The 137,720-nt window shown below is 49.9% G+C and overlaps 6 protein-coding genes, 2 non-coding genes and 1 pseudogene across 16 annotated transcripts; 5 read left to right on the top strand and 4 right to left on the bottom strand.

Annotated features, from left to right (window-relative positions):
- Positions 1–12,315: 12,315 nt before the first annotated feature.
- Positions 12,316–13,662, bottom strand: LOC105729325 (uncharacterized). Its single transcript, XR_010337395.1, has 2 exons — positions 13,480–13,662; positions 12,316–12,541 (listed from the first exon to the last, which is right to left on the bottom strand). It is a non-coding gene; the product is annotated as an uncharacterized LOC105729325 (transcript).
- On the top strand, positions 12,792–55,636 carry SRCAP (Snf2 related CREBBP activator protein). 3 transcript variants are annotated; one of them, XM_012470009.3, is made up of 34 exons: positions 12,792–13,067; positions 14,579–14,652; positions 15,260–15,522; positions 18,197–18,448; positions 21,776–21,961; positions 22,183–22,323; positions 25,066–25,288; positions 25,404–25,681; positions 26,323–26,416; positions 26,560–26,649; positions 27,149–27,322; positions 27,413–27,738; positions 27,842–28,019; positions 28,237–28,373; positions 28,745–28,914; positions 29,054–29,246; positions 31,739–31,875; positions 31,966–32,152; positions 35,746–35,915; positions 36,272–36,537; positions 36,748–37,035; positions 37,637–37,801; positions 38,076–38,261; positions 38,480–38,746; positions 39,101–40,581; positions 44,852–45,117; positions 45,254–45,456; positions 48,782–48,951; positions 49,104–49,300; positions 49,396–49,510; positions 49,998–50,117; positions 51,693–51,887; positions 52,053–52,136; positions 52,559–55,636. In XM_012470009.3, the coding sequence occupies exons 3-34, from the start codon at positions 15,469–15,471 to the stop codon at positions 55,241–55,243; spliced, it is 9,678 nt and encodes a 3,225-aa protein (XP_012325432.2). In that variant the 5' UTR covers positions 12,792–13,067; positions 14,579–14,652; positions 15,260–15,468; the 3' UTR covers positions 55,244–55,636. The 3 variants fall into 3 exon arrangements, with proteins under 3 accessions (XP_012325432.2, XP_012325429.2, XP_012325430.2); XM_012470006.3 differs by lacking the exon at positions 12,792–13,067 and having other exon boundaries at positions 14,394–14,652; XM_012470007.3 differs by lacking the exons at positions 12,792–13,067; positions 38,076–38,261 and having other exon boundaries at positions 14,395–14,652.
- LOC135269149 (small nucleolar RNA SNORA30/SNORA37 family) lies at positions 26,106–26,234 on the top strand. The gene has a single exon (XR_010337454.1). It is a non-coding gene; the product is annotated as a small nucleolar RNA SNORA30/SNORA37 family (small nucleolar RNA).
- Positions 55,637–56,122: 486 nt separating the features above from the next.
- On the top strand, positions 56,123–60,318 carry TMEM265 (transmembrane protein 265). 2 transcript variants are annotated; one of them, XM_012470012.2, is made up of 3 exons: positions 56,123–56,210; positions 57,220–57,390; positions 58,961–60,318. In XM_012470012.2, exons 2-3 carry the CDS (start codon positions 57,223–57,225, stop codon positions 59,120–59,122), a joined length of 330 nt encoding a protein of 109 aa, XP_012325435.1. In that variant the 5' UTR covers positions 56,123–56,210; positions 57,220–57,222; the 3' UTR covers positions 59,123–60,318. The 2 variants fall into 2 exon arrangements, with proteins under 2 accessions (XP_012325435.1, XP_012325434.1); XM_012470011.2 differs by lacking the exon at positions 56,123–56,210 and having other exon boundaries at positions 56,992–57,390.
- Positions 60,319–66,045: 5,727 nt separating this feature from the next.
- On the top strand, positions 66,046–77,439 carry PHKG2 (phosphorylase kinase catalytic subunit gamma 2). Of its 3 annotated transcripts, none has more exons than XM_012470002.3 (10): positions 66,046–67,123; positions 67,522–67,634; positions 69,562–69,737; positions 70,018–70,072; positions 72,777–72,842; positions 72,937–73,100; positions 76,270–76,360; positions 76,455–76,608; positions 76,677–76,802; positions 76,889–77,439. In XM_012470002.3, the coding sequence occupies exons 2-10, from the start codon at positions 67,540–67,542 to the stop codon at positions 77,180–77,182; spliced, it is 1,221 nt and encodes a 406-aa protein (XP_012325425.1). In that variant the 5' UTR covers positions 66,046–67,123; positions 67,522–67,539; the 3' UTR covers positions 77,183–77,439. The 3 variants fall into 3 exon arrangements, with proteins under 3 accessions (XP_012325425.1, XP_012325424.1, XP_012325426.1); XM_012470001.2 differs by having other exon boundaries at positions 67,108–67,194; XM_012470003.2 differs by lacking the exon at positions 66,046–67,123 and adding an exon at positions 67,150–67,194 and having other exon boundaries at positions 67,539–67,634.
- A 69-nt stretch (positions 77,440–77,508) lies between these two features.
- Positions 77,509–81,549, bottom strand: CFAP119 (cilia and flagella associated protein 119). Of its 2 annotated transcripts, XM_064362674.1 has the most exons (9): positions 81,250–81,549; positions 80,896–80,927; positions 80,294–80,359; positions 79,972–80,141; positions 79,328–79,398; positions 79,014–79,130; positions 78,849–78,918; positions 78,670–78,762; positions 77,509–77,734 (listed from the first exon to the last, which is right to left on the bottom strand). In XM_064362674.1, exons 1-9 carry the CDS (start codon positions 81,460–81,462, stop codon positions 77,556–77,558), a joined length of 1,011 nt encoding a protein of 336 aa, XP_064218744.1. In that variant the 5' UTR covers positions 81,463–81,549; the 3' UTR covers positions 77,509–77,555. The 2 variants fall into 2 exon arrangements, with proteins under 2 accessions (XP_064218744.1, XP_012325427.1); XM_012470004.3 differs by lacking the exon at positions 80,896–80,927 and having other exon boundaries at positions 81,365–81,549.
- A 452-nt stretch (positions 81,550–82,001) lies between these two features.
- Positions 82,002–94,689, top strand: RNF40 (ring finger protein 40). Of its 3 annotated transcripts, none has more exons than XM_012469999.3 (20): positions 82,002–82,052; positions 82,167–82,368; positions 82,799–82,966; positions 83,099–83,240; positions 83,947–84,153; positions 84,690–84,811; positions 84,933–85,079; positions 85,177–85,251; positions 85,903–86,022; positions 86,117–86,296; positions 86,480–86,615; positions 87,622–87,743; positions 87,830–88,257; positions 88,346–88,463; positions 88,566–88,715; positions 88,912–89,124; positions 89,201–89,326; positions 90,989–91,129; positions 91,245–91,346; positions 93,420–94,689. In XM_012469999.3, exons 2-20 carry the CDS (start codon positions 82,237–82,239, stop codon positions 93,594–93,596), a joined length of 3,006 nt encoding a protein of 1,001 aa, XP_012325422.1. In that variant the 5' UTR covers positions 82,002–82,052; positions 82,167–82,236; the 3' UTR covers positions 93,597–94,689. The 3 variants fall into 3 exon arrangements, with proteins under 3 accessions (XP_012325422.1, XP_012325423.1, XP_064218742.1); XM_012470000.3 differs by lacking the exon at positions 93,420–94,689 and adding an exon at positions 93,297–93,412; XM_064362672.1 differs by lacking the exon at positions 93,420–94,689 and adding an exon at positions 91,985–93,288.
- A 3,279-nt stretch (positions 94,690–97,968) lies between these two features.
- ZNF629 (zinc finger protein 629) lies at positions 97,969–106,668 on the bottom strand. Its single transcript, XM_012469997.2, has 3 exons — positions 106,498–106,668; positions 103,910–104,015; positions 97,969–103,754 (listed from the first exon to the last, which is right to left on the bottom strand). The coding sequence occupies exons 2-3, from the start codon at positions 103,980–103,982 to the stop codon at positions 101,215–101,217; spliced, it is 2,613 nt and encodes an 870-aa protein (XP_012325420.1). The 5' UTR covers positions 103,983–104,015; positions 106,498–106,668; the 3' UTR covers positions 97,969–101,214.
- Positions 106,669–136,429: 29,761 nt separating this feature from the next.
- Positions 136,430–137,108, bottom strand: LOC105729297 (adipose-secreted signaling protein-like; annotated as a pseudogene).
- Positions 137,109–137,720: the final 612 nt, after the last annotated feature.

Below are 137,720 nucleotides of genomic sequence, written 5' to 3' on the forward strand. Positions count from 1 at the left end.
TGAAATTAAATCAGTGACCCACACTATATACAAAAGTCATCTCCAGATATAGGGACTTAATTATTAAAAGCAAAAGTAGGCTCCGGGTGAGGTGGCTCATGCCTGTAATCCCAACGCTTTCGGAATCCGAGGAGGGCAGATCACAAGGTCAGGAGTTGGGGACCAGCCTGGCCAGCATGGTGAAACCCTGTCTCTATCAAAAATACGAAAATTATCTGGGCATGGTGGCATGTGCCTGTAATCCCAGCTACTTGGGAGGCTGAAGTAGGAGAATCGCTTGAATTCGGGAGGCGGAGGTTGCAGTGAGCTGAGATTGTGCCACTGCACTCCAGCCCAAGTGACAGAACAAGACTCCATCTCAAAAAAAAAAAAAAAAAAAGCAAAACTAAAACTTTTAGGAGAAAAATAAGGGAATTTCTTTCTGAACTTTGGAGTAATGAAAACTCAAATCAAAAAAGGCTAACTACAAAAGAAAATAGTAGTGAATGAAACTATACTAAAATGAAAGAATGAAATAAGCTATAAACTCGAAGAAGATATGTGTAAACATATCTACCCATTCAAAAAGATATACTGAGATAATCTAAAGGCCTTGTAAAAATCAGTAAAGCTGGCCGGGTGTGGTGGCTCATGCCTGTAATCCAAACACTTTGGGGGCCAAGACGGGCGGATTACCTGAGGTTAGGAGTTCAAGACCAGCCTGACCAACATGGTGAAACTCTTTTTTTTTTTTTTTTTTTTTTGAGTCGGAATTTCGCTTTTGTTACCCAGGCTGGAGTGCAATGGCGCGATCTTAGCTCACAGCAACCTCCACCTCCTGGGTTCAAGCAATTCTCCTGCCTCAGCCTCCCGAGTAGCTGGGACTACAGGTGCACGCCACCATGCCCAGCTAATTTTTTTTGTATTTTTAGTAGAGACGGGGTTTCACCATGTTTACCAGGATGGTCTCGATCTCTTGACCTCGTGATCCACCCGCCTTGGCCTCCCAAAGTGCTGAGATTATAGGCATGAGCCACCGTGCCCGGCCTACCCTGTCTTTAAAAAAAAAAAAAAGTTAAAAAAAAAAATCAGTAAAGCCAACCTGGGTAACATAGTAATACTCTGTCTCTACGGGAAAAAAAAAATTAGTCAGTGCACACCTGTAGTCTCAGCTACTCAGAAGACTGAGGAGGGAGGATTTCTTTAGCCCAGGAGTTAGTGCTGCAGTGAACTATGATCATGCCACTGTACTTTATTAGCCTGGGTGACAGAGCAAGATCCTGTCTCAAAAATAATAAATAAATGACAGCCGGGTGCGGTGACTCACGCCTCTACCTAGCACTTTGGGAGGCCAAGGTGGGTGGATCACCTGAGGTCAGGAGTTTCAAGACCAGCCTGGCCATCACAGTGAAACCCCATCTTTGAAAGTAAAAAAAAAAAAGTAGGCCAGGCGCGGTGGCTCACGCCTATAATCCCAGCACTTTGGGAGGCCGAGGCGGGTGCATCACAAGGTCAAGAGATCAAGACCATCCTGGTCAACATGGTGAAACCCCGTCTCTACTAAAAATACAAAAATTAGCTGGGCATGGTGGCGCGCGCCTGTAGTCTCAGCTACTCGGGAGGCTGAGGCAGGAGAATTGCTTGAACCCAGGAGGCGGAGGTTGCAGTGAGCCAAGATCGCGCCATTGCATTCCAGGCTGGGTAACAAGAGCAAAACTCCATCTCAAAAAAAAAAAAAGGAAAAAATAAATAAATACAAATAAATAAATAAATGACAATAAGCTAGTAGAAAAATGGACAAAAGACTTGAACATGCATTTCGACAAGGAAGAAACACGGCTAAAAAGCTTATGAAGAGATGCTCAATATCATTAGTGATCACGGAAATATAGATTGAGATCATAATGAGGTACCATTTTATACTCAGCGTATGGCAAAAATTAAGAAGTCAGATAACACCAAGTATGATCAACAGATCTTCTATACCTTGTTGGGGGAATATGTATCCGTACCATCATTTAGAAGATTATCTCCTTTTTTTTTTTTTTTTGAGACAGAGTCTTCTTTGTCGCCCAAGCTAGAGTACAATGGCGTGATTTCGGCTCACTGCAACCTATGCCTGAGCCTCCTGAGTAGTTGGGGACTACAGGCACTCGCCACCACACCCGGCTAACTTTTGTATTTTTCACCATGTCGCCCAGGCTGGTCTCGACCTCTTGGCCTCAACTGATCCACCCACACCTCTGCCTCCCAAATGCTGGGATTACAGGCCTGAGCCACCGCACCCAGCCAAAAATTATCATTCTCTTGTCAAATTGAACATTTACATACCTTAAATCCCAGCAGCTCCACTTTTCAGCAAATATCCAGGAGCAAGTCTTACTCAAGTGTTCCAGGAGACGTGTACATGAATATTCATAACTGCAGTGAACATATGGCAGAAACATTCAGAAAGAAACCAAAATGCCCTTCAACAGGAGAATGGATAAATACATTGAGGTACCTTGACAAAATAAAATATTACCAAAGAGTGAAATTTCAATGAACCACAGCCACACATAAAAGTTTGAATGACTTTTGTCAATACAATATTGAGTGTAAAAAAGAAACAGCTAGAAGATGACTTTTTTTTTTTTTTGAGACAGAGTCTTACTGTATAACCCAGGCTGGAGTGCAGTGTCGTGATCTCTGCTTACTGCAACCTCTGCCTCCCAGGTTCAAGAGATTCTCCCACCTCAGCCCTTGGAGTAGCTGGGACTACAGGCGCACACCACCACATCTTGCTAATTTTTGGTATTTTTAGTACAGACGGGGTTTTACCATGTTGGCCAGGCTGGTCTCAAATTCCTAACCTCAGGTGCTGCCCACTTCAGCCTCCCAAAGTGCTAAGATTACAGGCATGAGCCACCGCCCCCAGCCATAATACTGTTTTTATAAAATTGAGAAACAGGCCAGGCACAGTGGCTCATGCCTGTAATCCCAGCACTTTAAGAGGCTGAAGCAGGCAGATCACCTCAGGTTAGGAGTTCAAGACCAGCCTGGCCAACATGGTGAAACCCCATCTCTATTAAAAATACAAAAATTAGCCGGGCATGGTGGCGGGCACCTGTAATCCCAGCTACTTAGGAGACTGAGGCAGGAGAATCGCTTGAACCAGGGAGGCAGAGATTGCAGTGAGCTGAGATCATGCCACTGCACTCCAGCCTGGGCAACAAGAGCAACACTCCATCTCAAAAAAAAAAAAAAAATTGAGGGCCAGGTGTGGTGGCTTACACCTCTAATCCCAGTACTTTGGGAGGCCTAGGCAGGCAGATCATGAGGTCAGGAGTTCAAGACCAGACCAGCGAAACCCTGTCTCTACTAAAAAATACAAAAATTAGCTGGGCATGGTGGCTTGTACCTGTAATCCCAGCTACTTGGGAGGCTGAGGTAGGAGAGTTGCTCGAACTGGGACCTGGGAGGCAGAGGTTGCAGTGAGCTGAGATCGCGCCACTGCACTCCAGCCTGGGCTACAGAGCGAGACTCCATCTAAAAAAAAAATTTAAAAATTGAGAAACACTAAAACTAAAGAAAATAGCTTTTTTTTTTGAGACAGAGTTTCACTCTTGTTACCCAGACTGGAGTGCAGTGGCGCGATCTCGCTCACCAAAACCTCCGCCTCCTGGGTTCAAGCAATTCTCCTGCCTCAGTCTCCCAAGTAGCTGGGACTACAGGCGCGCGCCACCATGCCCAGCTAATTTGTGTATTTTTAGTAGAGATGGGGTTTCACCATGTTGACCAGGATGGTGTCGATCTCTTGACCTTGTGATACACCCGCCTAATACTGTTTAATCCTCATATAGAGAACAAAACTAAAGGCAAGGAAATAATAAACACAAAGTTCAAGATAGTGGTTTCCTGGCTGGGATGGGAGGAAGCAGCTTGAATGAGAAAGAGATAGAGCCCATCAGAAAATGGAATTATTGGCCGGGTGTCATGGCTCATGCCTGTAATCCCAGCACTTTGGGAGGCCGAGGCAGGCGGATCATGAGGTCAAGAGATCAAGACCATTCTGGCCAACATGGTGAAACCCCGTCTCTACTAAAAATACAAAAATTAGTCAGGTGTGGTGGGGTGCACGTTTAGTCTCAGCTACTCGGGAAGCTGAGGTGGGAAAATTGCTTGAACCAGGGAGTCGAAGGTTGCAGTGAGCTGAGATCGCGCCACTGCACTCCAGCCTAGTGACAGAGAGAGACTCTGTCTCAAAAAAAAAAAAAAAAAAAATGTGTTGGGTTCAACCCATGAAGGCTCTGTGCTTGGCTGTGTTCTGAGAAGTTTGCAGTCCTTGAGGAGAGGTATTCTAGCATCTCCCTACCCTCTCCTAGACTGCTAAGACCTCAGCCGCCCACGGCTGCCTTCTGGAGTTCCTTGCCAAAGGTTCCCCAGAACAGTTATTTGCTAACTCTGACAACCCTACCACCACATTCCGTTTCTACTTAAAGATTTTTTTTTTCTTTTTTTTTTTGAGACAGAGTTTCGCTCTTGTTACCCAGGCTGGAGTGCAATGGCGCGATCTTGGCTCACCGCAACCTCCGCCTCCTGGGTTCAGGCAATTCTTCTGCCTCAGCCTCCTGAGTAGCTGGGACTACAGGCGCACGCCACCATGCCCAGCTAATTTTTTTTGTATTTTTAGTAGAGGCGGGGTTTCACCATTTGACCAGGATGGTCTCGATCTCTTGACCTTGTGATCCACCCGCCTCGGCCTCCCAAAGTGCTGGGATTACAGGCGTGAGCCACCGCACCCGGCTCTACTTAAAGATTTTAATCTCCGTCTAGCAACAGAGTTTTGCTCTTGTTGCCCAGGGTAGAGTACAATGGCACGATCTTGGTTCACTGCAACCTCTTCCTCCTGGGTTCAAGCGATTCACCTGCCTCAGTTTCTTGTGTAGCTGGGATTACATGTGCTCACCACCACGCCCAGCAAAATTTTTGTATTTTTAGTAGAGATGGGCTTTTACCACGTTGGCCAGGCTGGTCTCGAACTCCTGACTTGAGGTGATCCACCTGCTTCAGCCTCCCAAAGTGCTGGGATTACAGGAGTGAGCCACCACACGTGGCCCCTTTATACTTATTTACGTCTACTTAGGATGCTCTTCCCCCAAAGCAACTCTGTTCAAATGTCACCACACTAGAGAGGCCCTCCCAGACAACCTTGTCTAAAATAGCAACTCTTCTGCCCCTCACCCCATCTCATCTACCCCACCTTATTTTTTCATAGTACATATCGGCCATCTTTATTTTATTTAATTTTATTTTTGAGATGGAATCTCACTCTGTCACACAGGCTGGAGTGCAGTGGTGCAATCTGGGCTCACTACAACCTCTACCCCCCGAGTTCAAGCAATTCTCCTGCCTCAGCCTCCCGAGTAGCTGGGACTACAGGCAGGGGTCACCATGCCCAGTGAATTTTGGTATTTTTGGTAGAGATGGTTTTTCGCCATGTTGGCCAGGTTGGTCTCAAACTCCTGGCCTCGAGGGATCTGCCTGCTTCAGCCTCCTAAAGTCCTGGGATTACAGGTATGAGCCACCAGTCCCGGACAGCCATCATTATTTTATATTCATATATATTTATATGTTTGTTTTTTGTCTTCTTCCGCCAGGAATGTAAGCTTGATAAACCAAAACCTTGAGTTTTTTACTTGTTTTTCCAACATTATCTCCCTAGTGCCTAGGATAATGCCTGGCACGTGGTAAATGGACTCAGATGATAGACCTGGGTTTGACAAGCTGTACTGCATAGTAATTAAGAGCACAAATGTAGGCCGGACACAGTGGCTCACGCCTGTAATCCCAGCACTTTGGGAGGCCGAGGTGGGCGGATCACAAGGTCAAGAGATCGAGACCGTCCTGGCCAACATGGTGAAACCCCATCTCTACTAAAATACAAAAATTAGCTGGGTGTGGTGGTGTGCACCTGTAGTCCCAGCTACTTCCGGAGGCTGAGGCAGGAGAATTGCTTGAACCCAGGAGGCGGAGGTTGCAGTGAGCCAAGATTGCACCACTGCACTCCAGCCTGGCTCCTGGTGACAGAGAGAGACTCTGTCTCAAAAAAAAAAAAAAAAAAAAGCACAAATGTGGTTGGGCACAGTGGCTCATGCCTGTAATCCCAGTAGTTTGAGAGGCCAAGGCAGGAGGACTGCTTGAGGCCAGGAGTTCAAGGCCAGCCTGGGGAACATAGGAAGATCTCATATCTTTTTCTTTTCTTTTGAGGTGGAGTTTTGTTCCTGTTGCCCAGGCTGGAGTGCAATGGGGCGATCTTGGCTCACTGCAACCTCTGCCTCCCAGGTTCAAGCTATTCTTCTGCCTCAGCCTCCCAAGTAGCTGAGATTATAGGCACGCACCACCATGCCGGCTAACTTTTTGTATTTTTAGTAGAGATGGGGTTTCACCATGTTGTCCAGGCTGGTGGTTTCCAACTCCTGACCTTAGATGATTCACCTGCCTCAACCTCCCAAAATGCTGGGATTATAGGCATGAGCCACTATGCATGGCAAGACTTCATTTTTTTTTTTTCTGAGACGGAGTCTTGCTCTTTTTGCTAAAGCTGGAGTGCAGTGGCACGATCTCTGCTCACTGCAACCTCCGCCTCCTGGATTCAAGCAATTCTCCTGCCTCAGCCTCCAAAGTAGCTGGAATTACATGCATGTGCCACCACGCTCAGCTAATTTTTTGTATTTTTAGTAGAGACAGGGTTTCTCCATGTTGGTCAAGCCAGTCTCGAACTCCTGACCTCAGATGATCCACCTGCCTCGGCCTCCCAAAGTGCCGAGATTACAGGTGTGAGTCACCACGCCCAGCCTCATTTTTTTTTTTTTTTTGAGACAGAGTTTTGCTCTAGTTGCCCAGGCTGAAGTGCAATGGCGTGATCTCGGCTCATATCAACCTCTGCCTCTTGGGTTCAAGGGAATTCTCCTGCCTCAGCCTCCTGAGTAGCTGGGATTACAGGCATGCGCCACCACACCTGGCTAATTTTGTGTTTTTAGTAGAGACAGGGTTTCTCCATGTTGGTGAGGCTGGTCTCAAACTCCTGATCTCAGATGATCCACCCACCTTAACCTTCTAAAGTGCTGGGATTACAGGCGTGAGCCACAACACCTGGCCAAGACCTTGTCTCTTAAGGAAAAAAAAGTTAGCCAGCCATGGTGGCTGTCACCTATGGTCTCAGCTACTCAGGAGGCTGAGGCAGGAGGATTGTTTGAGCCCATGAATTTGAGGCTGAAGTAAGCAATGATGCCCACCACTGCCCTCCAGCTCCAGCCTGGGCAAAGAGTGGGAGACCATTTTTCGGGGGAAAAAAAAAAAAGCACAAATGTGAGTCACGTCCCTCTGGGTTGACAGCAGTCCTTGTGCTGCTCTTTTTCAGCTCTGTAATTTGTGACAAGTTACTTAACTGTCCTTTTTACCATCTATAAAAGGAGGATAATAATCTATTTAATAAGGTAATTGTGAGAATTAAGTGAGTTCATTAACGTAAATACACATGTTGGTTCTTAGTGCTTGTCATTATTATACTTCTTGAGTGATTTTAACACGCAGTAGTCGGGTGCAGTGGGTCACGCCTGTAATCCCAGCACTTTGGGAGGCTGAGGCGGGTGGATCACCTGAGATCAAGAGTTCGAGACCAGCCTGACCAACATGGTGAAACCCTGTCTCTACTAAAAATACAAACAAACAAACAAACAAAATGTAGCCTGGTATGGTGGTGCATGCCTGTAATCCCAGCTACTCTGGAGGCTGAGGCAGGAGAATTGCTTAAACCCAGGAGGTGGAGGTTGTAGGGAGCCGAGATTACACCACTGCACTCCAGTCTGGGTGATAGAGCAAGACTCCGTCTCAGAAAAAAAAAAAGAAAAAAAATAGCATACATGAGTTATTGCTGTCATGCAATATGCAGGCATCAACCAAGCCCAAAGTGTTGATATTTATGATGTGCATGGCACTCCCCCAGACAACAGATAACAGACAGCAGGCACCGAAGTGAACAAGACAGAGGTGAACCCAAGGCATTATTCCTAGACTGTGGAGAAGACGAAGAAAAAGCACAGACTGTTACAGGAGACACAGTATAGTTTGAGGGCAGGGAAGGCTTCTGGAGGTCATGACATCGTCCTAGGACTAAGGATGTGTAGGTTGTAACTGAGTGAAAGGAAAAAGAGAAGCCAGTGTGAGAAAGCTCAGAACAGAGAAAAGAACCTGTAGAGAGACAGCAGTGGCTGGAGTGCAGGGCGCTGGGAGAGATGAGGCTGGAGAATCTGCCAAGGGCTTGTCATGCAGGGGGGCCTCAGAAAGGGGTTTCATGGGAGCCCACGAAAGGACCTGAAGGAGGAGAGTGACTCTGTCCAATCTGCAGAGACAAGTTTCCTCTGGCTGGTGTGTGGAGAAGTCTTCTTCAGGTTTCTATCCAACTGCCACCTCACCAGAGAACCCCTGGTCTAAAAGGGCCCCTCCCCTGCCCCTCTCTACCTGCTTTATTATGTAATTGCCCTCGCCAGTTCCTAACATTAGGCCACACTCTCAAATGCTTGTTCCGATTCCCCCACTGCAATGGATACCACATGGGAACTGGTTTTTGGTGGGGCAGGAGAGACTGGACACAGAAATCAATAAGGAGGCTGGTGCAGACTGCTTTGGATCCAGAATTTTGGCTTGTCCGGGGGGATAGGAGCAGCTGTAGGGATGGAAAAGAGCAGAGGCTGGAGGACTCAGTTCATCTGGAAGCCTCATTTGTATATCACTTTACATGAGACTGAGAAACCTCAACTGTCCCTATCAAAGAATGGGGTGGGGAAGCTATTGGAGACTATGGTGGTGGCGCTAAGGTTTCAAACCAGTCAGTTCTTGCGAACTGTGAGCCACTGTGCCCGGCTGTGAGTTCACTTTTGGATGGAGGAGTCCAAGGTTCCCAGCGGGCCTCCTGCAGGAGGATTGCAGGAGTTAGGGGGTTCTGAGCTGGGGCAGACATTGGCTTAAGAGATGGTAATTAGAATAAATGTGGAAATCATGAGTAATTACTGGAGCCTTAGAGATTAAGACCCTTTTTCCCCTCTGAGATCTCTTTAGGCAAATCACCAGAAATGCTTATATGTGAGTTGTTTTCTGGTTACAACCTAGCTTCTCTACCTCACCTAGACGGTTCTGTAACCCCTAGCCACTAATACCAATGGAAAGTCCATTAAAGGGAGGAGTCCTGGAAGCTGAAGCTGTATTAGTTTTACAATATCTGCCCTGGCCCTTGAGAACTTGGATGAGAGAAGGCAGTTGAGGGAAGAATCCTTAGTAGCCCCACCAATTAATGGAGGGGTCCAGAAGTGTCCTCTAAGGGAGAGGGAGAGGGAGTGGACAGGGAGGTAGGAAGAGCCTGGGAAAGACTAGAATCACAGAAGGAATGCTGTTTAGAGGATCATCATCACTAGCAATAAACGGCCAAGTTCTGCTAATTTTTCCTTCTCAGTGTCTCCCCCCATCTCCACTGCCACCTCCTGGCCAACAGCTCCCATTACATCCAGGTGACTACTGGTATCCTGTCTCCAGCCCTACAAACATCCCACGCATCTTGTTACATCGCCTTTTGTAAAGTGGAGCATGGGCCATGCCAATCCCTTGCTCAACAACTTCCAATAGCTCCCTGTCACTTCCAAACAAATGTCCCATAACTAGCCTGGCATGCTGGGCCTTTAGTCACTTGGATCCAGTGTCTCAACCTGCTCCCTCATAAAGAAGACCAGCTGGGGCCAGGTGTGGTGGTTCATGCCCGTAGTCCCAACACTTTGGGAGGCTGAGACAGGAGGGTTGTTTGAGGCCAAGAGTTCAAGACCAACCTGGGCAACATAGCAAGACCTCCTACTTTCTCTACAAAAAAATAAAAAACACCCAGGTCGGGTGGTGTGCACCTGTAGTCTCAGCTACTTGGAAGGCTGAGGTGGGAGAATCACCTGAGTCCAGGAGGTTGAGGCTGCAGTGAGCTATGATCAAACCACTATATGCCAGCCTGGGCCACAAGCTGATTCACTGTCTCCCCCAACCTGAGCCATCAACCTTGTGGAGGTTTCTCATTTTCCTGGAGTGCCTGTCTTCATGCCTAAATTTTCAAAGTCAAGTTCAAATGATAATTCTCTAGGAAGCCTTCCCTGATACCTCCCTGGGTATCCAACCTGACCCTTGGAGAGTTACTTGACCATCCTTCCCTTGAGACACCACAACACTGCCAGGACTTTTACCAAGCTCACAGCTCATCTTGCAATGAGACTAAGTTCTTGAGAGTGGGGACTGTGACATCTTCCCTCCTGTGTCTCCCACTGCACCCAACACAGGGCCAGATAGGAAATGGGCAGACAAAATGCTGGTTAGGAGAACACAATCGCTGACATGCTTATGTATGAAGAAGAGGTCACAAGTTTAACTACCTTTAGGTGTCAGATATGACAAATGTTTAGTTGTTAAGTTGCCCAGTGCGAGATAATTGGGAACGGCACATTGGAGATGTCATTCTCTTGCCTGAAGTATTTTTTCTTTCTCTTTTTTTTTTGAGACAAGAGTTTCAGTCTTGTTGTCCAGACTGGAGTGCAATGGCATGATCTCGGCTCACCGCAACCTCCACCTCCCGGGTTCAAGTAGCTGGAATTACAGGCGTGCACCACCATGCCCAGCTAATTTTGCATTTTTAGTAGAGCTCGGTTTCTCCATCTTGGTCAGGCTGGTCTCGAACTCTCAATCTCAGGTGATCTGCCCGTCTCGGCCTCCCAAAGTGGTGGGATTACAGGCATGAGCTGCTTGAAGTATTAATAATATCCAGAATATTAAAACACTATGTAAAGTGGCTGGGGGTGGTGGTTCACACCTGTAGTCCCAGCACTTTGGGAGGCTGAGGCAGGCAGATCACCTGAGGTCAGGAGTTTGAGTGTGGTAGTGCAATCTGTAATCCCAGCTACTTGGGAGGCTGAGCCATGAGAATTGCTTGATCCCAGGAGGCAGAGGCTGCAGGGAGCCAAGATTGTGCCATTGCACTGTGGCCTGGGTGACAGAGTGAGATTCCATCTCAATAAATTAATACATAAGTAAACAAACACTATGCAAAGCACATCAGAAGGCTAAACTTGACCTTAAGATCATATAAGTATGAGACACTGAACTATATAGTTCAGTGAACTATAGTGAAATACACTCTGCATTTAGGTGGTTCTTTAGAGCTTTCTCTTTTTTTTTTTTTCATAATTTTTAATTTACTGCAGAGAGGAGGTCTCACTATGTTGCCCAGACTGGTCTGGAGCTCCTGGTCTCAACTGATCCTCCTACTGCCTTAGCCTCCTAAAGTGCTGGAATTACAGGTGTGAGCCACTACACCTGGCCCTTTAGCTCTTTCAGTGTAATTTCACATCAGCAATTCTATCCTCAGTTTACAGAGGAAACTGAAGGTCAGAAAGGTGAAGTTAATTGCTCAAGGTCACACAGCAAGGAATTAATGGCACAAGGCAAGGTCCAACCCATTCAGACTCTGGCCTGGGCTCCTCTCTTCTGGGGGTGATGGGAGAAGGGTCTAGAAAAGATGGATATCATCCACTTTTTTTCAACCCAAACTTCACCTTAAAATTGGACCAACAATTCTTTCTTCACAGGAAAGGGCTAAATTGAGTGGAGGAAGGGGAGCTTCATCAGAGCTTCCTAACCTGGCCTCTTAGGGTGGGCTTCTTTTTTTTTTTTTTTTTTTTGAGACGGAGTCTCGCTCTTGTTACCCAGGCTGGAGTGCAATGGCGCGATCTCGGCTCACCGCAACCTCCGCCTCCTGGGTTCAGGCAATTCTCCTGCCTCAGCCTCCTGAGTAGCTGAGATTACAGGCACGCGCCACCGTGCCCAGCTAATTTTTTTGTATTAGTAGAGACGGGGTTTCACAATGTTGACCAGGATGGTCTCGATCTCTTGACCTCGTGATCCACCCGCCTCGGCCTCCCAAAGTGCTGGGATTACAGGCTTGAGCCACCGAGCCCGGCCAGGGTGGGCTTCTTGTGGCAAAATTCTTGTGCATTCTTGTGGCTTAGACTGCTTGGTTAGGAATCTTGACTTCAGGATCTGTCACTGTGTTTAACGCCTGAGCCTCAATTCGTTTGTAAAATGGAGCATTGTTAGGATTTTTTTTTTTTTTAAAGACGGGGTTTCACCATGTTGGTCAGGCTGGTCTTGAACTCCTGACCTCAGGTGATCCGCCTGCCTTGGCCTCCAAAGTGCTTGGATTATTATAAGCGTGAGCCACTACGCCCGACGCATTGTTAGGATTAAAAGAGATAATCAATGCACAATGTAGCATCAGTAGAAGGTAGCTGCTATTTATTGTTCTATTCTGGGGTAAAGGTATCAGATTCTCAAAAGGGGGGTTCTTAACCTAGAAAGTTTGCGAACAGATGGCAAATGTGTTTGAAAGCTATCAGGAAACCATCCTGGTGTAAAACGAAACAGCGCTACAGAAGTGGGCTACCATGGGAATCTGGAGGCCCAGGTTCCACTGCTAACTTGCTTCATTTCACTGGGTGATCTGTAAATAAAACACGAGGTGGCGGTGGTCCGAGCCGGGAGCCGCAATGCAGCCCCAGGTAGCTCTAGGGAGAGACGGTAAGGAAGCGCCGAAGAGGGGCGCGCGCGCAGCCTCCGGGAGACTACACGTCCCAGCCTGCCTTGCGCGCCGGGCGGCGCCCTACGCAGCACGCGAACCTCCCCGCCTCCACCCCTCCAGTTACTGTCTCTCGCGAGAGGACGGGCCGCGCCGGCGGTAGCGATAGCGAGCTGTGGTGGTTGTGGTGGTGGTGGCGGCCGAGACGGCGGCGGCCATTTTGGTGAGGCCTCGGGAGCGGCGGCGGCGGTTCGCTGGCAGTAGCGTGTCTCCCCTTTTTCCCACCCACCGTCCGCATCTGTGTGCTGCGAGAAGAAGCAGTGGAGGCAAGGCGGTGGCAGTAGCCGCAGTCCTCACGGGAGTTTAAAGGCCTCGAAGGCGGTGGCCAAGAGGGGGCCCTCCCCCCTCCTCGACGGGAGGGGGGGTGGTGCGCACGCCCCCGAGGACGCAGGTAAGGAGAGGGAGACAAGATGGCGGACGCTCTCCAGTTCCCCCTCCCCTGACGGCTGACTGCGCGCGCACCTTTCCGCCACCGCCTCCCCTCCCACCTTCCCGGGGTGCTGCGCGCGCACCCTCAGCCGGGGCCCCGGGGCCGGTGCGCGAGGCTGTCGGCGCGCGCCCATAGAGACAGACTGAGGGGGTCAGGCCAGCCGGCGTTGGGCCCCGGCGCGTCTCCTCGTCCCTTCCGCTCTTCTGCGCACGCGTGCCTCAGCGAGCGAGCGAGCCCAGAGAGGACGGACCCAGGTGCGCTCCTGCCCGCCCACCAACCCAGTCACCCCTCAGGGGCGCGCGGGAAGAGGAAGGGGGGCGTGGGACGGGTAGTCGGGGCGCGCGCCCACCACCTCCAGCTGAGGGACCGGGACCTGGCTGCACGAACCCTCCCTTCTCTCAGCCTTTCTCGGTCTGGTGACGGGGGGCGCGCTCCCTGACGGGCTCAGATGAGGTGCTTCCCAGCCCCGCGCCCCTTGTGTGCGTGGGCTCGGGTTCTGGCGGGAGCCCCCGGGCCGTGCGCGTAGCCGGCTCACTCCGCCTCCAGCCGCGCACGCGCGGGCCCCTCCCCCGCCCGGCGCGCACGTTGGGTGGGGTGGGAGTCGAGGGGGCGGGGCTATCAGGGCTAGTGGCAACTTGGGCAGAGGTCAGGGGTCACGCGGGGTCAGTCCTCTGAGAGGGCAGGGGAGATGGTCACGAAGCCTGAAGTCAAGAGTTCCGGCTTGTTGGCTTTTGGTGAGCTCGAGTCTTGGGAAGATGTGGCGGAGGAGATAGTGAATCAAAGGCGGCCCCGTAGTTTAGGGATTTCCTTAAACACTGGGGAAGCACTTCCGGGCCTTGTGCAGGTTCACCCTGCCTGTTTTTCCGGTGCGTGGTTCTTGGCAGTGCGGCCTCCCTCACTTTTGACTGCTCCTGAGGCTCTCTTTGCTGTGGTTCTTGTGTTTGGGGAAGTGTCTGATGGCGCAGGTATGGGATTTACAGCGCCCTGCCCTGAATCCTGGGCGGATTTTCCTGTGACCAGCATGTTTGTTGACTCTTCTCGGGAGGTCCAGTCTCATTTCTGCGTTCAGCCCTCATTGGAAAGGCACACAGGCAGGTAGCACATTTCTGAGGTTGTGGATGTGACAGCTTTTTTTTTTTTTTGCTGTATTTTTTGTTGTTGTTGTTCTCCATTGGTTGGAGTCTTTACACTTAAGATTTTTGAACTTTCTTGTTTCACTTCTTTCCTGCTCCTCCCCATGGGAAGGATTTTATGTCCATACGGAATTCACAAAACGTGATTTGTCTTCATGAAACATGATTTGCATTTCTCTGAAATGTGAGCTTTTCCTACTACTGTACATTTTCTCTTTCAAGTCTTTGAACTGATTGGGGTATATGTAAACGACTCAAAAAAACTGGAGTAAATAATACACTTTGATGGATGTTGGCAAACGTGGAAGAGTTTCTCACTGTTCTCTCCTTCTGTTTCAGGCGTGATTCCTTTCAGTACGGCAGCACCGTGGAAGTGCAGACTTTCACAGGGGGTGTGGTCTCAGCTCACACAGGTGAGGGATCTGCTACCATTTTGTGTGCTGATGCTAATGGGAGAAGTGTTTGAGTTAATGAGAACAATCATAGTGGATTTTCACTCTAGAGAACCATGAGAATGTTTGCATATGGTTTTTCTGTGGAGGGTTTTATTGTAGTAGTGAACAACAAATGTAAGACTGTGGGTTGAGGAAAACGTGGTCACCCTGGCTCTACCAGGAAGAGTAGCAGGTTTTCCATGGTTTTGGCATCATACTGTCTGAACTGAAGTCCTCCTCCCACTTTCTTACTCTGTGACCTTCTGCAAATCGTAAGGTCTTCTTAACTTATGAAACAGATTGTATTAGAATGTAAGCTCCATTTAGGTCGGGGATCTTTCCTGCACGGCTCTATCCTTCGTGTGTAGAAGGAAGTTAATATTTGTTATGGTGTGAAAAGCACCTGGTTTTTAAGGTAGATGTGAGGATTATAGAACACATCAAGAAAGTAAAATATCTCATACATAGTAAATGCTAAAGAATGTAACCTGTAATTACTGTGTTTCTCTTTATTCAGTGCTATTTCTGTTTTTTAAAAATAATTTTTTATCTTTAACCACATTTCTATCTTTTTTACCCACTTTAGGTGCTCCAGAGGCTGGTGGACCTGAGCGGAGGCTGGGACGCCCTGGTGGGCCCCGGGCCCTGGAAGGCGGGTCCCGGTGGCCGGTGGCCCAGAATGAGGCCAGCTCCCAGCATGCCCTGCAGCCGGACGCCAGCCCCTCGGCCAGCAGTAGTGGTGATAACTACCCAGTCATTCTTCAGGCATCCAAGGAGGAGCCTGGGAGTGGGACCATGCAGAGCAGCCCCTCCCCTGCTCACCCTCAGCTCCCAGTCCTACAGACACAGGTTTGAAAATGGAGAGGGTTCCTTTTCTGCTTCTGCTTTGTGGATTGTTGGGTCTGAGGCAGAAGAAATGTGACAAGGGAATATTTGTGGAGATTTTTGGAGAATCTTTGGTGCTCAGATGGGCTAGGCTGTAGTATGTCAGGTCTGTTGGATACTCACATTCTATTTAACATTAGTGTAATGTTATCTCCAAGAGTGCAAAAGCTCCTCATTACCTGAAAAAGGTTGAATTAGGCTAGGTTGGAAATGGAGGTTGGGGCAACATGCTTCTAAGACTGTACACTTTGAGAATAGTTTAACTTCTATCAGAACTGAAACCAAGATAAAGCTATGGATGGTGTGTAGTGTTTATTCCTTTCTCATACCAAGGAACTGTGTGGGGTAGGAAAAAAAGCATGGCTTTGAAACTGCACACATCTAGATTTGTGTACAGTTAGCTTTCTTTTTTTTATTTTAGTTTTTTAACTTTTTTATAAAAAAGATTTCTTTATTATGTCAACCTCACATGGGGGCCATGCTAATCTCTGTACTCTCCCAGGTTTAGTATATGTGTTGCCGAAGTGAGCAGTATAGTAAGCTTTTGATGTTTATAAATTTGGTGTTTATTTATTTTTTTGCTCACCTTCAACTGTCTTGATTGGGTTAATTTGATATTTATAATTTTCCTGAGAAATGGGAAATTTGGGATATACAGCCTTCCGTCATTTAGCTGAGGTAGGAGTTTGAGTGGCACAGTGTAAGGCTTATGTCCTGGAGTGAATTTGTGAATTCCCTGAGGATCCACATTTCAGTAGGACTTTGTTTTCCTTTTCTTTTCTTTTGAGATGGAGTCTAGCACTATTGCCCAGGCTATAGTGCAGTGGTGCGATCTTGGCTCACTGCAATCTCTGCTTCCTGGGTTCAGGCAGTTCTGCCTCAGCCTCCTGAGTAGCTGGGACTACAGGCGTGCACCACCATGCCCAGCTGATTTTTTTGTATTTTTAGTAGAGACGGGGTTTCACCATGTTGGCCAGGATGATCTTGATCTCCTGACCTTGGGATCCGTCTGCCTAGGCCTCCCAAAGTGCTGGGATTACAGGCATGAGCCACCATACCCGGTCTTTTCTTTTCTTAACTTTTTTTTTCTTTTTTTTTTTAAGATGAGGTTTCACCATGATGGCGAGGCTGGTCTTGAACTCCTGACCTCAGGTGATCCACCCACCTCGGCCTCCCAAAGTGCTAGGATTACAGGTGTGAGCCACCGCGCCTGGCCAACTTTTTACTTCTTTTTATTGAGACGGAGTCTCTTTCTGTTGCCCAGTCTGGAGTGCAATGGCGTGATCTCAGCTCACTGCAACCTCCGCCTCCCGGTTCAAGCAATTCTCCTGTCTCGGCTTCCTGAGTAGCTGGGATTACAGGCATCCCCCACCATGCCCAGCTAATTTTTTGAATTTTTAGTAGAGATGGGGTTTCACCATGTAGGCCACGCTGGTCTTGAACTCCTGACCTCATGATCCACCTGCCTCAGCCTCCTAAAGTGCTCGTATTATAAGTGTGATCCACTGCACCCAGCCCTGTTTTCCATTTCTTAATGCTTTTGCAGTACGTTGTAAAGTGACGTGTTGGGTGTTTGAGAACAGTAGCCATCCCCCCAGCCCCCTGTCCAATGAAGAGGTTAAGGTGACTTGGGATTTATTGGTGTCTTTTGAATTTAATGGTAGCACATTTATTACGTAGGTGAATTTGCTATACTTGCTGTGAAATGGGAAAATAGGGACTAGTTTATGTGAATGAAATCACTGAGGCTCTGAAACGATCAGAATTTGAAATCATATGCTATAGATAGATAGGTTTGTGTTTTGTTTTGTTTGAGATGGAGTTTCGCTCTTGTCACCCAGGCTGGAGTGCAATGGCATGATCTCAGCTCACTGCAACCTCCGCTTCCTGGGTTCAAGTGATTGTCTTGCCTCAGCCTCCTGAGGAGCTGGGATTATAGGCGCCCACCACCATGCCTGGCCAATTTTTTTTTGTTTTTTTAGTAGAGACAGTGTTTCACCATGTTGGCCAGGCTGGTCTCGAACTCTTGATGTCAGGTGATCCACCCACCTCAGCCTCCCAAAGTGCTGGGATTATAGGCGTGAGCCACTGTGCTCAGCCCCTCCTCCCCACCACGGAGTCTCACTCTGTCATCCAAGCTGGAGTGCAGTGGCACAATCTTGGTGCACTGCAACCTCCACCTTCCAGGTTCAAGCAATTCTTATGACTTAGCCTCTTGAGTAGCTGGGATTACAGGAACCCACCACCATGCCCGGCTAATTTTTGTATTTTTACTAGCATGGGGTTTCACCATATTGGCCAGGCTGGTCTTGAAAGCAGGTGATACACCTACGTCGGCCTCCCAAAGTGCTGGGATCATAGGCGTGAGCCACTGCGCCTGGTCTGTTTGTCTGTTTGTCTGTCTATATGTGTTCTTAAGTTTGGAAACTGTGTAAATGTCAGAACATAATTTTTGCATGTCAAACTTGTATAAATTTGGCTCTGGGAATCCCTTATTAAAACTTTATCCCAAACGTTTGTGTTTATGAAACTAAGATATACACCTTACTCTCCAGAAATTTTTCTTATGAAGATAGACTAAAATAATGTACCAAAAATATTTAGCACAGTGCTAAGTATTCATTTTCCTCTTTTCTAGATGGTGTCGGACGGCATGACAGGCAGCAATCCTGTGTCCCCTGCCTCATCCAGTTCCCCAGCCTCTAGTGGGGCAGGCGGCATCTCCCCTCAGCACATAGCTCAAGATTCTTCTCTGGATGGACCTCCAGGCCCCCCAGATGGTGCAACAGTGCCCCTGGAGGGGTTCAGCTTACCCCAGGCTGCTGACCTGGCTAACAAGGGCCCAAAGTGGGAGAAAAGCCATGCTGAAATCGCAGAACAGGCCAAGCATGTATGTATTAGAAAGGCTCATGAGGATTCTTGGGCATCATCTTGCTTAAACTCTCACGTCCTCTGGGTATTTTATGTTTCTTTTCTTTTTTGTCTGGATTTAGGGTATAGGTTCTACCTTAACCTGTATGATCTTGAACAAACTGCTTGTATATTGAGCCTTTTTTTTTTTTTGCTGTAAATAAGACAGGAATGATATAATAGTTTATAGGCTATTATGAGGTTTAAATTGTAGGAGCAGGGCTGGGTGTGGTGGCTCGCCTCTGTAATCCCAGCACTTTGGGAGGCTGAGACAGGCAGATCTCTTGAGCCTGGGGGGGTTCAAGACCAGCCTGGGCAACATAGTGAAACCCCATCTCAGTAAAAAGTACAAAAAATTAGCAGGGCATAGTGGTACATGCCTGTAGTAGTCCCAGCCACCCAGGAGGCTGAGTTGGGAGGATCACCTAAGCCCATGAGGTCATGGCTGCAGTGAGCCATGATTATTATGCCACTGCACTCCAGCCTGGGCAAAAGAGTGAGATCCTGTCTCCGAAAGAAAAAAATAAGAAAAGAGACACGAAAGCACTTTGTAAACTGTGATGTTCTTAAGATTTACTGGTTTCTACTGCTTTTTTTTTCTTTGAGACGGAGTCTCACACTGCTGCCTGGACTGGAGTGCAATGGTGCGATCAGCTCACTGCAACCTCCGCCTCCGGGTTCAAGCGATTCTCCTGCCTCAGCCTCCTGAGTAGCTGGGATTACAGGCACCTACTACCACGCCTGGCTAATTTTTTGTGTTTTTAGTAGAGATGCGGTTTCACTATGTTGGCCAGGCTGGTGTCAAACTCCTTACCTCGTGATCCGCCCACCTCAGCCTCCCAAAGTTCTGGGATTATAGGCATGAACCACAGTGCCCAGCGGTTTTCTACTTATTTCTATCCTGCAGTCTGTGTTACGTTTATCCAGTGGTAAGTGTGGTCTCTGGGCCAGCAGCATCAGCATCACCTGGGAACTTGTTAGAAATGTAAATTCTCTGCCAGGCTGGTGGCTCATGCCTCTAATCCCAGCACTTTGGGAGGCCGAGAAGTGTGGATCACCTGCGATCAGGAGTTCTTAGGTCTGGCCAATATGGCAAAACGCTGTCTCTACTAAAAATACAAAAAGTAGCGGGCGTGGTGGCACACGCCTGTATTCCTAGCTACTCAGGCGTCTGAGGCAGGAGAATTGCTTGAACCTGGGAGGTGGAGGTTATAGTGAGCTGAGATCATGCCACTGCACTCCAGCCTGGGTGACAGAGTGAGACTCTGTCTCAACAAAAACCAAAGAAATGCAAATTCTTGGTACTCCTCACCTACCCATTTGAAACTATGGGGGTAGAGCCCAGCAATCTGGTTTTTTGTTTGTTTGTATGTTTGTTTTTTGAGATGGAGTTTTGCTCTTGTTGCCCAGGCTGGAGTGCAATGGCGTGATCTCCGCTCACCGCAACCTCTGCCTCCCAGGTTCAAGTGATTATCCTGCCTCAGCCTCCTGAGTAGCTGGGATTACAGGCGTATGTCACCACGCCCGGCTAAGTTTTGTATTTTTAATAGAGACAGGGTTATTCTGGGTTGGTCAGGCTGGTCTCGAGCTCCCAACCTCAGGTGATCTGCCTATCTCAGCCTCCCAAAGTACTGAGATTACAGGTGTGAGCCGCTGCCACCTGGCCAGCGATCTGCTTTTTTTTTTTTTTTTTTTTTTAAAGAGACAGGGTTTCATCATGTTGGCCAGGATGGTCTTGATCTCTTGACCTTGTGATCCACCTGCCTCGGCCTCCCAAAGTGCTGGGATTACAGGCGTGAGCCACCGTGCCTGGCCGCGATCTGTTTTTAAAAGCCTTTCAGATGATTGTGGTGCCTACTCAAGTTTGAGGGCAGCTAGTCTAATATCTATGTCTTTCTTGATGTTTCCTTCACAATCAAGCCATTTAGTTCTCTCTCATCTATCTGGTTGTCATTTTCCTCTGATGTAATTTTTATCAGGAGAGGAAAGAAATAACAAAGACAGAGGCCGGGTGCAGTGGTTTATGCTTATAATCTTAGCATTTTGGGAATCCCAGGCAAGTGGATTCCTTGAGCCCCAGGAGTTACAGACCAGCCTGGACATGGTGAAACCCTGTCCCTACAAAAAAAAAAAAAAAAAAAAACTTAGCTGGGCGTGGTTGCATGTGCTTATAGTTTCAGCTACTTGGGAGGCTGAGTTGGGAAGATAACCTGACCTAAAGATGTTGAGGCTGCACTGAGCTGTGATTGTGCTGTACTCCAGCCTGGACAACAGAATGAGACCTAGAAAAATCTCACTTAGATTTCTGAGTGAGATTCAGAAAAAAGAAATAGCAAAGGCAGTTGTCCTGAATTTTTTGAGTCATCTGTCAAAAAAATTTAAATGCTTTTTTTTTTTTTTTAATGAAAGATAATCAGGCCAGGCGTGGTAGTGCCTCACTTTGGGAGGCGGATGTGGGCAGATGACAAGGTCGAGTTTGAGACCAGCCTGGCCTGTATTACTAAAAATACAAATATTAGCTGGGCGTGGTGGCCGGCACCTGTAGTACCAGCTACTCGGGAGGTTGAGGCAGGAGAATCGCTTGAACCTGAGAGGCAAAGGCTGCAGTGAGCCGAGATGGCACCACTGTGCTCCAGCCCCAGGGGATAGAGTGAGACAGTGTCTCAAAACAAACAAAAAAAGACCATCAGTGTAGAAACTTTAGTAAAGATGACCACTCTTTTTTACATGTAACTAGTGTGAAACATTTTAATGTGTTACTTTTCAGTATTTTTTGCATAAATACATACATTTTTACAAAAGCAGTATGTTTAAAAACAACATTGTGTAAATTAGGCATCATAGCATATTTCTAACCTTAATGCATCATGAACGTACTCTGAGTATGTAGAATTCTACAGTGATGATGACGCCTTATTTCTGTAGTCAAGGAGGAAGTATGTATTACCTACTCCTCTGGGAAGCTTCCCTTGGCATATGTTTTCCCAAGTCTCTCCTATGTCCATGGGGTGTGGAGATTGTGTTAAATAATGGAAAGAGCATAAAATTTGGTGTCTGGAGTTCTTAGACCTATTTTTGATTCCCATCTTCTACTACTTCCTAACGGTGTGATCTTGGGCAAATCACTTAATCTTCCTGATCTTTTTTCCCTCCTCTGAAGAGAGTATGATACCTGCCTGTAGGTTTGGTATGTGGACTAAACATAAGTGTAACACACTCAGCCCAGTATAGTCTTCAGGAATTCAGCCGTAGCAGTGAGTGGAGTGTGCATTTAGAACTGTTGATTGACCTGGCTCTCCCTCATTAGGAGGCCGAGATCGAGACTCGGATTGCTGAGCTGCGGAAGGAGGGTTTCTGGTCACTGAAGAGGCTGCCTAAGGTGCCAGAGCCCCCTCGCCCCAAAGGTCACTGGGACTATCTGTGTGAGGAGATGCAGTGGCTCTCTGCTGACTTTGCTCAGGAGCGCCGTTGGAAACGGGGTGTGGCACGTAAGGTAGGTCTTCCACTGGGACTACCTTCCTTTTTCTTTTCAGGTCTGTGCTTTCTCTTGAAGGGTGCATTAGTTGGAAGGGGGGACCAAACAGAATGGTGTAGGCGTTAAGAGGCAAACTCTTCACTTTCCAAATTTCTTGGCCGTGATTATTTTCTTTGCCTTTGGGTTGGTGGGGAAATTTGGCTTTTGAGTGTTTTCACCCTGGGTCTTCATTCCCACAGGTGGTACGCATGGTGATCCGGCACCACGAAGAGCAGCGGCAAAAAGAGGAACGGGCCCGGAGGGAGGAGCAGGCCAAGCTACGTCGAATTGCTTCCACCATGGCCAAGGATGTCAGGCAGTTCTGGAGCAATGTGGAGAAGGTAGACACTAGGGGTCAGGAAAGGGAAAAAGCCATGGATTAGATTGGTAGATGGCATGGTAGTAGGAATGATCAAAACTTCTCCTTGAGAGAGTAAATGTAATTTCAGGCAACTATAATGACATTTATGTTGTGTGGATAAAGTATAGTGGCAAAATATGAGTCCTGACTTTGGGGATTAATAGTTCTCCTTGACACCTCTAGGCCATCTGTCCCTTGCAGGGCATGTAGCATGTGTTTGCCTCCTGCCATGTCCTTTTCTTCTCCCTTCCATTCCACACCCACCTTTCTTTTGTATATCTTTGGCCATTTACACATGGACTTTATGCTGCAGCTGGGAATGGCTTTCTCATGTGCCCTTAGGGAACGGTTACTTGTTTTTTAGTTGTCTTGGACAGAGTCTTGCTGTGTTGCGTAGGCTGGAATGGAGTGCAGTGGTATGATCATGGCTCACTGCAGCCTGAACCTCCTGGGCCCTCACGATCTTCCTGCCTCAGCCTCCCAAGTATCTGGGACTACAGGCGCGTGCTACCACGTCTTGCTAATTAAAAAATTTTTTTTTTTTTTTTTTTTTGTGAGACGGAGTTTCGCTCTTGTTGCCCAGGCTGGAGTGCAATGGCGCGATCTCGGCTCATCGCAACCTCCGCCTCCTGGGTTCAGGCAATTCTCCTGCCTCAGCCTCCTGAGTAGCTGGGATTACAGGCACGCGCCACCATGCCCAGCTAATTTTTTGTATTTTTAGTAGAGATGGGGTTTCACCATGTTGACCAGGATGGTCTCGATCTCTTGACCTCGTGATCCACCCGCCTCGGCCTCCCTAAGTGCTGGGATTACAGGCTTGAAAAAAAAATTTTTTTTTTAAGATGGGTTTTCATCATTTTGGTTAAGCTGGTCTTTGAGCTCCTGACCTCAGGTGATCCACCCACCTTGGCCTCCCAAAGTGCTGGGATTACAGGTGTGAGCCACCGCGCCTAGCCAAAAAGTTTTTTTTTTTTTTTTTTTTTTTTGAGTTGATGTTTCACTCTTGTTGCCCAGTCTGGAGTGCAATGGTGTGATCTTGACTTACTGCAACCTCCGCCTTTGGGATTCAAGTGATTCCCCTGCCTCAGCCTCCCCAGTAGCTGGAATTACAGGCATGGGCCAACATCCCTAGCTAACTTTGTATTTTTAGTAGACACAGGGTTTCTGCATGTTGGTCAGGCTGGTCTCCAACTCCCAACCTCCATGTTGGTCAGGCTGATCTGCCCTCCTTGGCCTCTCAAAGTGCTGGGATGACAGGCATGAGCCATGGTGCCTGGCCAAAACAATTTTTTTTTAATTTCTTTTTTTTTTTTTTTCCACTTTTTTTTTGAGACAGAGTCTTACTCCCTCACCCAGGCTGGAGGGCAATGGTGCAGTCTTGGCTCACTGCAACCCTGCCTCCTGGGTTCAAGTGATTCCCCTACCTCAGGCTCTGGAGTAGCTGGGATTACAGGCATGTGCCACCACGTCTAGCTAATTTTTGTATTTTTAGTAGAGACAGGGATTTGCCATGTTGGCCTAGCTGGTCTCGAACTCCTGACCTCAGATTGTCCCCCGGCCCTGGCCTCCCAGTGTTGGGATTACAGGCATGAGCCACTGTGCCTGCCTTAAAAATATTTCTTGTGGAGATAAGGTCTTGCAGTTACCCAAGCTGATCTTGAATTCCTAGGCTCAAGTGGTTCTTTCACTTTGGCCTCCCAAAGTGCTAGGATTATAGATCTGAGCCCCATGCCTGGCTTCATCTATCTGTTTTATTTATTTATTTTTTTTTTTGGTGGCGTCTTGCTTTGTCCCCCAGGCTGGAGTACAGTGGTGCAATCTGGGCTCACTGCAACCTCTGCCTCCTGGGTTCAAGCCGTTCTCCTGCCTCAGCCTCCCCAGTAGCTGGGATTAAAGGCACCTGCCACCACGCCTGGCTAATTTTTGTACTTTTTGTAAAGACTGAGTTTCGCCATGTTGATCAGTCTGGTCTCAAATTTCTGACCTCAGGTGATCCTCCTGCCTTGGCCTTCCAGAGTGCTTAGAATACAGGCATGAGCCACTGTGCCAGGCCGATCTACCAATTTTTTAGATCCAACTCCAGCCAGGTGTGGTTGTACATGCCTGTAGTTCCAGCTACTTGGGAGGCTAAGGCAGGAGGTCATTTGAGCCCAGGAGTTTGACGCCAGCCTGGCCAACATAGTGAGACCTCATCTCTTACAAAAAAAAAAAAAAAAGCCAGGCATGATGGCTCACGCCTGTAATCCCAGCACTTTGAGAGGCTGAGGCGGGTGGATAACCTGAGGTTTGGAGTTCAAGACCAGCCTGACCAAAATGGAGAAACCCTGTCTCTACTAAAAGTACAAAAAATTAGCTGGGCATGGTGGCGCATGCCTGTAATCCCAGCTACTCCAGAGGCTGAGGCAGGAGAATCACTTGAACCCAGGAGGTGGAGGTTGCGGTCAGCCAAGATCACGCCATTGCACTCCAGTCTGGGCAACAGGAGCGAAACTCTGCTAAAAAAAAAAATTAATTAAAGGAAAAATGGCAGATTGCAAACCTTTTCTCCACCTGAAGCTAAACTGGCTCTTCTTCCTGCATAAGCCCCTTAAGGTTATTTAGCTTTACTCTCCTGAGAGGCCAGCCCAGGATCTAGGATAAAGAAGGCTTCCCTAAACGTTGGGTAGGAGTACATAAATAAATGGTTATCTTGTGAGCATGATCCCTTTCACTGCTGTGGCAGGTGGTGCAATTCAAACAACAGTCCCGGCTTGAGGAAAAGCGCAAAAAAGCCCTGGACCTGCATTTGGACTTCATTGTGGGGCAAACTGAAAAGTACTCGGACCTTCTGTCTCAGAGCCTCAACCAGCCATTATCCTCCAGCAAAGCAGGCTCTTCCCCTTGCCTTGGCTCTTCCTCAGCTGCCTCCAGTCCTCCACCTGCTGCTTCCCGCCTGGATGATGAAGGTGTGTGTTCTCTTTGGCCCTGTTACTCTTCCCCATATACCCTTTCCAGAGCTGAAAAACCCACCCTGTGGCTTACAGGGCCCGTGGACTTTGTGACCTTGTTCTCCTGCTATAGATGGGGACTTTCAACCCCAAGAGGAGGAGGAAGAGGATGATGAGGAAACGATTGAGGTTGAAGAACAACAAGAAGGCAATGATGCAGAGGCCCAGAGGCGTGAGATTGAGCTGCTTCGCCGTGAGGGAGAACTGCCACTGGAAGAGCTGCTCCGTTCCCTTCCCCCTCAGCTGCTGGGAGGGCCTTCCAGCCCCTCTCGAACCCCCTCATCTCATGATAGTGACACCCAGGATGGGCCTGAAGAAGGTGCTGAAGAAGAGCCCTCTCAGGTGTTGGAGGTATAGGCAGAAGGGACGGAGGGAGGGTTCAGAGGGGGAGCAGTTCTGAGTTCTGGGCTATGAGATTGGTTGCAGGTTTTGGGAGTTCTGCCTAGTTACAGACATTTGAGCTCTTTGGAGATGGCTGTGGAAGAATCTATTTGGGGCAAGTTGTGTTTTGTGATTGGCAGTTTTTGGTGCTATAGTAGAAGAGCATATTGCACTTTACTCTTTAAATTGCTTTGTGGTCTTGAAAAAGACCACACTTTACTCTTAAATTGTTTTGTGGTCGTGTTCTGACCCTCAGTTTGCCACTTCTCTGAACGTTCCCTAATATTCCCTTACTGGCGTATAGGTTGGAAGCTGGCATGGTACCCTTAAGTCTTTTCTGTTTCTCCATATGTCTTGCATGCATGGGGATGTGTTGGGTGCCTTTATTTCTTACCTGGCACTTTCACAGGTCCTTCCCCAGGCAGTGGGGCCAGGATTTGGTAGCTGGTGCTGAGAGAAAACCCTTGATTGTATCCTTGCCCTGGGATCGTACCAGTGGCAGCTGTCACTCAATGGGACAGAGATCCTCCTGTGACATCTTTTTCAAGTTTGTGCCGTTCTTCTGCTACTCTAAGCTTAGGCCCTTCCCTTTTTTATCTTTTGCCATACAGGTAAAGCCTCCACCCTCTGCTGTCACACAGTGCAACAAACGGCCTTGGCATCCAGATGAAGATGATGAAGAGTTTACTGCCAATGAGGATGAAGGTCAGGCCTTTTCTCTATCCTGTTGCCCCTTACCCCTTGAATGAATTGTCTGGACCTAACCTTTCAGGCTTTCTCATCTCTTTCATTTGGACTATGTCCTGTGCCTCTATCCCTGTTGATCCTGCCTCTGTGTCTTTTTCTAGCGGAGGATGAAGAGGACACAATAGCAGCTGAGGAACAGTTGGAAGGGGAAGTGGATCATGCCATGGAACTGAGCGAATTGGCTCGAGAAGGTGACATTCAGCAGACGTTTTACTAAGCATCCACTTGGTGTCTTCCCTGTGCAGTACCAAGGATAAAGAGATGAATAAGGCACTTTTTATCCACTGTGGAGGAATTCCCTGTCTAGCGACAAAGACAGGCTTGTAAACGAGTAATGATAAGTAGAAAGTGATGAGTGCTTATTATAGAAGTTTAAATGGTGATGTGGGAGTGAGGTGGAAGGAAGAGCTAATGTAAGAAGATATGGACAATATTTGACTTGAAGTTTGAGAGGTTCACCAGGTCAATAATGCCATTCCTAGCAGGTGTCCTTCCCTCCCTTCATGGTACTTGCCCAGATTGTGGGGCTTGGCATTGCTAGTTAATACTGAAAGTAAGCTCTTGTCTCCCCTCAGACCTGGGTCTAGCAGTATCTACAAAGACATAGGTAAAATGAACTGGTACCACTCAGACCTCCCCATCTCCCTCCCCTCAGAGCAACCAAAAGCTTCTCTTTTCCTTTTCTTCCAGGTGAGCTTTCCATGGAGGAACTATTACAGCAGTATGCAGGAGCCTATGCCCCAGGCTCTGGGAGCAGTGATGATGAGGATGAAGATGAAGTTGATGCTAATAGCTCTGACTGTGAACCAGAGGGGGCCATGGAAGCAGAAGAGGCTCCTCAAGAGGATAGTAGCAGTCAGTCAGGTGAATATGTGATCATGAAGCAGGAGCTGGGTAGGGTAGCCATTGGAGGAGCAAGTATGGTGAGCAGTAAGCCTTGGTCTTGTGCTTTAGACTCCGCAGAGGACCAGAGTGAGGATGAGGAAGATGAGCATTCAGAGGAGGAAGAAGAAAGTGGAAGTTCAGCATCAGAGGAATCTGAATCTGAAGAGTCTGAGGATGCCCAGTCACAGAGCCAAGCAGATGAAGAGGAGGAAGATGATGATTTTGGGGTAGAGTACTTGCTTGCCAGGGATGAAGAGCGGAGTGAGGCAGATGCAGGCAGTGGGCCTCCCACTCCAGGGCCCACCACAACTCTAGGTCCAAAGAAAGAAATTACTGACATTGCTGCAGCAGCGGAAAGTCTCCAGCCCAAGGGTTACACCCTGGCCACTACCCAGGTATCCCCAGGTTCTGGCCTCTGCTTTCTCATGTCTTGACTTTTTGTGTCCCCATGACAAATGCCTCATTTCTATTGTGTTGCTTCTTTTTCCTCTCTGCCAGGTAAAGACGCCCATCCCCCTGCTTTTGCGGGGCCAACTCCGGGAGTACCAGCACATTGGGCTAGACTGGCTGGTTACCATGTATGAGAAGAAGCTTAATGGCATTCTTGCTGATGAGATGGGGCTTGGGAAAACCATCCAGACTATCTCCCTGCTTGCCCACTTGGCTTGTGAGAAAGGTAAGTAGGCAAGGCCCCTTCTTTTGTGCCCCCTAGTCTAGCTCCTTGGGGAGCTTGTTCAGTGGTGACTTCAGTTTCATTGACTCTGATCATTAACTGTATAGAGAGGACAGTGTAGGTGCTAGGATTCCTAGGAAGGACCAAAGGGTGGTCAGGGTTATAACTGTGGAATCGGAACCACATTTCCTTACCATCTCTCATTTTTTTTGCCAAACAGGTAACTGGGGTCCCCATTTAATCATTGTTCCCACCAGCGTGATGTTGAACTGGGAGATGGAGTTGAAACGTTGGTGCCCCAGCTTTAAAATCCTCACTTACTATGGAGCCCAGAAAGAGAGGAAGCTCAAGCGGCAGGTTCGATCTTTTGTGTGGTCACTTTCCCCCATTGATGCCTCCTTAATTTTTAAGCCCTTTTCTCAGATGAGTTCCTTTCCCTCCTCTTTTTAAAAAAAATTAAATTTTTGTAAAAATAGAGATGGGGTCTCACTACGTTACGTAAGTTGACCTTGAACACCTGGGCTCAAGAGATCTCCCGCCTCAGCCTCCAGTACTGAGATTACAGGCGTAAGCCACAGTGCCCAGGCCCCTCCTCTTTCTGTCGCTCCATTCTTTGCTGGGATTGTCTCTTCTAACCTCATTTCTGTCCTTTGAGGAGCTTAGCATATCTTCCTTTTGTTCTCTTTTCTTCTCATCCCACTATCTGCTGTCTGTCTTTGATTCCTTAGGGCTGGACCAAGCCCAATGCCTTCCATGTGTGTATCACGTCTTACAAGCTGGTGCTGCAGGACCACCAGGCCTTCCGCCGTAAGAACTGGCGCTATCTTATTCTGGATGAGGCTCAGAACATCAAGAACTTCAAGTCACAGCGCTGGCAGTCACTCCTCAACTTCAACAGGTGGAGATGGAGATGGGGATTCATGGAAGGGTTGACTTGACTTGAAGGGTGGGCTGCCTGGGTTGAGGAATGTATCCGAATGCCCAGAAGGTTGGGAGCTTGCTGACCATCCTCCGTCTGATTCTCTGTCTCTTTGCAGCCAGAGGCGCCTGCTCCTGACGGGAACTCCCTTACAGAACAGCCTTATGGAGCTGTGGTCCTTGATGCACTTTTTGATGCCCCATGTCTTCCAGTCTCATCGAGAGTTCAAGGAGTGGTTCTCTAATCCCCTAACTGGCATGATTGAGGGCAGCCAAGAATATAATGAAGGTCTAGTCAAGCGCCTCCACAAGGTAGGGCCTGCAGTAGTTTGTCAGGATATCCAGAATGATGAGGAACTCTAAGGGCAGTGCCCAGGAAACCCTTGGGGAGGGGAAAGTCTGTGCCAGGCTGAACTCACTCAGTTGTCAAGCTGCAGTGTTCTAGTGACTAACCCATTACCAGATTGAGTTGACCTTATCTTAGTCATAAATTCTGTTATTTATTTTTATTTTTATTTTTTTTGAGACAGAATGTCACTGTGTCGCCCAGGCTGGAGTGCAGTGGCGTGATCTGGCTCACTGCAACTTCCGCTTCCTGGGTTCAAGCAATTCTCCTGCCTCAGCCTCCCGAGTAGATGGGGTTACAGGTCTGCGCCACCATGCTTAGCTAATGTTTGTTATTTTTAGTAGAGACAGGTTTCGCCATGTTGGCCAGACTGGTTTCAGACTCCTGACCTCAAGTAATCCACCCCACCCACCTTGGCTTCACAAAGTGTTGGGATTATAGACATGAGCCACCGAACCCAGTCTGTTTGTTTTTGTTGTTGTTGTTTGTTTTTTCTTGTTTTGAGATGGAGTCTTGCTCTGTTTCTCAGGCTTGAGTGCAATGGTGCGATCTCAGCTCACTGCAACCTCTGCCTGCTGGGTTCAAGCAATTCTGCCTCAGCCTCCCAAGTAGCTGGAACTACAGGTGCACGCCACCATGCCAGGCTAATTTTTTGTATTTTTAGTAGAGACGAAGTTTCACCATGCTGGTCAGGCTGGTCTCAAGCTCTTGAACTCATGATCTGCCTGCCTCGATCTCCCAAAGTGTTGGAATTATAGGTGTGAGCCCCTGTGCCTTGCCTGTCTTCACCCAACCCCCAGCGGAGTCTTGCTCTGTCACCAGGCTATAGTGCAATAGCGATCTTGGCTCACTGCAGCCTCTGCCTCCCAGGTTCAAGTGATTGTCCTGCCTCAGCCTCCCGAGTATCTGGGATTACAGGCATGCACCACCACGCCCAGCTAATTTTTGTACTTTTAGTAGAGATGGGGTTTCACCATACTGGCTAAGATGGTCTCGATCTTCTGACTTTGCGATCTGCCTGCCTCGACCTCCCAAAGTGCTGGGATTACAGGAGTGAGCCACTGTACCTGGCCCACCTGTTTTTTTTCTTCGTTTGTTTGTTTAATGGTGATATTTTTGTCTTTTTTTTTTTTTTTTTTTTGAGTAGATTGATACTGCTGATTGGTTTCTGCTTGGATTTCTCTTTATCTGGATTTTTTCAATTTATATTTTCAGTGTTTCTCTCTCTCTGATCTTTGGCTCCCTTCTCTTTTGCCCAGCTTTTGAATAACATCTTTCAGCATTCTGCTCTTCACTTTTTTGTGTTCTCAGTCTATGTATCTCACAGGTCTACTCATTCCTAAGGCTTTGACTGTTTCTTTTTTTGAGATGGAGTCTTACTTTGTCTCCCAGGCTGGAGTGTAAGCAGCGCAGATCTTGGCTCACTGCAACCTCCGCCTCCCAGATTCAAGCGATTATTCTGTCTCAGCCTCTTGAGTAGCTGGGACTACAGGTACATGCCACCACACTCGGCTAATTTTTGTATTTTTACCAGAGGTAGGGTTTTTCACCATATTGGCCGGGCTGTTCTTAAACTCCTGACCTCGTGGTCTGCCTGCCTTGGCCTCCCAAAGTACTGGGATTACAGGTGTGAGCCACCGTGCCCAGTGGCTTTGACTATTTCTTATGTGATAAAGACTCCAATGTCTACTAAAATCCCTTGACTTTCTAGGTCACTCGACTCATATTTAAATTTCTGATTTGATATCTTTAATTGAAAGCTCCTCTTGAACTCACACTTTTTTTTTTTTTTTTTTTTTTTTAAATAGAGAAAGGGTTTTTCCATGTTGGTTAGGCTGGTCTCAAACTCCCTAAGTGCTGGGATTACAGGCATGAGCCACTGTGCCTGCCCCAAATTCACACTGTTCTAAGCCAGACATCTCTAGCCTATAGCCTATTATTTCTACTTCATCTTGGTCAATCACTATCATTTGTAAACTAAGCTAGAAAACAGGAAGTCTTCCGTAACTATTACTTTTCCTTCATTTACCTCCCTTCCTTCACTTTTTCCATGTCACTGTAGACATTGGTGACTGTGTCCTATCAGATTTAATCTTCTGAGATTACAGATTTGCCTTTTATCTCCTGTCAAGGCCACAATTTTTATTCTTCTAGATTTATTTTGATCATCTTGTAAACTTAAAATCACTCTTCAAAATGTAGTTTGAGTCCTCTCTCCTGTGTAGTTGGTCTGCCCACAGTGCTTCCTTACATCACTTCCTGTGTCATGGTGTCATTTGCTTTGTGTCTGTCTCCTTCAGCAGACAGTAAATCTCTTGAAGGCTTGCAGTTGACTCATCTTTGTGTTGTTGGTGTCTGACATAGTGTGCTGTATGGCTCCATTAGTGTTTGCTGAGGGGCTTAGGCTGGGGCTCACTGCCTGAGTTCTCCTGTTAGCCTCCCACTTATTTGCTTTTAGGTTTTGAGGCCTTTTTTACTGCGCCGAGTTAAGGTGGATGTTGAGAAGCAGATGCCCAAAAAGTATGAGCATGTTATCCGCTGCCGGCTCTCCAAGCGTCAACGCTGTCTCTATGATGACTTCATGGCACAGACCACGTAAGGGAGGAAGGAGGGTGGGTCCTGGGACTTGAGCTTGGAGTGTAAGTGGCTGTTAGGACGTCCTATTTATTTTTCCTCTTTCCCCAGAACTAAGGAGACACTAGCCACAGGCCATTTCATGAGTGTCATCAACATTTTGATGCAGCTGAGAAAAGTTTGCAATCATCCAAATCTGTTCGACCCTCGACCTGTTACCTCCCCTTTCATCACCCCAGGCATCTGCTTCAGCACCGCCTCTCTGGTGCTAAGGGCCACTGATGTCCATCCCCTCCAGGTAAGTATGACTCTATTAATGTAAAATGTAAAGGTTATTGGAATTATCCCAACCATGTACCTCTTTTCTTTAGACTAGGGCCTGACTTTTTGCATCCTTATTACTCGTCTAAGTATCATTCCCTTATTTTTATTTGTACTTTAGGCATGTGACTTAACAATGGTTTAACTTAATATTTTTTGACTTTACTATGAATTAATCAGGACATATCCCATCGTAAATTGAGGAGCATCCGGACTTAATGGTTCAACTTAAAATTTTTTACTTTTTGATGGGCTTATCGAGGGTATTAAAGGGTATTACATTCTCAACTTGCTGAGGGTTTATTGGGATGTAACCTCATTGTAAGTCCAGGAGCATCTGCACCACATTTTGTTTATCTGTTCATCTGTCAGTGGGCACTTGGATTGTTTTGACCTTTTGACTATTGTGAATAAGGCAATGAACATGGGTATACAAATATTTCTGCTTTCTTTTTTGGGTATTTATTTAAAAGTGAAATTGCTGTAACATATGGTAATTACATTTCTACATACTGGAAAAACTTCCACATGTGTACCTTAGTAGTTGTACAGTTTACATTTCCACCCCAGCAGGACACAAAGGTTTTAATTTCTCCACATCCTTGCCATTACCTGTTACTGTTTTTTGTTTTGTTTTGTTTTGTTTTGTTTTGTTTTTGTTACACCCATATTAATGAGTGCAAATTGGTATTTCATTGTGGTTTTGGTTTGCATTTCCTTAATGATGAGTGCTGTCAAGAACCTTTTCATGTGCTCATTGGCCATTTGTATATATCTTTGGAGAAATGTCTGTTGAAGACTTTGCTAATTTGGGGGCTTTGTGTGGTGGTTGTTGAGTGGTGGGACATTATATACTTTGGAAGTTAACCCATTATCAGTTGTATAACTTGGAAATATTTTGTCACATTCCATGAGTTGCCTTTTCACTCTGTTGATAGTGTCTTTTGGTGCACAATTTTTTTTCTTGGAGGCTTTTTCCAGAGACAAGGTCTGTCTCCAGTGGTGCGATCATAGCTCACTACAGCCTTGAACTCCTGGGCTCAAGTAGTCTTTCCGTATCAGCCTCCTGACTAGCTGGGACCACAGGCATGCACTACCACGACTGGCTAATTTTTTTTTTCATTTTTGAGACAGAGTCGCCTTGTTGCCAAGCTGGAGTGCAGTGGCGCAGTCTTGGCTCAAACTGCAACCTCCACCTCCTGGGTTCAAGTGATTCTCCTGCCTCAGCCTCCTGAGTAGCTGGGAGTATAGGCACGTGCCACCATGCCCAGCTAATTTTTGTATTTTTTGTAGAGACGGGGTTTCACCATGTTGGCCAAGATGGTCTCAATCTCTTGACCTCATGATTCACCTGCCTTTGTCTTCCCAGAGTGCTGGGATTACAGACTTGAGCCACTGTAGTTGACCCCACTAATTTATTTTCTTTTTCATTTTCTTGTAGAGATGGTGTGTTGTCACCATGTTGCTCAGGCTGGTCTCAAACTCCTGGCCTCAAGCGGTCCTTCTACCTTGACCTCCAAAAGCTCTGGGATTATAGGCATGAGCTACCACACCTAACTCTAATTTTTTTTTTTTTAAAATGATGTCTCACTCTGTTGCCAAGCTGGAGTGCAGTGGCGCAATCTCAGCTTACTGCAATCTTCACCTCCTGGGTTCAAGTGATTGTCCTGCCTCAGCCTCCCGGAGTAGCTGGGACTACAGGCACGCACCACCACGCCCAGCTAATTTTTTGTATTTTTAGTAGAGATGGGGTTTCACCATGTTGGCCAGGATGGTCTTGATCAGTTGACCTCATGATCCGCCCGCCTCAGCCTCTCAAAGTGCTGGGATTACGTGAACCACTGCGCCGGGCCTTTTTTTTTTTTTTGAGACAGAGTCTTAACTCTGTTGCCCAAGCTGGAGTGCAGTGATGCAATGTGAGCTCACTGTAACCTCCGTTCACATGATTCTCCTGAGTTCTAGTGATTCTCCTGCCTGAGCCTCCTAAGTAGCTGGGACTACAGGTGTGTGCCACCATGCCCGGCTAATTTTTGCATTTTTAGTAGAGATGGGGTTTCACCATGTTGCCCAGGATTGTCTCAAAGTCCTGACCTCAGGTGATCTGCCCGCCTCAGCCTCCCAATGTGCTGGTATTACAGACGTGAGCCACTGTACCTGGCCCCACTTTTAAATTTTGGATGTAGTCCAGTTTACTTATTTTTTTCTTTTGGTGCCTGTGTCTTTGGCATTATATCCAAGAAATCATTGTCAAATTGGCATCTTTGGCACCGTGCATTGTATTATTGCTCCTTTTTTTTTTTTTTTGAGACAAGAGTCTCACTTTGTTACCCAGGCTAGAGTACAGTGTTGCAGTCTCAGCTCACTGCAGCTTCTGCCTCTTGGGTTCAAGTGATTCTTGATTCTTGTGCCTCACCTTCTCGAGCAGCTGGAACTACAGACATGCACAATCATGGTGATTATATTTTTAGTGGAGATGAGGTTTCACCATGTTGGCCGGGCTGGTCTCCAGCTCCTGACCTCAAGTGATCTGCCTGCCTTGGCCTCCCAAAGTATTAGGATTACAGGCGTGGGCCATGGTGCTCGGCCTATTATTTATTATTTGTTTATTTATTTATTTATTTATTTTTGAGACAGAGTTTCGCTCTTGTTACCCAGGCTGGAGTGCAATGGCGCGATATCGACTCACCGCAACCTCTGCCTCCTGGGTTCAGGCAATTCTCCTGCCTCAGCCTCCTGAGTAGCTGGGATTACAGGCACGCACCACCATGCCCAGCTAATTTTTTATATTTTTAGTAGAGACGGGGTTTCACCATGTTGACCAGGATGGTCTCAATCTCTTGACCTCGTGATCCACCCGTCTTGGCCTCCCAAAGTGCTGGGATTACAGGCGTGAGCCACCGTGCCCAGCCTACTTTTTTTTTGAGACAGGGTCTTGTTCTGTGGTGCTGGCTGGGGTGCAGTGGCATGATCATAGCTCACTACAGCCTCAACCTCCTGGGCTCAAGAAATCCTCCTGCCTCACTCAACCTCCTGAGTAGCTGGGACTACAGGTGCACACTACCATGCCCGGCTAATTTTTGTATTTTCTGTAGAGACGGTGGTCTCACCATGTTGCCTAGGCTGGTTTTGAATTCCTGGGGTCAAGCAGTCCCCCAGCTATGGCCTCCCAAAGTGCTGGGATTACAGGTTTAAGCCACCACGTCCAGCCTTTTATTTTAGAGTAAGGGTGTACATGTACAGGTTTTCTTACGTGGGGTATATTGCATGATGCTGCGGTTTGGGGTACAATTGATCCTGTCACCCAGGTTGTGAGCATGGCACCCAATAGGTAGTTTTTCAGCCCTTTCCCACCATCCTCCCCATGGTAGTTTCTGGTGTGTATTGTTCTCGTCTTTATGTCCATGTGTACCCAATGTTAAGCTCCCACTTATGAGTGAGAACATGTGGTATTAGGTTTTCTGTGTCTGTGTTAATTCACTTAAGGATAATGGCCTCCAGCTGCATTGATGTTGCCAAGGATGTGATTTTGTTCTTTTTTATGACTGTGTTTTGTGTTCTTTCTTGTGGCAGCGGATAGACATGGGTCGATTTGACCTTATTGGCCTGGAAGGTCGTGTCTCTCGATACGAGGCAGACACATTTCTGCCCCGGCACCGCCTCTCTCGTCGGGTACTGCTAGAGGTGGCTACTGCTCCTGACCCCCCACCCCGGCCCAAGCCAGTCAAGATGAAGGTCAACAGGTATAAGGACTAAGGAATGAGGGGGTAGTTCCTAGAATAAAGCTGGCTGGAGGGGATCTGGGGTGGGAAGAAAAGAGTTGGATGCATGGCTGGAATGGGTGCAGACATGTGGAGGGAATCAGGGAGAGAATAACTGGACAAGGGTACTGGGATGGTCTTTTGTGTTTGTCACTTTTTCTCCCTTTCTCTTTGTTGGGTGCTTTCTTATCTCAAATTCCTATCCCTCTTTTTCCTTTGGGTCTCTTTCCTTTCCTTTGCTTTTATAATGTTTCTCGGCTTCATTTTCTTCCTTATTTGATTTTGCTATCCCTTATTCTCCTTCTCTACCTACCCACTCCCTTAATTTTTCCTCTTAGGATGCTACAACCAGTGCCTAAGCAAGAAGGCCGGACAGTGGTGGTGGTGAACAACCCACGGACGCCCCTGGGCCCTGTCCCAGTTCGACCCCCTCCAGGTCCTGAGCTCTCAGCCCAGCCCACCCCTGGCCCAACCCCCCCAGTGCTGCCAGCACCGCTGATGGTTTCAGCCTCACCTACTGGGCCCCCGCTTATTCCTGCATCTCGGCCTCCTGGCCCTGTCCTCTTGCCTCCACTGCAGCCCAACAGTGGTTCTCTCCCTCAGGGTGAGTTGAAAGGGAGCTAAGGATGACGCATGGTGCTTCAGAAAGGTTGTTCAGACTGGGGAAGAAGTAGTGAAATTAAAGGGTTTGAGGAGCTGGGTTGGGGACAGGGGTCTAGTATTTGATGGGTTGGAAGGGACTATGGAGGCTTCTGGGACCAGGCTAAGGCTTTAGTCAGGGTATATCTGACAGGTATTTGCTTTGTGTCTACAGTGTTGCCATCCCCACTGGGGGTCCTGAGTGGGACCTCACGGCCTCCCACGCCAACCTTATCCCTAAAGCCAACACCACCTGCCCCAGTTCGCCTGAGCCCAGCCCCACCTCCAGGCTCCTCTAGCCTGTTGAAGCCCCTGACAGTGCCACCAGGCTACAACTTCCCTCCTGCTGCTGCCACCACCACCTCTACCACTACGGCAACTGCTACCACCACAGCAGTACCAGCTCCGACTCCTGCACCACAGCGCCTCATTCTATCTCCTGATATGCAGGCTCGCCTGCCCTGTAAGTTCCCAGGGCTCTGTGATGAGGGACTTGAGATGGGAGGAAAGCTCAGGACCATAAGAGCATCAGATTTTAGGCAGCTTGGGTCAGGCATGATGGCTCATGCCTATAATCTCAGTTCTTTGGGAGGCCAAGGTGGGAGGATTGCTTGAGACAGGAGTTTGGAGGCTGCAGTGAGCCATGCCTGTGCCACTGTAATCATGAGCAAGACCCTGCCTCAAAAAAAATTTAAGCAGCTAACACATGTTAGTTATTATTGCCAGACATCGTTAAATCATAATTAAGAACCCTTAAGGAATTGACATAGGGAGATTACACATAGATGAATAAATAGTGGTAAGGCTAGAAAAATTTTTGGGATAAAAGGGCAGTGTAGAGCAGAGGGTGGTGATTAGCTCAGTCTGGTGGCAGGCTGTGTTAGAGGACATAAAGGAGATTGGAAGGAGTAGGTGGAGGCTGAGTTTGTTGGGGCATGGTAAATTGTGGGAAAGGCTTGGTTGTTTGAACTGGACACTTGAGGGAGAGGTGTGCTTTATGGGGTCTGTGAAGTGGTGTTGAGCAGGATGAGCCTTGTGTGCAATAAGATCTTCTCTGTTTTTAGCAGGTGAAGTGGTCAGCATCGGGCAGTTAGCCTCACTGGCACAACGTCCAGTGGCTAATGCAGGGGGAAGCAAACCTCTCACCTTCCAAATCCAGGGCAACAAGCTGACTTTGACTGGTGCCCAGGTGCGCCAGCTTGCTGTGGGGCAGCCCCGCCCGCTGCAAAGTAGGTAAAACCCACCCCCTGTCCTGCCTTTTTCCTCCTCTTCCCTGTCTCTGTTTTTGTGACTTTTTTAGATGTCAGCCTTTATGTTTCTTTCCCAAGCTTTTGGTGGGTGGGGCCAAAGGGCATGGTCGGAGGAATCTTTCATAAAGATAGGGAAGGGGTCATTCTAGAGAATTTATTCCGTCTCTGTTCTTTCCTTCTCTTCTTGCCTTGCCTCTGCCCTCCTCAGGCTGATAGCTGCTTCTCTCTCTCTTTCTCTCTTCCCTTAACCCAGGGAATGTGGTGCATCTCGTGTCAGCAGGGGGGCAGCACCACCTCATCAGCCAGCCTGCCCATGTGGCCCTCATCCAGGCCGTGGCCCCGACCCCTGGCCCTACCCCTGTCTCTGTGCTGCCTTCTTCGACCCCCAGCACCACCCCTGCCCCCACTGGCCTCAGCCTTCCGCTTGCTGCTAACCAGGGTGAGGCTCCTGGCCTTCCTACTTACTTAGCCCTTATTGGCCTTGGTCCTTCCAGGCATGCTCTGGGCTACTGTCTGTCCAGCCTTCCCACAGTGTTGTTTTCCCTTGCACATATCTCCGATATCTGTCTGCCACTTTCTCCTGCCCCTGGACTTCTTCCATCCTTTGGGTCTCTTGTTTCTTTTCTGCCTTCCTCTCAGTGTAGCTTCCTCTTGCAGTGCCACCAACCATGGTGAATAATACAGGCGTGGTGAAGATTGTAGTGAGACAAGCCCCTCGGGATGGACTGACTCCTGTTCCTCCGTTGGCCCCAGCACCCCGGCCTCCAAGCTCTGGGCTTCCAGCTGTGTTGACTCCACGCCCCACATTAACCCCTGGCCGGCTACCCACACCTAGTCTGGGTACTGCCCGAAGCCCCATGCCCACACCTACTCTGGTGAGGCCTCTTCTCAAGCTGGTCCACAGTCCTTCACCTGAAGTCAGTGGTGAGTCCAGGTGGCTGAGGCCAGAAATATTTGCCTGGAATGGAGATGAGATGGCATAGCCTGAAGATTTCTTAGTTAGTACAGGTCTCTTCATATCAGCATACTGCCTTGATTTTGCAGTAGGCCCCAGAACTGGGCTGCCTGAGCCCTGACCTAATTTCAAGATGCATTTGTTGGAATCTTAGAGGGGAAGAAAATCTAAAATTGTCAGATTACTCGGATGTTTGACTTCATGTTGTAGAAGTGAATGCTTGCTGTCAAATGGGAAGCTTGGGGGTCAGGAAAAGGTGGGACAGGGTAGTAGACAGGGTCAGGAAAATAATTCTGGGGCTAACTCATCTTCTCTCTCCACAGCTTCAACCCCCGGAGCTGCCCCCTTGACCATCTCTTCTCCTCTCCATGTGCCATCCTCACTCCCTGGGCCAGCCTCTTCTCCAATGCCAATTCCCAACTCTTCTCCCCTTGCTAGTCCTGTGTCCTCTACGGTCTCAGTTACAGTGTCATCTTCACTCCCCATCTCTATCCCCACCACGCATCCTGCCCCAGCCTCAGCTCCACTCACCATCCCCATCTCAGCCCCCTTGCCTGTTTCGGCTTCGGGTCCAGCTCTGTTGACCAATGTGACTCCACCACTGGCACCTGTTGTCCCAGCAGCTCCTGGACCTCCCTCCTTGGCACCAGCTGGGTCTTCCCCATCAGCATCAGCCTTGACTCTAGGTTTGGCCACAGCTCCGTCCCTGTCTTCATCTCAGACACCTGGTCACTCTCTGTTGTTGGCTCCCACCTCTTCACATGTTCCAGGGTTGAACTCAGCCGTGGCCCCAGCATGCTCACCAGTCCTGGTGCCAGCTTCAGCTCTGGCCAATCCTTTTCCGGCAGCACCAAATCCAGCTCCAGCTCAGGCTTCCCTTCTGGCTCCAGCATCTTCTGCATCTCAGGCTCTAGCCACCCCTCTGGCTCCTATGGCGGCTCCACAGACAGCAATTCTGGCTCCTTCTCCAGCTCCTCCTCTGGCTCCTCTTCCAGTCCTGGCACCATCGCCAGGTCCTGCTCCTATCCTGGCTTCATCGCAGACTCCAGTTCCAGTTATGGCTCCATCATCTACTCCAGGAAACCCTTTAGCCTCAGCTTCACCGGTACCAGCTCCAACCCCTGTGTTGGCTCCATCATCAACTCAAACTATGCTACCAGCCCCAGTTCCATCACCTCTTCCGAGCCCGGCTTCTTCGCAGACAGTGGCCCTAGCCCCAGCTTTAGCACCCACTCTTGGAGGCTCGTCTCCATCTCAGACACTCTCTGTGGGAACGGGGAACTCCCAGGGACCCTTTCCAACTCAGACGTTGTCATTGACCCCAGCATCATCCCTGGTACCAACTCCAGCCCAGACACTGTCTTTGGCACCAGGACCACCACTGGGTCCAACTCAGACGCTGTCTCTGGCTCCAGCTTCTCCGATGGGCCCAGCCCCGGCTCACACGCTGACTTTGGCTCCAGCATCGTCATCTGCTTCACTCCTGGCCCCAGCTTCAGTGCAGACACTGACCTTGAGCCCTGCCCCCATTCCTACCCTGGGCCCGGCTGCAGCTCAGACCTTGGCGCTGGCCCCAGCCTCTACACAGTCCCCAGCTTCCCAGGCATCTTCCCTTGTGGTTTCGGCATCTGGTGCCGCTCCCTTGCCTGTCACCATGGTATCCCGGCTGCCTGTTTCAAAGGATGAGCCTGACACACTGACATTACGCTCTGGTCCCCCCAGCCCTCCCTCCACTGCTACCTCGTTTGGTGGCCCCCGGCCTCGACGCCAACCCCCCCCACCACCTCGTTCCCCTTTCTATCTGGTAAGTTTTACTTCCTTGAAGAAAGAACAGGAAGTTGAGTTTCTTAGGTGTGTTGGTAGGGTGGATGGAACAAATGATGTCACATTTAACCTCATGAATTACAAAGCTTAACTTTATGGACCAAGTATTTGAGTGACATTTGGACAAGTCCGTTCTTTTCCCTGGGTGTGTACCCTTACCTGTAAAGTGGGAGTAATAATCCATGGGATTTCTCAGTGGGGTCATTGAGAACAAAATGTGCTTTTGCAAGTATTAATCACAAGACCTTTTTGTTACCAGTGGTCTCTTTAGTTCTTGCTTGCTTTATGAGTTAGTGTTGGAATGCAACTGCTCCATTTTACAGATGAAACTAGCCTACTGAATGATGTTCTAGGGGTTACACAATTCACAGAAACACAGATACGCTGACTCCATTGCTTTCTCCTCTTCTCTACAAGAGGCGATCCTCAGAGACAGGAAGACTTCTCAGTTGCTAAAACCATCACTGCCATTAAGTATTTGAACTTCTAAGGAGGTAGATGATACTGTAGAATATAATTCGCTAAAGATCATGAGCCTCTGACCCTGACAGTCATCTTTTCCCATTTTTTTAAAATTAAGATCCTGTTGCAATCTTTTCCCATTTTTTAACTTGCATAGCAATAAATGGGCAGTAAAAGGAACTCTTCTTTGTCCTTTTTATGATTTCTGGTATCTTTTTTTCCTGTACTCTATATATAGTCCCACGTCTGTGTGTTTGAGTTAAACTCAGTTCATCTTAACCCAGAACTAAGAAGGAAGGTCCAGTAGGTTCCTCCAGGCCCTCTGGCTTTTCCTCACTGTTTCAGAGCTGCTGCTTACTCTTTGCTTCATGCCTACTCCCCCACCCTCCACCAGTGCCATTGACTCCACCTTTGGTCTTTACTTGATACTGCCAGGTTGGTCCTGACCAGTTGGAAGTAGAGAGTAGAGGGAGAAAAGCCAAGGGTGCCAACCTGTAGTCTGCTGAATTTTTCCCTCCCCATGTTGGATGATACGTTGAATTTTGATTGCTCTGCAAGTAGAGAATAGTTTTTTGCCACTTATTTTTAAACAGTTTGGGCTATAATTCATATACCATGCAATCAATCTACCCATTTAAACTATACAATAGCTTTTTTTTTTTTTTTAATAGAGATGAGGGTCACACAGTGTTGACCAGGCTGGTTTCATACTCCTGGCCTCAAGTGAGCTCCCATCTTCACCTCCCAAAATGCTGGGATTATAGGTATGAGCCACCACGCCTGGCTGTAAACTGTACAGTAGCTTTTTAATGTATTTATAGAGTTACACAGTCAACTTAGAATCCTTCCATGCCCCAAAAAGAAACATTGCCCCTGTTAAACAGCATTCCCCAACCCCTCCATCCCTCCTAGTCCTGAATGACTACTGTGGTACTTGTTTCTCTAGTTTTGCCTATGGAGTCATAATGTATAAGGTATGGTCTGTTGTGACCGGCATTTTCCACTTAGAATAATGTTCTTTGAAGTTTATTGTGTTACAGCATATATCGGTATTTCATTTATTTTTATGTTGAATGATACTGTATGGATACCATATGAGGCTCTGACCTTCCTTCCTTGAGTTGATGGAAACAACTTCTGCTGTATGGCTATTGTGAACAATGCTGCTGTGAACATTTCATGTACAAGTTTTTTGTATGGACAGGTGTTTTCAGTTTCTGTTAACTGAGGAGAATAATTGCTGGGTTATATTGTAACTAAGTTTTAACTGTTTAAGGAACTGCCAGACTTTTCCAAAGTGGCTGTGGCATTTGACATTACCACCAACAGTCTGTGAGGATTCCAGTTTCTCTACATTTGAGCCAATACTTTTTTTTTTTTTGAGGAGTCTCTCTCTGTCACCCAGGCTGGAGTGCATTGGCATGATCTTGGCTCACTGCAACCTCTGTCTCCCAGGTTCAAGTGACCCTACCTCAGCCTCCCTCATAGCTGGGATTATGGGTTTGCACCACTGTGCCCAGCTAATTTTTTTGTATTTGTATTTTATTTTATTTTTGACATAGAGTCTTGCTCTGTTGCCCAGGCTGTAGGACAGTGACTGCATCTTGGCTCACTGCAACCTCTGTCTCCCAGGCTCAAATGATTCTCCTGTGTTAGCCTCTGGAGTAGCTGAGACTACAGGCATGCATAAGCATGCCCAGCCAGATTTTTTTGTCTTTTTAGTAGAGATGGGGTTTCACCTCGGATGATCCACTTGCCTTGGCCTCCCAGAGTGCTGGGATTATAGACATGAGCCACCATGCTCGGCCAGATTTTTTTGTATTTTTAGTAGAGATGGGGTTTTACCATCTTTGCCATGCTGATCTCGAACTCCTGACCTCGAGTGATCTGTCTGCCTCAGCCTCCCAAAGTGCTGGGATTACAAGTGTGAGCCACCAAGCCTGGCATGTCAACACTTATTTTTATTATAGCCATCCTGCTGGGTGTGTAGTAGTATTTCATTATGGTTTTCATTTGAATTTTTCTGTTGGCTAATGTTGAGCTTTATTTCGTGTGGTTGAAATACCATGTTGCCCATTTGTGTATCTTCGAAGAAATACTTGTTCAGTTCTTCTGCCCTTTTAAAATGGGTTGTCTTTATCGTTATTGAATTGTAAGAGTTCTTTATATATTCTGGTTATAGATCCATTCTCAGATGTATGGTTTACAAATTTTTTTTTTTTTGAGACAGTGTCTCACTTTGTCACCCAGGCTGGAGTACAGTAGCACTATCTCCGCTCACTGCGGCTCCTGGGCTTAAATGATCTTCCCATCTCAGCCCTCCAAGTAGGTGGGACTGCAGGTGCATGCCACCCTGCCAGGCTGCTTGTTTTTTGTTTTGTTTTGTTTTTGTTTTTGTTTTTTTTTTGAGACTAAGTCTTGCTCTGTAGCCAGGCTGGACTGCAGGGGCACAATCTCAGCTCACTGCAACCTCCATCTTTGGGGTTCAAGTGATTCTTCTCCCTCAGCCTCCCGAGTAGCTGGGACTACAGGTGTGCACCACCACACCCAGTTAATTTTTTTGTATTTTTTAGTAGAGACGGGGTTTCACCATGTTGTCCAGGATGGTCTTGATCTCTTGACCTCATGATCTACCCGCCTCAACCTCCTAAAGTACTAGGATTACAGGCGTTAGCCACTGCACCGGGCACTTGTTTGTATATTTTGTAGAGATGGGGTTTTGCCATTTTGCCCAAACTGGTCTTGAACGGGAGCTTAAGCAATCCGCCTAGGCCTCCCAAAGTGCTGGGATTATAGACTTGAGCCACTGCGCCTGGCCAGATTTTCTCTTTTGCTACTATTGAGAGCTAGCCTCAAAAGGAACTAGCTCTTTGAGTCTATTGGTTTTTCTCTGTCCTAGGTATCTACCTTTTTTCACTCACTAGAGCATTTCAAGCCAAGAGGTGAAACTTGGTAGCAGTTAGGAAGGGAGATTTGGGACACTACTCTTCACAATTATCTCCTGGGGTCTAGTCTCCCTCATTTTGTTCATTTCGTTAACAGATAAATGTATTGAGAGCTAAATTGTGCTAATTACTGGGTGATTATAGTGAGCAAGACACAATTCATGTTATATGGGGCCTACCATTTTGTAGGCAGATGTTAGTCAGATAATCATACAAATGTGTAACTACAGGCAAAATAAGTGATAGAAGAGTTAGGTGGTTTTATATACTGTGAAGCTGGAAGCACAGAGATAGAAAAGGATTGGGTTGGAGTCATTGATCCAGGTCTCTTCACTGCTGGGTTGCCCATTTTCTCTCTCAGAGTGATGAGACCCGGATGTCTGGTTAGCTGTTCCCATTCCACTCTATTCTAGTCTGGCCCTTAGCGGAAACCTGCTCTGGATTTGATTGGCCTCTGTTTATCCTGGCCACTGATTTGAAGAAGGCTTCTAATAATTATGGAATCATCACAAGAAGATAAGTTAGTCCTGGAGTTGAGTGTCGTGTAGGAAGTGCCCACAAATCGTCCATTCTGTAAACCAGTTGGAATTGTAGATCTTAATTTTGAATATTCAGTCGTTCTGCTCTGATAGCATGCAAGGAAAGATCAGTTTTCTCTTGCAGAGAAGTTATTTAACATTGTAAAAGGAATAGTTCTCATTGATAACTTGGAAAACTACGAAAAGCACAGTGTATTTTTGGATCTCATGGTTTCTATATATTTATTTCTGTCTGGGAACTGTCAGGCTTTGATGCGGATTCTGAGGGCACTGATTGCTTTCTCTGTTTTTCTGTCATCCCCAGGACTCCCTGGAGGAAAAGCGGAAGCGGCAGCGGTCTGAACGCCTGGAACGGATTTTCCAACTTAGTGAGGCTCATGGGGCCCTGGCACCCGTGTATGGGGCTGAAGTCCTGGATTTCTGTACCCTGCCCCAACCTGTTGCCAGCCCCATCGGCCCTCGTTCTCCTGGCCCCAGCCACCCCACCTTTTGGACTTACACCGAGGCTGCCCACCAGGCTGTACTATTTCCCCAGCAGCGACTAGACCAGCTGTCAGAAATCATTGAGAGGTTGGCAGGGCTAAGTGCAAATGGGGAGTGGGTCTTGGGGCTTCAGAGTGGATGTAGTGCTTAGGGCTGGTGAAGGTGTTAACTTCTGGGGCATTTCAGTCCCGTCTTTTACACTGCCTGCCTTCTTCTTTCACAGGTTCATCTTTGTCATGCCTCCTGTGGAGGCACCTCCCCCTTCCCTGCATGCCTGCCACCCACCTCCTTGGCTGGCCCCACGTCAGGCAGCCTTCCATGAGCAATTGGCCTCTGAGCTCTGGCCCCGGGCTCGTCCTCTGCACCGTATTGTGTGTAACATGCGCACCCAGTTCCCCGACTTGAGACTCATCCAGTATGATTGCGGTGAGTTAGTTGGCCAGTACAGGACCGTTGACTTCTCTTTCTTAGTGGTAAGACTGGTATATCAGAGTGATGCTGCACTTAAGGTCTCTAGAGATTTCTGTAAAGCTTTGGATGGTTTTTTAGGTTATACTTATGGGCAAGTTGGAGAAATGTAGGCCTTATGTTAGATTCTTGACATTCATGAATTTGACTTTGTTTTTATGAGACAAAGTCTTCACTCTGTGGCTGGCCCAGGCTGGAGTGCAGTGGTGCAGTCTCGCTCACTGCAGCCTCCCATGTTCAAGCGATTGTCCCACCTAAGCTTCTGGAGTAGCTGGGATTACAGACCATGTGCCACCATGCCTAGCTAATTTTTGTATTTTTAGTCGAGACGTGGTTTCACCGTGTTAGCCAGGCTGGTCTCAAACTGCTGACCTCAAGCCATCCTCCTGCCTCGGCTTCCCAAAGTGCTGGGATCACAGGCGTGAGCCACCTCGCCTGGCCATGAATTTGACTTTCATGAAAATTGAAAATGTGCTGCTAACTCATTCATTCAGTGATCATTTTGTGGACATCTGTTACATTTTGCTAAGTATTTGGGATACAACAGCAAGTAAGACAGTGCAGTATAGAGTTTTTATTTAGATGTATGGGAAAAGAAGTCTGGTGGCACAAGGCTGCACAGTAAATAGTAAGTTTTGGTCTTGGAACAAGGACCTTTTTGCATTGGCTAGAATTACTTGGCGATAACAGAAAACAAAATAACAGTCGCTTAAATTACAAGAGCATTTATTGTTTACTTAATGAGCAAATCTGAGAATAGTGTTGTGTAGCTACTATCTTTTTATCTTTTCTCATGCTTTCATTTCTTCATGATGTTAGGATGGCTGCCATAACCCCAGGGTATACACCAGTTTTCTGAAGAAGAAGAAACAGTGGGTTGAGTGAGGCAAAACACTCTGACAAAGTTTTCTGGGAGCAAAAGACCTCCCAGCTGACTTTGCTACATAACTCATTGGCTCAAACTGAGCTATATGCCCTACCTAGAACAATCACTGACAAAGGGGAATAGCAAAGAAGACATCTGACTTATTTAGATCAATCTTGATTTGTTTTCTGGGGTTGGGTCAGGGCCTGCTTCACCTGGCAGCAAAGACTCTCTGTCAGCTGTCCAGTGTTAATCAGGTTCTGTTACCCAAGAATGACTGTTGGATAAGTGACTAGTTTCTGCCACAGCCCTGCACAGACATTTTTTTGTTGTTGCTGAGACAGAGTCTCACTCTATCACCAGGCTGGAGTGCAGTGGTACAATCTCAGCTTATTGCAGTCTCCGCTCTGCCTCCCAGGTTCAAGCAATGCTCCTGCCTCTGCCTCCCGAGTAGCTGGGCCTATAGGTGCATGCTACCACACCCAGCTAATTTTTGTATTTTTAGTAGAGACAGGGTTTCACCATGTTGGCCAGGCTGGTATCAATCTCTTGACCTCGTGATCCGCCCGCCTTGTCCTCCCAAAGTTATGGGATTACAGGCTTGAACCACTGGGCCTGGCCCAGACATTTCTATAGTAACATGTTTCGAGATTTCTTTTTTTCTTTTTTCTTTTTTTTTTGAGACAGTCTTGCCCTGTCGCCCAGGCTAGAGTACAGTGGTGCAGTCTTGGTTCACTGCAACTTCCACTTCCCAGGTTCAAGTGATTCTCCTGCCTCAGACTTCTGAGTAGTTGGGATTACAGGTGTACGCCACCATGCCTGGCTAATTTTTTTAGTATCTTTAGTAGAGACGGGGTTTTACCATGTTGGCCAGGCTGGTTTCGAACTCTTGCCCTGGTGATCTGCCCTCCTCAGCCTCCTAAAGTACTGGGATTACAGGTGTGAGCCACTGCACCCAGACTGAGATTTCTTAAATATCCTAGAATGTAAGAAAATTAACATTTTTATTCATATTTGTTCAATAAATGTTTTAGTTAAAAAAATGCTTTTGTTACATTTGAAACTGAAAGTCTTGACTGAAAGTGTTCAAGGCGGGGTGTGGTGGCTCATACTTGTATCCCAGCACTTGGGTAGGCTGAGGTGGGCAGATCACTTAAGGCAAGTAGTTAAAGACCAGCCTAGGCAACGTGACAACCCTGTCTCTTCAAAAATTGAAAAATTAGTTGGATGTGGTGGTGTACATCTATAGTGCCAGCTACTCAGGTGGCTGAGGTGGGAGAATTGCAGGAGCCTGGGAGGTTGAGGCTGCAGTCAGCTGTGATCATGCCACTGCACTCTAGCCTGGGCAACAGGATGAGACCTTGTCTGAAAAAAAATAAGGTCTGCTCTGGTGGCTCATGTCTGTAATCCCAGCACTCTGAGAGGCCGAGGTGGGTTCACAAGTTGGAGACCAGCATGAGCAACATGGCGAAACCCTGTCTCTACAAAAAATACAAAAATTAGCCGGGCATGGCGGCACGTGCCTATGTAGTCCAAGCTACTTGGGAGGCTGGGGTAGGAGGATGGCTTGAGCCTGGGAGGCAGAGGTTTCAATGAGCAGAGATGGCACCACTGCACTCCAGCCTGAGTGATAACTGACTTACCAGAAGTGTTGAAGTTATTTCTGTGTTTGATGGAAGCTTGAACTAGATAACAGGTGTGGGCCTATCTAACTTTACGGTTTTGATCTGTGACCTTAAATCCTGGTCTGTAAGCTGTGACCATGGAATCTGTGAATCTGTTCAGGATTTCAGCTGGTATGACTATTGTAATACTTAAGGATCTCTTGCACATAACCATTGAAGATTCTGATTTTCCCTCAATATTATGTATTCCCCTACTCTTTTAGTTAGACTCAAAAGAAGTTAGATTCCAGGCAGGAGAAGACGGAAGAGGTGAAACCCTTAAAGGAAAAATCTGTATGGCGTTATATAGATACATTTTTTTGTGTCAGGGTCTCGCTTTGTCGTCTAGGCTGGAGGGCAGTGGTATGATCTCAGCTCACTGCAGCCTCTGCCTCCCAGGTTCAAGCGGTTCTCATGCCTCAGTCTGCTGAATAGCTGGGATTATAGGCACCTGCCACCACGCCCAGCTAATTTTTGTATTTTTAGTAAAAACGGGATCTCATCACGTTGGCCAGGCTGTTCTCGAACTCCCGATTTCAAGTGATCTGCCTACCTTGACCTTCCATTGGCCAGTGTGGGGATTACAGGCATGAACCATTATGCCCCACTGTAGTTAAATATTTTTGATCTGCTAGGCTAATTGAAACCTTGGCCTAAAGGATTGATTACCTTTCAACCCCAGCCTTATATTGCTAAGCATTCTACCTATTACAGCTTGTAGCTAGCTCCCTTGTACTCCTTTGTATCTCTTCAGGAAAGTTGCAGACGTTGGCAGTGCTGTTACGGCAGCTCAAGGCAGAGGGCCACCGAGTGCTCATCTTCACCCAGATGACCCGAATGCTGGATGTATTGGAGCAGTTTCTCACCTACCATGGCCATCTCTACCTGCGTCTGGATGGGTCTACTAGAGTTGAGCAGAGACAGGTAACCCAGGCTTCTGCAGCCCTTAGAGGCTCGCCTCTGCTTTTCTCTTCTTTTCCCAGGATTTGGGCTTCCAGAGAGGGTGCCACTAAGCCTTAGACCTGTTTTGGGGGATAAGTCTCCCAATAGCAACTTTTTTTTCCCTTTCCTTCTAGGCCTTGATGGAACGGTTCAATGCAGACAAACGCATATTCTGCTTCATCCTTTCAACTCGGAGTGGGGGTGTGGGCGTGAACCTGACAGGAGCAGACACTGTTGTTTTTTATGACAGCGACTGGAATCCCACCATGGATGCTCAGGCCCAGGACCGCTGTCACCGAATTGGCCAGACCCGGGATGTCCACATATATAGGTATTGCCTAGTCTTCCCTCACCTTACTTCCCCTTTACTGATAGGGTTTCTTTGATATATTTGGCTGCTTACACATGGCCTTTATCACTCCCTAGGCTTATCAGTGAACGGACAGTGGAGGAGAACATCCTAAAAAAGGCAAATCAGAAGAGAATGTTGGGAGACATGGCCATTGAGGGAGGCAACTTCACCACAGCCTATTTTAAACAGGTACTAAGTAAGATCTTTTAGCCTATGCAGAAGAAAACTGCTGTGCCTTTAGGACTTCCTCCTGTTTATTAAAGAGAACTGCTTAGCACTTTGGGAGGTCTAGGCGGTCAGATCACTTGAAGCCAGGAGTTGGACACCAGCCTGGCCAATATGGTGAAACCATCTCTACTAAAAATACAAAAATTAGCCAGGTGTGGTGGTGGGCACCTGTAATCCCCACTGCTTGGGAGGCTAAAGCAGGAAAATCGCTTGAACCTGGGAAGCAGAAGTTGCAATGAGCTAAGATGGCGCCATTGCACACTAGCTTGGGCGACAAGAGCAAAAACTCCATCTCAAAGAAAAACCAAAAAGGACTGCTTTGGTCTTCACAGACCTGTGTCTTCAACCAGTGGCACCCCTGATACTTCCAAGAACCATCAGCCTTACAGCTTAGACCTAAAACTAGCATTCTTTTGACTCTGACACTTCCCTGTGTTCTATCCAATAGCAAACCATCCGAGAGCTGTTTGATATGCCCTTGGAGGAACCTTCTAGCTCATCTGTGCCCTCTGTCCCTGAAGAGGAGGAAGAGACTGTGGCCAGCAAGCAGACTCATATTCTGGAGCAGGTGAAAAAAGAGTGGGCAGTTCCTAAAGTTGAGCTAATGCTTATAGCATATCCTGTTCTTTGTTAGTCTGTTGAGCTTTTCCAGGGAAAAGAGATGTTTCTTCTGCTTCCCAGATTACAGTTAGCCTTTGATAGTGGTCAGTACATTACTTATTGGTTCACATGATTTAGTAGAAAAAAAAAACAACAGGATTTTGGAGTCCTCAGTTTTAGGTTGAATTCCAGTAGTGCTTCTTAATTGTGTTTGTTAAGACAAGTTACAAACCTCACTCTTTTGAACCTCACTTTCTATTAAAAGTAATGTCCGTTGGGTGCAGTGGCTTATGACTGTAATCCCGGCATTTTGGGAGGCTGAGGCAGGTGGATCACCTGAGGCCAGGAGTTTGAGACCAGCCTGACCAACATGGAGAAACCCTGTCTCTACTAAAAATACAGAATTAACTAGGTGTGGTGGCACGTGCATGTAATCCCAGCTACTCAGGAGGCTGAGACAGGAGAATTGCTTGAACCTGGGAGGCAGAGGTCGCAGTGAGCCGAAATTGCGCCATTGCACTGCAGCCTGGGCAACAACATTGAAACTCTTTCTCAGAAAAAAAAAAAAATAAATAAAAAGTAATGTTAAAAACCGCAATTATTTTTGCACCAACCTAAATACTTCTCTGAAATGGAAATGCTAACGAGAAGGAACTAATTTTGAAGGTTAAATTGTGATGTGGATATAAGAAATGATTTGTATTTGATGTGAAACACTGCTTCAAACACTTATACATAATAAAGTCACATTTAGAAAGGTTTTAAAAAGATTTATTCCTTCTATAACAGCCTGGCCAACATAGTGAAACCCCATCTCTACTAACAATACAAAAATTAGCTGGGCTTGGTAGGTGCCTGTAATCCCAACTATACTTGGGAGGCTGAGGCAGGAAAATCGAACACAGGAGGTGGAGGTTGCAGTGAATCAAGATCATGCTACTGCACTCTAGCCTGTGTGACAGAGTGACTCTTTCTCAAAAAAAAAAATTTACTCCTTGGCTTGCTCTCAAAATCTAAATCGTAATTTTGAGGTGTTGAGTCTGAGCATGTGTGTGTTTTCAAAGCTCTCCAGCTGTAGACAGGCGTTTAGGAACCCCAGGCAGAGCGCAGCATGGAGATGTTTTCCCCACTGAGTACTGTAGGCTCCTTGCCTTGGTGGCTTTCGTGTGAGCTTTCTGGAAAGAGCAGATGTGGTCAGTATGTTGTCTTGAGCCATCTCAGTGCAAAAGAGAATTGTGCGTTTTTAGTCACATCTTTCTGTGATGGCTTTTTTTTTTTTTAAGAGAACTGAAGCTAACGTTAAAGGAAGTCGAGCAGATCATCTCTAAAACAGTTATTTTCCCCTAGTGGGAGTCCTGGTAAAATCCAGTCCATCCTGTGTGGACCACTGAGTTGTGGTAACTCTGCAGGCCTAGGAGGTTGTAAAGTTCTGTTGCAAACCTAGTTTTTGTACACTTAGTCTCAAGTTTTTGCCTGAATCAAATCACAGAATGTAAAGTACTTGAAGTCTCATGTTTTCTTTTCCTTTTATACACCCTGGTAGGCATTGTGTCGGGCAGAAGATGAGGAGGATATCCGTGCAGCCACCCAGGCCAAGGCTGAACAGGTGGCTGAACTTGCAGAATTTAATGAGAACGATGGGTTTCCTGCTGGTGAGGGAGAGGAGGCCAGCCGGCCTGGGGCTGAGGATGAGGAGATGTCCCGGGCTGAGCAGGAAATTGCTGCCCTTGTAGAACAGGTCAGTGTTGGAGCCACTAGTTCTTGTTGGGTCTGAGCATTTGTGTGTTTCCCCTGGGCTTGTGACCATCCTTCTGTCTTCCCTGGTGGGAATAAACAAGGGTGATGGGACCCTGGATACCAGGTACCAGGTTCCTACGTTTATCACCACTGCTCCTCCTTGCAGCTGACCCCCATTGAGCGCTATGCCATGAAATTCCTGGAGGCCTCACTGGAGGAGGTGAGCCGAGAGGAGCTCAAACAGGCAGAAGTGAGTATTTCCAGGGGTGGGTCTGGCAGTGGGGAGCTGTTAATTTTTTTTTTTTTTTTTTTGAGACAAAGTCTCGCTCTGTTACCCAGGCTGGAGTGCAGTGGTGTGATCTCAGCTCACTGCAGCCTCCACCTCCCTGGTTCAAGCAATTCTGTCTCAGCCTCCCGAGTAGCTGGAACTACAGGCATGCACCACCAAGCCTGGCTAATTTTTGTGTTATTAGTAGAGATGGGTTTTCACCATGTTCAAGACACCAGGCTGGCCTTGAACTCCTGATCTCGGGTGATCCACCAGCCTCAACTTCCCCCAAGTACCGGAATTACAGGCATGAGTCACCACACCCAGCCTGGAAGCTGCTAATTTCTACTCACTCTCTACCCTCCCTGCCTCCTCCTGACCACTTGTGGACTCTGTTGTTGTAGGAGCAAGTGGAAGCTGCCCGAAAAGACCTGGATCAAGCCAAGGAGGAAGTGTTCCGCCTACCCCAAGAGGAAGAGGAGGGACTGGGGCCTGCAGACGAGAGTTCCTGTGGGACTGGTGGAGGCAGCCACCGGCGCAGTAAAAAGGCCAAAGCTCCTGAGAGGCCAGGGACTCGTGTCAGTGAGCGTCTTCGTGGAGCCCGGGCTGAGACTCAAGGGGCAAACCACACTCCTGTCGTATCTGCCCATCAAATTCGCAGCACCACCACGCCGCCCCGCTGCAGTCCCGCCAGGGAGCGAGTTCCCAGACCAGCACCTAGGCCTCGACCCACTCCAGCTTCAGCTCCAGCTGCAATTCCTGCCCCTGTCCCTGTCCCAGTCTCTGTCTCATTACCCATTTCAGCCCCAAATCCAATAACCATTCTTCCTGTCCATATCTTGCCTTCTCCTCCCCCTCCTCCTTCACAGATTCCTCCTTGTTCTTCTCCTGCCTGTACCCCTCCTCCTGCCTGTACCCCTCCACCAGCTCATACCCCTCCTCCAGCCCAAACCTCTCTTTTAACTCCTTCCTTTCCTCTCTTGGTTGGTCCACCTTCTGTGCCCATCTCTCCCCCAGTCACCAGCCTCCCTTTGGGCTTGAGGCCTGAGGCAGAACTGTGTGCCCAGGCATTGGCATCTCCAGAGTCCCTGGAACTGGCTACTGTGGCCAGTTCAGAGACCTCCTCACTTACTCTTGTGCCTCCTAAAGATCTGTTGCCAGTTGCTGTGGAGATCTTGCCTGTGTCAGAGAAGAACCTTTCTCTCGCCCCTTCTGCATCCAACCCAACCTTGGAGGCTGGCAGCGTCCCCAATGGTGAAGAGCAGGAGGCACCAGATTCTGCTGAGGGGACCACCCTTACAGTGCTGCCTGAAGGTGAGGAGTTGCCCCTGTGTGTGAGTGAGAGCAATGGCCTGGAGCTCCCACCCTCAGCAGCATCTGATGAGCCACTTCAGGAGCCCTTGCAGGCTAACAGGAACTCTGAAGAGCTGGCAGAGGCCCAGACCCCAACCTCCAGCCCAGAGAAGCCACAGGAACTCGCAACAGCTGAGGTCGCAGCTCCATCCACCTCATCTTCAGCCACTTCCTCGCCTGAGGGTCCTTCACCTGCCCGACCTCCTCGTCGTCGCACCAGTGCTGATGTGGAAATTAGGGGTCAAGGGACTGGTCGGCCAGGGCAACCACCAGGCCCCAAAGTACTTCGAAAGCTGCCAGGACGGCTAGTAACTGTGGTAGAGGAAAAGGAATTGGTGCGGCGGCGGCGGCAGCAACGAGGAACTGCCAGCACTTTAGTGTCTGGGGTCTCTGAGACTAGTGCCAGCCCGGGAAGTCCATCTGTCCGAAGTATGTCAGGGCCAGAATCCTCCCCTCCCACTAGTGGGCCCTGTGAAGCTGCTCCTTCATCCTCACTGCCCACTCCACTGCAGCAGCCCTTCATCGCTTGCCGTCACATTGAGCTGGGGGTGACTGATGGTGGCACCCCAGAGAATGGAGACGGAGCACTGCTTGCCATCACCCCACCTGCTGTGAAACGCCGGAGGGGGAGGCCTCCCAAGAAGAACAGGTCTCCAGCAGATGCTGGGAGAGGTGTGGATGAGGCACCCTCATTCACCTCGAAGGGAAAAACCAATGGGGCTGACCCAGTCCCTGGGGCTGGGACCCTAATTGTTGCAGAGCCTGTCCTGGAACCACAGCTTATTCCTGGGCCCCAGCCTCTTGGACCCCAGCCAGTTCACAGACCCAATCCCATCCTGTCACCTGTGGAGAAAAGAAGACGAGGGCGGCCCCCTAAGGCACGAGATTTGCCCATCCCTGGGACCATTTCCTCTCCAGGGGATGGTAACTCCGAAAGTCGGACACAGCCACCGCCACTCCCACCACCCCTAACCCCACTCCCACCACTGCTAGCTTGTCCCTCCGCTACTGTTGCCAACACTGTCACCACTGTCAACATTTCAACGTCCCCACCCAAACGGAAGAGAGGCCGACCTCCCAAGAATCCTCCGTCACCTCGGCCCAGCCAGCTCCCTGTGTTGGACCGTGACAGCACTTCTGTCCTTGAAAGCTGTGGATTGGGGAGGCGACGGCAACCCCAGGGCCAGGGGGAGAGTGAGGGCAGTTCTTCTGATGAAGATGGAAGCCGCCCCCTTACCCGCCTGGCCCGCCTTCGGCTTGAAGCAGAGGGAATGCGAGGACGGAAGAGCGGAGGGTCCATGGTGGTGGCTGTAATTCAGGATGACCTGGACTTAGCAGATAGTGGGCCAGGCGGGCTGGAATTGACACCTCCTGTGGTATCGGCCCCAAAACTGCGCTCGACCCGGCTGCGTCCAGGGTCTCTAGTCACCCCACTAGAGACTGAGAAGGTGCCTCGCAAGCGAGCAGGGGCCCCAGTTGGTGGGGGTCCTGGGCTGGCAAAGCGGGGCCGCCTACAGCCTCCAAGTCCCCTGGGGCCTGAGGGTTCAGTAGAGGAGTCTGAGCCTGAACCCTCAGGTGAGGAAGAGGAAGGGGATGGGACCCCACACCGACGGCCTGGCCCCCGCAGGCTTGTTGGGACCACCAACCAAGGGGACCAGCGCATCCTGCGCAGTAGCGCCCCTCCCTCCCTGGCTGGCCCTGCTGTTAGTCACAGAGGCCGAAAGGCCAAGACGTGAGTGGGCTGCCCCTCCACCTAGGCTTTCCACCGTGGCCGCTCCCTCCATGACCAGGCCTGACTCTGTTAACCACTACTTGAAGTCTTGAGGGGGAAAGCCTCCAGGGAGACAAAGGGGCCTTCTCCTTTCTTCCCACCAAAGTAGGGGGTAGGCAACTGGTTGTCATGGAAACGGGGATCATCACAGTCCCCCTCCCCTTCACCCCACGTGGCTGGGTAGTGTTAAGGGTGGCAAGATAGTCTCTGTCCCCACCCCCTTGTACTTGATTCCCCAGCTGTCTTTCACAGCCCCCCACCCTTAGGGGAAAGGGGAGGGGCTTCTCTACAATGAGGTTTTTTCTTTTTTTTTTTTTTTTTTAAGAAGAAAAAATAATAAACTTAGTTTCTGTACGAGCATCCGCGTAAGGAGGCTTCTGATTTTCTGGTCTGGTGGAGGGTTGGGTGGGAACTTGGGCATCGTTATTCTCTCTTGCTCTTGCAAAGACCGTAGCACCTGATCTCTAGCCCAGGATTGTATATTTGAGGCAGAAATCTACCCAAGAAGAAGAAAGATTGGCGAATCTGATGTGGTAGGGTGCCTTTTCCTAGTCAGCTTGAAGTCGCAGACGTCCTTTTCGTCTCCTTTTTGTTACCTTTGTTCCTGGACTTGACTTGGAGCTCTCTGATGCCTCAGACCTTTCCCTTGTATCCCTCTTGCTCAGGTGCTTCCTTTCACTCCTTTTTCCAGAGGGCAGGCATCGTAGCTCCAGTTGCTCCATCCCTTGGCCCTCCCCTGCTTTTCATCTAGCCAAACTGGTTTTAGTCAGCCACACCCCTTCCCAGCTCTCTGGGCTCTTCAGGTGGTGGCTGGCCACCCAACCCCACCCCTGGGCTTGGCTTGGAGCCCTGAGTCAGCTCCATCACCACCCAAGCCAAACCAAAGCTGAGGCGGGAGCCGAAACTCAGAGTCCCTCAAGGCCTGTAGCCAGGTAAGATCCCCGTTCATTTTTACATTCTCTCTCCACTCCCTGGGCCCTCCTTATGTCCTGCTATTGGCTCTGTGTTTACCTCATCCGAGTTATTTCTTCATACCTACTTCCCTGCAGCTTTTTGGCACACATCATTCTTTGCTCTCTGCTTGTCTCACCTCTTTCACCCTTCCTATCCTTTGTTACTTGGGTTCGGGAGGCCACAGGTGTTCATTTTGTCTGGGTTGTAGGGGAGTGGTTGGAGATAAGGGTAGAAAGGTGGTTTGATGCCAGGGCTAGAGGACCTGAGAAGTAGGGAGACAATAAATGATTAAGTAGGGCATCATGCAGGTTTCTGTGTGGTAATGAGGTCATTTGGACTCAGTGTACTAGTATAATTGTGTTGTGTGGCCTGGGTTAAAATGAAGAGGAGGTGGCAGGGAGGTAGCATAGCAGAGGAAGCCCTGACTTAGGGAAGGTCTTTCTGGTGTTTGGTTTCAGTGGTAAAAAAGGGTTTACTTGGGTACATTATCCTTACTTTTCTCCATTCCCATAACTGTTTTCATATAAAATGGCCGCTTTGCTTGAAGTGGGGTGCAGTACCTAGAGTCATGTTCTCTGACATCTGTAATATTCAGGGGGCAGCCTCTAAGGAATTTAGGGCCCTTTGAAATACAGATTAAAATAACAGAATCATAGCAGCTTTCAAGAGTTTTTATTTCTCCTGCTTCTCGGTGTCTGCCTGTCATTCGGCTTCTTCCCACTTGTCGAAACACTAAATAATACAGATAATGCCATGTCCACACTGGCTTGCTTTCAAGCACTCAGAACCTCAAGCTCAGGTAAAAGGATTCCAGCCACACATTTCCTCTCCTGCTCTGTGAGTCACTAGAGGAATTCCCCAGTAAGGTAGCATTCCTGACTGCCAGGCTAGGCCATGAGAACAGAATGCTCTGAGGGTTGGAGTCTGAGCAAGCAAGGCCAAGGGCTCAGTTGTTGGGCTCACAAGTACCTTGACTATCGCCCACAGGTGATGGAGGACGAGGAGAAGGCAGTGGAGATCTTGATGAGCAACACGGAAGCTGCTCATCCTCCATCCCCCATCCGCTGCTGCTGGCTCCGCCTCCGCTGCTTGGCAGCTACTAGCATTATCTGTGGCTGCTCTTGCCTGGGAGTCATGGCTCTGGTGTTTGCCATCAAGGTGAGGAGTGCAATTCCCATGGGAACGGGGGTGGTTATAAGGCAATGGGTTCATGTATCTGATCTATCTACATTGATCAAACGGTTACTGAATACCTATCAATGCTCGGTTCTGGGCCTAGTGCCAGAAATAATAAGACAGTGTTCCTTGTTGTCAGAGGACCCATAGTCTAATGAAAGAGATGGCAGTAAAAATGGGTAATTAATAGAATACAGTTCATCAGTACTGTAATACAAGAAGCACAGGATACTCTGGGAGCCAGGAAGGATATATATATTTATATATATATATGTGATTAGATACGTGTATGTGGTAGAGTAGGTGACTGGAAAGGCATCCTAGGAGAGGTAACAGGAATTAACCTTAAAGGGTGAGTGAATAAGGGTGGAAGGGCATTCTGGGTCAAGGGAGTAGTGTGTACAAAGGCCTGTGGAGCACAAGTGGACCAGTGAGGAATACTGAGAGATAAAGCCAGAGGACCCAGATTCCCAAGGGCCTCCAATTCTATGCTTAAGAGTTTTGACTTTGTCTTAAAAGTACTGGGGAACCATTGAATGGTTCCTGCAGGGGAAAGTGACTTGGTCAGATACGAGTTTTAGAAAGATCCACTCTCAAGGCCTACATGGAAGGTGACTTAGAGGCTGCAAGGCTGGAGGCAGCTGAATGGTAATGAGCACCATCTCTAGGAGTCTGGAAGACACTATTGGGTTTTTGAGGGGGCTTCACCATTTCAAAAAGCCTATTAAAAACAGCACATGTCCTTTTGGAAAGACTACACAGGCTAACTTAAACTTCATCCTGGAATTTTCTCAACCCTAGACATTTTAACAGAAACTTACTGTAAGAACTTTGGTGTTCCATTAGGGCAAAATCCTAAAAAGAGTGCTTAATGATGACAGGCTGGGTGCAGTGGCTCATGCCTGTAATCCCAGCACTTTGGAAGGCTGAGGTGGGCAGATCACTTGAGGTCAGGAGTTTGAGACCAGCTTGGCCAACATGGTAAAACCACATCTCTACTAAAAATACAAAATTAACCAGGCGTGGTGGCACATGCCTGTAATCCCAGCTACTTGGGAGGCTGAGGCAGGAGAATTGCTTGAACCTGGGAGGCGGAGGTTACAGTGAGAGCGCACCATTGCACTACAGCCTGGGCGACGAGTAAAACACTGTCTCAAAGAAAACATGATGAAAAAGATGAGGCCCAGTGGACTATGAGAATGAAGTAGTGTTTGGGCATGAGTGAAATACTCCAGGTTCACTGTTTCTTGCCAGTAGTTACAAATTTTGAATCAATCTGGGATGGTTGGAAAGAATGGGAATAAAAGAATTGGAAAGTACTTTCCACTGTGCCATCTTGTGAGCTAACTGTGGCTACCCTGAGAAGTAGGCAGGGCCCAGAGATGGGTACCATATTTTGCAGATCAGAGGTGAGAATCAGAAACTGGAAAGGGAGTTAGAGGGTTTGGATGTGAGGTTTTGATCTGTGACAGAGAAGGAGAAGTGGAGTGGGGAAATGGGCACATTGGGGCAGAAACAGCAGGAGAACCTAACCAAGAACCTGCCCCCACAGGCGGAAGAGCGGCATAAGGCAGGCCGGTCCGAGGAGGCAGTGCGCTGGGGGGCCCGGGCCCGGAAACTCATCCTGGCCAGCTTTGCTGTCTGGTGTGCTGTCCTCGTTCTGGGCCCCCTGTTGCTGTGGTTGCTCTCCTACGCCATCGCTCAGGCTGAGTGACCCTGGGTGGCCTCTGCTGAGAGCCAGCCAAGACCACCTGGATCCTGCAATGCGGCATTGCTAAGGTCCTGTGACAGCAGTGGTCCTGGTTGGAAGGATGGGGACTCTCTCAAGGGGCTTTGGAAGAGTTCTTCTAGCCCTTTATAAAAGGAGGGCAGCGGCTGAGACTGATGAGAGAAAGGCAGCCTGCTCAGTTCTTTCAGGGTCCACCACCCCCATCTCCCCTACCCCAGCCCACCCTAGGGCCTCTACCCAGCGAAGGGCGGCGGGAGGTGGGGTTGAAGACCAGATCTGGTTTTATTAGAGTTTGTTTTGTAATAAAAGCCTTTTTAGTGGTGAAATGTTCCTGTCTAATTGTTCTCCCCCTGCTTTTCCTTGGGCCCTTGGTGAGAGCCAGACTGGACATTTGACTGATAGCAGAAGCCAGCATCCACCTCATCCAAGAGCTCCAAGAGAAGGAAATAATTTTAATTTTCTTCTGGAAGTTTCCCATCTTGGAAAGACCCCAGCTTCTCCCTTGTACATCCACAGAGACTCTGAGGCCAAGAGTAGTAGCAGCTGCTACTATTTATTACTTACTATATTCCAGGCTGTATTCTAAGCACTTTATATTTCTTCCTCCAGTTTTCAGTCACTTAGATAGTAGGTATCTATACTATCATATCCATCTTATGAATATATCGCGTATGATAGGTACCTACTATCAGTGAAAACTGGAGGAAGTGTTCTAAAATGACAGTGTTCTCATTTTATACTTGAGGAAACAAACAGATTTGCACAAGGTCCTCGGCTAGTAAATGGTAGAGCTGAGACTGAACCTACTAAACACTTTGGTTCCAGAGCTGAGAGAGGAATGAAAGAGTTGGGTAACAGCAACAACCATTCTGTACATGGTGATTTGAATGATTAAAATTGATTTTCATATCTTTTATCTTGGGCCTCATAATAACATTGATAACATACACATAGGAAAATACCCCAAACAAGTATACAGTTCATTAAATTAACGCAAAGCAAATGTGAATAACCACATTCAGTAAAGAAATTAGAACATGGCCAACACTTCAAAGCCTCCTTTATACTCCCAATCATTGCTGCTTCCTTTCTTCCCACAGGTAACCACCATTCTGACTTCTAGCAATGTTGTTTAATTTTGTCTGCATTTGAACTTTATATAAATGGAATCATGTATTCTTTTCATGTTGATTTCTTGACATTGTGAGATTCGTCAATATTTGGAATAGGTGTAGTTTTTATTGCTGTGTAGTATTCAGTCATATGGATATATCACAATTTGTCCATTTTCTGTTGGTGGACTTTGGGATGTTTGCAGTTTGGGGATATTATGAGTCATGCCTTTTGGAGTACATGTGCCCTGGCAAGTACCTTAATTCAGAGTCCGGAAGAGCACCTAAAGGAATGAGAGATGTTACATACTGAAGAGAGATTGGAGGGGAAGGAGAGGCACATGATGGCTGTCCTCAGTGTTCCCACATGCTCCAGGAAGAAAGAAGAAATCGATTGGTGGTCCCAGAAGTTAGAATTACAACAGTGGGTAGAAACCGTATACAGGGCAGTGTTCTCAACATAGCTTCACAGTGGAACCACCTGGGAGCCTTAAAAAGTACTTAGGCCTGGGCTTTACCCAGCCTACATTCTGACTTAATTGGTGTGAGGTGCAGCCTGGGCATCAGGATTTCTCAGTTTCCCAATTGATTCAGTGCACATAGTTTGAGAACTATTGCTTTTTAGAAAAGATTTTTATTGGGTTCACTCTGCAATTTCTTAATCAGGAGGAAAAAAGGGTAACACATTTTAGAAAGTTTTGTTTTTTGGCCGGGCGCGGTGGCTCACGCCTATAATCCCAGCACTTTGGGAGGCCGAGGCGGGTGGATCACAAGGTCAAGAGATCGAGACCATCCTGGTCAACAAGATGAAAACCCATCTCTACTAAAAAAAAAAAAAAAGGAAAGTTTTGTTTTTTTACCCTAAGTTCTGGGATACAAGTACAGAACGTACAGGTGTGTTACATAGGTATACATGTGACATGGTGGTTTGCTTCACCCATCAACCCATCATCTAGGTTTTAAGCCCCGAATGTATTAGCTATTTGTCCTAATGCTCCCCTCCTCCCCTTGGCCCCCCGCCCCCCACAGCTGGCCCCGTTGTGTGGTGTTCCCCTGCCTGTGTCCATGTGTTCTCATTGTTCAACTCCTACTTACGAGTGAGAACATGTGGTGTTTGGTTTTTTGTTCCTTTGTTAGTTTGCTGAGGATGATGGCTTCCAGTTTCATTCATGTCCCTGCAAAAGGCATGAGCTCATTCCTTCTTATGGCTACAAGAAAGATTTTTGTGGAAACTTTTTGAGCCAGTGGATTAAGCAGCAGCTTTAGTTTACTAGAGGAGAATATCCCATTGCTCTACACTGATTAAATGAGGTCTTACTGGTTTTTAAATTATTTTGAAAACATTTCAAAACAATGAAATAATTGTACAACAAACTCATGAACGCCCTTTACCGGGATTTATCATTTTTAACATTCATCACATTTGCTTTATTGCTAAACTATTTGGGGGGGTCATCCTTCATCCCTAAATAATGTCATGATTATCTCCTAAAAACAAATACATTAGCTCACCTAACTATAGTACAATTATATAATTCAGAGAAGGTAGCATCGATACCATATTGTCTTCTGATATATAGTCCATATTCAAGTTTGCTGGGTGTCCCAATATTGTCTTTTGTAGCCATTTCTTTTCTGTTTTAAGGTCCAAGTGACAACACTCATTGTATTCAGTTGTCATGTCTCAGCTGGGCACAGTGGCTCACACCTGTGATCCCAGCACTTTGGGACACTGAAGAGGGCAGATCGCTCGAGTCCAGGAGTTTGAGACCAGCTTGGCCAACTGGTGAAACCCCTGTCTCTACAAAAAATACCTAAAAGCTGGGCATGGTGGCACGCACCTGTAGTCCCAGCTATTCAGGAGGCTGCAGTGGAAGGATTGCTTAAGCCTGGGAAGCAGAGGTTGCAATGAGCTTTGATTGCGCCACTATGCTCCAGTCTAGGTGACACACTGAGACCCTGTCTCCAAAACAAAAAAACTTGAATTGCTGTTTATTATTTATTATTTATTTTTTTAGATGGAGTCTTGCTTTGTCACCCAAGTTGGAGTATAGTAGGGTGATTTCAGCTCACTGCAACCTCCACTTCCTGGTTGCAAACAATTCTGCCTCAGCCTCCTGAGTAGCTGGGATTACAGACACACGCCACCACACCCAGCTAATTTTTTTTTTTTTTTTTTTTTTTTTTGCGATGGAGTCTCACTGTCACCCAGGCTGGAGTGCAGTGGCACGATCTCCACTCACTGCAACCTTTGCTTCCTGGTTTTAAGTGATTCTCCTGCCACAGCCTCCCATGTAGCTGGGACTATAGGCATACACCATCATGCCCGGCCAATTTTTGTATTTTTAGTAGAGACAGGGTTTTGCCATGTTGGCCAGGCTGATCTTGAACTCCTGACCTCAGATGATCCGCCTGCCTTGGCTACCCAAAGTGCTGGAATTACAGGCATGAGCCACCACGACCGGCCTATCCTTCACTTTTGCATAGCTCTTCATCTTGTTTTTTGTCTTTTATGACAAACAATTTTTTAAAATTTTTATTTATTTCAGAGACACTGTCTCACGATGTTACCTAGTCTGGAGTGCAGTGGTTATTCACAGGTGTTATCATAGCTCACTGCAGCCTCTAACTGGCCTCAAGTGATCCTCCTGCCTCAGTCTCTCAAGTAGCTGGGGTTATAGGTGTGGTCACTGCCCCAGCTTTTATGACATTTTGTTTGTTTTGGAGACAGGGCCTCACTGTGTCACCCAGACTGCATTTATTTACTTACAACTTTTAGCTTCAGTATGATCTCAGATTTTTCTATTTGTTATATCCATTGCTGTCAGTATTACTAATTTTTTCCCTCTTTAAAAATTTTTTTTCTAAGACGTGGGGTCTCACTGTGTTGTTCAGGCTAAACTCTGCAAACTGTGGACTTAACACAATTTCTATTCTGTTGCCCAGGCTGGAGTGCAGTGGTGTGATCACAGCTCACTGCAGCCTTGAACTCATGGGCTCAAGAGATCCTCCTGCCTCAGTTTCCTACTAGCTGGGACTATAGGCGCATGCAACGACATCCAGCTTTTATGACATTTTAAAAGGAAGGCCAGTTGTTTGTAGAATGTCCCTCCAATTTAGGTTGTTATAATTAGATTCAGGTATGAACTTTTTGCCAGAAATACTACATAAGTTGTGTCTTCACTCCTTATTACATCAGGAGGCATGTGACATTGGTTTGTCCTCTTATTGGTAGTGTTAGCAACAACTTGGTTAAGATAATGTCATTTTTGCAAGGTAAATATTATTTTTTTCTTTGTAATTAAAAAGTATATAAATACCCTGTTCCTTAGCAAACTTCCACCAATGATTTTAATGCCCAAGTCACTTATGCGACTTGCAAAATGTTGGTCTTCTAGCCATCATTCTTTCTACATTTTTAGGTGGCATCCTATAAAGAACTTTTTCTTCTTCATTTATTTACGTACAACTTTTAGCTTCAGTATGAGCTCAGATTTTTCTATTTGTTATATCCATTGCTGTCAGTATTCTTTTTTTTTTTTTTTTGAGACGGAGTCTGTTGCCCAAGCTGGAGTGCAGTAACACAATCTTGGCTTACTGCAACCTCCACCTCCCTGGTTCAAGTGATTCTCCTGCCTTAGCCTCCCGAGTAGCTGGGACTACAGGCGCTCACCACCATGTCTGGCTAATTTTTATATTTTTAGTAGAGACAGGGTTTTACCATATTGGCCAGGCTGTTCTCAAACTCCTGACCTTGTGGTCTGCCTGCCTTGGCCTCCCAAAGTGCTGGGATTACAGACATGAGCCACCGCGCCCAGCTACTGTCAGTATTCTTAAAGTGTCTGGTTGAGACATAATTTACATACAGTAAAACACAGATCTTAAGTGTGCAGCTTAATGAATGTTTTATCATAAATAAAACTGTGTAGTCAGTCACTCACCACCTAGAGGAATGTAACACTTGCAGCACATCAGCAAGCTGTATCATGCCCCTCATTATTTTTATCCCTGATTTTGATCAGTGGAAACCCCTTGAATCTGGTTCCTGTGTCCTTGTGACAAGCCCCCTTCATTAGTGATTTTCTGGCACAAATTGCTCCAGACTCACCTTGTACTTTACCTGCTGAAGCCTATAAATTGGCCATTTCTCCTGAACAGCCTTAGTTCCTTTTTTTGGGGACTGTTACTGAGAAATCAATATCTAGACACTTAAGTGTTTTACTAGGATGTTACTGCTTCAGGGCATTCTGAAAGCAGAGGTAAGAGCCTGTAAATACCTAATTTTATCTATTTTAAATCTTTACAAAATTGTTTAGGGTCAGGCGCAGTGGCTCACGTCTGTAATCCCAGCACTTTGGGAGGCTGAAGCAGGCGGATCACCTGAGGTTGGGAGTTGGAGATCAGCCTGACCAACATGGAGAAACCCCGTCTCTACTAAAAATACAAAATTAGCCGGGCATGGTGGCACATGCTTGTAATCCCAGTGGAGGCTGAAGCAGGAGAATCACTTGAACCCAGGAGGTGGAGGTTGCAGTGAGCCGAAGTCGTGCCATTGCACTCCAGTATGGGCAACAAGAGTGAAACTCTGTCTCAAAAAAAAAACATTGTTTAAAAAATTCCATTCAAGCCGGGTGCAGTGGCTCACGCCTGTCCAGCACTTTGGGAGGCTGAGGCGGGTGGATCACGAGCTCAGGAGTTCGAGACCAGTCTGGCCAACATGGTGAAACCCCGTCTCAACTAAAAATACAAAAAATTAGCCAGGTGTGGTGGTATGTGCCTGTAATCCCAGCTACTCAGGAGGCTGAAGCAGGAGAATCGCATGAACCCGGGAGGCAGAGGTTGCAGTGAGCCAAGATTGCACCATTGCACTCCAGCCTGGGCGTCAGTACAAGACTTCATCTCAAAAAAAAAAAAATTCCAGTCAATCATAGGGTTCTTCCTCCACTTTCCCCATTCCAGATTCCCACAGTAAGAACCTTGACTTCCAGTCACATCAATATGTTGATACTGAGCTTCAGAATAATTATCCCATTATATTACCAAACAACAAATCTAAAATTCAAGATTTCCTTGCAATTATTTTTGCCTTTCGATTTTTTATTTATTTATTTATTTATTTTTTTTATTGAGACGGAGTTTCGCTCTTGTTGCCCAGGCTGGAGTGCAATGACATGATCTTGGCTCACCTCAACTTCCGCCTCCCAGGTCCAGGCAATTCTGCCTCAGCCTCCCGAGTAGCTGGGATTACAAGCATGTGCCACCATGCCTGACTAATTTTGTAATTTTAGTAGAGATAGAGTTTCTCCATGTTAGTGAGGCTGGTTTCCAACTCCCGACCTCAGGTGATCCACCCGCCTCTGCCTCCCAAAGTGCTGGGATTACAGGTGTGAGCCACTGTGCTCGGCCTGCCTTTTGATTGATAGTATAAAGTCAAAAGTACTCTATAAAAAGTTACCTAAGGCTGGGCGCAGTGGCTTACGCCTGTAATCCCAGCACTTTAGGAGGCCAAGGCGGGCGGATCACAAGGTCAGGAGTTTGAGACCAGCCTGACCAATATGGTGAAACCCTGTCTCTGCTAAAGATAAAAAAAAAAAAAAAAAATTAGCGAGGCGTGGTGGCACATGACTGTAGTCCCCGCTACTTGGGAGGCTGAGGCAGAAAAATCGCTAGAATCCAGGAGGCAGAGGTTACAGTGAGCCGAGATTGCACTACTGCACTCCAGCCTGGGCAACAGAGACTCCATCTAAAAAAAAAAAAAAAAAAAAGTTACCTGAATTCATGTTTCTTCCCTTCTATAATTGTAATCCCAAAGTGTCATTTCTAAGATAGCTGTTGGAAGATAGATCCATTCCTTTCATCTTTGGCTGGAACATAACCTCCACAAGGGGTGTGTGTGTGTTTCATTGCTCTCAGCCTAAGTCCGTAGGTCTTAGATGGTCATCAAAAATTTGTAAGTGAATGCCAGGTCTGAGCTATGCACTGAGTCACTCCTGGCAAAATCTTGCAACCTGGTGGGTTTAGAACAGAGCATGATACAAGGCTTTTGGGAAAGGGTGGAAGATTGAGAAAGTGTATAAACAATCCCAGATAGTATGAGAAAGTGTATAAACAATCCCAGATAGTAAACAGTAGGGCTTTGGATGTATTCAGGAGGAGCTGTAGTGGCCGCAGAACGGGGAGGCTTCTTCTGACCTAAGTTCAAACGAAGGCCAAGCTGGGGTCCAAGCTGCGTGTGTCCAAATGTTTTAAGAGCTGGAATGTACTCAAGACAGGCACTTTGGGCTAGGCTGCTAATATTGAAAAGAGCTTGCTGGGCGCTGTGGCTCAAGCCTGTAATCTCAGCATTTTGGGAGGCCAAGGGGTTGGATTACTTGAGCCCGGGAGTTCAAGGCTGCCAAGAGCTATAATCGCGCCACTACACCAGAAGCCCCAGTGTGGGCTACAGAGCGAAATCCTGTCTCAAAAAAAAAAAAAATGCTGAATTCAGTTAGGGATGTTTGGAGGAGATCGAAGGAACCCTGCTCAAGTCTGGGAACTGGAGGCGCAGGAAGTTCCTGCTTCCCGGCTACCCAGAGCTCACGTTTCCCAGTAAACCCAACTTCCGGGTCCCATTCCAGGCCTCCAAGCCAAATTGACAACAAGCTCCGCCCTCTGCTGGCCCGCAGATGCCACGCGGTGATTGGCGGTGTCTGAAGCCGCACCCCGGCTTCGCGGCCTTAGGTCAACGCAGAGCTCCGACGCCTGTCCCAGCCCCTATTGGGCGGCCGGTTTCCAATCTGAAGGGCTTCTGAGCCTCAGTCTTTGGGCGGCGCTGGCCATTGGCCGACAGGATGGAGGAGGAGCCTCGGGTCGTCGCCCGCCGCCGGGGGTTAAGGTGAGGGACTGCAGGGAACCCGGCGACAGCGCGCCTCGCGTCGACCCTGGCCCCTCTAACTGCCCCAGCGGGTGAGCCTGCGCGAGACCCCCGTCCCCTCCCTGCGCCCACCCGAGTGCGCCTGCGCGGCAACAGCCGACTGCCCTTGCTCCTTTTCCCCCTGCTTCCTGGGCACCTCTTCCCCCCCCCGCCCCTCCCTGCCCTGCCCTGCCCTGCCCTGCCCTGCCCTGCCCCTGCCATCCTTCCACCCCCAGGCCCTTCTGCGGGGTCTCCCCAGTCCCGATCCTTCCCCGCCCCTCCCCCAACCCCCAGGACCCTGGCGCCCCCCGGAGCCGCGATGCGCGTCGTCTCAGAGCCTGTGGGCCTCCCTGCCCTCACTGCCTTCCTCCTCCGCTCAGGCACCCGCCTCCTTTAGGATGACGCTGGACGTGGGGCCGGAGGATGAGCTGCCCGACTGGGCCGCCGCCAAGGAGTTTTACCAGAAGTACGACCCTAAGGACGTCATCGGCAGGTGAGGCGTTGGCCAGCGAAACGGAGGTCCAGAGAGGTCAGGCCCCAGCCCGTATTCCCGTTTCAGTTTGAGGGCTGGAGAGTTCTGGGATTTTGTGTGTTTTTCTTTCAAATTCAGGTTTTCTCAGGAGAGGACTAGATGTGTTTTGTTTTGTTTTTTAATATACGGAATCTTGCTCTGTCGCCCAGGCTGGAGTGCAGTGGCGCGATTTAGGCTCACTGCCACCTCCGCCTCCCGGGTTCAAGTGATTCTCCTGCCTCAGCCTTCCAAGTAGCTGGGACTACAGGCGTGCACCACTATGTCCGACTAATTTTTGTGTTTTTGGTAGAGATGGGGTTTCACCATATTGGCCAGGCTGGTCTTGAACTCCTGACTTCGTGATCCGCCCGCCTCGGCCTCCCAAAGTGCTGGGATTACAGGTGTGAGCCATCGCACCTGACCGATAGTTCTAAATGGGAAGAATCAGGGTCTGTGGAGAACACCTGGTGACTAGACTCTTACCTTGGGTCAACCCTTTTTCACGGATTCATTTATTTATGGCTTCAACACACATGGATGGTTTGAAGCGCACCTGCTGTGCCAGACACAAAGCTCAACACAAAGATTAGAAAAGATGCTTATGCCTGGAGGTGCAACATGTGAAGTGGCTGAAATTGGCACCTGAATATTAAAAAGGCATTAGGCTAGATAGGTAGAGGTCTGTATCATGTGCTATCAGATTCCAGAAAAGCACAGCTTCCCAGGAGGAGTCACCTTTGGGCTGGGTCTTGAGGTATGAGTAGGAGTTCAGGGGGGGTCTTTAAAAATCTTAAAAATGTATGCTTGTGGTAGATGTCTCTAGCTTTCATCAAATTCTCAGAGGCTCATTGAAGATGGGTCATAATTAGAACATGGCCTCAAACTCAGATTTGCACAGGAAATGAAAACTGTGAAGTGGCCAAGAGTAAGAGAGTAGGAAGTGGTGAGTATTGTGGAAGGTGGAGGGTTCTTATCCACCCATGATGTGTGAATTCAGATTTGTAAAAAAAAAAAAAAAAAAAGTACTGGCCGAAATATAACATCTGAGGGCTATTCTTGGCTTGTGGATCAGTAGTTTACATCCCCTGATTTAACTAGATGTGGGTGACTGAATTCCCAAGTGAGTTACATGATGACAAGGAGGCCCCAGAGAGCATAGCAGTAAGGCTCTGTGAAGGGCAGCCAGGGAACCAGCAGAAGAAATGGGATTCAAGGCCAGATCCTGGAGGGATTTGCTCCTTAGTCTGAGGAATGTGTAGGGTCATATGGAGTTGGTGATAGTCTGAGCAAGGAGATCCTTGTCTAGGACTTTGTGTGTACCTCATGGATGCCCTTCAACATTCCTTCAGGATACTTTTGGCCGCATTTTACAGCTGCAGGAGCTAAAACCCAAGGACCTTATGTCAGTGGACCACTTAGGTTAATTGGTAGCAAATCTGGAGCCTACACTAAGGTCTAATTCTCAGCTTTGGTCTTCCAGTCAATGGCTTCATATTTATTTGGAGCTTCCTACACTTGAGGGAACTTTGGGATTTGGATGGGGTAATCAGGGAAGTGCGAGTGGTATATGGAGAGAGAGTTAGATCTTTCTTTTTCCTTCCTGGAAGGAGCAGGTGCTGGGGCTTAGGGTGGGAGTGACTTGCATAGGCTTTCCCATGGAGGAAGTGGCAGAGCCTGGATTTGAACCCAGGCCCTACCTGCCTTCCCTGTGGGCTTTGTGTTGCGCCTTGCTGGGTACCCACATTCCTGAGGCTGCTGTGAAGCCAGGGTGAGCTCCTAAGCTTGTCACCCCATGGTCTAGATGGGTCTTCAGAGTCTGGCACAGTGAGCATGAGGATGCTGAGGCCCCAGCCTGTGCTGAAATGGGAGTACAGAGACCCTGACTTGTGCTGTTGTCTGGCTCTGACAGAGGAGTAAGCTCTGTGGTCCGCCGTTGTGTTCATCGAGCTACTGGCCACGAGTTTGCTGTGAAGATTATGGAAGTAACAGCTGAGCGGCTGAGTCCTGAGCAGCTGGAGGAGGTGCGGGAAGCCACACGGCGAGAGACACACATCCTTCGCCAGGTCGCCGGCCACCCCCACATCAGTGAGGCTGTCTTCCTTGCTCCTGTTAGCAGACAACCCCCCGACCTCCTCCTGGCCCTGCCCATAGCCCACGTTCCCCCAACATTGCCTCCACGCCTCTCCTCCCTTCCTTCTGGCTTCATTCCACTAAAGAGTGGCCAGCCGTTGGGCCCCCACTGTCTCCTCTGGTTCTCCTTCCTTCCCAGTAACAGCCCGCTGCTGTCCCAGGGTGGCCTAGCACCATTAATATGCATCCACTCCTTTCCATCTCTGTCTCTCTGCCTCTCTTCCTCTCTCCCCAGTCACCCTCATCGATTCCTACGAGTCTTCTAGCTTCATGTTCCTGGTGTTTGACCTGTGAGTATCTCCCTGCCACCATATGAGAAGCTTCCTCCCCACCTCCATGTGCTGGGCCTCCGTGTATAGCCCAGCATTTGCTGCTCAGTGGCACCTTCCTCACACCTTCCTGCTCCAGCTGGGGCTCTCTCTATCACCTGGGCCTGCCTGCTAACCTGTGGCTCTGGCCTTCTTCCTCAGTGCCATGATTGAGGCAAATTCTTTTTTTTTTTTTTTTGAGACGGAGTTTCGCTCTTATTACCCAGGCTGGAGTGCAATCGCGCGATCTCGGCTCACCGCAACCTCTGCCTCCTGGGTTCAAGCAATTCTCCTACCTCAGCCTCCCGAGTAGCTGGGACTACAGGCTGCGCCACCACGCCCAGCTAATTTTTGTATTTTTAGTAGAGACGGGGTTTCACCATGTTGACCAGCATGGTCTCAATCTCTTGATCTCGTGATCTGCCCGCCTCAGCCTCCCAAAGTGCTGGGATTATAGGCGTGAGCCACCGTGCCTGGCCGAGGCAAATTCTTTAAAAGTAATAGTGACCAGCCAGGTGTGGTAGCTCATGCCTATAATCCCAGCATTTTGGGAAACTGAGGTGGGTGGATCACCTGAGGTCAGGAGTTCAAGACAAGCCTGGCCAACATGGTGAAACCCTGTCTCTACTAAAATTACAAAAAATTAGCCTGATGTGGTGGTGCACACCTGTAGTCCCAGCTACTGGGGAGGCTGAGGTGGGAAAATCACTTGAACCTGGGAAGTGGAGGTTGCAGTGAGCCAAGATCATGCCATTGCACTCCAGCCTGGTCAACAGAGTGAGACTTCATCTCAAAAAGGAAAAAAAAAAGAAAGAAAGAAAGTAGTATTGACTAGTCAAATACCAAGAGTTCTCATGACCGAAGGAGTCACTTTCCCAGTGTTCCCCCTGGTGATAAGGTGAGCAGGGGGAAAGCTGTTTTGAGAGTGTTCAGCAGTGGACTGACCACTTAGAAAATAGATCCTCAGGGCCGGGCGCAGTGGCTCACACCTGTAATCCCAGCACTTTGGGAGGCCGAGGCGGGTGGATCCCGAGGTCAACAGATCGAGACCATCCTGGTCAACATGGTGAAACCCCATCTCTACTAAAAATACAAAAAATTAGCTGGGCGTGGTGGCGCGTGCCTGTAATCCTCAGGAGGCTGAGGCAGGAGAATTGCCTGAACCCAGGAGGCGGAGGTTGCAGGGAGCCGAGATTGCCTGGGTAACAAGAGCGAAACTCCTTCTCAAAAAAAAAAAAAAGAAAAGAAAAGAAAATAGATCCTTGCTGACCAGCCTCTCGCACTGCTTAACACACTAACTACTCTGGTGTCTGTCTCTGCCCATCAGTTCTTTTTCTGGTCAGAATCTGAATGTCAGATGTTACACAGTATAATGCAAACCAATTGCAAAGGTATTTCAAAAGACAATGATTTGAATTCCAAAGATTTAAGAGAGGCCCTTGGAAAACGTACATGAAGGCTTCCATATATTTACAGAAATGACCCTCTGCAGAAGTCAGAGGGGAAGTAGGGAGGTCTGTTATGCCATCCCGCAGCCCTGCAGAGTGATGGCACTCCCCAAAACAGCACCTGATAAATTACTTTGAGGACTGATGCAGAGTTGCAACTATAACCTCAATTTTGAAAGTATTATTATTATTTTTTTTTTTTGAGACGGAGTTTCGCTCTCGTTACCCAGGCTGGAGTGCAATGGCGCGATCTCGGCTCACCGCAACCTCCGCCTCCTGGGTTCAGGCAATTCTCCTGCCTCAGCTTCCTGAGTAGCTGGGATTACAGGCACGCGCCACCATGCCCAGCTAATATTTTTCTATTAGTAGAGACGGGGTTTCACAATGTTGACCAGGATGGTCTCAATCTCTTGACCTCGTGATCCACCCGCCTCGGCCTCCCAAAGTGCTGGGATTACAGGCTTGAGCCACCGCGCCCGGCCTGAAAGTATTATTTTTAACAGACACATGATTATAACCTCAGGTTTTAAAGACAGAATTTCAAAATAAGGTCTGATTCAATCTTTGTGCACAAAAGACTGAAATTTTGGTCTATTTTCTTTTCTTTTCTTTTCTTTTCTTTTTGAGATGGAGTCTTACTCTGTCGCCCAGGCTGGAGTGCAGTGGTGCAAACTTGGCGCACTGCAACCTCCACCTTCTGGGTTCAAGTAATTCTCCTGCCTCAGCCTCCCAAGTAGCTGGGATTACAGGTGCCCACCACTACGCCTGGCTAATTTTTGTATTTTTTTTTTTTTTAGTAGAGACGGTGTTTCACCATGTTTTCCAGGCTGTTGTCAAACTGACATCAGGTGATCCACCTGTCTTGTCCTCCCAAAGTGCTGGGATTACAGGCATGAGCTACCATGCCTGGCCGGTTCATTTTCTTTATAAATTCACTTTGAGAGGCCTTTTTCAGGCATAGTTATTCTCAGACAACAAGAACCTCCTATAAATTATTGTCACAGAAGACTCTTATTTTTGCTACAATTGCCCCATCATGCCATAATACAGATATTTCAGCTGTGAACACACCAGGCCAAACTGCCTTGTTGGAGTGCTGTGTCTCTAGACCCTTTGGTTTGTCTGCAGAGGAATCTCTCTTTAGTGGCCTCTTCCACGATATTTTACATGAGCACTGGTCTATTTTCTCAGCCCCCACTGTGGGGTGCAGCTGCTTCCTATGCCCCTCCTTCCCTTAGGATGCGGAAGGGAGAGCTGTTTGACTATCTCACAGAGAAGGTGGCCCTCTCAGAAAAGGAAACCAGGTAAGGGTTGAGCCTGTAGCCCCTGGGGTGAGCAGGGAGCGGGGCAGGGCAGGGAGGAGCAGAGGAGGAGACTGCACCCCTACCCCCACCCAAGGTCCATCATGCGGTCTCTGCTGGAAGCAGTGAGTTTTCTTCATGCCAACAACATTGTGCATCGAGATCTGAAGCCGGAGAATATTCTGCTAGATGACAATATGCAGATCCGACTTTCAGATTTCGGGTTCTCCTGTCACTTGGAACCTGGCGAGAAGCTACGAGGTGAGGGGATCTGGTGTACTAATAGGCTTGGGAGGGGAGACCCAGGCCTGATGACATTGGTTGTCTGGGTCTGAGTACCGAGTCCCTGGTGCCAAGAAAAAGGGAGAAGTCGGTGAGCACTTGCCAAGTACCCTCTGGGCGCAAGGCTTGTGTTTACCTCAGAGTGGGCTTCCTGACCTGGGGAGGATGGAGACAGACAAGTGGGCAAAGGGCCATGCCAGGGGACCCTGGAGGAAGGAATGCTGATTCAGCCTGAGCCTCACAGAGGTGAAAAAGGGAGCAGGGCTGGGGACAGTGGCGCATGCCTGTAGTTCCAGCTACTTGGGAGGCTGAGGTGGGAGAATCACTTGAGCCCAGGAGTTCTGGGCTGTAGTGCGCTATGCCGATTGGGTGTCCGCACTAAGTTCAGCATCAATATGGTGACCTCCCGGAAGCGGGGGACCACCAGGTTGCCTCAGGAGGGGTGAACTGGCCCAGATCGGAAATGGAGCAGATTAAAATACCCGTGCTGATCAGTAGTGGGATTGCGCCTGTGAATAGCCACTACACTCCAGCCTGGGCAACAGCGGGACCCTGTCTCTAAAAAAAAAAGAAGGGAGCAGGGCAGAGCCGTGCTCAGCCACGTTTGGGGTCTGGAGTGCAGGACCACAGGAACCTGATGTGATGTGTCCAGACTACACTTCCCACCTGGGCCCTGGGCCTCAGGCTCACCTGATGTGAATACATTTGTCATGACAGGAACATTTCTAGTGCAAATGGGAAACTTCAGATACAATTCACCTATGGGATTCTTCAGAGCCTTTAATCTGCCACTGACTTTCTCCCTCAGTGGCTTTGCACTGGATTTATGAAAAGCTACTCTTTACTGGGCATTCACTATGAGGCAGGCACCAATCTTTTTTTTTTTTTGAGATGGAGTCTCACTCTCTCACCCAGGCTCTAGTGCAGTGGCATGATCTTGGCTCACTGCAATCTCCACCTACTGGATTCAAGCTATTCCTCTGCCTCAGCCTCCTGAGTAGCTGGGATTACAGGTGCCCACCGCTACACCCCGCTAATTCTTGTATTTTAGTAGAGTTGGAGTTTCACCATGTTGGCCAGGTTGGTCTCGAACTCCTGACCTCAAGTGATCTCCTGCCTCAGCCTCCCAAAGTGCTGGGATTATAGGTGTGAGCCACTGTGCCTGGCCGGCATCAGTCTTTACATGGCTTATTCCCCTAAATCCTCTCCACAGCCCTGTGTGACAGATAGTATTTGTGTTTCCTTTTTAATAGATGGGCTCAAAGAGGTGAGATGACTTCTCCAGGGTCCTAACGCCAGGATTTGAACTTGGACAGTCTGATTTCAGAGTTTATACTCTTAACCTGTGGACTTACACGTCTGGTGGATATTGTGCTTTAAAACCCTTTGGGCTTACACATGTATGTTTCCCCTTTCTGGAATCATCTTTGCCTCTGCCCACTCCATCCTCTCCCTTGGCTTGGGTAATTCAGGTTTCACTTTAAACCTCTAGGGCAGCTTAGGTCCCCTTGCTTTTTGTTGTCTTGTCTTCTTCATTCACAACACGTCTTACGGTATTGTTATTTCTTTTTCTATTTTTTTGAGACAGAGTCTCAAAATTGCCCTGGCTGGAGTGCAAGGGCATAATCTCAGCTCACCACAACCTCCACTTCCTGGGTTCAAGTGATTCTCCTGCCTCAGCCTCCTGAGTAGCTGAGACTACAGGCACGTGCCAACATGCCCGGCTAATTTTTGTAGTTTTAGTAGAGAAGGGGTTTCGCCGTGTTGGCCAGGATGGTCTCTATCTCCTGACCTTGTGATCCACCGCCTTGGCCTCCCAAAGTGCTGGGATTACAGGCGTGAGTTACTGGGCCCAGCCCTATTGTTATTTCTTGCTTGCCTTCAGGTGGACAGTGAGCTTGGTAAGGGAACATCTGATTTGCCACTGGTGAATCAATGCCACGTTATTCAATAAATACTTGGAATAGGAATGAATTTCCCAAGAAAGTCAGTTGCAATTTGGGGCTGTTAAAATCTACTGGAAGCGTGCAGTGGAACACAGTTCAGAAATTACTGGAAGAATTGGTGCCCGAGTGGTAGAACAAACTAAAAATACAGACTTGAGCCTGGCATGGTGGCACAAATCTGTCATCCCAGCTACTTGGGAAGCTGAAGGAGGAGGATCACTTGAGACTAGGAGCCCAAGGCTGCAATGAGCTTTGATAGTGCCACTGTACTCCAGACTGGGTGACATAGTGACCCTCTCTGTAAAAATAAATAAATTATAAAAATACAGACTTGGATAAAGTTTTGGAGGGCTCTGAGCTTTAGAACTGTAGATTGATCATGTGTCATGATATGGAATTGGGGAAGGGTTTTTAAAAATGTTTTTGAGACAGAGTCTTACTCTGTCACCAGGCTGGAGTACAGTGGCGCAATCTGGGCTCACTGCAACCTCCAACTCCCTAGTTCAAGTAATTCTCCTGCCTCAGCCTCCCAGGTAGCGCGACCATGCCTAGCTAATTTTTGTATTTTTAGTAGATATGGGGTTTCACCATGTTGGCCAGGATGGTCTTCATCTCCTGACCTCCTGATCCGCCCGCCTCAGCCTCCCAGAATGCTAAGAATACAGGTGTGAGCCACCGCACCCGGCTGAGGGAAGAGTTTTAAACAAGGGACTTACCTATTATGTAATTTAATATAAATTCCCTATCCCCACTTGCTCCCCTTGGGTTGAGTGACGGTTGGAGATTATAGGAGGAGGAAGAGGTTTGGGCAGAAAGGAATGCAGAAACTTTTTTTTCCCATATGTATCGTGATGTATGTAAAAACATACAATCTTTACATATGCATTATGATATGTGTAAAACTAAGGTCACTAAGTTGTGTGAGGAGTGGGTAGGTTGGCTTGGATAGTGGGTAGGTAGGGTTGGAGGAGGCAAATTATACGGTTGGACAGGACCTTTTCTAGGAAGGCCACCAGGATCGTGGTGGGTACTTGAGTTGTTGAACTGAGATAGTGCCTTGGCAGGAGACTTGGCAGAAGGCAGGCAGGAGGATGGGAACAATGGTGGTCCTGGCAGCACTGAGGAGGCTCCAGCAGATATCCAGTGCTAAGGGCCCTGGAGGGGCTGGTGGCATCCTCTCAATCTTGGTCCTCTCTCCCCAGAGTTGTGTGGGACCCCAGGGTATCTAGCACCAGAGATCCTTAAATGCTCCATGGATGAAACCCACCCAGGCTACAGCAAGGAGGTCGACCTGTGAGTTCCTGGTCTCCCCCTCCCTCCTGTGCTTGCTGTCTTTTGCCATGTCTGCCCGTCACCCAGTCCCGCCTGACTCCAGTCTTTTTCCCAGCTGGGCCTGTGGGGTGATCTTGTTCACACTCCTGGCTGGCTCGCCACCCTTCTGGCACCGGCGGCAGATCCTGATGTTACGCATGATCATGGAGGGCCAGTACCAGTTCAGTTCCCCTGAGTGGGACGACCGTTCCAGCACTGTCAAAGACCTGGTGAGCTGGGGCTGAGAGGACATGGGAGAAGCCCAAGAGCTGCCCCTCATGCTCTGGGTCTCTCCTAGATCTCCAGGCTGCTGCAGGTGGATCCTGAGGCACGCCTGACAGCTGAGCAGGCCCTACAGCACCCCTTCTTTGAGCGTTGTGAAGGCAGCCGAGCCTGGAACCTCACCCCCCGCCAGCGGTTCCGGGTAAGCCTGAGAGTGTCAGGGTCTGGGCCCGTGCCTCTGTCCCATGATCTTTCCCGTGCTGGAACTCACCCTGATTCCCTTCCCAGGTGGCAGTGTGGACAGTGCTGGCTGCTGGACGAGTGGCCCTAAGCACCCATCGCGTACGGCCGCTGACCAAGAATGCACTGTTGAGGGACCCTTATGCGCTGCGGTCAGTGCGGCGCCTCATTGACAACTGTGCCTTCCGGCTCTATGGGCACTGGGTGAAGAAAGGCGAGCAGCAGAACCGGGCGGCTCTCTTTCAGCACCGGCCCCCTGGGCCTTTCCCCGTCATGGGCCCCGAAGAGGAGGGAGACTCTACTGCTATAACTGAGGATGAGGCTGCACTGGTGCTGGGCTAGGACCTCAATGCCAGGGATTCCCAGGAAGCAGAACTCTCTAGAAGAAGGGTTTGATAATTCCAGCCCCTCTGGGCTCTGGCCTCAGGCCCACCACTAATCCTGCTACCCTGTTAAAGACCACCCTGGTACTTCTCTCCACAGTGGCCAGGGCTCTGAGATCAGAGCTGGGATGGAAGGGAGCCACTCTGAATGCCATGCCTGGCCCGGTCAGTGCTGCCTGCGCTGCATATGAAATAAAATCTGCTACATGCCAGGGAGAGTGGGGCCCCTGTGTCTGCTGTCTGGCTTGGGCAGGAAAGCCCAGAAGATACTGAGCAAGGCGCAGGGATGGGGACATTCTAGCCCAGACCTTTATTGGAGAAAATGCTGGGGGTCACTTAGTCTTGCTCTTGCCTTTACTGGGAGGTAGCTGGAAGGGCCGCTCTAGTGCAGTCAACTTGCTGTTGAGCCTTTCCTCACTGGCCTTGAGCTGCTCCTCCACCAGCCGCTGGAGCTGATCCAGCTCCTTGTTCACTTGGGTCTTGATGTAGGCTCGGAGGACTTGGATGTGGCCTGCACAGGCAGGGAAGAAGGGATGGGTCAAGAGGAGATGCTGTTTGGGAATGGGGGATGGAACCTAGCTGGGCAAACAAAGCCCCCAAAGTTCCTCTGGGGGATATACAGATGGGAATGTTGCTTCCCTTTAGGAAATGTCAGCCAGCCCTTATATGAGAGGCAGTTGGGTAGGGTGGCTATGCTGGACTTTGCAGATTCAAATTCTGGTCCCTACTCAGTAGGTGTATGACCTTAGGCAGATTATTTAACCTATCTGTGCCTCAGTTTCCTCGTGTGAAATGTGGATAGTAATGATACCTAGCACGTAGGCTTGAGGGAGGATTAAATCAGTTAGTATGTAAAATGCTTAGAGCAGTGCATGCACAGCACACCTATTGCCAAGTATGTGCTGGCTGTTACTGGCTTTCTAATTATAATTTCTCTGGAGCCACCTCTTCTGCCCCACCCTAAACAGCTGTGTGTGTGTGTGTGTGTTTTTTTTTTTTTTTTGAGACAGTCTTGCTCTGTCGCCCAGGCTGGAGTGCAGTGTTACGATCTCGGCTCACCGCAACCTCCACCTTACGGGTTCAAGCAATTCTGCCTCAGCCTCCCAAGTAGCTAAGACTACAGGCACACACCGCCATGCCTGGCTAATTTTTTTGTATATTAGTAGAGACGGGGGTTCATCATGTTGCCCAGGCTGGTTGCAAACTACTGAGCTCAGGCAATCTGCCTCCCTCGACCTCTCAAAGTGCTGGGATTACAGGCATGAGCCACCACACCTGGCCTGCAGCTGTGCTTTTATCTGTCATCTTAGACTTCTACATAAGGGATCATTTGGAGAAAGGACTGTATGACTAACAACAAAAAGTCTGAAGTCCTGATGTGATCTAAACCCTTCATTCTACACCTGCTCAGAGGGATAGGGCAGCCTGCCCCCTCCAGATCCTCACTTGGCTTTGGCTCTGGCTCTGGAGGAGCCAATGTCTCCAGTTCCTCTTCCTGGGGGGTAACTGCCTGCTCCTCCACCTCCTTGCTTTCTTTCTCTGCAAACCGGAAGCAGGAAGAGACTGTGGCCCCAGGCCCGGCCCAGCCCAGCCCTGCCCTGCCCTGCCCTGGCACTCTCCCTTACCCATCTCGCTCTCTGGCCACAGTATAGGTGGCTGTAGCCCCATGTAAGTCAAAGATAGATCCAGCCGCATCTGGGAAGCAAGGAAGAGGTAGGCTGAGAGGAGGGCACCTGTGCTGAGGGAAAGGGGAGGTTGAGGGTTGCCTCTCATGGTCCACCACCCCCTACCTGGGATGTGAAGACGTATTTATAGAGCTTGAAGTGGCGGAAGTAAGTGTTGACCACGTAGTCTTCCAGGGCCAGCAGTTGTTCCTCCTTGAAGAGGTCGATGCTGAAAGGAGGCCGCTGTGGTGGTGACTGGGAGTTAGAACCCTAACTGCCTCCCAGAGCCCTGGCTGTGCCTCCAAAAGCCCAGCAATCTAGGAGCAGGGGGCACCTGCTGGGGTCTTCAGAGGAAGATAAAGGTGATAAACATGAGAGAGATTGGGCTAGATCTTGTGTGGGGATGGGTAAAGGTTCCAGAATGTTCTAGGGGAACTGACCCTGACTCCATGGCAAAAAAGGACACTGTTGAAGTAGCGGTAGCACTCCTCCACGTTGCCCAAGGGGGTTGCTGGTAGGGAAAGCAAGATGTGACAGTGAGGCCCCTCTCTGATATCCATTCATTCACCTGACTCAATAGCTGTTTATGACCATAAGCTTCAGAGGCAGACAGATCTGGGTTTCAGCCCTGGCTTGTTTCCTTAACTCATGTAACAAATATTGAATACCCATTATATGCCTACTGTGTGCTGTTTTAGGCACTGAACAAGACAGACAAGTTCCTGCTCTTACGAAGTTTATGTTCTAATGGAAGTGCCATGCAATAAACCAAGAAATAGATCATTTCAGCTATTAAACATTCCGAAGCAGCAGCTATTAAACGTTCTGAAGCAGGTTTTATTGTGCATTATGCATATATTTGCATATATTATTTCTCAGAACAGTCCTGTAAAATGTATGCTGTATCCTTAATTTCCAGATAAGGAAGTAGTGAATTGGAAAAGTGATGGCTTGTGTGTGATAATGCTACTAGTAATGACAGAATCCAGGCAGAAATCTGCTTCTGCTTCCCATGGTCACTTGTGCCAGCTCTGCTTCCTCTTCTCCCTGGGGCTCAAACTTCCTGGTAGCTGCCCCCTCTCACCAATACAAGCCTTGTGAAGATCCTGGAGCATGGCACAAGCTGCTGACGTCTGCTCCAGTGAGAAGCCCTGCTGGCGGCAGAAGATGAGCATGTGGCAGAAGAGGTCCAGGGTGATGGCATCCCGTAGGCTCTGCTCAGGACGCCCTAGCTCCAACAGCTCAGCCAGCACCCTTGGGAGGGATAGAGGAATAAGTGACAACCGGAAACTCCTTTCATCACCCCACACCCACCACATGCTTTGGAGTCAGCCATTCCTCATGTCTTCCCAACCCGACCCCCTCAGCCTTTCCCAAGAGCTCTTCCCACCCCACTCAGTCCCTACTCCCTCATCTCCTCAGCATTGGTGGTCTTCTCCAGCTGGTGCATGGAGTGGATGTCCAGGTACTTCCTGTTATAGGAAAAGAAAAAGTATTGGTGGCATTATATTATCATGACAGGGCTGTGACAGCTAGAGCATGGGACAGGGAGTCAGGCCACTGGCATGAAGCTGGGCTCTTTTGCCAACTTGCTGTGTAACTATGCAAATTGTTACCTCTCTGGACCTAAATGAACTCTTATGAGTCTCTCCATTTCTAAAGCCTAGGGTTAGGAACCTTGAGTTCTTTTTTCTGCTCTGCCACTACCTTGTATGACCTTGGTTAAGTCCCTCTGTGGCCCTCAGTGTCCACCTCTGTACAATATTCCATAGCGGTTATAAGACTCTATTTATATCCTGTCTTTGGCTCTTTTTTTCTCACATCGCCTCTTTGGACTGGGGAGGTTGGAAAGCTGGCTTCCAGTCACCTGGAATAATTGCATCTCCAGGCCTGGTCTCCTCATCTAAAATGGGGATGCCGTGGCCACAAGACAGGACTGTTGGGGAGGCAATGAAGGAAGAACGCAAGTGTTCAGTGTAACTTTTCCCTCAAGTCTCTTCATACTCACCACATGCAGATCCGCGGCTGGGGCAGCGGCGGCTGCGGAAAGAAAGCGAATTGGGGAGGCAGAGCTATGGTGTCCTGGCCCATGGCGAATCTCCAGAGGGCACGAGAACGCGCTGTATGTAACTTGCCATCTCATCTCAAGGACTTAGAAGGAGAGGCACGGGCGAGGGCGGGCTTCAGCAAGCCCTAAGTGCTCTTCGCGAGCACAGTAACCACCGGGGTCACACACCCCTGCCTCTCCTCGCCCAGGCAGCCCGGGAGACGTCCCGAACGATAGTAAACACAGTGACGGGTGGCGCCTGCGGGGAGCCTGTTTATAAATATTCACGAGCGGACCAGACTGTCCTGCCCTCACCGGGAACAAGTTGGCTCCAGGGTCTTCATTCGCTTTCGCCGCCGCCGCCGCCGCCGCCGCCGTCGACTGGTTCCGCATATTTGCTCGCGTTCGCGCGGCTGAACCACGCACTGACCTGCAATCCTTCCCCGCTTCCCGCCGCAGCTCGGAGAGGTGTTCAAGCTCCGACTGCACCCTCATTCCCAGGAAGTGGCTGGCCTTGCTGTTGAGCATCTCGCCGCTCTTACTGTGCTGCAGGACGCCCCGGGCTCCCGCCGCCTCGGTTCCAGGACAGCCAGCCCTCGGTCTGCGGCTGCCAAGGCCGGGCGCTCGCCTCGCTCTGGCCGGTCTGCGCGCGGAGAGGCGCGGCGGGGCCAATCCGTTGGGGCGTCTCCCTCTGTCTCAACGGCGACGGTTGCCAAGGGTGCTTGCGAGGGAAGGAGGGCGGAAAATGCAGGCTCACGCCAATGTGTTCGAAGAGAACGCGCAGATACGTAAGAAGTTGTGAGTGCCCACCTGGGCGCCCTCTCTTCCAAGCTGCCAATAATAGGAGGGCAGGAACTCTGCTCCAGGCTGGGAAGTGGGAGCGCGGTGTCAGTTACCATGGGAACTGCCTCTCGGCCAATCACCGAGAGAAAGAGGAGGTGTTTGGGAAGAAGCCAAAGCACCCGAGAGGCGGGACCAAGCGTAACCAATAGAATCAGAAGATAAAGGTGTTTCCTCACATCCGGTGCTGCCTCTGGCGCCTGCGTTCTGCGCACCGGGGGAGGCCAGTGACGTCCGGTGAAATCCAAGATGGCTGCGCTAAACTGACCCTGCTGCCGGTGAGGGCCCTTGTGCCGGTGGGGGCAAGATCCAGCAGGTGTTTGCGGAGCGGAGGTTGTTTAGGGCTGTGAAGCACCAGCGGTTCCCACATCTCTGCTCTCTGTCTTCTGCAGGTGACGGAAGTACTGCCTTCTCCCGCCTGACGCCCCTCAGGGACCCTGCGCCGCTCCTGCCGCTGCGGCCATGTCTGGGCCAGTCAACAAACGCGCCGCCGGCGACGGGGGCTCAGGGCCCCCGGAGAAGAAGCTGAGTCGTGAGGAGAAGACCACCACCACTCTTATCGAGCCCATTCGTCTTGGAGGCATCTCTTCCACGGTTCGTGGGCTCTTGCCTTAACACTCAGAACTTGTCAGAGCCCTCCTTCTGTTCTCTGCCTAAACTGTCCAGAGTCTTACACCCACTTCCCCACTTTTAGCAAGGTACGCGTTACAGGATACTCTGTTGAAAGAATCTGAGAACACGACGCCTGTCTTTAGAGATAGGAAAACAGGTTCCCAGAGGGCGTGTGAGTTGTCAAAGACTAAGGAGTTAGAAGGGGCCAGGCAGAAACAACGAGAGCCTCCTCACAACCAAGACACTTTCGCTGTGGGTTGTCTGAACCTCCTTAGATTCTGTTAGCGGTTAGTCTGGGAAAATCCCCATCTACCATGCATTCCAGATGTTCTGCTCCTCTGTCTCTGTGATTGGTTTCTTGGCCCTACTTGACCCTCTCTCTCCTACTTGACCCCTTTGTTTCCCTTGGTAGGAGGAGATGGACCTGAAGGTACTACAGTTCAAGAACAAGAAACTGGCAGAGCGATTGGAACAGCGACAGGCTTGTGAAGATGAACTCCGAGAACGAATTGAGAAGTTGGAGAAACGGCAGGCCACAGATGATGCGACACTCCTCATTGTCAATCGCTACTGGGCCCAGGTGGATGCCTTCTGCTTTCCAAGACCAGGCCTTGATTCAGCTGCCAATCTTCAGATTCCCCTGCTAGGAAAGCAGTATCATGTTGGAAAGCATTGAGGCATTCATAACATTTTTGATTCTTTCTCCTTTCAGCTGGATGAAACTGTGGAAGCCCTTCTCCAATGCCATGAGAGCCAGGGGGAGCTGTCTTCAGTGCCTGAGGCACCTGGGACCCAGGAGGGGCTAACATGTGATGGGACTCCTCTTCCAGAGCCGGGGACATCAGAGTTGAGGGGTAGGACCAGAGTCCTGGGTTCTGGGGATCTTAAGTTCTGGAAAGAGTCCTGGGAAGGAGGAGACTTTGGTGTTGAGCCCCTGAATTGCCTGCCTTACTATTCCCCACGAAATGGATTTCATGTTTGAGGCTTTGGAGTCTAACTTGGTTTGTAGAGCAATTCATGTTTTGGCACCCATTTGTTTCAAAACAGTATTACTGTTGAGTGTTAACTATGTATTTGATGCTGCTTTAGAAATGAGTATTACACTTGCTATGAGGGAGGAAATTATCATAAACATAGTAAGCAAAAAGTACTGGGGCTCCCAAAAGGGAGTAGCTGTGTGCATGCATGTGTGTGTTTGTGAGTTCGTAATTTACAATGGGAAAGTACAGGAGGCTTCCCTGAGGACATATTACACAACTGTAGCTTTGGTGGTAACTGTCCCTCAGGAGGCTTCCCTGAGGACATGATAAGCAACTCCGTAGCTTTGGTGGTAATTGTCCCTCAGGACGAAGGACAAACATCCACCTCTGAGGCCCTTCCTGGTCCTGGTAATTTTGAGGATTATTTACGTCTCTGAACCTCATTTGTCTCACTTTTAAGATGGATGTAATAGTTGTGTTGATTGAGTCATGAGTATTGAAGGGCTCAGTCTGAAACTTGGTACAGAGTGGTGGTAACTGCTGCTTATTATTCTCATGAGGGTCTGTCCATTCCTCTCAGAGCCCTTGCCAATGCAGCTGCGGCCCCCTCTCAGTGAGCCGGCCTTGGCTTTTGTGGTGGCACTGGGTGCCAGCAGCAGTGAGGAGGTGGAGCTGGAGCTGCAAGGCCGAATGGAGTTCTCCAAGGCAGCTGTGTCCCGTGTGGTAGAGGCCTCAGACCGCCTACAGCGCCGGGTGGAGGAACTCTGTCAGCGAGTGTACAGCCGAGGTGGGTTATTTGTACCCATACCCAAGAGGTGTCCATCTCCACCTGCATCTTATTGGCATTCCTTCCCAATTCTCCTAAGGCCTGAGTCCAAGGGCGGCCAGAATTTCCCAAGGAATAAATCAGCCATGTTTTTGGGAGGGTAGGTTAGGCTGTAAATGGAGGTTCCAACTTTGATTCCTGGATTGAATGCTAGAGAGATGGGTTGGAGGAGTTGTTGATGCTGGTAGAGCCTCTCTGGAGTACTTTGTGCGGGTTGTGGATCCACAAGGCATGGCATCAAAGGCTCAGGCCTTTCAGGTTGACAGGCTTCTCCCACTTGAGTTCTGCCACTCTTACCTGGACATGCTGGGAAAGTGGCTCCCCTCTCTGAGCTGGTTTCCTCCGCTGTGCAGTGGGGATAAAGATTCTTGACTTTGTCCTGAGAAATTGGTAAGACAGCTGATAGATCACACTGGGCACATAGCAGACTCCAGAATAAGTTAGTACTTTGCCCCACTGCCCTGAGCTGGGCTCTTACCTGGACCCTGCCTTCCCAGGGGACAGTGAGCCCCTCAGTGAGGCAGCTCGGGCACGCACCCGAGAGCTGGGCCGTGAGAACCGGCGACTGCAGGATTTGGCCACCCAGCTGCAGGAGAAGCATCACCGCATCTCATTGGAGGTGAGGAGTCAGGGGCTTTGGGGGTGGGATTAGAATCAGGCAGGAATTGGGTTAGATGGACACCCAAGGACCTCAGGAACCAAGTCCACCATCCAAGCATCTGCTTCCTCATTGTTCCCAGTACTCTGAGCTTCAGGATAAAGTGACATCGGCAGAGACCAAGGTGTTGGAGATGGAGACGACAGTGGAGGACTTGCAGTGGGACATCGAGAAGCTGCGGAAGCGAGAGCAAAAGCTCAATAAGCACCTGGCTGAGGCTTTAGAGCAGGTGGGGCTGGGGTGCTGGGGTAGGTGAGACAGGGCTGGGTGCTGGGGCCTTAGCTCCTCCCCTCCACATTCATTGCCTGTCTGTCTTCTCTCCCCAGCTTAACTCTGGCTACTATGTGTCTGGGAGCTCCTCAGGCTTCCAGGGGGGCCAGATCACACTCAGCATGCAGAAGGTGAGTGGCATCTTCTTCCCAGTGCCTCCCATGACCTTTTCTCTGTTGCACCCTTGAAATTCCCCTCAGGACGAAGGACAAACATCCACCGCTGAGGCCCTTCCTGGTCACTCCTGCTCTTTCTTTCATGCATTCATATACTTGTTGAGTAACTTTTTGAACGCTTTGTGCTAGGCAGTAGGCATATCGGCAAGAACAAAATAGAGGTCAAAACTTTCATGGACCAGACAGGAAATAAATAAAAGAATATGTCTTTAGATTCTACTTGTGGAAGCAGATAAGAAATCAGTGAAATAATGTATCAATTTGTTATGAGTACCACAAAGATAAAGTACAGAAGAGAGAGATGGAAGTGAGTTGGAATCATTTGGCACCCGGTGGTCACTGTGCCCTTTTTCCCTTTACCGTCACTTTAGGGCTTTTTGAAATGCTTCCCTGACTCCCTATCAGTTGAGAGCCTTAGTTCCCAGCACTGACCATGCAATATTAAATTTTCTCCAATTTGTCTGGGAGCCCTTAGGAAAGTCCTTGGTTTGGGGCATCAGAATCAATCACTGCCATGCACATGGGCAGTTGGGGCAGAGTGTATGGTGGGGATGTAAGGGAGCCCTACTGCCACACCTGGCCCCACCTCCCTGCCTCCCACTCTAGTTTGAGATGCTGAATGCAGAGTTGGAGGAAAACCAAGAATTGGCCAATAGCCGCATGGCAGAGCTGGAGAAACTGCAGGCCGAACTTCAGGGGGCTGTGCGGACCAATGAGCGCCTCAAGGTGGGCTGCCGTAGGAGCTGAGAAGGTCTGCACCTGGAAGGGAGGGGCTGAGCCCTGAATCTTGCTGATCCCATTTGGGCATCCCTGCTCCTAGGTGGCCCTGCGGAGCCTTCCTGAGGAGGTGGTGCGGGAGACAACGGAGTACCGCGTGCTGCAGTCCCAGTTCTCACTGCTGTACAATGAATCTCTGCAAGTGAAGACCCAGTTGGACGAGGCTCGGGGCCTGCTGCTGGCTACCAAGAACTCCCATCTGCGACACATCGAGCACATGGAGGTATGGCCCTGGAACAGGCATAAGGGCTGGGCTAAGGGCCAGACCCTTAGTGTTCAGGTGTTCCTGGCTTCAGAGGCCCTGTGTGCCTGCCAGCGGTTCCTGGAGAATAGATTTCTTCCTAAACCAGTGAGTCCTGAGGTGGGACCAAGGGGCTTTGTGGGTCCTTAACACATCACCCCACAGAGCGACGAGCTGGGGCTGCAGAAGAAGCTGCGCACAGAGGTCATCCAGCTGGAGGACACACTGGCCCAGGTACGCAAGGAGTACGAGATGCTGCGCATCGAGTTTGAGCAGAATCTGGCGGCCAACGAGCAGGCGGGTATGTGGTGAGGATAGGGCAGAGGTGGGGCTTTATCTGGGAGTGGTAGGCCCTGATGTGGGGCTGCTTATCCAGTTGCAAGAGTCTAAGCCCCTTTCTTTCACAGAACCTCAGCTTCCTATGCAAAGCGGGGCCTGCACTGCTTGGCTCCCAGGCACAGTGAGGGTCACACCAACTGGATTGGCTGATGGAGCAGGCACATGCAGACTTTGAGCTGTCAGCCCTGTCTACAGTCCTCTGATCTGATGGTGTCTCTCTCTCTCTCAGATACTTGTGTTACAAAGATTTATCGAATGCCACCTATGAGCCAGGCTCTGTTCTAGGGTTTGGGGTTATGCCAATGAACAAAACAAGGAATTCCTGCCATGTGGAGCAACATTCTAATAGGAGAAGACAGACTAGAGGAAGACGGACTAGTAAAAGAATAATGGAAAATGTGTTAGCTACTGACAAATAAACTAAGGAAAGTAAAGCAGAAAAGGAAGATGGGAAGTATCAGGAGAAAGGTTGCAATTTTGGATGGGAGGCGAGGGAAATGTAATGGAGATGGTGATGTTTAAGAATCTAGAAGTTGATTAACTTTTGTGAATGTTACAGTTACCTTTTCTATTAAAGGAAATTGGATATATTAAAAAACAAACAAAAACCTAGGCCAGGCATGGTGGCTCATACCTGTAATCCCAGCACTTTGGGAGGCCAAGGTAGGAGGATCACTTGGGGCCAGAAATTTGAGACCAACCTGGGCAACAAAGTGAGACACTGTTTCTATTTTAAACAAATGCTCTACATTAGCAAAAGTCATACAAATAGGCAGTGTCCAGTTACCTTTGGGTGAGTTTCCTTGAAGTCAGCATTATTTACTTTGATGAGGTCATGCTCAATCGAGGCCATAATGTTCCCTCCTGCACAGTGGAAGTGGATAGCACAGCCTCTTTCCCCACCCCACTGAGGGGTTGGAGCCCTAACCCAGGAACTGGTTCTGACACCCTTCCTGATGCTCCCCCAGGGCCCATCAACCGTGAGATGCGCCACCTGATTAGTAGTCTTCAAAACCACAACCACCAGCTAAAAGGGGATGCCCAGCGATACAAGCGGAAACTTCGAGAAGTACAAGCTGAGATTGGCAAGGTGAGGAGGGACTGCCTGGGAAAAGCTTTGGCTAGACTCCATTGAACACCATCTCACTTCATGCCTCTTCCTCTCTGCCTTTGCAGCTCCGGGCCCAGCCCAGCGGCTCTACCCACTCCACCCCCAATCTGGGCCACTCAGAGGACTCTGGCCTCAATGCCCCAGCCCCAGGGAAAGAGGAGGGTGGGCCAGGCCCCGTCAGTACCCCCGACAACAGAAAGGAGATGGCTCCAATGCCTGGCACCACCACTACTACCTCCTCAGTGAAGAAGGAGGAGCTGGTCCCCTCTGAAGAGGATGTCCAGGCCTTAACCCCTGGGGCTCAGGGCCCTTCCTTCCGGGGCAGAGAACCTGAGGCCAGGCCCAAGCGGGAGCTTCGGGAACGGGAAGGTCCTGGCCTGGGACCTCTACCTGTAGCTTCAGCTCTCTCAAGGGCCGAACGGGAGAAGGCCAAGGTGGAAGAGGCCAAGCGGAAGGAATCAGAACTCCTCAAGGGTCTCCGAGCGGAGCTCAAGTGAGCCTTTGTTCCTGTCTTCTTCCTGACCCTGCTAGGTAGCCCCCAGTCCCACTCACCAAGACTTCCTCCTGTACCTTCTTGCCAGGAAGGCCCAGGAGAGCCAGAAGGAGATGAAATTGCTGCTGGACATGTACAAGTCAGCGCCCAAGGAGCAGCGGGATAAGGTGCAGCTCATGGCAGCGGAACGCAAGGCCAAGGCTGAGGTGAGGGCAGCTGGGGCTTGTGGGGCATTCAAAGAGGCCAGAGCAGAGTCCTAGGTCGGCAGGAAGAAGTGCCAAGAGAGCTTCTTTTTCCCTGTGTTGTAGGTGGATGAGCTGCGGAGCCGCATCCGGGAGCTGGAGGAGAGGGATCGAAGGGAGAGCAAGAAGATCGCGGACGAGGATGCCCTGCGGCGCATTCGGCAGGCAGAAGAGCAGATAGAACACCTGCAGCGCAAGCTGGGTGCCACCAAGCAGGTACAGCCCCTGTGGTGCCCTTGAGTCTGAATGCAGAGAGATCCCTTCATACCCCGTTGGATGCCTCTAGCACCTGTAGCATCTTGATAGTCTGAGTCCCATACGTGGTTCTTGCTTTGCTGCGTTTTCCCATGGTTCTTCACAGCCATCCTGTCCACATCCCACGTTCCATCTTGTTCCCTCCCACTTGCTGCAGGAGGAGGAGGCTCTGCTGTCAGAGATGGATGTGACAGGTCAGGCTTTTGAGGACATGCAGGAACAGAACGGGCGACTGCTACAGCAGTTGCGGGAGAAGGATGACGCCAACTTTAAGCTGATGTCAGAGCGGATCAAGGCCAACCAGATTCACAAGCTGCTGCGGGAAGAGAAGGATGAGCTGGGCGAGCAGGTCCTTGGCCTCAAGTCCCAGGTATGGCCACCTCTGGCTTACAGGGTCGAGCTGGAGAGGCGGGGGTTGTGGCCCTGAGTTGTCCTCTGGTTCTCAGGTGGATGCCCAGCTACTGACTGTGCAGAAGCTGGAGGAGAAGGAGAGGGCCTTGCAGGGCAGCCTCGGTGGTGTGGAGAAGGAGCTGACACTGCGCAGCCAAGCCCTAGAGCTCAACAAGCGGAAGGTGAGGCCCAGCCTGGGGGATGCACAGCCTGGGGGATGCACAGCTTGGGCTGCTGACTCACCTCCTTACCTTCTGGTTCTGCTCAGAGCACCTGACTCAATGGCCTGGGATGAAGCCAGGCTCTCACAGAACAGTTCATACATATTGAACATTTACCAGACCACATGCTGAGTACTTGACGTGCTTGGTTGCATTTCAGTCTCACTAATTCTATCAAGATGAGGTTTAGAGCCGGGCGTGGTGGCTCACGCCTGTAATCCCAGCACTTTGGGAGACTGAGGCGGGAGGTTTTGAGGCCAGGAATTAAGAGACCAGACTGGGCAACATAGTGAGACTCCATCTCTACCAAGCAATTTAAAAATTAGCTGGGTGTGGTGGTACACGTCTGTAATCCCAGCTTTTCAGGTGACAGGCTGACAGGTGAGAGGATCACTTGAATCCAGGAAGTTAAGACTGAAGTGAGCTATGATCACACCACTGCACTGCAGTCTGGGTGACAAGAGCAAGACTCTGTCCCTAGGGGAAAAAAAAGATGGATTTTGTTTTTAGCCTCATTTTATAAATAAGGAAACTGAGGCTCAGGGAGGTGGACTGATCTGCTCAAGAAAGAGTGGCCCTGGTATTTGGGTTCAAGCCTCCTTAGTTCCATGCTCTCCCTCGTAACCACTCACTGGTTAGCTGTAAAGTGGGGATGATGTTCCATGTCACATAGTTGTATTAAATATAAAAAATGTCTAGCTTAGGCTAAAGGCTTAAAATTAACATTGATTGTCATTTCTTCCGAAGTTGTTTTCTTCACTAGTTAGTTCATTCATTTAAGCAGTATGTGTGTGTGTGTGTGTGTTTTTGTTTTTTTTTTTTTTTTTTTTTTTTGAGACAAGTCTCACTCTGTCGCCCAGGCAGGAGTGCAGTGTTGCAGTCTCAGCTCACTGCAGCCTCCACCTCCCAGGCTCAAACTATTCTCCTGCCTCAGCCTCCGGAGTAGCTAGGATTACAGGTTTCCACCACCATGCCCAACTAATTTTTGTATTTTTAGTAGGGACAGGGTTTCACTGTGTTGGCCAGGGTGGTCTCAAACTCCTGACCTCGTGATCCACCCACCTCAGCCTTCCAAAGTGCTGGGATTACAAGCATGAGCCACTGTGCCCGGCCCATTTAAGCAGTATGTTTTACGCCCCTGCTATGTACTAGGAGTTGTGTTGATTGCTGTGGAGACAGTGGGAACAAGAAGGTGCTTGCCTTCCAGTCACAGCTGGCACTTCAGGTTTTGGCAGGCAGAGTAGGCCAGTAATCCCCCAAATAAAATAGTGCAGGTCATAGTAAATGTTGTTCAGGAATCCAAGGTGTTGTCAAAGAAAAATAGGGGAGCTTCTCAGAAGGTGACACTTGAGCTGAGTCCCAGGGGAGCTGCGTGTGTGTTGGGGGAGTTAAGGGCAGCAGAGAGGAGAGCCCTGTGAAGTCTCAAAAACCAGACAGCATCACACAGGGGAGGAACTTGAGAGGGAGAACAGGAGGGGAGGGCTCAGAGCTGAGGAAGCAGGACCAGCTCCAGGGCAGGCGTCACTGGGGCACTGGACACAAGCATTGGTGGGCCATGGCTTCACATGCTTGAGTCCCCAGGGTCAGACCAGTAGTACCTCCTTCCTGTCCCACACTCTTCAGGCTGTGGAAGCCGCCCAGCTGGCTGAGGACCTAAAGGTGCAGCTGGAGCACGTGCAGACTCGGCTGCGGGAGATCCAGCCCTGCCTGTCAGAGAGCCGAGGTGCTCGTGAGAAAGAGAGCTTCAACCTCAAGAGAGCTCAGGTGTGTGCAGGGGTGAGGGGCTGGGCCAGGTTGGTCCAGGGTCTTGGACCTAGCCTGGGGGCAAGCTGCTTAAGGGTGAGGACCCTTGCCCTTAGCCAGGCCTCTCCTGCCTCAGGAGGACATCTCACGGCTGCGGCGCAAGCTAGAGAAGCAGAGGAAGGTGGAGGTCTACGCAGATGCCGACGAAATCCTCCAGGAGGAGATCAAGGAGTACAAGGTGGGGCTATGGGCCAAGTTGTGCCCTGTCCACCTGGGAATTGTAGATGTGGGATTGGTGAGACTGTAGTGGAGAGTCAGGGGACCCTGGAAGTAACATAGGGCAGCAGAAAGTGGCAGCAGCAACACAGTGGTTGTAGAGTCAAATGCTAACCAAGTGTTTGCTGCACACAGACCGTGTACCAGGCACAGTGCCTGGCCAGGTGTGGGCTGGGAGGCTAGGAACTGGCCCTGGTCTCTAACCTCTTGAAACTGACAGTCAGTTGTGGGAGGAGGCAGCCAAATAATTTTCTTCATCTCAGATGTGTAATGTGATGGCAGAGCCCAGAGGGACTGAGGGGACTCAAGGGAGCCCCTTCCCCTGGCCTGGGGTCAGCAGGCTTCCTGGAGGGAATGTCACCACAGCAGACCGGAAGAAAGGGCCAGATGTGGCCATGAGGAATGGGTGAGGGGCTTTAGGCAAGGGGAACAGCAGATGTGGAGGCCTGACGGGAGGGGTTGTTGGCGGGACAGCACTGGAGGTTGTAGTCAGAGGAGCCAGTGTGGAGAGGCAGTGTCACCTCCTGAAGGGTGCAGTAGGCCAGGTTGAGACCTCAAAGGGTTTTTTTTTTTGTTTTTGTTTTTGCTTTTTTGAGACAGTCTCGCTCTTGTTGCCCAGGCTGGAGTGCAATGGCACGATCTTGGCTCACCGCAACCTCCGCCTCCTAGGTTCAAGCGATTCTCCTGTCTCAGCCTCCTGAGGAGTAGCTAGGATTACAGGCATGTGCCACCTCACCCGGTTAATTTTGTATTTTTATCAGAGACGGGGTTTCTCCATGTTGGTAAGGCTGGTCTTGAACTCACAACCTCAGGTGATCCACCCGCCTCGGCCTCCCAAAGTTCTGGGATTACAGACGTGAGCCACCGTGCCCAGCCAAAAGGTTTTAAACAGGAGAGTGATGTGGTTAGACTGGCTGTTGGATTTGGACTGGAAGAGGTAGACTGGAGGCAGGAAATTGTTATGGTGTTGCAGTCACTGAGGCAGAAACCAAAGTAAATGGGTTCAGGGGACATTTTGGAGGCAGAATTGCTTGGACTCAGGATGTATCGAATTAATGGAATGAGGGAAAGGGAACACTTGGAGGACTCCTGGGTTCCTGGTTTGAGAAACTGGGTGGATGGCCAATACCATTTAGGAGGTTAGGCGGCCTGTGGAGGAGAGGTTCTGTGAAGTGGTGTCAAAGGATGCTGAAAAGTTGCCTGTGGGACCTCTTGGGAGGCTGGGAAGTTCGCTCAAGGCAGAAGGGCTGGGCTGAAGAATGGGGTTGGGGAATGTCAGTAGAGGCAGAAGTGGAAGCCACATATGGCTTGGTCACCCCTTGGAAGCAGTTGAGCCTTAAAGGGCAGAGGCAGCTGGAAGCAGCCATGAGGTAGAGGCAGGCTTGGGAGCCTGTTCAGTGCTGGTGCATAGGGTCCTGGGAGACAGGAGTGATGGCAGGGAGGCTGCTAAGGCGGCAGGCTGGGCTGGGGTTTTAGCAGGCCAGAGGAGGACTGTTGGGGGATGCCATGTTGAGTCAATTCATGTTTGGAGTTGGAGGTGAGACCCTCCTGGTGGCAGAAGAGAGGTCTCGGGCTAAGAAGGGACCTATAGCAGGGTCTCTGGCCAGTGCCAGGACTGAGCCCAGTTGAGTGTAGAGAGAACAGATTTCTAGTGGCATTGCCATCCCAGCTGTGACTTAGCAAATGCAGGTGAAGAAGAGGTAGACAAGATTGGGATTTCACCAGAAAAGGCTAGTGGGGCAGGAAATGAAGCCCCAAGGCAGAGTCCAGGCTGGGCCTGTGGGTCCTTGTCCTTTTGAGGGGAGACGTGACTGCCCAGGTTAGAATCCAGACTCTGCTACTTTCTAGTTTTGAGACCTTGGCCTCTGTGCCTCAGTTTGCTCATTCATAGAGTGCTCGTCCCTACCTCCAGGGTTACGGGAGGATGAGGTGCAGTCTCCTGTGTGGTGGGCTTGGCCTGGACTACTCCTGCTGTCAGCTTGGGGTCTGGGCACTGTCAGAGTTGTTCCCAAGCTGATGCCTTTGCCTGGCCCAGGCGCGGTTGACCTGCCCCTGCTGTAACACCCGCAAGAAGGATGCAGTCCTTACCAAGTGCTTCCACGTTTTCTGCTTCGAGTGCGTGCGGGGCCGCTATGAGGCCCGCCAGAGGAAGTGCCCCAAGTGCAACGCGGCCTTTGGTGCCCACGACTTCCATCGTATCTACATCAGCTGAACCTGAAACTCAGGGGACTCTGGAACACCATGGACACTGGGGGCTGTGCCCCTAGCCCCTCCCCACCCCAGGTCTAGTGGTCCCACCCTCCATTCCGGACCCCATGGGCCCAACCCCTGCCCACCTAGTTGGTTTGGGGACCCTGGTGCATGGTAGTGGGCGTAGCATCAGCCAAGCTCTGTTCCATCTTTTCCTAAAGGTCAGAGCTGCAGCCTAGGGGCACTGTCCTACAAGGCAAGGTCTGCCTGAGAGGCTTGAGGAGCCCAGAGCGCTCAACTGAGCTTCCCAGAAACTGGACCTAACCTGTCTCCATGGATGCATCCTAGCCCTAAGGCAAATTCCCCAGGCTGTGCTCTCCTACCCTAGAGAAGGCTTGCTCCTTGCCTACCAGCTCACAAGTGAGGACCGGTGGGCCATGTCCGTGTTCTCTTGTTTAAGAGTGGGCCCCAGGCCCCAGGGAGACTTTCCTTCACCCATCATCCCTTTGACCTCAGCAGGGCTTCTGTCCTGTGGAGTTCCCTGGACATCTTGGTCTGGCTCTTGTGCCAAGGGCTGAAGGGAGGTACCCTCCTGGCAAACGGTGGCATCACTCGCTTCCTCTGTGAAGCTCTAAGGTTGCTACAGTCACTGTCCTCATCTTGCGGGTGCTGAACCAACATCATTAGTTTCTATGCTAATCAGGCCCCTTCCCAATCTCCACTTCTCTCCAAGCCCATTTATTCCCACCTCATGCTCCCCAAGGCTCTACTGGGTCCCTGGACCTAACTGCTTTCATCCTGGTGGCCTTAACTACAGTGGAGGTGGAACTTCCCAGGAGGGGAAGACAGACCAGCCCCAGCCGCTGGGCCAACTTCCAGTCATTCCAGGTAGAAGAGCTTCCCCTGACACCCTGTGACTGAGCCTGTGTCCTGTCTGCCTGCCCAAGCATACTCCCTGGACTGTGAGGGCAACACCCAGAGAGGCCAGAGAGTTGGAGTTGCAGGGGCCCAACAGCCTGGATTGGGCCCAACAGTTTGGACCCACAGCCTCTGCTATATAGATTCTTGTATAGGCTGTTAATTGTGATGAATAAACGTTCAACCCTCGGCCTGCACCCATAGTAGCTGGGCCTCGCACCCCGAATGTAGTACCCCGATTTTAGCTGCAGCAGCTGCCCGGCACTTTCCTGGCTTGGTGTGAGTCTGGGGGAGGGGCCTGTGCCAATATGAAACCCCGCTTCCGTCCACCTCAACAGCAAGGCTGTGCTGAGATAACGGCTGGCAGGGATCCCAGACTAGGCTCAAAGGGGAGAGACTGGTGGTTGCAGCGGAGCCGCCTGTCCTCTCACGTGCCCCTGGGCTCGCCACGCCCCGCGGCTGTCATTGGCCTGGGGATGCCGGGACGCCTCGGGCTGCATCCTGGGAAGTGTAGTTCCTGGTCTGCACAAGGCAAAGTGGTTCTTGGAGGGAGAGCTGGTTTCCCGGTTTCCCCGGCCAAAGGCGGGCCTGAACCAGATCCTGCGGGCCACTTCTGAGCAGCTTCACACCCACACCCCTTGAATGCACAGATCGGGACACCTTAGCAGGATGACTTCCTTAATTGCAATCGCCTTCGGGAACAGTACGCGCGTGCCGAGCGGCGCCCCTGGGCTCAGCGCGCTGCGGGTCCCCTGCGCGAATCCATTGAGGCGGGACTGGGGCTGGCGCCAGAGCCGGTGCGCAGTGGGGTTGGTTCCAGCGCGGGCGATGGGGCCGTGGCCATGGCAGGGGCTGCGTGCTTCTTAGTGGTGGTGCCTTCGCGAGGACTAGCGGCTATGTCCGCTTTCGGACCCCTCCTTGGCGCCCGGGGCTTCAGCGGGGCTGCTGCTGCTGAACCACAGCGGACTGGAGACGGAGATGCGGGCCATGGTGACTTCGGGCGCAGTGCTGGCGGTGGCGGGCAAGCTGGCGGAAGCGCGGGCCGCGGCGGGGGAGGACATCGGGCCGTCGAGGAAGTGCCTTTGGCCAGGAGCAGCGGTGCAAGGGTGGGAGAAACGCAGGATATTACATCACAGACACGCGGCCACTTGAGCCCCTTGAGAGTGCCAGTCTCAGGAGCGCCGCACCGGTCGCGGGTGGAGGTCAGCCAGGCCTCCGTGAGCGCAGTCCTCTTCCAGGAGTCGCCTTCGCCTGGGCTCCTGAGTAAAGGCCAAGTAACTACGCATCGTCTCCCTAGATATCTGCTCTGAAGGCCTGTCAGTCGTCCTTATTAGAGGGGCAAAACGCTCCTCGTGGCTCTTCATACGTAATATAAGTTGGCATCAAACCAGTTACTCAAGGTCAAGTCCGGGGGAACGGGATGAAAATCCAGAATGTCAGTGGGCCAGCAAACACTGATTCGAGGGCAGGAACCAAACTTTTTTTGAGACAGAGTCTCACTCTGTTGCCCAGTCTGGAGTGCAGTGGCGTGATCTCGGCTCACTGCAACATCTGCTTCCCGGGTTCAGGTGATTCTCCTGCCTCAGCCTCCCAAGTAACTGGGATTTACAGGCACACACCACCATGTCTGGCTAATTTTTGTATTTTTAGAGACAGGGTTTCACCACAGTCAGGCTGGTCTCGAACTCCTGACCTTGTGATCTCCCACCTTGGCCTCCCAAAATGCTGGGATTACAGGCGTGAGCCACCAGGCCCGGCCAGGAACCAGACTCTTAATAAACATTTCCCATGAGCCTGCGGTGCCAGGAGGATTTACCTTAAGAGTTTGACTGCTTACCACCCCTAGTGGTCCCAGTGGCAGTGGTACCCTAGGCCACTGCCCAGGAACAGGCAGACTGAAACTGCTGGGCCCACCCTGACCTTGGCTGTCCTCTTGGGGGTGAACAGATCAGTGGTGGACATGCCTGTTTCAGCCAGACCTTGGGCACTGCCTGTGACTGGCCAGTGGGGTGCCTGACGTTGACCACTCTCTTCTCAAAACTTCCCTCGCATCTGGCTGTGCTTCACTGTCCTGTCCTGGTTTTTCTCATACTGTTTTCTGCTGGTCCTCTGCCTCCACTCCTAAACTAGACCTGCTTTGCTACTCTGGGTGTGTTATTCATGGTCATGGCTCTAGCTAAGCTGATAAGACATAACTGCTCCAGTCACTTCTCTTTCCTGAGCTCCAGACTTCGAGAATCACCACTGTTCTTGTGGCGAGAGATTATGTCACTCTCAAATATCCCCATGTGGTGCCTTCCCTGAGCTGCTCCAGGGGGTCCACACTGTGGGCTCTGCTTTCTGCCTTTATCTTCCCTCAGTCCCCTCTGCTGTAAGGCCAGTCCCAGCTGTTATGCACCCCTGTCTCCTGTCTCACCCCCAGCCCATACACCTACTCTTGGGTCTTCTTGCAACCCTCCTCCTTCAGGTAACTTCCCCAGGGAAGCTTCCTGGCCCTCCACTGTGACAGGCACCATCTTTGGGTCCACAGCTCTTCTGCTAAATCTCTGAAGCAGTCACTGCCCTGTGCCTGCTCTTCCTCTGTGGTCACTTTCCTGCAGATTTCTCCAGTGCTGGGACTCCTTCTGATGGACCTCAGTGTCCCCAGGGCTTGGCACAGAGAGAATATGGAGTAGCCTTCATTACTTGTTTCTCCCTACCCACCCCACTTTCCAGGTGGGGAAGGGAAGGAGACACTGAACCTGGTCAGGGGTACAGGAAAGGTGGGGAGACACTTCCTGGCTGGGGCAGGACCCCCCCAACCCCCCATGGCCAGGCCTAGGCCCAGGAGACTGAGCACTGAGGCAGGCCTGGCATTAGGATGGAGTGGGCACAGAGCATGCTTGAGTTCCTGGCCATTCCTGTTTCCTTCGTGGGCTTGCTGTGGGTCTTGCACAAGTGGCTGCCCTTCTCTGAGCCTGTGTCTCCACAGTGAGGGTGCAGGGGCTGACATCCTGGGAGTGAGATGACAAGCCAGGTCTCCACTCACCTCTCCCCAGGGTCCCCAAGTGAACCAGGACCAGTGGATGCCAGCTTCTGAAACTAGATCTTCAGAACTTCCCCGTGGCAGGGTGCCGGCATGGTGGCCGGAGAGGCCTCCCTGGGGCTGCACAGCTGGGCCTGAGCTGGCCAGTCCCAGAGCCAGCAGGCAGCCGCTCTGCAGTCCTGCTGGTGGGGAGGCCAGGCACCGATGAGAGCAGCTTGGCTCTGCCATCATCTCATCAGATTTATCCCTCTGTTTACCAAGGGTGTGCAGAACTTCATAAACCCCTCAGTCTCCCACAAGCCAGCACTGGATGGAGATTTTAGGGCCCCTGGGTGAAGAGTGGGCCTGGGGCTGGGCTGAGCTTTTTCAGTCACTCCTGGGCCCTGGCTCAAGGCGAGGCTTCCCTCTTTCAGCTCTCTCTAGGCTGAAAGAGAAAACAAGCAACACCCAGGAAATCTTATTCCCTTTATTCTCTTCAACTAAGCAACATGACCACTGGTGACACAACACTGTTTTTGACACACAACACTCAAAAGTCGGGCCTCTCTTCACTCCACGGGGACAAGTCAGGTGACTGGGGCTTCCCTAGTGGGGGCAAAGGAGTCTGGGAGCTGCTGACCTCAGGGCCGGTCACAGAACCCCACCTCTTGGCTGTGATGGCTTCAAGTTTCCCCACCATTCAGGATTCATGCCCAGTTCCAAGTTACCATCTGACCTCCATATCCACAGCAGTTTCGAGTTTCACTCTAAGCTCTTCCCTTTGCTTTCCCCACTGACTCCCTGACCCTATTTTTTGGACTCCTCCCTCCACCAGGGTGTTTCTGAGGGACCTGTGGCCTGCATGCGGTTGGACAAATGCCTTCCAGACTCAGTTCTGGTGGGCAAATGCCTTGACCCCGGGCCTTCATCTGAGCCAATCTGAGCAACTCTAGCTGCTGCCACCTCCCTGCTTCGATCCTTCCAAGACAGCTCACTCTTAAGAGGTGAGCCCCTGGTGAAAGGAGCTTAGGGAGATGGGCAAGAGAGAACAGGCCCTACCCCAGAGGTCTCTGACCCTGCCCCTTTCCTATTCCAAAATGCCTCACCCCACATACTGTGCTCACATCATCCATCCCGTACTAGAGCCAAGCCCCTTAGCCCTCACCCATCCCTACAACATGCGAGCATCCTACTACATGTGCTACACCCTAGTCTGAAACAGGCCTGCACCGGCCTTCAGCCATACTGCCTGCCTCCCCCTGGACTGGCCTCTGAGCCCCAAAAGCTGCTCCCCGGGCCTCTTCTAGGGACAGATTCCTCAAGCCCGTTTCTGAGGGCATCTGCTTCTGGCTTTGTGAGGGGTTTGTCTCTACAATTTCAGTTTCTGCTACCGTCCTAGGGCAAGGGGGGAATCCGCCTAGACTTGGAGGACTTCTTTCCTCAGTCTTACAAGGACACCCCCTTCATCGGCATTCTTTCAGGAAGAGACCCACAGGCAGCCCCTCCCTCAGTAGTGCTTCCCTTCCTGGCACTTAGGTGGGCTGAGGCGTTACGTGGATGGCAACAATGTTCTCCCCACAATCCTGAGGCCTGCCTTCTCCCTCTCCCCAGCAGGCCTGGTGTTTCCCTCCCGCAATGTTCTAGATTTCGATCCTTTTAAATGTAAGGGTCATCCGCTGGGGGCAGGATAGATGAAGGGCAAAGGACTTGCATTGTGTGAACCTTTAGGTCATGGAATTAAGAGGTCTCCTCTCGCAGCTTTGCAGCAATCCAGGTCACCCCTCTCTGAGACGCAACTCCTGACACGACTCCCTGCATCTGGCATCTCAGTCCTCTTACTCCAGGACAGCTCACTGCCGGGGTCGGCAAGCACTTCCTTTCCAACCCAGCGCCAGCAGAGTCCTCTCCTTCTGAAGGGGTCTCCAGGGTTAGGGAGTGGGATTCTTGTTACGGATGTTTCACTCGAGTTCTCTTTCTTCCACCATCTCACAGGGCAACTGCCTCTGCTTAGCCACATATGCCCAGGCCTGGGAGCAGGCTTGGCTGGGTTTATGAACGTGTAACTGTGTGGTGTGGGAGGTGAGATCGGCCTGGCAGAGGAGCCTTTCTCATCCTTCTGTTTCTCTCTGAAGGTTTTTTGCTAAGGAGGAGAGAGGAGCCAAGTGGGCAGAATCCATCCCATCCATCCCAAGGCTGAGATCAGGCTGGATCATCACAACCCCGGAGGGCTCCAGGTACCAGGGTAAGGAGGGTGGTACGGCCTCTGTGGCCTCTTCAGGTACCTGTAGCTCAGTCCATGGGGTGTCTGGACCCCCACCAGGGGGCCTGCCTTATCCTGCGTGGCAGCCTTGCTACCAACACAGATGACTGAATGGCTGAAATTTAAAATCAGGTTGCTGGCTAATCAAAGCTTTCTAAGAAATTCTGTGGCCCTGCTGACTTGGAGAAGGCTAGGGAGGCCCACACGCAGGCCCTAAGTCTCTGAAGGGCTTTATTCTTTGGAGGTCGACTAGCAGCGGTTCTCTCTCTCCACTGAGGACAGAATTCGAGGAAATGAGCTGCCACTGGTGGCAGTTAGATTTCAGGAAAAACCTCCTGACGATGAGACCTGAGAACATGGTGGGAGGCAACCGCCATCCCTGGAGGCCTTGCAGAGTAGAAGTCCCTGGCTGGGCAGGGACAAAGGGTGGTCCTGCCTGTTGCAAGGAGAACCCTCGCAGTCTAAGAGCTGGGACCTGCCTGCAACTTGCAGTTTCACAAGCTCCCGGAAGCAAGAAGGGGCTGGAGTTAGCTGGGTTCCATGTGATCAGTTTCTCTACCTTGATTTGCTCACCTCAAAGCAATCTAACAGAAACTGCCCCGTTTCTCCCTAATTTTTGTGGTGGTTTCTCAGTATTCTTAACACTGACCATGTTTCTGCACCCCAAACTTCATTCAGCCTTTAAAAAGGCTTGCCAATTTGTTTTTCTTTTTCATTTTGGGGTTCTTTTTGATAAGGAATTCCACAGCCTCTTCCCCTAATGCACACAATTCATCTAAAATTGGCCTCAAACCCCAAGGAACCCCGGTGCAGTGAGCGGGACCTTCTCTTCCTAGTCTCTGTCTTATCTCCTATGGGGGCTCCAGAGCTCCTGGTCACTTATTTTTCTCCTTTCTTCCTTTTCAGTTCCACCCAGTTCCCACACCACTCCCCCAGCTGGGCTTCTTCCTCCATGGAACTGTCCAGGGCTGCTAGGAGATAACACTGTGGAGCAGTGAAGGGGAAGTGTCTCCTGCACCTTCTGAGGGTCGCTCCTCCCGGGTCAGTGCCATCGCGGCACTTCCCCGGCCCTATAGGATTTTCCTAAGGATTTTGATACAGTTTTATAGGGTTGTTTAGAGACATATTGGGACCTCTTCCTACAATTAATAGGGCTTTTATCCACTATGGTTTATAGGGTTTTTCTGCTACAGACTTAAAGGGCTTTTTTTTTTCCTACATATTTATAGGGTTTCTAACCCAACAGTTTTTCTCTACTGCCTTATAAGTGCTTCCCACCAACAATTTTATAGGGTTTCTCATCACTGATGTAAAAGCACTGTTTTTTCCCAGGGTTCTTTCTCCTCCACTCCACTACCATCTGACAGGGTTATTCTCCTTTCCATGTAATTTTTTTTGGGGGGGAAAACATCCAGTGTTCCTCTCTGGAGAGAGAGGCCCCTGGTCTCCAGACCCATTTCACAGGGAGACCCCTGGGTGGCAGCTCCTATGGAGCAGGAGGGCTGTGACTTCTGTGAAGCCATCTCCACACTCGGGGCACAGATAGGGCTTTTCTTGGGTTTTGGGGCTTTCTCCTTCTTCCCCTTCCCCGTGGCTACTGCTCCCTGTGGGGGTAGTGGCCTCCCCCTCACCTTCCTGGCCTGTGGACAGGGTGGCTGCCTCTGGAGAGGGGTCCTCGGGACTGGGGGACTTTTCCTGGGTGTGTGTTTCTTGGTGCCGGGTGAGGGCTACACGGTCGAGGAAGGAGGCCCCGCAATCTGAGCAGCTGTAGGGTCTGGCCCCCAGAGGGCTCCTGAGATGCTCCAGGAGGACGGAAGAGCTCTTCCCCAGCTCTGGACTCTTCTGAGAGCTCTTCCCACCTGCATGGACTTTCTGGTGCAGCAGCAGCTCAGAGCTGAGGCCAAAGCTTTTTTTGCATTCAGGGCATTTAAAGGGCTTCCCACTTAGGAAGGGGCTGGGCCCTGCACCTTCCCCTAGGCCAATCCTATAATCAGGAAAGAGAAAGGGCTTTTCGTTGCCGTGGGTGAGCTGATGCTGGAGGAGTACAGAGCGATCCAGGAAGCTCTCTCCGCAGTGGGAGCAGATGTAGGACTTGGAGGACAGCAGCCCCAGCCTCTGGCTGAAGCCCTCCTGACCCTCTGGCGGCTTAAGGGGCTGTCCAGGGGCCTCGGCTCTGCCCTCCGCAGCCCCGGGATAGGAATTCCCTCCAAAAGGGAGCCTCGGGGGCCGTAACTGAGGAGGTTTGGGGGCTGAGTGTGCAATGAGGCCGTCCGCATTTTTGTAGGGGTTTTCTCCGATATGGATCCTCTGATGTTGCATGAAGATGCCCTCGTCGTTGAAGCCCTTTCCGCACACTAGACACTTGTGTGGCTTGGCTCCCGGCGGCGGGGTCAGCAGGGAGGGGTCCCCGAGCCCCAGCAAGGCTTCACCCTGAGCCCTCCGCGCTGGGGTCTTCCCCCTCTCATGGATCACCCGGTGCTGCTCCAGCTCGTGTGCCTCCAGGAAGGCCTTCCCGCAGTCGGAGCACACGAAGAGGTTCTCGTCCATGTGCGTCCGGACATGGGTGATGAGGTTGGAGCTCTGGCTGAAGCTTTTGCCGCACTCAGGGCACTTATAGGGCTTCTCGCCCGTGTGCGTGCGGCGGTGCTGGATGAGGTGGGAGCTGCGGATGAAGCTTTTGCCGCAGTCAGAACACTTATAGGGCTTCTCGCCGGTGTGGATGCGCTGGTGGCGGATGAGGGTGGAGCTCATGATGAAGCTCTTGCCGCAGTCGGCGCAGATGTAGGGCCGCTCGCCGCGGTGGATGCGCTGGTGGTTGATGAGGTTGGAGCTGACGCTGAAGCTCTTGCCGCACTCGGGGCACTTGTAGGGCCGCTCGCCCGTGTGCGTGCGCTGGTGCCGCAGCAGCGTGGCGCTCAGGGTGAAGGTCTTGCCGCACACCGGGCACTTGAACGGGTCCTCGCGCAGGTGAGTCCGCTGGTGTTTGATGAGGGTGGAGCTGTGGCCGAAGCTCTTGCCGCACTCTAGGCACTCATAGGGCTTCTCACCCGTGTGCGTGCGTTGGTGCTGGGTCAGCTCCGAGCTCTGGATGAAGCTCTTTCCGCACTCGGTGCAGCGGTACGGCTTCTCACCCGCGTGGATCTTCTGGTGCTTGAGGAGGTTGTGGTTCTGTCCGAAGCGCTTCCCGCACTCGGGGCACTTGTAGGGTTTCTCACCCGTGTGTGTGGCCTGGTGCTGGATGAGGTCCGAGCTGCGGTAGAAAGCCCGGCGGCACTCGCCGCACTTGTAGGGCTTCTCGCCGGTATGGGATCGCTGGTGTTTGATGAGGTTGGTGCTCTGGGTGAAGGCCTTCTCGCACTCCGTGCACTTGTAGGGTTTCTCTCCCGTGTGCGTGCGCTGGTGCTGCACCAGGTTGGAGCTCCAGCTGAAGCACTTGCCGCAGTCGGGGCACTTATAGGGCTTCTCGCCCGTGTGCGTGCGCTGGTGCTGCACCAGGTGCGAACTCTGCGTGAAGCTCTTGCCGCACTCGGAGCAGGTGTTGGGTCGCTCGCCGGTGTGGATGCGCTGGTGCCGCAGCAGCTTGGACCACTGGCTGAAGCTCTTGCCACACTCGTTGCAGATGTAGGGCTTCTCTGCCCCCGCCGGGCGGCCCTGCACCAGCTCCCGCAGGCTGGGCTCGTTGGCGGGGACCACCGGGGGGCTGTTCCATGTGGTGAGAGTGCCCCACTGCCAGTTGGCCTCGCAGGCCTTGGTCCAGTCAGATGTGGTAGTGACTACTTCGGGAGCTGGGGGGTCTAGGGGAGTCTGGTGGTCCAAGGGGTTGGAGTGACCCAGTGGGGTTGGGGGCTTCTGGGGGGCAGAGGGGTCCTGGGAGGATCTCTCCAGGGACATCTCTGTGGAGTCCTTGGATTCTGGACTCTGAGCTGGGTCTCCCATGATGATCTCCTCCCCAGAACTTTCCTGATGAGGGCTCTCCTCTTCGTTCCCACTCTCGGCACCTACAGAGAGAAAGGGAGTCTCCAGCCCCCAGCCCCTTTCAGAACACGGGGTCTGGTCTCTCTTCCCTCCCCTGCATGTCCCCCAGAGTCCAGGCCCCTCCCTGAACCGGGGCCACCATCTTGCCAGGACTGAGGCCCCTTCTTGTGTCCCTCACCTCTGTGAGCATCGTTGGGGCTCTGTTCTGGACCCTGCAGATCCGGGCCCCACAGCGCAGTTTCCGGCTCCATCCCAGAGCTCAGGACTGCAGTGTTCCAGGGACCCTGCGGGGGAAGAGAATGATGAGCACACACTGGGAGCTGATTTTGCACTTTGCTTTACTCCCCCTGAACCTCACTCCTGCCCTGCCCTGCCCCATTCCTCCTTGTGTGAGCCTCAGTGTCCTCCCACCCTATTTTTCTGGGCACGGGTTCTTGCTGTGGCCCCCTTCCCCTGCAGGCCTGATTCCTGCTCCAGATCTTAAGATCACAACTAAGCAAGCAGGTGAATTTAAGAGTGTAATTAAAAACTCATCACTCATAAGCCTTTGAACCCAGACTGGGGGCTGGAGCTGTCTCTGACATCCACAAGGGAAGGAGGTTTTCACCCCACACCTCTGATGCCCAGAGGCTGGGAAACCTGTTATTTTGCTAATCAGAGGAAGCTCATTAAGACTCTAATTTTCCTCCTTAATGGGGCTGCTAATTGAGACCAATAAACTTTTCCCTTCTGTGCTCCAAAGAGAACCGAGGCTGCCTGAGACACTTAAAGGGTTAAAAAAAAAATTCCCAGAGGGGATAGGGCCCTCTAAAAGGACTGGGGCACTTTCCCGTTATCCAAGCACAGAAAGAGGGTCAGGCCAGAGGTGGGGGGAGGGGAAGTTTAAAGCTGCCAGGAGCGTCTGCAGGAACCATCCAGAGGGAGAGAAAAAAGAAGGGAAGAATGGACGCTGTGTGAACACTGCAGGGGATACAGCACCTGCCATGGTATCATTTCTCTCACTCAGTTCTCCCACAGCCTGGTGAGGAGACCCAGGAATCAGGCTGTCCATTTTACAGATTAGTACATCAACGCCTGGGGAGACCTCTCCAAGGTCAAGGCTGAGAAGTGGCAGAGCTAAGATCACAAAAGCAGGGCTCCGTGTCTGGCTCGTCCCTGTCTCTGAGAGCATGAGGTGACCTTGGGAGTCATGTGAAACTCTCATGCTTGTGGGAGGCTGGCAGGAGACAGGTGATGAGGACAGCTCACGGGGAGCCTGCTGTGAGTGAGAAAAGGCTGGAGAAATTCCTGGAGCCCAGAGGTTTCCCAGGCTAGAAAAGGAGTTGGACCCAGTGACTAGGCCTGTGGGTCTGTGCCCATGAGCTGGAACCGTACTCCCCACCAAAGCCCTCCTATCCCCACTCCCACCTGAACCCTCCTTCCACTCCTTTTGTTCTGCTTTGTCGAGGCTATTTCCCAAGCCTAGGATGGCACCTGACATGGAATAGGTGCTCCAGAAACTTTGTTGAATGAACGAGTGAAATGTTCTAGCCCCTGGAACACCTGTTTGGTCTAATGCCTTTAAAGATCAGTTTGCAAGGGGATGGCAGCAAAGGAGCAGGAGTTCCAAGTGGCCCCCTGGTAAAAAACAGCCGGCTGTCACTCCAAAAATAGTGAGATGAGTCCAGGATGAGGGAACGGGGCCACAGGAACAAAGCACTAGGAGGAGGACGTCCCACACCATTTACACCCTTGGGAGAATTCTGGGGTGGGGCCTGGAAACTTTGGATGGCTGTGTGGGGTGGGCGCTGTGTGCACGGGGCAGTGGGGCAAGGGAGACATGGCAGGAGGCAGCCAAGAGGTGACCAAGGTGAAGCAAGACGGGCTACACCCTGCCAAAGAGCAGTAGGAGAGACAGAAGTTAGCATTTAGGAAGTAAATTAATTTCTTCATCTCTGCAGCTACTTAAGCTTGGAGAATCCCCCCTCCCCAGCCTGTAAGTGTCTTTGGGATGGTGGAAGAGGAGACCTCTGCCACGCTAGGGGCTGGGGGCTGCCTGATGTCCCATCTGGGAAGGGTACCCTGCTGTGTTTGCTGGGGACAGGTAAGAGCTTGTGGACATCGATGACCTCCGAGAAATTCCCACCCAGCGGTAGGAGGGAAAGGGTTAATGACAGGGCCAGCACAGAGCATGGAGGTGGGAAGACTGAGGGAGGCCAAGGCGCTGGGAGCCCAGGCGCCAGGCACGCCAGCCTGAGACCTCGCGATGGCCTCGCTGCAGAGGGAGGGAAGGAGGAGCCGCCTCCCGAGAGGTGTGGGGAGCGGCCCAGGGTGACCCTGACATGGAGGCGGTGGGAATGCGGCCGCCCGGCTCGGCCCCCCCACTGCCTGCACCACCCGGACTTCTGTTCCCCGGAGCCATGGCCCCATCCCGCTGCTGATCCAGAGCCTGGGCATCTCTGCCCCCACCCCCGGCCCCCGGGTCCTGGCTCCTTCCAGCACCGCCGGGCTCCTCCAGGGCTGCGCTGGCAGCGCCGGCCCCCGGCCCCGGCTGATCCCTCTTCCCAGAATCCCCAGGCTCCCCTCCCCCGCCGCCGACCCCCGCGCTTCCCAGAATCCTCGGCCCTCCGCGCCCCCCGCCCGCCCCCACCCCGACCACGGCCCCGGGCGAGGGTGGGGGGCTCAGGCCCAGGCTCCAGGCCCCCGCCTCCCAGGCCCCATTGTTCCCCGGCGGCCGTCCCGGGCCCTCCAGGCTACCCCCTAGGAACCCAGGCGTCCCCAACTCACGGCTCTGGGGTCTGGGAAAAGCTGGAAGGCGGAATCCAGCCCCAGGGGACTTAACCCCTTCAGTGCCCTGCCTCGGGGGACGGGCTGGGCGCGGAGGACTCTGGGGTCCTTCTCAAGGGGTGATTCCAGGCTGAGGACCCGGGGACCAGTTCAGGGTGACTGGGACGGAGCAGGAAGTGACCCCAGCTTCCCGGGCCCCTCTAGCCTGGAGTCAGAGCATCAGCTCTATGGGATTTAACCCTTTGCCTCCCGCAGCCTGGGGAAAAAAGGGGACAGCCGTGGGAGCAGGGAGGAGGCTGGGAAGCCACCCCTGTCCCTGTCTCCAGTGGGAGCAGGCAACTGAGGCATCTGGGGCAGCCCCAATGCCCGCGAGGGTCCCTGGACTTCTGGCGGCTCTCCATCTCGCCAGGGCTGTGCCGGCCGCGCCCAGAAAGCCCTATCTCAGATTTGGCGGCTACTGGTCCCCTGAGGCCAGCCTTTGTTTAGACTAACCCTGAGACGGGGCTGGGGTGGGAGCAGGGTCTGGCAGGGCAGACCTGAGAGGGGACACCCTACCAACTAAACATGGCCCCAATGCTTGATAGAAGTCATGGCTGCACGAGTTGGGGCTGCAGGGACAAGCACAGCCGGGAAGGATTTGTGACAGCCCCTCTTCCCTAAACACCTCCCCTCAAAGGAGGAAACTGAGGCTCACGGTGGCAGGAAAGAAGCCAGTGGGGGTTCTCTGGCCCAGGAGGGAGAACCTCTTTCCCCATAGCTCAGAAGGCACCTGGCTCACAGCAGAAGAAGCTTTAAAAACCCAGGAACACTGGTGGCCTCGCAAGGTCCAAGTTATCTATGTTGGCAATTTTTATAGCCTTTCTCTCTTGTCTTCCTTATCACAATCCCATGGAGTGAGGTTGCCCATCATCCCTATTTCACAGGTGAGGAAATGAAGGTATGAGAAGTGAGTGATGTACTTAAGGCCACCTTATTCTTTCAGTTGAACACATTGTATTATTATTCCTGGGGACTGTGGTCCACACCGAGGTGGGCATACCTCAGAGATGCATGGGAGTTAGGCTTTCTAGCCTTCAGAAGTTTGGTATTGTGTATGTGTTACAGACAGAGAGGAACCCTGGGAGCGTGCAAAGGGCTCTGTCCAGAGACTGACGGGTCTCGGGGAAGAGCAGACCAAAGTCAGTAATTACTAAAGGCGGCCAGGCGCCGTGGCTCATGCCTGTAATTCCAGCACTTTGGGAGGCTGAGGTGGGTGGATAACCTGAGGTCAGGAGCTCAAGACCAGCCTGAACAATATGGTGAAACCCCATCTCTAATAACAATACAAAAAGTTAGCCAGGTGTGGTGGCACATGCCTGTAATCCCAGCTACTTGGGAGGCTGAGGCAGGAGAATCGCTTAAACCTGGTAGGCGGAGGTTGCAGTGAGCCAAGATTGTGCCGTTGCACTCCAGCCTGGGCAACAAGAGTGAAACTTCGTCTCAGAAAAAAAAAAAGAAAGAAAGAAAAAAAAGAAAGCAAAAGAAAATACTAAAGGCAGTTGGGTGCAATGGCTTACACCTGTAATCCTAGCACTTTGGGAGGCTGAGGCAAGTGGATCACTTGAAGTGAGGAGTTCAAGACCAGAATGGCCAACATGGTGAAACCCCGTTTCTACTAAAAATACAAAAATTAGCTGGGTGCAGTGACTCATGCCTATAATCCCAGCACTTTGTGAGGCCAAGGCAGGCAGATCACTTGAGCCTGGGAGGCAGAGGTTGCAGTGAGCCGAGATTGAGCCACTGCACTCCAGCCTGGATGATAGAGTGAGACCCTGTCTCAAAAAAAAAAAAAAAAAAAAAAAAATGGAGGGGGGAGAGAGAGAGAAAAGAAGGGAGGGAAAGAAGAGAAAAGAAATTGCTAAAAGCCAGGTCTGGTGGCTCATGCCTGTAATCCCAGAACTTTGGGAGGCTGAGGCAGAAGGGTCACTTGAGCCTAGGAGTTTGAAGGCTGGGCAACATAGTTAAACCTCATCTCTATGAAAAATTTCAAAACAATTAGCCAGGCATGGTGGTGCATGCCTGTGGTCCCAATTACTTGAGGGGCTAAAGTAGGAAGATCACTTACTTGTAGGTGGAGGCTACAGTGAGCCATGATCACACCACTGCACTCCAGCCTAGGTGACAGAGTGAGACCCTGTCTCAAAAAAAAAAAGCGGGGGGGTGGCCGGGCGGGCAAAGTGGGTCATACCTGTAATCCCAGCACTTTGAGAGGCTGAGGTGGGCAGATCACTTGAGGGCAGGAGTTCAAGACCAGCCTGGCCAATATGGTGAAACTCCATCTTTACTAAAAATACAAAAAAAATTAGCCGGGCATGGTGGCATGCACTCAGTTACTCAGGAGGCTGAGGTAGGAGCACTTAAAACCCAGGAGGCAGAGAGGTTGCAGTGAGTTGAGATCGCACCACTGCACTCCAGCCTAGGCAACAGAGTGAGAATCCATCTCGAAAAAAAAAAAAGAATTAAATTTTTAAAAATTAAAAATTGCTGGGCATGGTGGCTTATGCCTGTAATTTCAGCACTTTGGGAGGCTGAGGCAGGAGAATTACCTGAGGTTGGGAGTTTGAGACCAGCCTGGCCAACATGGTGAAACCCTGTCTCTACTAAAAATACAAAAATAGCTGGGCATGGTGGCATGCCCCTGTAATCCCAGCTACTCAGGAGGCTGAGGCAGGAGAATTGCTTGAACCTGGGAGGCAGAGGTTGCAGTGAACCAAGATAGTGCCACTGCACTCCAGCCTGGGCAACAGAGCAAGACTCCGTCTCAAAAAACAAAAAATAAAAAAAAAAATTAAAAGAGTATTTCCTGCTTCTTTGGAAAATCCAAAGATGTGACTACATTATTCTCATTTTCACCTCAGTAACTGGCTGTGGCTGGGCAGCTTCTGTCTTTACCCGGCACTGACCTGCCAGCTGGTCACTATCCCTGTCACTCCTCTGTGTCCTCAAACCTGAGGCTGAGGTGGCTTCATTATATAAACGTTTTTTCATTGCTAATGTTCTAACCCCTGTTTAGCTGTAGGGATAGATTCTGGACCTGTTAGTCTATGTCTCCCAGGTTCAGAGTAATTTTTTTTTTTTTTTTTTTTAAACGGAGTTTCGCTCTTGTTACCCAGGCTGGAGTGCAATGGCGCGATCTCGACTCACTGCAACCTCCGCCTCCTGGGTTCAGGCAATTCTCCTGCCTCAGCCTCCTGAGTAGCTGGGATTACAGGCACGCGCCACCATGCCCAGATAATTTTTTGTATTTTTAGTAGAGACAGGGTTTCACCATGTTGACCAGGATGGTCTCAATCTCTTGACCTCGTGATCCACCCTCCTCGGCCTCCCAAAGTGCTGGGATTACAGGCGTGAGCCACCGTGCCTGGCCCAGAGTAATTTTTAATTTTTAGAGTCGGTGTCTTCCTGTCACCCAGGCTGGAGTGCAGTGGCATGATTATAGCTCACTGCAGCCTTGAATTCCTAGGCTCAAGCAATCTTCCCACCTTAGCCTCTCGAGTAGCTGAAAGTACAGGTGCATGCTACCATGCCTGGCTAACTGAATTTAATGATTTTTTGTTCCTTACAAAACTTCTTCCTGAATAATTATTTATTTATGTATTTATTTTTGAGATGGAGTCTCACTCTGTCACCCAGGCTGGAGTGCAGTGGAGCAGTCTCAGCTCACTGCAACCTCCACCACCCCCAACCCCCGGGTTCAGCAATTCTCCTGCCTCTGCCTCCTGAGTAGCTGGGATTATAGGTGCCTGCCACCACACCTGTCTAATTTTTGTATTTTTAGTAGAGACAGGGTTTCATCATATTGGCCAGACTGGTCTTGAACTCCTGACCTCGTGATCCACCTGCCTCAGCCTCCCAAAGTGCTGGGATTACAGGTGTGACCCACCGCACCTGGCCAAGTTTTAAATTTTTTGTAGAGGTAGGATCTCACTGCATTGCCCAGGCTGGTCTCAAACTTCTGGATTCAAGTTGTCCTCCCACCTTGGCCTCCCACAGTGCTGGAATTACGGGCATAAGCCACCACGCCCAGCCCCAGAGTAGCATATGAGGATGGTGCCTACTGACATAGTTACATTTATTGATCACTTATTGTGCACTAGACGCTGTTCCAAGCGTTTGCATGTAGCAGCTCCTTAAACCTCCATGAGTCGTGGCACTAACATTATTATCAGCCCAGGGACAGAAAGGGTAAGTCACTTGCACACAGGTTACCACTGGCAGGGCTGGATTTAAACTCAAGCATGCTGGCTTCAGAGCCACTGTGGATCCTAAATACGCCTCTCCTGCTCAGATGGGCCCAAGCACGTCTGGGACCCACGGGTGAGCCTTTCAGTCCCTCCGTCCTCTCCCTCAGAGTTGGAGAGAGGAGCTGGGAAGGGCAGGGCACCCCCATCTGGACCGACACATCCTCCAGGAACAGTCTGGGTGTCCTGCTCCTAGGGACATAAAGGCTGCCATGTCCTCTTGCCCACAGTCAGCTGGCATCGCAGCCATGGCGGTGACCCGCCTGGCAGAGGAGCTTTTGCAGGGATGAAGAGGGTCCCACCCCCACACCTGTCATGAACAACTTGCCCAATGTTCTTCCTAGTTAATGGGCCTTGTGCCCAGAGGGGCTGCAAGAACAGTGAGTTCCTGGCCAGGCGCGGTGGCTCACACCTGTAACCCCAGCACTTTGGGAGACCAAGGCGGGCAGATCAGTCGCGGTCAGGAGTTCAAGACCAGTCTGGCCAATATGATGAAACCCTGTCTCTACTAAAAATACTAAGTTAGTCAGGCATGGTGATGTATGCCTGTAATCCCAGCTTCTCGGGAGGCTGAGGCAAGAGAATTGCTTGAACCCAGGAGGCGGAGGTTGTGGTGAGCCAAGATCATACCATTGCACTGCATCCTGGACAACAAGAGTGAAACCCCGTCTCAGAAAAAAAAAAAATTAGCTGGGCGTGATGGTGGGTGCCTGTAATCCCAGCTACTTGGGAAGTTGAGGTAGGAGAATCGCTTGAACCCAGGAGCTGGAGGTTGCAGTGAGCTGAGATCACGCCACTGCATTCCAGCCTGAGCAACAGAGCAAAACTGCATCTCAAAACAAAAAACAAACAAAAAAACTCCAGTGAGGTCCTGGAGGTAGACCCAGGTCTAAATCCTGCACCATCCTCACTGGCTGGTGTGGTCTTGGGCAACTCTTAGAGATTCAGCTTCCTCTTCCTTGGGAAGATGAGCCTTGGTACCCAAGGGACAGAGGGGTAAATGAGGTAATGCACGTCCAAGCATTTGGGAAGAATGTGTTTCCTCTCCCGAAGGGGGTGACCAGTGGAGCTGGGTTGGCCTCACTCTTCCTCGTCTGAGCCCACAGCCTCCTCCTGGTAGGCAGGAGATAGAGGATTCTCAAAGCCACTTCCTGAGATGACAAGCTCCAGCCTCTGAGCTCTGACCAGGGACACTCTAGAGGGCAGGATGGTGATGCTGGAGGGATCCATGCTGTTCTGCACCTGAGGCGCCCTCTCACCTGGAGAGAGTCTCACTGCAGGCAGGGGACTCTGAGGGTAGGCCTCCTTCCTGAAGACATGTGAGCCACAGGTGTGCTGGCAGCTGCTTTTCAGAACTGCAGTCCTTAAATGTGGGGCAAGAGCTGAGGCTGAGGAACTGGCAGGTCCCTCTCACCTTGGGATTTCATGATCAGTCACTCCTCTGCCCAAAAACCTACCGTGTCTCCGTAATGCTTCACACAGCAGACCTCCTGCCCTCCTGGTTCCTGCTAACAGCTGCATTTCCCACAGCTCAGACCTGAGCCCTTCCCTTATGTTCTCTTCCTGAGAAATCTCAGTGTGGCCAATTCCCAAATCCCTAGATGTCTGCTGCCGAGCCCCCAGCCCTCTTCTCACCCCCACCCCCCTGCTTTTTTTTGAGACAGTCTTGCTCTACCACCCAGGCTAGAGTGCAGGGGCACCATTTCAGCTCACTGAAACCTCCACCTCCTGGATTCAAGCAATTTTCTTGCCTCAGCCTCCTGAGTAGCTGGGATTACAGGCACCTGCCACCATACAAAGATAATTATTGTAATTTTAGAAGAGATGGGGTTTCACCATCTTGGCCAAGCTGGTCTTGAACTCCTGACCTCATGATCTACCCGCCTCAGCCTCCCAAAGTGCTGGGATTACAGGCGTGAGCCACCACTCCTGGTGTACCCCTGTTTTTAAGACACAGGGTCTGACTGTGTCACCCAGGCTGGAGTGCAGTAGCACAGTCACAGCTTACTTCAGCCCTGACCTCCAGGGCTCAAATGGTCCTCCTGCCTCAGCCTCCTGAAGCTGGGACTACAGGCATGCATCACCGCACCCACTTAATTTTTGTATTTTTTGTAAAGATAGGGTCTTGCTCTGTTGCTCAGGCTGATCTCAAACTCCTAGTCTTTTTTTTTTTTTTTTTTTTTTTTTTTGAGACGGAGTTTCGCTCTTGTTACTCAGGCTGGAGTGCAATGGCGCGATCTCGGCTCACCGCAACCTCCGCCTCCTGGGTTCAGGCAATTCTCCTGCCTCAGCCTCCTGAGTAGCTGGGACTACAGGCGTGCGCCACCATGCCCAGCTAATTTTTGTATTTTTTAGTAGAGACAGGGTTTCCTCCCAAAGTGATAGGATTACAGCCGTGGATCACCATGCACAGCTGGTTTATTTTCAAACACACAGTTATAAGGTTACCTATGAAGTCAAAGTTGTGCAGCTTTTCTCTAGTTATATAAGGCTTCAGATATTTAAAGAACACCTTCAAGTGGGTCCCTCAAAGGAGAGGAGGGAATTTTACAGTTTTGTTTGTTTGTTTCTTTGTTTATATCTTGCTTGGTTTCGAAAAGGACATGAAGCATTTACAGAGCCACATATTACCCGACAGGTGCCTGGCATCTGATCCTTACTGACTCACGGTTGCTGAATCTTGGCCATTGTCATTACTGACAGTAGCAGTAGTAATGGAGTAAGTAGTATGATTAAGACAACTGAAATGGCAAGGGGAAATTAACGGGGGAATTATAACACAAAGCTCGTGTTGGTACACAAAACATATGCTATATGCAGATTGGCTGATCTTTCTAGAGACCTGTGCAAATAAATACTGGGTCCGCAATTCACGTGGCGCATCCAGGAAAGTTCTCCTGTGGGTCTTCAGCAAATTAATATTTTGTGATGCACAGGGCCACATCTTCAACCCCATCCCCTATTTCTTGATCCAATCTAACGTGGACATGGATGGACAAACAAAGCCCTAATGATGAGGCCGGGCGCGGTGGCTCATGCCTGTAATCCCAGCACTTTGGGAGGCCGAGGCGGGTGGATCACGAGGTCAAGAGATTGAGACCATCCTGGTCAACGTGGTGAAACCCTGTCTCTACTAAAAATACAAAAAATTAGCTGGGCATGGTAGCGCATGCCTGTAATCACAGCTACTCAGGAGGTTGAGGCAGGAGAATTGCCTGAACCCAGGAGGCGGAGGTTGCGGTGAGCCGAGATCGTGCCATTGCACTCCAGCCTGGGTAACAAGAGCGAAACTCCGTCTCAAAAAAAAAAAAAAAAAGCCCCAATGATGTATGATACTGAGTATGGCTGCCAGTCATGCTTTTAAAGCCGCCATTACTGTCCAGGCGAGGTGGCTCACACCTGCAATGTCAGCACTTTGTGGGGACCAAGGCAGGAGGATCACTTGAGGCCAGGAGTTCAAGACCAGCCTGGGCAACATAACAAGACCCTAGACTTCTAAGAAAAAAAGGAGGGGGCCTAACAGATGACCTGCAGCTAGATCAGCTTGACACCAGCGCAGCTTGACTGCCCCTATAGGCAGGCTTGCTCTAAACCTAGTGGGCAGCTCTAAGAGTACAAAAGCAGACTGGGTGCCATGGCTCACGCCTATAATCTCAACACTTGGGGAGGATGAGGTGGGAGAATTGCTCGGGCCCAGGAATTGGAGGCTGCAGTGAGCTATGACTGCACCACTGTACTCCAGCCGGGGTGACACAGTGAGGCCCTGTCTCTACAAAAGACAAAGGAAAAGCGCAAACAAACACCAAAACCTCCAAATATTATCCTCTCAGAGTATGAAACAGAAATCATCATCTTACTGGTTGGATATTTTCAGGGCCACTGCGTTTCATTCTCTCTGGCCCCTGGAGCTGAGCAGAGAGGAGATACTGTGTATCTGTGGAGTAACCCCATAGGGCCAAAAGTTACAGTTTGTCCTGGTATTTCTTAGACTTCACCAGTGCTTAAAAAATTTTCTTTTGAGATTGAGTCTCACTCTGTCACCCAGGCTGGAGTGCAGTGGCACAATCTCGGCTCACTGCAATCTCCACCTCCCAGATTCAAGTGATTCTCCTGCCTCAGCCTCCTGGGTAGCTGGGATTATAGGCACATGCCACCACACCTGGCTAATTTTTTTTTTTTTTTTTTTTTTTGAGACAGAGTGCAGTGGCGAGATCTCGGCTTACTTCGAGCACTGCCTTCCAGGTCCAGGTGATTCTCCTGCCTCAGCCTCCCAAGTAGCTAGGACTACAGGCAGGCACCACCATGCCCGGCTAATTTTTGTATTTTTAGTATAGATTTGGTTTCACAATGCTGGCCAGGCTGGTCTTGGAACTCCTGCCTCAGCCTCCCAAAGTACTGGGATTACAGCATCTCATGATCCGCCTGCCTCAACCTCCCAAAGTGCTGGGATTACAGGCATGAGCCACCACGCCTGCCTAATTTTTATATTTTTAGTAGAGATGGGGTTTTACCATGTTGGCCAGGCTGGCCTTGAACTCCTGACTACTGGTGATCTACCTGCCTTGGCCTCCCAAAGTGCTGGGATTACAGGCATGAGCCACCATGCCTGGCCTAACCAGTGCTTAAAATTTGACATTCTCTAGATCATCTACTGGGATTAAGGCTGGAACATATGATTTGTAATAGTGGCTTTATTTATTCGGTTTTTTTTTTCCTGAGACGGAGTCTCGCTCTGTCGCCCAGGCTGGAGTGCAGTGGCGAATCTCGGGTTTAGGCATTTCTCTGCCTCAGCCTCCTGAGTAGCTGGGATTACAGGTGCGTGCCACCACACCTGGCTAATTTTTTTGTATTTTTAGTAGAGATGGGGTTTCACCATCTTGGCCAGGCTGGTCTTGAACTCCTGATGTGATCCACCCACCTTGGCCTCCCAAAGTGCTTACAGGTGTGAGCCACTGCACCCAGCCCTATTTATTCATTTTTTGAGACAGGTCTTCTCTGTTGCCTGGGCTGGAGTACAGTGGCACAATCCTAGCTCACTGCAACCTCGACCTCCCAAGGGTCAAGCAATCCTCCTACCTCAGCCTCCTGAGTAGCTGGGACTACAGGTGAGCACTACCACAACCAGATAATTTTTACACTCACAGACTCACCACTCACTTTTTTTTTTTTTTTTTTTTGAGACAGTCTTGCCCTGTCGCCCAGGTTGAAGTGCAGCAGCATGATCTCGGCTTATTGCAACTTCCGCCTCCTGGGTTCAAGTGATTCTTCTGCCTTGGCCTCTTGATTTGCTGGGACTACAGGCATGTGCCATGGCACCCAGCTAATACTCGTATTTTTAGTAGAGACAGGGTGTTGCCATGTTAGCCAGGCTGGTCTTGAACTCCTGGCCTCAGGTAATCCACCCGCCTTGGTCTTCCAAAGTGCTGGGATTATAGGCATGAGCCACCACACCTGGCCTGAAATACTGTTTTTAACCTAAGAGGTTATTAAATATAATTATCCGCTATGTGGAGAAAGAGGCACTTGAACATTAGTAAGGGTATACATTTGCATTTCTTCTTTGGAGAAAGATTTGGCTACACTGATCAAAGTTCAAAATGTCCACACTCTTTGATGCAGCAGTTCCACTTCTAGATCCTACATGCACACGGAGATTTGTTTATGTACTACAGTTTCCACTGAAATGTTTTTATAGCAAAAGACTGAAAATAACCTATGTCCACTGTAGAGTTTATTAAATAAATCATAGCATATCCACATAATGGAATAATTGGCTTTGAAAATAAAAGCAGCTATGTAGAAACTGACATGAAACATTCTCCAAAATAGGTTCTGATGTGAAAAAGGCAAGGGGAAAAGCAAGCATTATGGTGTGCCATCCATTCTGTGCTTTCTAAAAGGAGATGCTTGCATATGCATGGACTAGCTCAGAAAGACACAAGAAATTGGTAACAGAGCTCAGCTCAGGAGAGGGAACGGGAAGCAGGTGGGCAGAAGCAGGAGGGAATCTTGCTTTTTTATACATCTACCTTTTTATACAGTTTGAATTTCTTTTAATCATGTGAATTCTTCTTCAGTTTGAATTTCTTTTAATCATGTGAATTCTTCTTTGTTTTTTTTTTTTGAGACGGCGTTCCATTCTGTTGCCCAGGCTGGAGTGTGGCGGCTTGATCTCGGCTCACTGCAACCTTTGCCTCCCAGGTTCAAGTGATTCTCCTGCCTCAGCCTCCTCAGTAGCTGGGACTACAGGTGCATGCCACCATGCCCAGCTAATTTTTGTATTTTTTTAGTAGAGATGGGGTTTCACCATGTTGGCCAGGATGGTCTCGATCTCCTGACCTCTTGATCCACCTGCCTCAGCTTCCCAAAGTGCTGGGATTACAGGCATGAGCCACTGTGCCCAGCCATGAATTCTTTTTCAAAATATAAAAAGTGAAAAAGAGCTGAGGTGGGAGAATCTCCTGAGGCCAGGAGTTCAAGACCAGACTGGGCAACATAGTGAGACCCCGCCTATCTCTACAGAAAAATTTAAAAGTGAAAAAGAGTGGCCGGGCGCGGTGGCTTATGCCTGTAATCCTAGCACTTTGGGAGGCCAAGGTGAGCGGATCACTTGAGGCTAGAAGTTTGAGACCAGCCTGGCCAACATGGTGAGACCCTGTCTCTACTAAAAAAAAAAAAAAATGCAAAAATTAGCCAGGCGTGGTGGCATGTGCCTGTAGTCCCAGATACTCAGGAGGCTGAGGCAGGAGAATCCCTAGAACCAGGAGGCATAGGTTGTAGTGAGTCTAGAGCAAGCCACTGCCCTCCAGCCTGGGTGACAGAGCAGGACTCTGTCTCAAAAAAAAAAAAAAAAAAAAAAGGGGAACTTCAGGTTGCATTGAATTATCTCTGGTCTAAACAGCCAGGCCAGTGAGTGTCTCACAGAAGGTACACTAGGGCACCAAGAGAAGTATGGCACAACCCTGGATTCAAAGACCATGCACACTTTTCTTTTCTTTTTTTAGGGTCTTGCTCCGTCACCCAGGCTGGAGTGCTGTGGCTTGCTCTCAGCTCACTGCAACCTCTGCATCTTGGTTCAAGCGATTCTCCTGCCTCAGCCTCCCAAGTAGTTGGGACTACATGCATGAGCCACCATGCCCAGCTAATTTTTTTTTTTTTTGTATTTTTAGTAGACACAAGATTTCACCATGTTGACCAGGCTGGTCTCAAACTTCTGACCTCAAGTGATCCACCCCACTCAGCCTCCCAAAGTGCTGGAATTATAGGCGTGAGCCACCACACCTGGCTGATAATTTTTTTTTTCTTTGAGATGGAGTCTTGCTCTGTCTTCTAGGAGGGAGTGCAGTGGCACGATCTTGGCTTACTACAACCTCTGCCTCCCGGGTTCAAGCAAGTCTCCTGCCTCATCCTCCTGAGTAGCTGGGACTACAAGCGCGTGCCACTACGCCCGGCTAATTTTTTGTATTTTTAGTAGAGATGGGTTTTCACCGTGTTGGCCAGAATGGTCTAAATCTCCTGACCTTGTGATCCACCTGCCTCGGCCTCCCAAAGTGCTGAGATTACAGGCCTGAGCCACCACACCTGGCCGCCAGAGAGAATGCAATGTGAAGCCCTCAGCCAGCAGGTAAGGAATCTGGGTTGTAGTCCTAACTAAACCACAACCTGTGGAGTCCTCCTGAAAAAGCCCTACAGTGTTCTCAGGGTTAGGATGCAGAGATGGCGAGATGGACAGTGCCTGCTCCTCAAAGTTTAAACCAGGCAGAGCCAGCAACATGGCCAAGGGCATGGCTGTGAGCAAGTCCTCACCCTAGGCCCTCCCTACTCTCTGGCCTGCTCTCTTCCATGACTATCTAGCTGCTAAGTCCCTAGGGTTCAAGCGCAGGGAATGAAAGGAAGACAAGACAGGCCATGTCCTCTAGGCCTCCACAAACTCTACGAGCCTTTAGTACTAAACACTGGAGCTGAGTGGAAACTGCACAGAGGGCCCTTGAGCAGTGGAAGCAGGAAGAAAGGCAGCACAGAAGGTCTGCTCTTCAAGACTCCACAGGTTGTGTTCTTGCATATAAGAGCATGGTTTTATTTTATCCTTAAAACACAGTCCCTGTCTGCTTTCTGTCTTTGTCTAAAACTTGCTTCTTTTCAAGGTCACAAGGTTCTTTTTTTTTTTTAGACGGAATCTTGCTCTGTCGCCTAGGCTGGAGTGCAGTGGCACGATCTTGGCTCACTGCAACCTCCACCTCCCAGGTTCAAGCAATTCTCTGCCTCAGCCTCTCGAGTAGCTGGGATTACAGGTGCCCAGCACCATGCCTAGCCCAGCCAATTTTTGTATTTTTAGTAGAAATGGGGTGTCACCATCTTGGCCAGGCTGGTCTTGAACTCCTGACCTCACGATCCACCCTCCTTGGCCTCGAAAAGTCGTGGCATGAGCCACCTCACCCGGCCTCTTTTTTTTTCCCTTCTTTTTAAATTTAAGACAGGGTTTTACTCTGTCACCAAGGCTGGAGTGTGGTGGCATGACTACAGCTCACTGCAGCCTCGACCGCCTGGGCTCAGGTGATCCTGCCACCTCAGCCTCCTGAGTAGTTGGGACCACAGGTACAGGCCACAACACCTGGCTTTTTATTTTATTTTATTTTTCCTTTGTAAAGTCTGGGTCTCCTTATGTTGCCTAGGCTAGTCTGTAACTCCTGGACTGAAGCAGTCCTCCCTCCTTGGCCTCTCAAAGTGCTGGGATTACAAGTGTGAGCTCTTCTTTAAATGAAGTTGGTGGCTGTTCTGGGCCAGCACTGTTCATGATTGATTTTCATCCTGTTGTAGGAATTAGGTGATTTAGCACAGCTCTGAACTAGATGTCCAAGTTTGATGCTTTAGTTTGGAATTCCCAGGAAATTTTCCCAAATGGAGATTCAGTGCAGAGGAGAGCGAAAATCGTGCACTCTGGAATCAGGCGGCTTTGAGTTCAAATCAGACTCTGACATATACTCAGTTATTAACCCGTTAATCCATAAAATGGGAATAATATTAACATTCCCTTCACACAATTGCCCTGAGGTTATAGAGATAAGGTGTATAAGGAACCTAGCACACAGAAGGCCCTCAGTAAAAAGCAGTCATTACTATCATTTTTATCGTGTTTCTTATTCTCATGTCTCAAACCTGACCCTCCACCAACAGTCCTTTCGTAGCAGAGTAAAAATAATGAAAAGAATGACATCTAGCTTTTTTTCCCTTCCAGACAGTGTCTCACTGTCACCCAGGCTGCAGTGCAGTGGTGTGATCATAGCTCACTGCAGCGCCTCAAGCCCCTGGGCTCAGGCTATCCTCCCGCTTCGGCCTCCCAGTGCTGGGATCACAGGCGCGCACCACCACGCCAGGTCCAGTCGCTCTTCTGAGTGGTGCATTAATGAATGGAATTCTTACAGCAACCGCTTGCGATGAAGACAGCTGAGATTCAGAGAGGCTAAATAACTTGTCCGAGGAGCTAAGCCATGAGGCGGATCGGGGCCCTGCGCTGTTACAGGCACTCAATCCTCCAAATGTCCCTAGAGTGACTAGCGGCGACCACTCGGCCCTTCTCAGGAAGAAAGCGAGCGAACCCGTGGCTCTGGCCTCCCGAAGAGGAAGGGGTTATTCCCACTGAGACGCCGGCGCCCCCGCTCCTAGAGAGGCCCGCGGACGGTGCCGCACTTCCGGCCTGGGTCCCGCTCCGGCTCCGGCTCCTGACCTGCAGCTCCCGGGCTGGCGCTCGGACCGTAGGAGGGGAAGGAGTCCCCCAAAGGCATCCCTGACCCCTGAATTCCAGCAAGGGAGGACCAGGCGCTGGGGAGGCAAGGAGAGGGCCGCGGCTCTGCACGGGGCTGCGGGGCGCGAGTCTACCAGGACCTCGGCTGCTCGTGCCCGCGGAGCTCAGGCGACCTGAGGTTGGCCCAGGGAGCGGCCCTCTCCTGCCTGTTCTGGAAGGGCCCCCTCCCCGCCTCGCTGCAGACCCTGAACTCCCCGGAGGGAGAACCCGCGCTCTCCATCCTCCATCCTCCACCCTCCCGAGCGCCAGCCTGGGAAGGAGGGGATCCCAGCTCCTCCTTAGAGGCTACTTGTTTATCAACACGGGCTCGTCCCAGGTCACTCAGCAGCGAGTAGCAGAGCTGGTGGCTGCACCGAGGAGCTCAGGCCCCGCTTCATGTTGCTATCAAGACCAGATTTTTGGGCCAACTTCTCAAACTCAGCACGCCCAGCACCAAACTGCCTGGCCCCTCCTCCCAGGAGAGTGGATTCATTTTTAGTAAACTCGGAGCCTCAGTTTTTCTCTCCCGCTTCGCGCCTGCTCCCCTCATCCTCCTCTGACCATACTTTTAGGCTTTATCTTTTTCATCCCACCCGTCCTTCCAGTCCTCCCCTCGGCAGCCGCAAACCTGTGTCGTTGCAACACCCTGCAACCCTGCCTGCCTCTCCCTTTATTTCACGTGGAACTCCACTACAAGGAGTCCCCAAATCCTTGCCTCAGGCCACATTCCTGTTCCAAAAATACCTTTTAGTGATTACGCACAGCCTATGAGTTCAAGTCAAAATTCCTTAGCTTCCCATTCAAGGCGATTTGAAACCTGGCTCAAGCCCACCTCTCTAACCTAATCTCTCTCGGTTCTCTAAGTAGTGGTCACAGACTGGCAGATGCAACTGGAAAATGTGTTTCAACTGGCCTGGAGAGTTTCCTTTTTGTTTTTATAATTGAAGCCAGTGACTGGGCGTGGTGGCTCAATCCTGTAATCCCAGCACTTTGGTAGGCTGAGGTGGGCAGATCACTTGAGGTCAGAAGTTCGAGACCAACGTGGCCAACAACATCGTCTCTACTAAAAAATACAAAAATTAGCTGGGCATGGTGGTGCACGCCTGTAGTCCCAGCTACTGGGGAGACCGAGGCAGGAGAATAGCTTGAACCTGGGAGGCGGAGGTTGCAGTGAGCCGAGATCAAGCCACTGCACTCCAGCCTGGGTGACAGAGTGAGACTGTATCAGAAAAATTAAATAAATAAATAAATAATTTGGGTTGGACCCGGTGCCTCACACCTTTAATCCCAGCACTTTGGGAGGCCTAGGTGGGCGGATCACCTGAGGTTGGTAGTTTGAGACCAGTGTGACCAACATGGAGAAATACTACAAATACAAAACTCTACTAAAAATACAAAATTAGCCGGGCGTGGTGTTGCGTACCTGTAATCCCAGCCACTGGGGAAGCTGAGGCAGGAGAATCACTTGAACCTGGGAGGTTGTGGTGAGCCAAGGTCACGCCATTGCACTCCAGCCTGGGCAACAAGAGCAAAACTCCTCTCTAAAAAAAAAAAAATAAAATAAATAAATAAATAAATTGGAGCCATTATTTATTTTAAAATTGAGAGATTTCATTTAGGAAACCTCAGATTTCCAGCTTTTTTAAAATTTTATTTTTTAAATAAAAGAGCTGGAAGCACTTCACTCATGTTCATGTACTCAGCAACTGGCTTGATCTGAGGAGTGGCTGCCCCCTTTATTTCTTATTTATTCGTTTTGGAGACAGGGTCTTGCTCTGTCACCCCAGCTGAAGTGCAGTGGTATGATCTTGGCTCACTGCATCCACAATCTCCCAGGCTGAAACAATCCTCCCGCCTCAGCCTCTCAAGTATCTGGTGTGTGCAGACACACACCACCACACCCAGATAATTTAAAATTCTCTTTTGTAGAGATGGGGTCTCTTCGTGTTGCCCAGGCTGGTTCTTAAAACTCCTGGGCTCAGGTAACCCTCTTACCTCGGCTTTCCAAAGTGCTGGGATTACAAGAATGAGCCACTATGCCTGGCCCAGCTGCTCCCTTTAGACTAGGCTGCATCACAAAGTTTGCCAGAATCCCCACTACTCCCCAGTACTTTCCTGACTCAGAGCCTGAAGATCAACTTGTACTGATGTTTTTCTTTCTCTCTCGTTTTTTTTTTTTTTTTTTTTTTTTTGAGATGGGGTCTTGCTCTGTCGCCCAGGCTGGAGTGCAGTGGCGCCATCTCGGCTCATTGCAACCTCCGCCTTCCTGGTTCAAGCAATTCTCCTGCCTCAGCCTCCCAAGTAGCTGGGATTACAGGTGCCTGCCACCACGCCCGGCTATTTTTTTGTATTTTTAACAGAGATGGGGTTTCACCATCGTGGCCCAGCTGGTCTCAAACTCCTGACCCTGTGATCTGCCTGCCTCAGCCTCCCAAAGTGCTGGGATTACAGGCGTGAGCCACCTCGCCCTGCCACATAGATGTTTTTTATAGAACAGAGAAATAGATTTTTGGAACCTGTGTCAATCAAACACACATTACTGGAAGGTAGACCAAGAGGTGCATGCGTGTAAAAGACAAATTTCAGAGAGTGTGCAATCAGCCTCCTTAAGAGCTTCTCAGATATTTTTTGGAAAGGGTCTCACTCTGTCACCCACCCAGGCTGTAGCGCAGTGGTGGGATCATAGCTCACCACAGCCTCAACCTCTCAGGCTCAAGAGATCCTCCCACCTCAGCCTTCTGAGTACCTGGGACTACAGGCATGTGCCGCCATGCCTGGCTAATTTTTTTTGTAGAGACAGGGTTTTGCCATGGTGCCCAGGCTGGTCTTAAACTCCTGGACTCGGGGGACAAGAGGAGGGAGAGCATCAGGACAAATGTCTAATGCACACAGGGCTTAAAACCTAGATGACGAGCAGGAGATCGAGACCATCCTGGCTAACACAGTGAAATCCCATCTCTACTAAAAATACAAAAAAAAAGGCTGGGTGTGGTGGCTCATGCCTGTAATCCAAGCACTTTGGAGGCCACAGCGGGTGGATCACCTGAGGTTGGGAGTTCAAGACCAGCCTGACCAACATGGTAAAACCCCGTCTTAAAAAAAAAAAAATTGGCCGGGTGAGGTGGCTCACACCTGTAATCCCAGCACTTTGGGAGGCCAAGGCGAGCGGATCACGAGGTCAAGAGATCGAGACCATCCTGGCCAACATGGTGAAGCCCCATCTCTACTAAAAAAAATACAAAAATTAGCTGGGCATGGTGATGCGTGCCAGTAGTCCCAGCTACTCGGGAGGCTGAGGCAGGAGAATTGCTTGAACCTGGGAGGCGGAGATTGCAGTGAGCTGAGATCGCGCCATTGCACTCCAGCCTGGCGCCTGGCAACACAGCGAGAGTCTGTCTCAAAAAAAAAAAGAAAAAAAAATTAGCCAGCCTTGGTGGTACGCACCTGTGGTCCCAGCTATTCAGGAGGCTGAGGTAGGAGAGAGAATCGCTTGAACCTGGGAGGCAGAGGTTGCAATAAGCAGAGATCACACCACTGCAGTACAGCCTGGGCAACAGAATGAGACTCGTCTAAACAAACAAACAAACCCTAGATGACAGGTTGATGAGTGCAGCAAACCACCATGGCACATGTATACCTATGTAACAAATCTGCACATTCTGCACAGGTATCCCAGAACTTAAAGTTTAACAAAAAGGCTGGGTGCAGTGGCTCACGCCTGTAATCTCGGCATGCCTGTAATCCTAGCACTTTGGGAGGCCGAGGTGGGTGGATCACAAGGTCAGGAGTTCAAGACCTGCCTGGCCAGGATGCTGAAACCCCATCTCTACTAAAAACACAAAAATGAGCTGGGTGAGGTGGGAGGCGCCGTGTAATCCCAGCTACTCAGGAGGCTGAGGCAGGAGAATCACTTGAACCTGGGGTGCAGAGGTTGCAGTGAGCTGAGATCATGCCACTGCACACTCCAGCCTGAGTGACAGAGTGAGACTCCATCTCAAAAATAAAAATAAAGTTTAATTTAAAAAAAACAACTGGACTCAAGCAGTCCTCCTGCCTTGGCCTCCCAAAGTGATGGGATTACAGGCATGAGCCACCTCGCCCAGCCCTGAGGACATATCTTTGCACCATCTCTTCTAGTGAGTAAATTCGGTTCAGCAAGGTCCAGGCCTGGTTCCACTCTGCAAGGCTTCCCTGACAGCCATCCAACCATCCATCCCTCCATCTATCTCATCAACCTTTTTGGAGACTGAGCACTGCATTAGGAGGACATGACCACACCACTGCCATCTCTCTCTCTGGATTTCTATGGCTTTGCCTAAATCAGTGTCTTATATCTTGCAGATGGCAGGTGATCAACAAATAATTATCAGTTGGGTAATGACATAGTTACACACACGTCTTATTCCCCAAGTTAGATTGTAAGGGCCTCGCATTTACCTTTGTCCTGCCCTAGCAACTAGCACAGCACTTAGCACGTAGTTGACAATCAGTAATGTCTGAGGAAACATGCCCTAAGGAGGTGCCGCAGAGACGCAATAGGTACTGACTTTCAGTCCCGGCCTGTGGCTGGAAGTAGCTCCCCAGATTCCTGGCCGAGCATTAGTGGTACAGAGGAAGGGACAGGCAGTCCCCAGAACAGAGAGCAGAGTCTTAGTCTTGAAGGCTGGGAGTGCTTCACAGTCCCCCTGACCTGGAGGCCCTGCTTAGGATTCAGCCAAAGCTACATCTGGGGCTCAGCTGTCTCCATGCAACCTTGTGAGCCAAACACCCAACGTGATTCTGATTCTGAATTCCAAACTCTAGAGGCGCCCTGGGAGCTCAGCACCTGCTGAGTGCTTCCTGCCCATGGCCTCCTCTAGCCTCACCACCGCCATAGGGTCAGCACTGGGAGGATCTCCATTTTGCAAATGAGAAGGCCAAGGTTGGCTGGGAGCCGTGTCAACATCTGTAATCCCAGCACTTTGGGAGGCTGAGGCAGGCAGATCACTAGGGTCAGGAGCTCAAGACCAGCCTGGCCAACATGACAAAACCCCGTCTCTGCTAAAAATATAAAAATTAGCTGGACATGGTGGTGCATGCCTATAATCCCAGCTACTTGGGAGGCTGAGGCAGGAGGATCACTTGAACACAGGAGGCAGAGGTTGCAGTGAGCCAAGATCACACCACTACACTCCAGCCTGGCAGCAGAGTGAGACTCTGTCTCAAAAAAAAAAAAAAGGTCCATGCCTGAGGCCACAAAGTAACAGGCAGACCCAGGATTTCAAACCAATGCGGGCTGATTCCAGGGCTCCTGTGCTTGGTACTGTGCTTTTTGAAACTTCTGGGGCTGAAGAGGGGCGTGGTCAGAACCCAGAGCCTCCACTGGCAGCTCCTTCAGGTTCTGGGTTCTGTGCCCAAGAGTAAACCTAAAGCAGATGTCAGCCCCAACTCCTTCTCACCACTTATCTCTAACATTCTTCTTTTTTTATTTTATTTTAATTTATTATTATTATTATTATTATTTTGAGATGGAGTTTCGCTCTTGTTACCCAGGCTGGAGTGCAATGGCATGATCTCAGCTCACTGCAACCTCCGCCTCCTGGGTTCAGGCAATTCTCCTGCCTCAGCCTCCTGAGTAGCTGGGATTATAGGCACGCGCCACCATGCCCAGCTAATTTTTTGTAATTTTTAGTAGAGACGGGGTTTCACCATGTTGACCAGGATGGTCTCGATCTCTTGACCTCATGATCCACCCGCCTCAGCCTCCCAAAGTGCTGGGATTACAGGCGTGAGCCACCGCGCCCGGCCTTAACATTCTTCTTTAACTCTCTACCTAAGGGATTAAAATACATATAATCAGAACCAATGAAACCTTAAAAAGTTCAAGGAGAAACTTCCTTTTTTTTTTTTGGACACGAAGTCTCCCCTCTGTCACTCAAGCTGGAGTGCAGTGGTGTGATCTCAGCTCACTGCAACCTCCGCCTGCCGAGTTCAAGCGATTATCCTGCCTTAGCCTCCTGAGTAGCTGGGACTACAGGCACATGCCACCACACCGGACTAATATTTGTTTTTAGTAGAGATGGGGTTTCATCATGTGCTCCAGGCTGGTCTCGAACTCCTGACCTCAGATGATCCACCCACTTTGGCCTCCCAAAGTGCTGGGATTACAGGCATGAGCCACCACACCTGGCTGAAATTTCCTATTTTTTAAAAGATCAAACCAACAGATAATATAGCTTCAAACTCTTGAGTAACAAGCCTGTTACAAGAGAGAGGAGTAGATTCCCAAAGAAAGAACAGAGATGATAAGTATCGAACACCTAGTGTGCACCAGGGAATGACAGATGCTTTCACATTTTTTTCTTTCTTTCTTTTTTTTTTTTTAGAGATAGGGCCTCATTCTTTTCCCCAGGCTGGAATGCAGTGGTATAATCATAGGTCATGGCAGCCTCAAATTCCTGGGATTGAGCAATCTTCTGCCTCAGCCTCCCAAGTAGCTGGGACCATGCACACATGGTACCACATCTGGTTATTTTTTTAATTTCTATTTTTTGGCCAGGTGCACATGGTGGCTCACCCCTGTAATCCCAGCACTTTGAGAGGCTAAGGTGGGCAGATCACTTGAGGTCAGAAGTTTCAGACCAGCCTGGCCAACATCTCTAATAAAAATACAGAAAAAATTAGCCAGGCATGGTGACACATGCCTGTAATCCCAGCTACTCGGGAGGCTAAGGCAGGAGAATTGTTTGAACCCAGGAGGCAGAGGTTTCAGTGAGCTGGGATTGCACCACTGCACTCCAACCTGGGTGACAGAGCAAGACTTCGTCTCGAAAAGAAAAAATTAATTTTTTTTTTTTTTGAGACACAGAGTCTTGCTCTGTCGCCAGGCGCCAGGCTGGAGTACAGTGGTGCAATCTCGGCTCACTGCAACCTCCGCCTCCCGGGTTCAAGCAGTTCTCCTGCCTCAGTCTCCCGAGTAGCTGGGACTACAGGCGCACACCACCATGCCCAGCTAATTTTTATATTTTAGTAGAGATGGGGTTTCACTATGTTGGCCGGGATGGTCTCGATCTCTTGACCTCGTGATCCGCCCGCCTCGGCCTCCCAAAGTGTTGGGATTACAGGCGTGAGCCACCGCGCCCGGCCGAAAAAAATTAATTTTTTTTAGAGACAGGGTCATGCTATGTTGCCCAGGCTGGTCTTAAACTCCTGGCCTTAAGTGATCCTCCTACCTTAGCCTCCCAAAGTGCTGGGATTACAGGTGTAAACTATGATTCCCAGCCATTTTCAAAATCTATTCACTGAATCCTTGCACATATGAATATGCTGTCATCATAATTTACAGAAGAGAGAAATGAAGCTTAAAATGCTATGTAATTCTGCAAAATTTAGACTGACACTGAGCTTGGATGAGAAGGCAGTCCTGGTAGTCAGAGAGTTGTCTAGCATTCACTCTGTCTTCTGTGTCTCCATATGAAATAATTCAGTCACGGAAACTGTTAAGGTATGAGATGTACATCCATGGCCCTAGCCCCTCGCTGTCCAAGCATCATTCTAGATGTTCTCTCCTTGTACCCTAGAGTTCTTTTAGATGGGTCTGCATGAGGGAAGAAACATTAGCCTGTTTATCTCCCTTGCCTCCTAGCCGTAAATCTGTCAGGTTTACAAAATTCTTTTTTTTTTTTTTTTTTGAGATGGAGTCTTGCTCTGTTGCCCAAGCTGGAGTGCAATGGCATGATCTCAGCTCACTGCAACCTCCGCCTCCCAGGTGCAAGCGATTGTCCTGCCTCAGCCTCCTGAATAGTTGGTATTACAGGTGTATGCCACCATGCCTGGCTAATTTTTGTAATTTTTGTATTTTTAATAGAGGAGAGGTTTTACCATGTTGGCTAGGCTGGTCTTGAACTCCTGACCTCAGGTGATCTGTCCACTTCAGCTTCCCAAAGTTCTGGGATTATATGTGTGAGCCACCACCCGTGGCCACAAAATTCTTTTAAGACTTTCCAGACTAGGCGAGGTGGCTCATGACTGTAATCCCAGCACTTTGGGAGGCCAAGACAAGTGGATTGCTTGAGCCCAGGAGTTCAAGACCAGCCTGGGCAACATAGTGAGACCTGTCACTACAAAAAAATACAAAAATTAGCTGGGCATGGTGACACATGCCTGTAGTCATAGCTACTCTGGAAGCTGAGGTGGGAGGATCACTTGAATCCAGGAGTTTGAGGCTGCAGTGAGCTGTAATTGTGCCATTGTACTCAACCTGGGGGACAGAGCAAGATCTTGTCTAAACAAAACAAGATTTTTCTTCTTTATCACAAAAGTGCCCAGTACGTAGTAGGTTCATTCATTCAATAAGTAAATACTTATGGAGCACTTACTCTGGGCTCTCGTAACCATTGTAGTTATGAACAAAACAGATAAAAATTAAAAAACGAAAATTCCAACCTGTACCAGAATTTAAATTCTACTAAGAAATGTAACAAAAAAAAAAAATTGAGAAAAATAAATTAGGGTCAGGAAGATGTTGAAATTTTGGATAGGTTGGCCAGCAGAGACCTCTCTGAGAAGGTGGACTTTTTTTTTTTTTTTTTGAGACAGAGTCTTGCTCTCTCACCCAAGCTGGAGTGCAGTGCCATGATCTCGGCTCACTGCAACCTCTGCCTCCCGTGTTCAAGCAATCCTCCTCCCTCAGCCTCCTGAGTACCTGGAATTGTAGGCGAGTGCCACCACGCTCAGCTAACTTTTGTATTTTTAGTAGAGATGGGGTTTCACTATATTGGCCAAGCTGGTCTTGAACTCCTGACCTCAGGTGATCCGCCCACCTTGGCCTTCTAAGTTTTGGGATTACAGACTTGAGCCACCACGCCTGGCCTCATTCTATTTTTTAAAGACAGAGTCTTGCTCTGTCGCCTAGGCTGGGATGCAGTGGCACGATCTTGGCTCATTGCAACCTCCATCTCCTGGGTTCAAGCGATTCTTCTGCCTCTTCCTCTCAAGTAGCTGGGATTACAGGTGTGTGCCACTACACTCAGGCTAATATTTGAATTTTTATAGAGATGGAGGTTTCACCATGTTGGTCAGGCCAGTCTCCTGACCTCAGGTGATCCACCCACCTCAGCCTCCCAAAATGCTGGGATTACAGGTGCAAGCCACTGAGCCTGGCCAAAGGTGAACTTTTAATAAAGTCATAAAGAAAGTAGATGTGCCGGGCATGGTGGCTCATGCCTGTAATCCCAACACTTTGGAAGGCTGAGGCAAGCAGATCACCTGAGGTCAGGAGTTTGAGACCGGCCTGGCCAACATGGTGAAACCCCATCTCTACTAAAAATACAAAAATTAGGCTGGGTACAGTGGCTCACACCTGTATTCCCAGCACTTTGGAGGCCAAGGTGGGTGAATCATGAGGTCAGGAGTTTGAAACCAGCCTGACTAATATGGTGAAACCCCACCACTACTAAAAATACAAAAATTAGCCGGGCATAGTGGCACGTGCCTGTAGTCCCAACTACTCAGAAGGCTGAGGCAGGAGAATTGCTTGAACGCTGGAGACAGAGGTTGTGGTGATCCAAGATTGTGCCTCTGTACTCCATCCTGGGCAACAGAATGAGACTCTGTCTCAGAAAAAAAAGAAAATAGATGTTTAGGTTGGGCGCAGTGGCTCATGCCTGTAATCCTAGCACTTCGGGAGACCAAGGCAGGTGGATCGCTTGAGCTCAGGAGTTTGAGATCAGCCCAGGGAACATAGTGAGAACACTGTCTCTCCTAAAAATACAAAAAAAAGAAATAATAATAAAACACACACACACACAAAACAAAACAAAACAAAAACCAAAAGAAACAAAAAATAAAAAAAATAAAAAATAAATATAGCCGGGTGTGGTGGTATGTTCTTGTGGCCCCAGCTACTTGGGAGTCTGAGGTGGGAGGATCGCTTAAGCCCAGGAGGCAGAGGTTGCAGTGAGCCGAGATCATGGCGTTGCTCTCCAGCCTGGGTGACACAGAGAGAGAGGGAGACTGTTTCAAAAACAAAACAAAAAGAAAGTAGATGTTTAATTCACAGCTGTGTGAATAACTATTAAAATGATGCTCCCTCCAGAATCACTTCCACAAAGAAGATAGCCATGAAAAAAGGTACTCAAACACTCGTAGTCCACAGGGAAAAATATCACAAAAGATTAAAGTACCTTTTCCTTCTCAAGGTTGTTGAAATGTTTTGTTCTTTCCAAGTTTGCTCTAGGAAGTTTATCCCTTTTCCAATATCCAGCGGACTCACCTGTCTTCTGCCTGAAGTTCTGTTCTCCCCTTCTCTATCCTAACTCCATCCTGGGTAACCAAGAAATGAGGTGGCAGGCGAGCAGGAGATCGGGGGAGCTGGCATGCTTCCTTCCACCACGTGGAGACGGGCAGAGTGTAAAGTGGTGGCTGATGGGAGATGGGGACCCTGGGGTGGACACATTTGGAGATGCAGGAAACTTCTGCAGGAGCGGATAGGTGAGAACAGCACCCAGATATCCCCAGAGCGAGAGGATGTAGCCGCACAGAACCTAGGGAAGAAACACAGGCACATGTTGGTTGGTTTTGTTTCACTTTTTGGTGTGCCTCTTTTGATGTAACAGCTTTACTGAGATATCATTCACATAACATACATTCATCTACTTTTTTTTTTTTTTTGAGATCGAGTCTCACTCTGTCACCCATGCTAGAGTGCAGTGGTGTGATCACGGCTCACTGCAACCTCCACCTCCCGGGTTCAAGCAATTCTCCTGCCTCAGCCTCCCAAAATAACTGGGATTACAGGCACTACTAGAACCGGTTAAATTTTTTTTTTTTTTTTTTTTTTTGAGACGAAGTCTTACTCTGTTGCCCAGGCTGGAGTACAGTGACACGATCTCAGCTGTCATCTCTGCCTCCTGAGTAGCTGGGATTACAGGCTCCTGCCACCACGCCGGGCTAATTTTTGTATTTTTAGGTAGACAGGGTTTCACCATGTTTACCAGGCTGGTCTCAAACTCCTAACCTCAGGTGATCCACCCACCTCAGCCTCCCAAAGTCCTGGGATTACAGGCATCAGCCAAGACACCAGGCTAATTTTTTGTATTTTTAATAGAGACAGGGTTTCACCATGTTAGCCAGGCTGGTCTCGAACTCCTGACCTCAGGTGATCCACCTAGCACTCCAAAGTGTTGGGATTACAGGCGTGAGCTACCGTGCCCAGCCAACTTAATCTACTTAAAAAAAAAAAAAAAAAAAAAAAAAGATGGAGTCTTGCATGTTGGCCAAGCTTGTCTCAAACTCCTGGGCTCAAGCAGTTTTCCCCCCTCAGCATCCTGAGTAGCTGGCATTACACTTGCGAGCTACCACACCTGGCACTTCATCTACTTAAAGTGTACAATTCAATCAATTTTAGTATATTCACAAAATTGTACAACCGTAACCATAATTAATTTTAGAACATTTTCATCAACCCCAAATAAACTTTGCGTCTATTGCAGTTGCTTGTTTCCCCTAAATATCCCACCCCAGGCAACCACTAAAGGACTTTCTGTCTCTGGATTTGCCTTGTCTGAACAGTCTATAAATGGCACATGTTTTGGGGCTTAGGTGGCTTTTTCTTTTCTTTTTTTTGGAAGGTGGACATGTGACCACTGAAAAAGATTACAAAGGTGGGGCCAGGCGCAGTGGCTCATGCCTATAATCCCAGCACTTTGGGAGGCTGAGGCGGGCAGATCACTTGAGCCCAGGAGTTTGAGACCAGCCTGACCAACGTGGTGAAACCCCGTCTCTACTGAGAATACAAAAATTAGCTGGGTGTGGTGGCGGACGCTTATAATCCCAGCTACTCTGGAGCCTGAGGCAGGAGAATTGCTTGAATCTGGGAGGCAGAGGTTGCAGTGAACCGAGATCGCACCACTGCACTCCAGCCTGAGCAACAGAGTGAGACTCTGTCTCAAAAAAAAAAAAAAAAAAAAAAAAAAGATTACAAAGGTGGGTTTGGAACATTAGGGTAGGGGTTAGAAGCTCTTCTGGAGGAGACAATGGTGATAGATGGAAAAGCAGAAGAGAGAGATAACTCACTTCTGTTTTATTTTTTATTGCTCTATTTTTGCTTTGTAAGTCACCGTGAATGTAGGCAGGATAGAAATCATAAGTACACCAAAGTGGGAAGTGCTACAAATTAAATTGTTTGCTTTTATTCCTGTGGATAATTTTTTCCCCCTGTTTTAACATGTTTATGCCTTCTATTTGCTAACACTGTGTAAAGTAACTGATTATGAAATCAGAAAACCTGGGTTCTTCCTCCTAATGTGACTTAGCTGCTGTCAAAGTTTCCTTGTCTGCAAAATGAGGGGGTTAGAGTACAGTGGACACTCCATTATTCTCTCCACCGTCATTCCCTGAGTGCAGGCAGTCACTTTTTCAGGGATCTGTTGACAGTCCCTATTTTATTTTTAGGTGCCAAGCCAGCCTTTCCCCTCTTTTTCTAGAACTTTTGTGTACAGAAAGTGAAGGTGGGGTTCGGCGCCATAGTGAGACGCCATCTCTCCAAATAAAAGGAAAAAAGGCTGGGTGCAGTGGCTCTCGCCTGTAATCCCAGCACTTTGGGAGGCCGAGGTGGGCAGATAACCTGAGGTCGGGAGTTCGAGACCAGCCTGACCAACATGGAGAAACCCTGTCTCTACTAAAAATGCAAAATTAGCTGGGTGTGGCAGCACATGCCTGTAATTTCAGCTACTCTGGAGACTGAGGCAGGAGAATTGCTTGAACCCGGGGGTTGCAGTGAGCCGAGATCTCACTATTGCAATCCAGCCTGGGCAACAAGAGTGAAACTCCATCTCAAAAAAAAAAAAAAAAAAGGTCGGGCGCGGTGGCTCACGCCTGTAATCCCAGCACTTTGGGAGGCCGAGGCGGGTGGATCACGAGGTCAAGAGATCGAGACCATCCTGGTCAACATGGTGAAACCCTGTCTCTACTAAAAATACAAAAAATTAGCTGGGCACGGTGGTGCGTGCCTGCAATCCCAGCTACTCAGGAGGCTGAGGCAGGAGAATTGCCTGAACCCAGGAGGCGGATGTTGTGGTGAGCCGAGATCGCGCCATTGCACTCCAGCCTGGGTAACAAGAGCAAAACTCCGTCTCAAAAAAAAAAAAAAAAGAAAAAAAAAAAAAAGAAAGCCCGGCATGGGGCATGGTGGTGTATGCCTGTGGTTCCAGCTACTCGGGAAGCTGAGGCAGGAAGATTACTTGAACCCAGGAGTTGGAGGCTGCAGTGAGCTAGGACTGTGCCACTGCACTCCAGCCTGGGTGACAGAGTGAGACCCTGTATTAAAAAGAAAAGAAAAGAAAGTGAAGGTGGCTAAATAGCAATGTGAATTGTATAAACGAGATTTACAAAGAATCTTTCCACATGTTATCAAGTCTGTTTCAAGGCTAAGAACTGGAAGAGACCTTTGAGGACATCTAGTCCTCATAGGACTTAACAATAGGATGAAGAAACAAGCCCAGAAATAGGCTATGACTGCCCAAGGCCATTCATCGAGTGAATGTCAGAGCCAGGGCCAGCTCTTGGCTTTAGGCCAGATAAGCCCAGTGACTGCTGTCAGAAATGGGGCCTGTCAGACAGGACAGGCTCCTTGGAGGTGGACCGGTGAGTCCAATCCCTTTTTTTGCAGCAGCTTAGACGAGGGTCCACTGAGGATTCTCAGAATTCGCTGGATCTGGGCAGGAGCAGTGGCTCATGCCTGTAATCCCAGCACTTTGGGAGGCCGAGGCGGGTGGATCTCCTGAGGTCAAGAGTTCGAGACCAGCCTGACCAACATAGTGAAACCCAGTCTCTACTAAAAATACAAAAAATTAGCCGGGCGTGGTGGCGGTCGCTTGTAATCCTAGCTACTCGGGAGGCTGAGGCAGGAGAATCACTTGAACCTGGGAGACAGAGGTTGCGGTGAGCCGAGTTCGCGCCATTGCACTCCTGCAGTGCAGCCTGAATGATCAACGGGGGAACATGCGTTTCCCAGGGTCCCCGGGGGCAGAGGCATCTCTCCCTGCGCGGGGCCAGGGAGATTACTCGAGGCAGGTCTCAGTTGTCCGGGCCGCTGGGGTCGCCCCCCAGGCAGGAGCCGCGGACAGGACATGCAGGCCGCCCCCTGCTGGTCTGTCTCGGAACTGCCCTGCTGGCCGCGGCTTTTCCCGGGTTGGGGGCGTGGCCTTACAACGGCAAGCCAATCGTAGGCCGCATCGTCATAGGAGCGGGACGTTCACTTCCCCGCCCCACCCCTTGGTTCTCTTCGCGGCAAAAGCTGCGCAGCGACCTAGCAACCTTTCTTGCGGATCTTCCCGCCAGTGACCTGGCTGCGACCCGCCCTTCTTGCCTCAGCCTTTCGGAAAGCGGAGGTCCCTTCAGGGGCTAAAGGACAGGGAGTATTTTTTTCTTTTTCTTTCTTTCTTTTTTTTTTTTGACATAGAGTCTTAGTCTCCCAGCCTGGAATGCTGTGGCGCGATCGGCTCACTGAAGCCTCTGCCTCCCGGGTTCAAGCGATTCTCCCACCTCAGCCTCCCGAGTAGCTGGGATTCCAGGTGGGCACCACTACATCTAGCTAAATTTTGCATTTTTAGTAGATACGGAGTTTCATCATCTTGGCCAGGATGGTCTAGAACTTCTGGGTTCAAGTGATCCTCCCGCCTCGCCCTCCCAAAGTGCTGGGATTACAGGCGGGAGCCACCACGCCCAGCCGCGACGGTGATTTTGGTTGTTTGGTTGGATGGGGCCTTACAGGTTGGATGTGGTGAGTATGAAACGCACACGTTCAAGAATCTAAGCCAATGAAGGGCTTACTTAGGTGAAACGAAAATTTGGTGTTTCCAATTCAAAGCAGCAGCTCTCCGAGGCGTGGGTGAAGGTATGGGGGTCTAAAAATGCCCGGGTCCCACCACCCGATGTTGTTAGTTACACTTTTTTTTTTGAGACAGAGTTTCGCTCTTGTTACCCGGGCTGGAGTGCAATGGAGCGATCTCGGCTCACTGCAACCTCCACCTCCCGGGTTCAAGCAGTTCTCCTGCCTCAGCCTCCCAAGTAGCTGGGATTACAGGCGCCCACTATGACACCTGACTAATTTTTTGTATTTTTAGTAGAAACGGGGTTTCACCATGTTGGTCAGGCTGGTCTCGAACTCGACCTCAGGTGATCCACTCACCTCGGCCTCCCAAAGTACTAGGATTACAGGTGTGAGCCATTGCACCTGGTCTAGTTTTTAAAAATATATATATTTTCTATCAGATAAAGAAGTTTCATTCTATTATTTTTAATTTCAGTTAATATATATTTTAATTTCTTTTTTTAAATTTTTTATTTTTGTAGATAGAGATGGGATCTTGCTCTGTTGACCAAGCTGGTCTCGAACTCCTGGCCTCAAGTGATCTTCTTGTCTTGGCCTCCCAAAGTGCTGGAGTTACAGGCATGAGCCACCTAAATTTTATATCCACTGGAATTTTTATTTCTTTAGGGTTCTATCCCAACCAGTCACTTAAAAACCAAGTAACAACAACAACAAAAACAAAAACAAGTAACAATTGACAGAGACCTGAGGGGTGGGAGCTGGGGACCGCACTCCCTCCTACTCATAGTAGACAGCAGTGGAGAAGAGGGAGGGGCAGGAGAGGTGGCTGACAACAGGCAGCAGCAGCAGTGATGGGACCACAATGTCACAGAGCCAGCTCTGTCCTCCCCAAGACACTGGGTGGGGCCCCTGTGGCTTGGGGTAGGGAGTGGGGAGAACCCAGCCCAGGCCCTCCCCCTCCCTTCCCCAGACAACCTCTTTGCTGTCTCAACCCATGTCTTCCAGCAGGAACCTGAGGCCCATGGAAAGGAGGAAGTGGGAGAGGATGATGCATGAGAGGCAGGGTGATGGCAGGAATGAAGGCAGAGGTGGGAGGCTGGGCATGGCCACTCCACCCCGTGCCCACCCCGGAGAGGGGTGAGGAAGCCACCATCATGCAGCGAATCATGGGGACCAGGCAGAGTTTAAGGCTGAGGGGCTGGGGCAGGCAGAGCTTTGGCCTCAGTCAAAACTGTGCCTGTGCTGTACCGTGAGTTATATTCCAGTGTGGCGCCCATGCCCTTGACACCATCCAGCAGCTGGGTGCATCATGGAGTTGGCCCATGGTTCCAGCGCACACAGATGCTGGGGCCACCTTCACAGGCTAGCAGCATCTCCGCTTTGAGGACGCCCTCTTCATGCACCAAGTAATCGCACTTGACACTGTAACCTTTAGGGACAGGTATGATGCTGAGGAGCTTGACCAGGCTGGGGACTGGTGCCTCAGGGACATCTTTGCTCAGCCTGTGCAGGGTGGGAGGTGGGGGTGCAGAGCGAAGGTAATCTCTTACCTGTGCAGGATCTTTGGGAAGCCAACCTTGACCAGAAAGCTACTGTCGCTGTGGGTGTCCATGACCACCAAGTCATGCAGCTTCTCATCAAAGCAGACGTGGCTCTGGAAGCCCTCTGCATCACGGCCTGCCACAAAGCAAATATTCCTCTGGACTCTGGGCTTGTTGCCCTTGTTGGCTGCAGCCATGGATGCCCTCCCTGCTACGCAGCTCCTGCCAGACACTGCCACCCACGCTCAGCAGCCTCCCAGGCTCCAAGGATACGAGCAGGAGCCTTGCAGGGTGCACCGGGGCAGGCAGGGCAGGGATGACCCAGGCGTGACTGCAAGGGCTCAACACCTAGCACAAGGAAGAACCAGCCTATATTTTTATTATTTATTTATTTATTTTGAGATGGAGTTTTGCTCTTGCTGCCCAGGCTGGAGTGTGATGGCATAATCCTCTCTACCTGGTTCAAGTGATTCTTCTGCCTCAGTTTTCCAAGTAGCTGGGATTACAGGCATGCACCACCAAGTTGGGCTAATTTTTGTATTTTTAAGAGAGATGGGGTTTCACCATGTTGGTCAGGCTGGTCTTGAACTCCTGACCTCAGGTGTTCCACCCACCTCGGCCTCCCAAAGGGCTGAGATTACAAGCATGATACACCGCCACCAGCCTAATTTTTTTTCCTTTATTAATTTTTTTGCTTTTTATTTATTTTTTGAGATGGAGTGTCACTCTTGTTGCCCAGGCTAGAGTGCAGTGGCATGATCTCGGCTCACTGTAACTTCCACCTCCTGGGTTCAAGCAGTTCTCCTGCC

The sequence above is a fragment of the Aotus nancymaae genome, unplaced genomic scaffold (assembly GCF_030222135.1).
Source record: "Aotus nancymaae isolate 86718 unplaced genomic scaffold, 86718_ANA_hifiasm-v0.15.2.pri h1tg000049l, whole genome shotgun sequence".
NCBI classification, from domain to species: Eukaryota; Metazoa; Chordata; class Mammalia; order Primates; family Aotidae; genus Aotus; species Aotus nancymaae.

Bases quoted from the DNA above. Each gene is read 5' to 3' on its own strand.
- SRCAP (XM_012470006.3), top strand. From the start codon at position 14,529: ATGTTGGCAAACGTGGAAGAGTTTCTCACTGTTCTCTCCTTCTGTTTC. The intron at 25,289-25,403 runs GTGTGTGTTCTC...CTCCTGCTATAG, and splicing joins TTCCCGCCTGGATGATGAAG to ATGGGGACTTTCAACCCCAA. The intron at 28,374-28,744 runs GTTCGATCTTTT...TTGATTCCTTAG, and splicing joins AGAGGAAGCTCAAGCGGCAG to GGCTGGACCAAGCCCAATGC.
- PHKG2 (XM_012470002.3), top strand. From the start codon at position 67,540: ATGACGCTGGACGTGGGGCCGGAGGATGAGCTGCCCGACTGGGCCGCC. The intron at 69,738-70,017 runs GTGAGGCTGTCT...CTCTCTCCCCAG, and splicing joins CGCCGGCCACCCCCACATCA to TCACCCTCATCGATTCCTAC. The intron at 70,073-72,776 runs GTGAGTATCTCC...TCCTTCCCTTAG, and splicing joins ATGTTCCTGGTGTTTGACCT to GATGCGGAAGGGAGAGCTGT.
- TMEM265 (XM_012470011.2), top strand. From the start codon at position 57,127: ATGAGAACAGAATGCTCTGAGGGTTGGAGTCTGAGCAAGCAAGGCCAA. The intron at 57,391-58,960 runs GTGAGGAGTGCA...CTGCCCCCACAG, and splicing joins CTCTGGTGTTTGCCATCAAG to GCGGAAGAGCGGCATAAGGC.
- ZNF629 (XM_012469997.2), bottom strand. From the start codon at position 103,982: ATGGAGCCGGAAACTGCGCTGTGGGGCCCGGATCTGCAGGGTCCAGAA. The intron at 103,755-103,909 runs GTGAGGGACACA...TTCTCTCTGTAG, and splicing joins CCCCAACGATGCTCACAGAG to GTGCCGAGAGTGGGAACGAA.
- RNF40 (XM_012469999.3), top strand. From the start codon at position 82,237: ATGTCTGGGCCAGTCAACAAACGCGCCGCCGGCGACGGGGGCTCAGGG. The intron at 83,241-83,946 runs GTAGGACCAGAG...CATTCCTCTCAG, and splicing joins GGGGACATCAGAGTTGAGGG to AGCCCTTGCCAATGCAGCTG. The intron at 88,258-88,345 runs GTGAGCCTTTGT...CCTTCTTGCCAG, and splicing joins GGTCTCCGAGCGGAGCTCAA to GAAGGCCCAGGAGAGCCAGA.
- CFAP119 (XM_064362674.1), bottom strand. From the start codon at position 81,462: ATGCTCAACAGCAAGGCCAGCCACTTCCTGGGAATGAGGGTGCAGTCG. The intron at 80,360-80,895 runs GTGAGTATGAAG...TTCCTATAACAG, and splicing joins CAGCCGCGGATCTGCATGTG to GAAGTACCTGGACATCCACT. The intron at 79,399-79,971 runs GTGAGAGGGGGC...TTTCCCTACCAG, and splicing joins TCTTCACAAGGCTTGTATTG to CAACCCCCTTGGGCAACGTG.